Source organism: Eulemur rufifrons, chromosome 8 (genome assembly GCF_041146395.1).
Source record: "Eulemur rufifrons isolate Redbay chromosome 8, OSU_ERuf_1, whole genome shotgun sequence".
Lineage (NCBI taxonomy): Eukaryota > Metazoa > Chordata > Mammalia > Primates > Lemuridae > Eulemur > Eulemur rufifrons.
This window is the reverse complement of record NC_090990.1, coordinates 33,914,278-34,042,069: the sequence shown is the minus strand read 5'-3', so window position 1 is coordinate 34,042,069 and position 127,792 is coordinate 33,914,278. Positions and strand designations below refer to the sequence as shown.

Below are 127,792 nucleotides of genomic sequence, written 5' to 3'. Positions count from 1 at the left end.
GAGGGTAATGTAGCTTGTCTTTTTTAGTTTCAAATTCTTATTCATAGGCAGATATTTCGCAGACACCTTAACTCTTTGTTGTATGTACTTTTCTTTTGCATCAGATAGCTGTAGGTGAAGTCCGTCTTGTTTTTTAGTTTATCTTCTGTTCTTCCTACCTCTCTCAAGCTTGTCTGACTAGCAGCATCCCTGAGCCAGTTTGTAGTACCGTCTTCTCCCCCACCAAGTTTGGCAGAGGTGTTTATGCTGTACTCTCAGACCTATGAATACCCTTGTCATCTTGCCTGAGAAAGTACCATATCTTCCAGGCAGAAGTAGAGTATCTTGAACTCCTTTGCTCTAACTTGAACATACTCACTGGCTTAAGAAAAGAGCCCCATAAGCCTACTCAATGTTGATTTGAGATTTTTATTTATCTTAACTTACCCAGCCTGTGACTTGTGTTCAGCTGTAGTCAAACCTCACCTGCTGCATCTCAGCTCTGAGAGAAAGATTGGGTAGTGATGGTGAATTTGGTTTTGGGTTTGATTTTAAATCCTTTTACCGTTTTAGCCTAGCAGCTCCTACTGCTTCTTTCCTAAGTTACCCAAAGCACTGCTTCTTGGTCCTTTTTTCTTTTGCCTTGTACTAGCTGATACAATGTTTACTAAAAGAGCCTCCCCATAAAACAGAGAGGCAAAAAGGTAGTGTAGAAAGAGAAGAGCCACGAGAAGAGAGTACCTAACTTCAAGATGACTGCAGTGTCATCTAAAGGGCAGAGGGGTGCCTGGCACTCAGGAATATGTCTGATGCAACAAAGCTGAAGAGTGGACACCCTTCACCTGCCACTGGCCATTCTCCCTTCCACTGGAGTTTCCTTTCTTCACAGTTGCTGTACATAACCCCTTTAGCTCCCTCGCTGGTCCCGCCGGTCACAGTTGACGATTTTGACTGTGATGGCCTCATGCTCATATGATGGCCTGTTGAGTTGTTTTTAGTGATAGGTTTTGTTTGCTACACACCTCATTGGCTCACTTACCAGCACCAGCTAGATGTGGTCCCTTCTTTCACATCCAAACCAGAACACGTTTGGGTATTCCTGAGACTTTATAGAGCGTGTATTGTTTGTTATACGAACCTAACCTACCTTGTTGTTTTCTCATATTAAGAAATGTAAATCTATTTTGTTTTAATGGAGCTATTTTGGTAATGTATTAATATGAGCAATTTTGGTTCTGTTTATGGCGTGAATTCAAGGCTTCCATGACTTGATTTGAGCTTTGCTTATTTCATATCAGCCATTTTAATTTATCTAAATAAAACATTTCCTTTTTCTCTCACTGTGTCTGGGTAAAGCCTCTCCCACTCCCCTAGTTACTAAGAAAAAAAAAAAATCTGCTTTGATCCCTGTTTTTGTGGATTCCTTCTCCTTTTGAAAGCAAAGAGTACTAGATGATGGGCACGAAGTAATATTCCACAATCTGCCTTAAGGATGGCAGTATTGGGCCTGAAGAAGCAAAGGCTGCAGAGCCCGGGCTTTAGGCATCTCCAGGGTGGGAGGGGTGAGGTGGGAGAGGAGTGAGCCCCCACCCCTGAGTCAGCCAAGAAGCACCACTTAGGCCTATTTTATATTTAGAGATTCAACATAAGAGCATGTTTGCAAGAATGTTCCACTGCCTTTAAAAAAGGAGTGGGGGCTCGCTTGAAATCCATTGCTAGAGAGGGGTCATACAGGGGCTGGAGTTTTTTTACACATAGAAAAATAAGAAAAAAATTAACTCTACATATTTGCTAGATTCTGGGAATGCCTCCTCCTCCCCTCTCCCCCAAACACACACAAAATCTGGGTGGCCCTTCCCCTCAGGGAAGACTATACATACAGCTTAAGTCGTTGACAAATAGGGTGAGAGGAGTTGATCATTTCCAAAGTGAAAGGGAGACATTTATATCCTGTGACAGAGCTGGTCTTTCTTATCTTGAAACTGAGTCCAAATATCCAGTATTATCTTTGTGTCTCCTTTTAGGAGCGTTTCCAGAAGGCACAAAAATTGTCAGTATTCCCATGTAGTGGATCCATATGTTTGGGGAGGGCATGGATCCCAAAATTGTGGATATATCTTTGTGTATAATTTTAGGGGGGTTCACTGACCAGCCCCTACACACTCACCCTACACACTCACATTCACCAAGTGTTTTCTAACAAGACATCATCGGGGAAGGTGTCTTATGGGAAGGTGTGGTGGGAAGATCAGGAACTTTGATGCCAGGCAGATGTACATTTGAGAACTGGCTCTGCAACATAAGAAAACTACAGCATATGCCCTTGGAACCTGTCTCTTCATCTGTCCATTTGGCAAGGTTCTTGTGAGTTATTAGAAATAATGTATAAAGACAGACACATAAGAACTCAATACATCGTAGATACTAATAACAAAGAATGCAGGTCGGCCAGTAGTGTAGTGTGACTTGTGGTTCTCATGATGACTTGCTTTGCCTGTGACATAGCCACTGTGAATCGCCGTGTGCCCTCAGCAGCTATCACTCTTGTGGCAGCTGTGCTTCACATCCCACAGAATAGCAGTGCCTCTGGCTACCTAGCCCAAGGCCTGGCACACATTTTGGGTCTTAAAAAAATACTGGGTGGAAGAATATTCAGTGCCCAAGTACCAGTTCAATGTGTCTTCCCACAGCCAACCTCCAGTTCCCATTTACATTGGTGAGATTCAGTGACCAACTTGGTTTGCAAAGTACCCCCATCAAACAGCAGAAGGACATTGCCCTCCGAACAGCAAATGAGACACAAGGGAACCTTGGACTTTTTTTATTCTTTCATAATGTGACATCCAGATGGGCTCTGACCTTTGTCAATAACACCTCCCTGAGTTTAGCTCCATTTCTTACTCTGCGCCTGATACCTGCAGCTCCCTTAGGGAGAGGAGGCTACAATTCTGAAGCAAAAGGCTTGGCGCTGAAGCGGTGGTCTCCGTGGGCCAGTGTGGGGAGGGAATGGAAGTGGACATTCCTTTCAGAAGAGGTGGCCAGAGGGTAGGAGACAGAGTGGTTCAGCATGGGAGGCAGGTTGCAGAGGGATAGGGGAAAGGGCGCCTCCCGAAAGATGGGAATCGGGAGCGGGGAGCTGGCCTGGGGCTGCAACATCAACATCGGGGAAGGTAGGGGCTCCTGTGGGGGCAGCTGCCGTGCAGGTTGCAAGGGAACCGGGGCCTCCACTTTGGGGCTACTGTCTTCGACAGCATAGCTCCTGCCTTCGGGGATGTCCAACTCCCACCAAGGATCTGGATTCTGGACCTCAGTCTCAGTCTTGGTGACAGCCGGGGGAGGGCCTGTGTTGATGGCTGCATTCATGCCATAGTGCCGTCGCTTATTAATCCAGTACAACAGTGGGCTATAGGTGAACGTGGCGACTTTCATCACCTCCACCCACTGCTGAGCTCGCTCTTCCCGCCGCAGGTTCTTCCTCCAGTGCAGAAAGACAATGCAGCCGCCGGTTACCACAGAACACAGCCCCAGGAATCCAAAGTACAGTGAGACCCACACTAAGGCAGTAAGAAAGAAAAAGAGGCAGGCTGGCTGAGAGCTCTAGCTTGGGGCCTCTCCCTGACTTAACCCATTGTCAGTCACTCCATCCACTTAACTGCTCTCACCTTCCTTCCCTCCCTCTTCATTGACTTGCCTCTTCATTCTGTTATTCAGTCAGACATAGATTTCCAAGGATTTTAAGCGCCACCTTCAGCTCTTTACGGATCAGGAAGGCTGGGTGTAGAGGGGGCGTGGCCTGCCCAGGCTCAGTCAAGCCTCTGGTTCCCAGCCCAGGACCCAACCGATCCCTCAGACTAAGAAGCCTCACAAAGGGCAAGTCCATCAAGGGAGTAAAAGTTCACCAGGTGACACGGACACCAGTGTTCCCTCCCACTCCACCACATGCCTTCACTGTTCGGCTGTGATTGTCCTGGGCTATTCACAGCGTCTCTTCTGGTTGGGCAAAGTGTGATCTCTGCCTTAGTTTTCTAGAGGAGACTATCTCCTAACTGCTTAGCACTCCTCCATACAGGCAGCCACCATCCTATCCATGCAAAGGATATTCCCTGAGTGTTTGCCCCAAGGCAATCGGGACAGAGATTGGAGGGGCACTTACCGCCCGGGAGGCTCAAGTCCTCCTGCTGGGAATCCATGAAGTTGAGCTTTGGTACCTGGCTGATGTCTCTGGGTAGAGGGAACTCACCCACCCACCTGTCCAGCCAATAGGAATCCCCAGAATGCCCAGGCCCCATTGTTCCCTAAAGGAGAGGCCACTGGGTTCTGAGCACTAGGCATTCCAGGGGCAGTGCTTGTGGAGTGGTCCTGGAAGGATGGGATTCCATCCAGTGGCATCTCGTGGGCATAGTGTTCTCTACCACTTCTATCAGAGACTGATCCACCCACTAAATTGTGTGCCCTGCCCCTTACGGTGAACCCACAGAGCAGTCCCTAGGAAAGGGCCCTTGTTCCTTCAGGGGCTTATCTATGTTGCTGGTCTTTAGGGAACAGTTGATGGGTACCTGTCCCCAGAGGGGAGTGGGGCAGGGGACACAGAATGTTGGGCAGCCCTGCACTCAACAAGTCTCTGACCAAGTTGTCGAGAGAAAACCTGCTTAAGGGAACCATCTGGTCAACACCTCCTTCTTTGGCTCCTACAATCTCTCTTTTGTTTAGTTACCTTCCTTCAACAAGTGCTGGCTGGTGTTTCTTGGGCGCCAGGCCCTGTGGGGGCTCCCTACCATCTGGCCCTGCATCTCTTTCCAGCATCCCCTCCCTCTTCATCCTTCACACACCTTCCCTTTCTGGCCAGGCCAGACTTAATAGACCCTGTTGGTTCAGGTCTCTGGAGTTGTGCTCATGCTGCTCCTTCACCAGGGAGCACCCCTCCCCACCTTCCCACCACTGAACACCTGCTCATCCCACTGGGCTCAGCTCCACCCCTACTCTGTGGCAAACAGTCCTTTTGGTTGACTTCCTAGAATCACATCATCTCCAGTTTCAAGGGACTTTGAGAGTTGTCTAGTCCGACTCCCATCAGATGCTTGAGTGCTGGGATAGATCTTCCTGACCCAGACACTAATCCCCCCAACTCAGGACTCACTTGTGTCAGGAACTTGCTCACCACCCCCTGAGGCAGCTTGGTCCATTTATGGGCAGTTCAGTTAGAAAGCCCTTCCCTAATGAAGCTTAAGTCAGCCTCCCAGTAGGTTGCACCACTGATCCTACCTAGGCTTTTTGGCACTATTTTAATTACTCTCCTCTTAATAATCCTCCAGTATGTGACTTATGGCACATTTTCACACAGAGTTCTCTCCAGGGTCCGCTTATCCCTGGCTCCTACATCACTGGCCCCTGCTTTTCAGTCTCCTTTGCTGGTTTCTCCTCTTTCCCCTGATCTCTAAATGTGAGCATGCCCTAGGGCTCAATGCTTAGCGCTCTATCTACATCCATTCCCTCAGTTATCCAGATCCATGGTTTTAAACATCATACATACACTAACAGTTCACAACTGTGTGTTTCCTGGAACACTACTCAGAACTTCAGACTCACATACCGAACAGCTTGGTTGACATCCCTCCTTGCCAGTCTATGGAATGGTCTCAAACTAACGTCTCCAAAACCAAATTCCTGATCACCCATTCTCCAAAATCTACTCTATCTGCAACATTCCTCGTCTTCATAAATAGCATTTCTGCCCTGCCAATTGCTCAGGCCAAAACCCTGCAAGTCATCCTGGACTCGTTTCATTCTATCACACCCACATTCACTCCATTAGCAAAATCTTTAGGCTTTTCTTTCAAAATATACCTGAAATCTGACCACTTTTCCATCACTATCATTTTAGTCCAAGTACTAGCATCTCTCACTTGGATTACTGGTCTCCCTATGGGGTGACCAACATCCTGGTTTGCCCAGGACTAAGGGGGTTCTTAGGACATGGGGCTTTCAATGCTAAAACCAAGAAAGTCCTAGGTAACAAATTAGTCACCTGTGGGAGAGCTTCCATCCTTATCCCACATACCCTAAATTCCACCAGCAGCCAGAATGATCCTTTTTATAATAAAAGTAGATCATGTTATTCCTCTGCTCAAAACTTACAGCGACTTCTCATCTCACTCTGATTTAAATCTTAGTTCTTAATCAAGGCTTACAAAGCTCTGAGCAATCTAACCCTCCCTGTACCTTCTTAGTTTCAGTTCTACTGCTGTGCCCTCACTCACTCAGGCACAATAACCTCATCAGGGCCTTTGCACTTGCTGTTCCCCCTACTTGGAAGGCTTTTCCTCCAGATATCCATACAGATAATCCCTCATTACCTTAAGGTCGCTGCTTGAGTGTCTCCTTATCTCTGTCTCTTATTCTGCTTTTTCCCCCTGCATAGCACGTAGCATCACCTAACTTTATTTATTTATTTTCTATCTCACTCCAATGGAATGTAAGCTCCATGAATGTATATAAACACGGATCTAAGAATTTCAAATAATAACTGCCATGAACAGAATAAAATAGGGTGATGGGATAAAGACTATAAAGGGATGGGGATGGTTCATCAAGATAGGTTCCTTTGAGATGCTGACAGGTGAACTGAGCCCTAGATGATGATGAGGAAGCCACACAAAGATCAGAGCAGAAAGAACAGCAAGTTTCTATCCGGTCAGAGCCAGACAGGAAGGACTTCCAAGCAAGGCAGACTGATGAGCGCTGTCACCGAAAGCCTGCTACAGGCCTGGCCCTGTGCTGTGAGCAGGTGAGACACAGAGATGGTGTTAACTGTCCCTGACCCCAGGAGCTCACACCAGATTCAGGAAATCAGGAAGATAGTGGCATTTGGGTTGAGAGAGGGGAAGGAGAGAGCATTCCAGGGATCAAAAAAAGCCTGAATAAAGACTTGTCCAAGGACAAATCCTGATGGCTCTGTGGGACAGGAGAGTGGTTCAGTTTGGCTGGAGTTCAAGGTGGATGCCAGCAAGAAGAGGGAGCCGAGGCTTCAGAGGCAGCTGGTATCTTGAAAAGAACCCAGCTCTTGGGTAGAATTTGGACAAGTCACTTAACGACACTCGGCCTCAGTTTTCTCACCTGTAAAATAAAGATAATGCCTACCTCACAGGGTATGAAGCCGCCAAAATGCCCTGCACATAGTAACCTCAGTAAAAAAGAAGTTGTTGCTGTTGGTTATAGTTGATGAAAGGGCCTTCAATGCTGAAGGACAGAGTGCCAAGTGAATTTAAAAAGAGGACCTGGAAGTCCGAGCCGGCTTTAGAGAGGAGACTTGGCACGCAAAGGCTGCTGGTCCCGAGTGGGAGGGCGTAATCTGGGCAGCCTCCCGGGAGGAGGCGGGCCGTGGCACACACCGGCGGCTAGAGCGCGCGGTGCAGGGGCCGGAGCGGCGAGCTCCCACCCCGCCCCGCCTCGCCCCTCTGCTGCGCCCGGAACCTTGGGTGTGCGGAACCTCGGTGCCGCAGCACGGGCGCGGAGAACTCGGAGGGGGATGGAGCGGGCGCGCGGGCCGGGGGCCGAGGCCAGCGCGCCTGAGGAGGAGGAAGAGGAGGTGGAGGTGGAGGTGGGGGCAGCCATGGCGGCGGGTGGCGCGGGACCGGCGGTCCTGCAGGTGGCCGGCCTCTACCGGGGCCTGTGCGCGGTGCGCAGCCGCGCCCTGGGCCTGGGGCTCGTGTCACCCGCTCAGCTGCGTGTGTTCCCGGTGCGGCGCGGCTCGGGCGGGCCCGAGGGGGGCGCCGACGGCAGCAGGGTCGGGGCGGAGGCCGAGCTCGAGGCCAACCCCTTCTACGACCGCTACCGCGACAAGATCCAGCAGCTGCGCAGGTGCGGGCCCCGGCTCCCTGGCGGCGGGCGGGGAGGGGAGGAGGGGCGGCGCGCGGCCCCAGCTTCTGGGCCTTGCGACAGCCCTGTGAGGTGGGCACTAATACTGTCGCCACTCTATGATGTATCTAGGCTCAGAGAGGCTAGGTCACTTGCCTAAGATCGCCCAGCTAATTAGCGTCAGAGCTGGGAGTCTCTGCAAAGCCCAGGCTCTTTCCACATTTGTCTGCGTTTGTGCTTTAGTTCTGGAAATGCTAAGGTGGACTTTTATGACAACCCTGAGAAGCAAGCAGTTCAGAGAGACGTGTTCTCATTATAAAAATGGAAAAATGCCTTCCAGAGAAGGGAGTTGACTTGCTCAAGGTCACATTGAGTCAACTGAAGCCTGGCCCAGAGCTCATAGCTTAGGCCCCTGACTGCAGGAAAGAAGATTGGGGGTGGGAGGAGCAAGTCAAAGACAAATATTGTCACAGTTGGATGATCAATTGAATCCTCTCAGTAAGATGAGGAAACTGAGGATTAGAGAGAGTAAGAGACTTGCCAGAGGTACACAGCGGGTTGGGATTTGTCTGACTCTGAATCCTAGGTACTTAACACTATCCCTCAGCTTCCAGACGGAAGTCCCTGGAGGTTAGAGGGGCTTGAGGTGGTTATGAGAGGGCCACGGTAGGGTCTGAAGAGTCCAAGTGGAAAGAGCTGAAGAAGATCAAAGGTGAAAATTAAAGGCTTAGGAGAGAATTTGTCAGGGTAGGAAGGCAGTTGTCTTATAAAAGGAAACCAAAGATTGAATACTGTAAATTCTATGAGTTTTGTCTCATTTATACTTCCACTGCCTTAGTTTACTCCTTAATTTACTCCTCCATCATCCTTACCTGGACCATTGCTAGCATCCTCTAACTAGTGTTCCCCACTTCCATTCTTGGACCCCTCTACCCCAGTGTATCTCACTGCTACGATAGTGATCTTTCTCACTTTCTGAAACAATGGTGGACTAAATGAATATTTTTGTTCTCCTTCCAACAGCATTTAGATATTCTCAAGTATTTGTCATCTTAAAAACCTTTCCTTGACCTACATGCCTGTCCAGCCTTCTGTCTTTGATCTCCTTTACACACAAGCATCTCTGAAGAGTTATCTCTCATACTCTGAGTACTTGATCGGCTCCCATTCATGAACAGATGAATGACTGGTTTTGCTCTCCTCTGCTAGATCATTCCCATCAACAACGTTTACACATACTGTTGTCTCCTAAAGAGTCCAAAGTGCCCCATTGACTGAATAACATCCAAATTTCTTAGTTTTCACACAAGGTGTTCACACCCTAGTCCCTGCAGGTCTCTTTAGCCTTATCTATTACCCAAACTTCCTTTGAGCATTATGGTCCATCACAAAAAAATTAGAAGGGGATATTCCAGGTAAGGGGAGCGGCAGCATCAACGAAAGTAAGGAGGCATGAAACCACCTCAGCCATTTGGGGATATTTGAGCAAATTTCATCATAATATCTGTAGCATGTACTTATTTACATGTCTGTCTCTCCCACTAGATAGTAAGCTCCCTGACATAGGGACTCTGTCTTGTTTATTTCTATGTCCCCAGAGGCCAGCAAGAGCTCTGCTGCTCAGGCTGCCCCTTGTCCTCTCTACATGCTCACCATGGCAGGCCCAGGTGTGGCTGTGGCCACTAGCAGGGCCCACCCTGCTCCTGGAATAGGTCCCAGGGCTGCCTGCAGCCCTGGCCACGCAAGCACTATGCCTCACTGAACAGGAACCCCTGGTGTGGCTCTTCACTGAGGAGGAACAGGCCCACTATAGAGAGAAGGAAAAAGATCAGCCCATCTACGTGGTAGTAAAGGGAATGGTATTTGATTTCACCTCCAGAAAGGAGTTTTATGGAACAGAAGCCCCCTGTAATGCCTTGTCCAGGAAGGTCCACAAGAGCGGTAGCCAAGATGTCCCTAGATCCTATAGACCTCACCCATGGTACTACAGGTCTCATGGCCAAGGAGCTGGAGTCCTTAGATGATGTCTTCACAAAACTGTACAAAGCGAAATATCCCATCATCAGCTATACGGCCTGAAGAATTTTTAACAAGGACGCACCCCAACCTGGACTTCAAGCATGAAGACCAGCCCTGTTTTGAAGGCAGGATGAGTTCTGATGTTTCATCGGCAGGAGCAGGTTCTTTGGAGGGTAGGTCAGGGAGACACTCAAATGCTAAATCTTCTGCAAAATAGCCTAAAACCTCTGAATCACCAGGATCTGAATAAAACAGATATTTCACCTGGGGGGCAAGGGGAGATGTCCAAGAACTGGATGTATTCAAATAAAAGCTTGACACCTAGTAGGGATGTTACAGTATTCTTACCTGAGGAGGTGATCCAGAAAGATGACCCCAAAGTATCTTTCCTATCCTGAGGATTCTAAGTACCCAGAGTGTAAGTATCTGAGGGAGCAAGCCCTGTGTCACCGTAGGGAATAACCTGCAGGAGAAAAATGGTACACAGGCCCCTTGAGGAGTAACAATAGTTGAATAACTGGATTTCTTTTTCTACTTTCTTGATTTCTGAGCTCATGCCCAGTGCTTACTAACTGAAGGACAAATCCTTCAGCCTCTCTGAATGCCAGTGTCCTTTCTCTGTGAAGGTAGAATGTGATGCTTTGTTATTTCAAAATCCAAAAAGGTCCAGGTGGTTTACCCTTTGGTTTCCCTTTGATTAGGTCTGACCCAGCTGCTTTTGAGTCCCGCCTGGAGAAGCGCAGTGACTTTCGGAAACAGCCTGTGGGGCGCTCCAGGCAAGGCGACTTTATCAAATGTGTGGAGCAGAAGGTAAGACCTGCCCCTTTTTGACTTGTTGGCTTACCAGCACTCCTCCAACCTCCTTCCCCCAATCCTTGTCCTTGGAAGTGGGTTCACTGATGGGTCAGCTGGTGAACTGAACATAGACTCTCTCAGTCTCTGTCCATAAATGTGTATACTGCTCTTTCTAGGCAAGGTACTGTGGTCATGGTGGAGATAGAGAGGTATGAGAAGGGTAGTTCTGTCCCTAGGAGGTGCAGTCTAGCGGTCAAGGCAAGGCACTCAGGGTAGTGGGCTGTAGGGATCAGGGAAAATTTCCCAGGGGAGGTAGAACCTGGCCTGGGCTAGGAAGGGTGTGAAGCATTTAAATTAAGCAGAGAGGAGAGAGTAGGACTTGATGTAGAGCAGGGGTCATCAAACTTTTTCTGTAAAGGACCAAATAGTAAATATTTTAGACTTTGTGGGCCATGTAGTCTCTGTTGCAGCTACTCAACTCTGCTATTATAGTGCAAAAGCTGGCATAGCCAATAAGTAAATGAATGGGTGTGGTTGTGTTGCAATAAAACTTTGTTAACAAAAACAATTGGCAGGCTGGATTTAGTTTGCTGACAACCAACTACTCATCCCAACATCACCCCCACCCCCATGTTGAGGAATTAGCTTAAACAGAAGAAAAGCTTTGGAAGTAAAAGGCATTTCAGGAGACAGTAAGGTACCTTGTCCAATTAAAATGGAGAGGAATGAGCTGGGCGCGGTGGCTCACACCTGTAATCCTAGCACTTCGGGAGATTGAAGTGGGAGGACTGCTTTGGACCAGGAGTGAGACCAGCCTCAGCAAGAGCAAGCCCCATCTCTACAAAAAATAGAAAAATTTACCAGTGTGGTGGCACATGCCTGTAGTCCCAGCTACGTGGGAGGCCGAGGCAGGAGGATCACTCAAGCCCAGGAGTTTGAGGTTGTAGTGAGCTATGATGACGCCACTGCACTCTAGCCGGGGTAACAGGACAAGATGCTGTCTCAAAAAATAAATAAATAAAAAATAAAAATAGAGAGGAAAATGTTAAGACTAAAGGTATAGGTTAGGCATTAAACTCTAAGCTAAGGCATTTGGGCTCAATGAACAGAGGCAGGATAACTTAGCTGCTAAGAGGATGGAGTCTGGAGCCAAGTGCCAAGGACTGAAACCTAGCTCTTCCACTTACTAGCTGGGTGACTCTGGAAAATTATATAACTTCTCCATGCCTCAGTTTGCTTATCTGTAAAACAAAATTAACAGTACCTGTCTCATGGAGTTGTGCTGAAGATTGAATGAGATAATACCATGTAAAACTCTTTAGCCCAGTCCCTGGCATATAGTATGTACTTAATACATATTAGCCATTATTATCCTTAAATAGGAATCAAAGCTGGGGAAAAGAATATGGAAAGCTGTGTATAGGAAGATTAATCTGTTACAGTGTTTTTCAAACTTTTTGACCATAACCCCCAGTAAGAAAGAAATTTTACATTGCAATTCAGTACACATGTATGTATATGATTGTAACTGAAACATTTTTACAAAACAATGCTTACTTTTATAACATGCAGTGCACTCTTGTTTTTTTTTCCCCTCAACTTCTCAGTTCATTTTATTTTTATTTTTTTTTATTTTTTTTTTCACAGTATTACAGTTTTATTTTAGGCATTTTTTTTATTTTTTTATTTTTTTTATTTCATCTTATTGTTATGGGGGATACAGAATTGCAGGTTACATTCTTGTTATTTTTCTTTTTCATCTTTTAAAGAACTCCAGTCATAATCCACTAAATTGGTTTCACAACCTGTCATTTGAAAAATACTAATCTAGGGTGGTGTACAGAACAAACTGGAAATGGGAGAGGCCAGAACCAGGAAGGATATGCAGTGATCTAGGTATGGGCTGCAGAGAGCCTGAAATAAGGTAGTTACAGTGGAAAATTGGGGATTCTACATTGTGTTTTAAAGTCAAATTAGAGATGTTTATTTTACTTAGTACTTTTTTTGCGTTGGGTATCCTAAATTTCGAGAGAATCTACTCAGTCTTAATAACTAGTTGAGTTAATTGCAACAAGATTAATAGTCAGTGGGGTAACCATCACAAGTTTGAGGAGCAAATTCAATCTCCTATGACAAACATAGTTTATAACTTTATGTGAACAAATAGCTCTCTATTATTAATACAAATATTGTAACAATTGTCATTTCCTATAATAAACTTTTATAGTAGCAAGGTTGAAGTCAGTAGCTCTTGGAAATATTACTGAATTACAAAATTTCAGTATTATATGGGAAAGCTCTTTGCCTCTTTTTTGTAAACAGACTTAGAAATGCACCTTTATGTTGATAAGATGAAGAGTAAGTGAAGATATAATTATGGCAACTCTTAGGTAAATATTCACTTACTGTCTTCCTTATTTAATAAGATAGAGAGGAAAGCTAATGGCTAAACTATACTCTCCATTTCCGAAGTCTTTTTTTTTTTTTGAGATGGGTTCTCACTCTGTTGCCCAGGCTGGAGTGCAGTGGCCTGATCATAGCTCACTGCGGTCTCAAACTCCTGGGCTTAAGCAGTCCTTCTGCTTCAGCCTCTCAAGTAGTGGGGACTACAGTGCACACCTCCACACCCAGCTAATTTTTAAATTTTTTGTAGAGACAGAGATCTCACCATGTTGCCAGGCTGGTTTTGAATCAGGGGAGCCTCCCACCTTGGCCTCCCAAAGTGCTGGGATTATAGGTGTGAGCCACCTCGCTCAGCCCCCAGTGTCTTTTTTTTTACTTTGAGTCATTGGTTCCCTACCACACAGGACTCAAAACCCCCCTTTTATAATAAATTTTTTTAATTCTCCCTTTTCTACCCTAAAATAAAACAATATAAATATGTAGACAATATAACCTACCTCTTTGCATAATTTAAGGGGAGAGGGGAAATCAATATAAAGCCCCAACCATAATACAAAGTATTTTTTAATAAAGTACATATTTTAGTATGTAAATTTTGGGACACATCCATACTGTGAGACCTAATGTAGTCATCAGATGCTTTCACCTCTTTGTGAAATAAACATGAACACATAAGCAGCAAATGCTAACTGGTAAAGGGATATTATATTGGTAATTATAAAAACTCCAGAACCATGAGCAGTGTTGTTATCTGTAACCTGAGATTCCACAATGTACAGTCTTCTCTCAAGTTACATAGTAGTTGCATTTCTGGGAAATTTAGTGTTTATTAAAGCTGTGTTTAGGCCAGGCGTGGTGGCTCACGTCTGTAATCCTAGCACTCTGGAATGCCGAGGTGGGAGAATCATTTGAGGTCAGGAGTTCCAAGACTAGCCTGAGCAAGAGCAAGACCCCATCTCTACTAAAAATAGAAAAATTAGCTGGGCATGGTGGCACATGCCTGTAGGCCCAGCTACTCAGGAGGCTGAGGCAGGAGGATCGCTTGAGCCCAGGAGTTTGAGATTGCTGTGAGCTAGGCTGACACCACAGCACTCTAACCCAGGCAACAGAGCGAGACTCTGTCTCAAAAAAATAAATAAATAAATAAAACTGTATTTGAAAAAAAAAAAAGCTAGGTTCTAGGCCCAGGTAATTATAAATATTAAAATATTATAGGTGTTTTCACCTATAACAATGTCTGGCTAAACACTGAAAAGTTGTGTAGGTTGAGGGAAAGTTCTTTACTATGTAGAACTCATCTCATTTGGTACCACTGTTCCTCCCATAAATGCAGATATCACCATCCAATAAATTATTGTGACAATAATAAAATTGTCCCCACAGATTTCCAAAGCATCCCTAGGAAGGAAGTTTAAGTACCCATTTAAAGTTCTTATTAAATGCTTCTGAGACTTCTTGGTATATAGTTCTAACTATTTTAGTTACCTTATTTCATCAATTCTAAAGTCCACTTTATTTTCACATTTTAACATTTCCAAAATTGTCTTAAAATAGATGTGATAGTAAAGTATTGTGCTATTGTTTAATTGGCATCATTTTCTGATACATAAAATAATGGTACATCTTAAGATCATTGGTGTCTTTGATTTGATAAAATACAATAAGCTTGTACTTAGGCTTATAGAAATTTTTTATTTCTATAAAAGGAAAAAATACACAGGGCTTGGTGACTAAAAGGTAAGGACAGATATGCAAATGGAGGATTTTGTTTGTTTTGTTTTCATAGTACACCTGAAAGTGAGAGGTATGAAAATGAAATTAATTCTCTCCTTTTTAGATTGTTTACATAAGAAGGAACAGCTACACTAGGATGATGCCAATGTATGGGGTGTGACCAAAAAGAGTGTATTCAACAAGTTTTTGTCTAATTTGTGGGTACAAGTTCTATGAGCATCCTCATGAAAGGTTTGGATTAATAAAGTACAGAGTGACTAAAGTCAAGGTTTTATGCAGAAAGTGTTTTTCAGCCTCAGAATCCCAGGTGTAGACTACTCTTTCCCTCTGAAAAGTATGGTCTTGAACTTAGAGATTGCATGGAAGACTCAGAACAGTCTATCCCTACTATCAGAAACAACTCAAAATCAGATTTTCTGGTTGTGGCCTTTATCAGAGATAATGCACTAGGAGAAAAAATAATAACTTTCACTTGTTCTTGGCCTTTTTTGAGGGAGAGTCTAATTTGATAGAGGTAATACTAAGACAATACTAAAAAAGACTCTGGTCTGCTGAGGATGACCACCGTCAAAGTGCTGTCAGAAATAAGAAGCAGCTGTGGATAACACAGCTTTCCACTTCTCACCTCTGTGGCTCAGTGTGGAGTAGATCAGAGGGTAGGGCACAGTAAACCCCAGTAGGCCTAGTTCTGGGAAAAGTTCCTCATATTCACAGTGGCAAATGTAGAATGGACTCTCAATACCAGTAGATGACAGTTACTGACAAAAAAAATCTTCTTATCTCTGCATCTTAGAATCTTTCTGTTTTTGTCTTCTTTTTTTTTTTTTTTTTTTTTTTTGACAGAGTCTCACTCTGTTGCCCAGGCTAGAGTGAGTGCCGTGGCGTCAGCCTAGCTCACAGCAACCTCAAACTCCTGAGCTCAAGCGATCCTTCTGTCTCAGCCTCCCGAGTAGCTGGGACTACAGGCATGCACCACCACGCCCGGCTAATTTTTTTTTTCTATATATATTTTTAGCTGTCCATATAATTTCTTTCTATTTTTAGTAGAGATGGGGTCTCGCTCTTGCTCAGGCTGGTCTCGAACTCCTGAGCTCAAACGATCCGCCCACCTCGGCCTCCCAGAGTGCTAGGATTACAGGCGTGAGCCACCGCGCCCGGCCTGTTTTTGTCTTCTTGTTGTTGTTGAGATAGAGTCTCACTCTGTCACCTGGGGTAGAGTGCAGTGGCATCATTGTAGCTCACTGGAACCTCCAACTCCTGAGCTCTAGTGATCCTTCTGCCTTAGCCTCCCAAGTAGCAAGGACTACAGGTGTGTGCCACCGTGGCCAGCTGATTTTTCTATTTTTAGTAGAGACGGGGTCTCACTCTTGCTCAGGCTGGTCTCGAACTCCCTCAAGCAATCTACCCGCCTCGGCCTCCCAGAGTGCTAGGATTACAGGCGTGAGCCACTGCGTCCAGACATGCATCTCAGAATCTTAGTTAGAGGAAAGTTCTCTCACAAACAGTAATGTTTAGAACAATGTATATAATCATTATAAAGAGTAGAGAGAAGCAAGTTCTCAGGTACAAAATTAATTAAGAAGATTGGGCATGTCACCTAATTTGGTGGTCTGTTTCTTATGACTAAGGTGTACATTAATATCCTATCTCATCATGTATTTCAGACAGATGCCTTGGGGAAACAGCCTATGAGCAGAGGATTTACTAAGGACAAGGTAGGTTTCTAATTAAATATAGGGTCCCAGGTCTGAAGTCATATGGAGCATCTATAACAAGAGGCTGCAAATTTGAACATATGAACTGGTTCAGTGATTTTGTATAAGATGATATTCCAAGTATAGAGATAAGAAATATTTCTGTGAACTTTTGTGTCCTTGATATGACCCTTTGCCTAAGTGTGGGTCCTGGGAGTACTAGAGGAAATACGAAGGAAATGTAGCAACACCCTTCATTTCTATAGGAAATAGTTTTTAAAAGTCAAAAACATATTTGGTCTGTCACTTAATTTACAAATAAGGAGTCACTCCTGGTAGAATAGCAGTTAAATAAAAATAACCAGGCTTTCTTCTGTTACCAGCTACAGAGCGCTGCATGACTCATTGGTGAGGATGAAACATTTGGGAAGGACATGGTGACCTAATAGATACTCCCCAGGAATAGAACTGTGAAAACCTGCCTGGGCTTGGGTGTTCGCTTTATCTGAGCATGCGGGTTTTCTTATACTTGCTCTTTACTTGTGACAGATTTTGCTTCACTGTCCTGACATGTTGTTTCCCACAAGCTTAGAGAGATAGTTAAGCTGTTTTGTTTTGTTTTGTTTTGTTTTTTAATTGTTCGTGTTAATTGCTTTTTATTTTCTATTTCAAGACTCTCAGTTCAATCTTTAACATTGAGATGGTAAAAGAGAAAACTGCAGAAGAAATAAAACAGGTAATGAATGAAAATGGGTTGGCATACTCCATGAAAATGTGTGTTCTGTGAACCAAATCTGAGAGTAGAAAGGAGCATACATTTTCTGACACCTCTTTCTAGCCATAATGAAAGGTAGTCATAAAGGCAAAAATGATGAATTACAGGAAGAACAATGGCATAAGAAAACTTGTCTTTCTTGGTCTTACTCTTATATGTCTAATTAATTCATATTTCCCCTTTCTTTTTCATTACTATTGCTCACATTTTATTTAAAATCATCAGTATTCTGTGCCTGGATTACTGTACTGCCTTTTTAAAATAGGTTTCCTTGCTCCTATTTTTCCCATTCCACCTATAATATTCTCACCAGCTGAGTTTTCTTAAAGTTTTTCTTTCATTATGGAGAAGCATGGTATATTGGGTAAGAATACAGACTGTAGAACCAAGCTTCCGGTTTTAAGTCCTAGCTCAGCCACTTATTAGCTGCATGACTTGGACAAGTTAGATAACTTCTGTGGGCCTCAGTTTCCCTACTGTAAAGTGGAGATAATAATATTATTTACCTCATTGAGTTGTTTGGAGAATTAAATGAGTTAACATTTATAAAGCGCTTAGAACAGTGCCTGGCACAGAGTAAGTGCTATATTTATGTTTTTAAATAAATGAAAAAAAATGTTAGGAACCTGCTCACAAATGTTCCATGACTTCCCATGTTCCTTTTCTTGCATTCGTGGTTCTCCATTATCATAAGCCCTCCTGCAGGAAGCTTCCTGGGGACCTTCCTTCCAAGCACTCGTGATCTATCACATGTACCTTGATTTGCATTCCTATTTACATTTTCATGTCTGTGATTCTTTTCTCTGCAATTAGACTATAATAAACTAATTTTTGGCATTCTTTATAGTTCTATTAATTATATTTTAGGTAAATTAAGAGGATCAAAATAATAATGAAAGCAGCATACTATGTGTCAGGTACTATGCCTAGTGCTTCATATGCATTATTTCATTAAATTCTCTTAACCACCCTGTAGAGTAGGTGCTATTATTCCTAATTTACAATTGAGGAAACTGTGACTTAAAGAGATTCTATAACGTAGTGATAGATCTGGGACTGAAACCCATGTCTATTTGACTCTGTGTCATATTCTCTTACAGGAAATTGTGCCCATTGCCATGGGTTTCCTTTGAATGTGACATCATTTATTTTAGCAGGCATTTATTTAATACCTATTAAGTGTCAGGCTCTGTGCCAGACACAGAGATAAATGGGAGAATCCCCTACCTTCAAGGACTTTTAGCCTAGTCAAGAGACAGGCACAAAACAAATAATATCAGTACAAAGTTCTAACTTCTGTTAACAGAGGCTTATGCAAAATCTCAGGGAGAACTCAGGCTGTGCCTTTGGGAAGAAGTACCAATGGAGCATGGACACCAAGCAAGTCACTTAGGGGAGAGAGAAGCCAGGCCCAGGAGGCCTGATCGTATGACTTAGATCTGTAGTTTTACATACATATTTGTGTTCATTGAAATAATTTTTTAGTAACTAAGGTCAACTATATTAGGAACTATCTATCAGTCTCACAAATTTCAATATTGATTCATAAGCTATTATATCTACTACTATCATAAATTAAATTAGAATAATCAGACTATGCTGTCCTTAACTTGAGAAGACAATGTTTTGACATGCAAAAAACAAACAAACAAAAAAAAAAAGCAAAGCAGCCTTAGGCTTCATTAATAGAGTGGTTCGCATAGATCCTAGGAGGTTATAGTTCTTTATGCTCTGTGTTGGTTAGATAGATCACACTTTGATTAGTAGCTTCAGTGGGAGGGGGGCCCACATTTCAACAGAAATGTTAGCAAAGCAGAGCAACTCTAAAGGAGGGTGCTCCATTCTTCAACACCAGCTCACTCAGGTGTCACCTTGGTTATGATGCCTTCCCCTACTTCTATGCCTTTGCTAGTGTTATCATTTTTTGCTTAGAATGTGTCTGTTATCTCCTCCTGCCCTACCTGTTCGTCTTCACAGCCTACCTGTTTACTTGGCTAACTCCTGATCATTCTTAATGATACAGCTCAAGTGTCCCTTCCTCTGGCACTCTTCCCTAATCTGGGTTAAATGCCTCTTTTAGGAGCTCTGTAGCAGAAACCAGGGCAGGGACCAAATATATATTTCTTCTTATGTCACAGTTGTCTGTTATTCAGCCAGCATTTCTGAGTACTTTTAAGGTTGCAAGACATTGGTGACAACACAAACAGACCTCCTGCCTACAGGGCCTTGCAAACCAGTGAGGGAGATGGATCCATGTGCAAATGACCTTATAATGAAGTAGCATATCCTAGGCATTTTTGTAGAGGTATAGAGTAGAAAAGCAATTCACAGGAAAACTTCTGACTGAAATGATCAAGGGAGACTACATCGAAGGCTCATATAGGGTCAGCTTCAGAGGACAGGAAGAATTTGGGGGGTCAGAGATGAAGAGAGGGGCTGGATGTGGTGGCTCATGCCTGCAATCCTAACACTCTGGGAAGCTGAAACAGGAGAATTGCTTGAGCTCAGGAGTTCGAGACCAGGCTGAGCAAGAGCGAGATCCCATCTCTACTAAAAATAGAAAAATCAGCCAGGCATTGTGACACGTACCTATAGTCCCAGCTACTTGGGAGACTGAAGCAAAAGGTTTACTTGAGCTCAGGAGTTTGAGGTTGCAGTGAGCTATAATGATACTACTGCACTCTACCCAGGGACTCTGTCTCAAAACAAAAGATGCAGAGAGGAATGCTTTCCAGTCAGAACCAATAACACGTGAAAAGGCATGGGAGACAATAAAAATAATGGTGGTAAAAATTATGAGCACAGAGCATCCATATGATATAATGCTAAGTGATAAAAAAGCAAGATGCAATATTGCATATATTTACATCTGTGTATACTATAAAAGAAAAAATGTTAAGACATACTAGAAACAAATACATCAAGATAACAACAGTGATTTTTGTTAGGGTGGTAAGACTATGGGCATTTTTTTTTCCTTTTCCCTATTTTCTGGTTTTGTAATTTCATTATGTAAATTTTTATTCCTTACCTTTTGGTGTTTGCATCATTAAAGTCGACTGTGCCCTTCCTGTTCTTTGGTGCCAGGCAGAAGTAGAACTAAATGAGAACTACTTCTGCTTGGCATATACCTTAGTCAGATCCAGCAGACTCCATCTCTTCCACATATGAAGACTTTCTAGAATGGGGATTTTTAAGAGATGCCTATAATGTGGCAATAATACCTAACAAAAGCTAACATTTGTAGTGTTCACTCTGTGCCAGGCACTGTGCTAAGCACAAACCTACATTATTTCAGCTAATCTTTATAACAGTCCTGTGAGGTTGATTTGATTGCTATTTATTGATGTTTTTTAGGTAGTTTTGAGTAATTTTCCCAAGGTAGCATAGATAGTAAATGATTGGAGCTGGGATTCACATCCAGGTTTGCCTAACCCCAAACTCTGACCTCTGAGTGACTAATGTCCTTTCTGTCTGAAAAGGACCACAGTTGGCTGGGGACATGCAAATTTAGGGAGGAAAGAAAGATACAAACAAAAAGAGGTTGTCTATCACACAAGGCACATCTTGAGAGGAATGGTTTAGAGAGTCATAGAATCAGTTTCTTTGACAGTAATTTGTTATTAAGAGTTACAGTTTAATCATCCAGAAGAATGTATTGTATTAAATCTTTTTTGTAATCATGTACTAGTAATAAAAGTATTACATTGGGTTTTTCCTCCCTGTTGTCAAATAGCATATTGCTCTGAACAATGAAAGCTGTCACCGTTTCTTAGCACAGGTTGAAAAGATTACCCACATGTCACAGACACCCTCTCTTTTTTGTGCAGATTTGGCAGCAGTATTTTGCAGCAAAAGATACAGTCTACGCGGTTATTCCTGTAAGTAGTTTGGAAGGGAAAATGAAAGTGTTACAACATGAAGGTCAGCTCTCTAACCTTAGCAGCAGTTGCCTTTACTTTTCCTATGTTTATTGCCTCTTGAGAACTTGCATTTTACAGCTCTGAGGGTTTTTATTATGCCCTGAGCACCAAAGATTGGAAGCTCCATATGCTATATTTATGGCTCTTGTTTTCCCTCTTTCTGGTTTAGAAATGTCTTTAGAGTCAAGTCTCTGACAAGGGAGCGTGGTATAAGATCATGTTGCTGAGTAATTTCCAGATGTCTTTTATTTCTTTTTGGTGTTTTCCAGCCATGCTGTTAGAATTTAAGACAGGGCCTCTAACATACTTTTTTTCCTTGCTTGTTAGTGACCTATACCTGAGCTGACTTGAAGCCTCTCCTAGTCTTTCTCTGGCATTTCCCCTTACCAAGTAGCATTGTCTTGATTTTTCCCTCTTTGAAATTGCTGTCTTGGAGATGGTCACCAGCCACTGCTTGACCTTTAAGATCTGTGACGGAGAAGGGATGCTGCTGGCTTCTCTGATTTAATGTCCTTTTGCTGATTTCCAACCAAACTAAAGTATCTGAAGTACTGGGTTATCAGGTTGAAGAAGTGGGTTAGGTTAAGTTTATATAAAGCACACAAATAATACTGAATTTATGTGAGTAAGTATAAGATTAAGGAGGAAAACATACATGGAAGGATAAAGCCAGGCCTTTTGGTTGTGAGGGTATCACTATATATGTGTGTGTGTGTGTGTTTTAATAATATCTTAAGCATACATACCTTTACCCTTCATGAGTTCAGTTGCCAAGAGTCTGCATTTTTCATGATGTTTTAGATTTGATACTGACTCATTGTTTGAACAGACTTTCTCAACTCTGCCTCTGACTGACTTAGTGATCTGACATCTCTACCACTTGTCAGAGGTCCCTGGAGAGTTTGGAGCATTGAAGCATCTACTCTTCACATATAATTCTGACAGTGAACAGCAAAACATATGTCTGGTTTTTCTAGTCTTTCTGTCATAAGAGCGATTTGGAAATGATGGAATTTAAAAGATTGTTTTTAGTTGTATTATAGTTCTAGAATTCAGTCTTGGGGAATTTAAATGTGATTGTGGCCTTTTGTGTTTTCCTGTTTGTGAGTTAATTTTATTCTTTTTGGACTTACAGGAAGAGAAGTTTGATTTGATCTGGAACCGGGCTCAGTCCTGTCCAACAGTAAGTTTCTGGTGACCACGTAAGGATTGCTTATCAATGCTGCAAAGCAAGGGTGTTTTCCCACCAATCTCATCATATTCCATATTCTCTTACATGTTATCATGCTTTGTTTAACAAAGATGCTCACACGTTGATTGTACTGATAAGTGGGTTTGGCCCAATAAGCCTCTGGCTTTTTAGCTGTCTACCACATCTCAGCGCTTTCTAATGTGGATCTTAAGCTGTCAGTATAAGTGCATTTTGGAAGGTACCTGAGACCTTAATCTTTTCAACATCTTTTTTTTCCCTTGTCTTTATTATTATTTTTAATTAACACATAATAATTGTACATATTTATTGGGTACAGTGTGATATTTCAATACACATATTACATAATGTTTAGTGATCAAATCAGGGTAATTAGCATATCCATGATCTCAAACATTAATCATTTCTTTGTGTTGGGAGCATTCAAAATCCACTCCTCTCACTATTTGAAAATATACAATAAATTGTTTTCAATTATAGTCACCGTGAGTGCTATAGAACACTAGAATTTATTCCTTCTATCTAGGTGTATGTGTGTATCCATTAACCAACCTTTGGCTGTCCTCCATCCCCCCTCTTCTTCCCTGCTAGTGACCACTACTCTACTTTCTACTTCTATGAGATCAACTTTCTTAGCCTCTCCATATGAGTGAGAGAACATGTGGTATTTATCATTTCTGAGCCTGGCTTATTTCACTACATGTGATGTTCTCCATGTTATCCATGTTGCCACAAAAGAAAGAATTCCATTCTTTTTTGTGGCTAAATAATATTCCATTGTGTATATATACCACATTTTCTTTATCCATTCATCCATTGGTGGATACTTAGGTTGATTCCATAGTTTGGCTATTGTGAATAGTGCTGCTTTAAAGATGGGTATGCAGATATCTCTTTAACGTACTGATTTCCTTTCCTTTGGATATATATCTAGTAGTGGGGTTGTTATTTTTAGTTTTTTGAGGAACCTTCATACTGTTTTACATAATGGCTATACTAATTTACATTCCCACTAACAACAGTGTATAAGAGTTCACCTTTCTCTGCATCCTTACTAGCATTTGTTATATTTTTGTCTTTGTGATAATAGCTATTCTAACTGGGGTGGGATGCTTGCTTTATTGCCAGTTGTCTTTGCAGTTTTGGCTATGCTATTCTACTAATATGTGCCTAAAAGGAATTATGAGGTTGTTGTTGGAGTAATGAGCTGCCAGAAGGCCTAAGGGAGAAGGGAGTAGGTGGCCGGACAACTAATTTGGTGTCGGTAATGATTTGTAGGGTTTTTAAAAATTTTCCAAACATTGCTGAAAATAAAGAATACCTAAGTAAATGAAGAGATATATGCCATGTTCATGGATTGAATGACTCAATATTGTTAAAATGTCAGTTCTCCCTAAATTGATCTCTAGATTAAATACAATACCATTCAAAATCTCAATAGGCTTTTTTTTCCCCAGAAATTGACAAGCTGATTTTAAAAGTTTATTTGTATCCCCAAAGGACCTAAAATAGCTAAAACAATTTTGAAAAAAAAACAACAAAGTTAGAGGACTTACATTTCCTGATTTCAAGACTTATAAAGATATAGCAATGAAAACAGTATATTGCCATAAAGACAGACATATAGATCAATGGAACAGAATAGAGGCCAGGAATAGACCAACATATATATAGTCAGCTGTTTTTCAACAAAGGTGCCAAGAAATTAAATAGGAAAGGATAATCTCTTTGACAAGTGCTGCTAAAACAATTGAATATCATGTGCAGGCCGGGCGCGGTGGCTCACGCCTGTAATCCTAGCACTCTGGGAGGCCGAGGTGGGCGGATCGTTTGAGCTCAGGAGTTCGAGACCAGCCTGAGCAAGAGCGAGACCCCATCTCTACTAAAAATAGAAAGAAATTATATGGACAGCTAAAAATATATATAGAAAACATTAGCCGGGCATAGTGGTGCATGCCTGTAGTCCCAGCTACTCGGGAGGCTGAGACAGGAGGATCGCTTGAGCTCAGGAGTTTGAGGTTGCTGTGAGCTAGGCTGACGCCACGGCACTCACTCTAGCCTGGGCAACAGAGAGAGACTCTGTCTCAAAAAAAAAAAGAAAAGAATATCATGTGCAAAAAAAACCTCTAACCTCACTGTATACAAAAATTAACTCAAAATAGATCATAGACATAAATGTAATTTCTAGAAGAAAATAAAAGAAAAAATCTCAGTGATCTGGGGTTTGCCAAAGATTTCTTAAATACATCACAAAAACAGACACTATAAAAGAAAAAATCAATAAATTACTGTTCATCAAAATTTAAACATTCTGTTTGTACACCCATGTTCATAGTAGCATTAGTCACAATAGCCGAAAGGCGGAAGTAACCCAAGTTATATCAAAAACTCTTATAACTCAATAATAAGAAGACAGACAACCCAATTAAAAAATGGACAGAAGGCTGGGTGTGGTAGCTTACACCTGTAATCCTACCACTTTGGAAGGCTTAGGCAGGAAGGTCATTTGAGGCCAGCCTGAGCAACATGTTGAGACCCTGTCTCTACAAAAAAATAGAAAAATTAGCCAGGTGTGGTGGCACATGTCTGTAATCCCAGCTACTTGGGAGGCTGAGGCAGGAGAATCACTTGAGCCCAGGGTTTGAGGTTGCAGTGAGCTGGGATGACACTACTGCACTCTAGCCTGAACAACTGAGTGAGAACCTGTCTCAAAAAAAAGGGACAGAAGATTTGAATAGTTTGCCAAACAAGTAGAGTGGCAGACAAGCACTTGAAAAGATGCTTGATATCATTAGTGATAATTGGAATGCAAATTAAAACCACAGTGAGATACCCGTAGAATGGCTAAAATTTAAAAAACTGATCATACGCAGTGTTGGTGAGGATGTGGAGCAACTGGAACTCTCCTGTACTGCTGTTGATAATGTAAAATGGGATAAGCACTTTAGAAAACAATTTTGTGGTTTCTTTAAAAGTTAAGCATAGGCCAGGGACGGTGGCTCAGGCCTGTAATCCTAGCACTCTGCGAAGCTGAGGCAGGAGGATTGCTTGAGCCCAGGAGTTTGAGACCAGCCTGAGAAAGAGCAAGACCCCACCTCTACTAAAAATAGAAGAATTAGCCAGATGTAGTGGTGTGTGCCTGTAGTCCCAGCTACTCAGAAGGCTGAGGCAGGAGGATCACTTGAGCCCAGGGTTTGAAGTTGTAGTGAGCTATGATGATGCCACTGCACTCTAGCCAGCACGACAAAGTGAGATTCTGTCTCAAAAAAATAAATAAATAAAGTTAAGCGTATACCTGCCATACTAACCAGCCATTCCACTCCTAGATACTTTCCCAAGAGAACCGAAAGCATATGTCCGTACAATGACTTGTGCACAAATGTTCAAGCAGCTTTATTTGTAATAACCAAATACTGGAAACAATCCAAATGTCTATCACAGTTGCATAGAAATTGTGGAAAGAGAGTGTGTGGAGTGTGTACATTTGTGTACACAATAGAGTAATATTCAGCAATAAAAAGGAATGCATTATTGATACATGCAACAACATGGATGGATCACAAAGGAATTATGCTGAGTGAAAGAAACCAAACCAAAGAAAGTACATATTCTGTGGTTCCATTTATATAAAATTTTATAAAATACAGACTTATAGAGACAAAAAGCAAATCAGTGGTTACTTAGGAACAGTTAGGGACAGGAAAGTATAGATTATAAATAGTCACAAGAAAACTTTTGGAGATTATACATGTTTGTTATGTTAATTGTAGTTATGGTTTGACAGCATACGTATATAAAACTCATCAAATTATACACTTTAAATATGTGCAATTTATTGAATTTCCCAAAACTCTAAAAAAAAATTTTCCCTCTCAAGGAATCAGCTATCAGGTAGATGGTGAGTTTATCTCATCTAATAATAATAAATTGGGCTTGAATGGTTGGCAATAAGAAGACAATTCTGTGATTTATGTGTATTGAACTGATTATACTTTGTTTTGTTCTGGCATGATTCTCTTCTCCACTGCTTATCCCCAATTCTAAACATCTTGAGCATAAAACTAATCATTTCTTAGTGTTTAGTCTAGAGCCATGCTCTAATATTAGCCTCAGCTGATAGAATATGAAGTAATGATAGCAAATGGAAAAAAAGTTATTTTAGCGGCATTAGAAAGTTTAGAAATTGAAAAAGATCCAAATATTCATCAAGAGAAGAATAAATCCAATTGTGGTAAGTTTCTGCAGTAGAATTTCATACAACAGTGAAAAATTCATAAATGAGAGTTGTATTTATCAACATGGATAAATGTCAAAAGCATAATGTGAAATAAAAAAGCAAGTTACAACAGGATACATACACTTTGATAAGATTTAAGTTTTTAAACATGCAAACCGTTTCTTGTTTATGGATATATACATATACATTAAAAGTATAAAAATACAAAAGGGAATGACAGACACCAAATGCAGGATAAGCCAGGCGTGGTGGCTCACACCTGTAATTCCAGCACTCTGAGAGGCCAAGGTGGAAGGATTACTTGAGGCTGGGAGTTCGAGACTCCATCTCTGCAAAAAATTTTTTTAAAAATTAGCCCCGCTTAGTGGTACATGCCTGTAGTCCCACAGGGTAGATGTTAACTCTAGGATGGAATTGGAATGGAGTACACAGGGAGCCTCTGTTGTATCTCTAATGCTTCCTTAGGTGGATTGAGAATTACGTGAGTGTCTATTATATTACCATATGTGAATTTCATAATTTATTTATTTTTATTTTTTTTTTAGAGGCAGGGTCTCACTCTGTTGCTCAGGCTGGAGTACAGTGGTGCAATCATAGCTCACTGCAGCCTTGAACTCCTGGGTTCAAGCAATCCTCCCACCTCAGCCTCCTGAGTACCTGGGACCACAGGTGCACACCACTGCACCTGGCTAATTTTTTTTAATTTTTATAAAGACAGAGTCTTACTATGTTGCCCAAGCTGATCTTGAACTCCTGGCCCCAAGTAATCCGCCTGTCTCTGCCTCCCAAAGTTCTGGGATTGCAGGCATGAGCCACCACGCCTAAAAATTAAATTTCATAATTAAAAAAAAGATTTTTAAACCAAATATTGAAGAAATCGAATGAATGATACAGGTAGTTGGATATAGAGCATATGGTTTCATTTATTCATCTATCTCCTTGTGTATCTGTTTCCCATAGTTTCTGTGTGCTCTGCCAAGAAGGGAAGGTTATGAGTTCTTTGTAGGACAATGGACAGGTACCGAGCTCCACTTCACTGCACTTATAAATATTCAGGTAAGTGGCTTATGCTCTTCCTCTAGAGGAAAGAGGCCTCCCCCTTGATAGGACTAGGAGCCCTTGCTGAGGCTCAGGGGCACAGAATATCTACTGACTCCCAGCATTATTTGCTATAGCACTGATGAATTGTCATACTTTTCATGTTGGGCTAATTTTCTAGGCCCCACTCAATACCTAGATTGGAAAAGACTCCAAAACACTTTCTCTGACTACTCCTGGCTCTCTTCTGTCTCTTCCCCTGACCTCCATCCCATTTACTGCATGTGCCTCACTTAACAAACTTGGCTTAACAACATGAAGTTATGATGGTTATATTTTTAACTCAAGCTATATAAGCCCCTTGAGGAAGGCTCCATGTCTTACGTGTGTTTTCTTAACCAAGTCAGCACTTCCCAACATGCTAGGTGAATAGTTTCCATTTAATAAATTATTTTATTTGCTTTCTTCTTTTTGTTTTATTCCCAAATATTAGATTTACAAGTTAGATTCAAAGTATTTGAAACTTTTAAAATAAAAGTCTGTATTTTAAATCAGATCATAACTAGGATTGACATTCTCTATTTAGAGGCCAAATCTGACAAAAATAAGCATCTATTATATTGGCTTTGAAGTTGGGTTACAAGAGGGTACAAAATAGAATGAGGGAGTGTTATTTTGTAATTCATCCAACAATCATTTATTGTGTACATACTATAGTAACCAACATTTGACATACTTATTAATACTATATGCCAGATGTTTTATATACATTGTGTCATTTAATCCTTATACATATGCCGTGAGATAGTTACTGCTATTATTTTCTATTTAATCCTTGCACATATGCCATGAAATAGTTACTGTTATTATTTTCTATTTCTGTTCACTGCTAATAAGTGATAGGGCCACATTTGAGTCCAAGTTATCTGACTCCAACATCTATGAACTTAATCATTATGCCATTGTCTTGGGAACTGTGTTAAGACCTGGATGGAGATCTATGAGACCAGGTCCCTGCCCTGATGAAGCTTATACCCAAGTGTAGGAAAAAGATCCAGAAATGTAATTACAATCAAAATGATTGTAAAATTGTAAAATATAAGAATTATGATCAAAACAATCAGTATAATATTAGAAATATGTTCAATAGTACTGAAGTATTAAGAGTACACTAGTAATAGTTAGGTATTGATAATTAAAATGACTCTTGCTGAAATGTTAAAAATGAAGCCCAGAGATCTTTCTTTGAATGTATTTGTTTCCTTCTACACTATATAGGGGCTTTAGCTTTGATCCCATACTCTCTTCCTAATCTAGACTTGAAGTCTAGTAGCCACTGCCCTGACCATTCTTCATAAAATTATGATGTTTCCGTACTTATTCTCCCCATCACCCCCCACCTAGTTTATGTTTTAATACTGCACATTACAAATCTAGCCCACGTGCAAACCCTTCAGCTCTTGCTACAGCTTAAAAGAGCTCAGTCTTCAGAGCCAGCCAAAGGGAGTAGATTTCAGCTGTGAAATGTGCTAGTCCATAAAAGTGGCAATTATGTAGGCACATTGCTTTCTTTAGAACTTGATTTGGTAGCTGCTTGTGCCATTTTGTTTTTAAATGTATGGCCACAATGAAGGATTCACTGCCTACTGTAAACATTTTCTGGGAAAAAAGCCAAATCTTTTCCAGCTGAAGACACAAATAACTCTGTGCAAACTGTCAGTTTCACTGTGCCTTTTCAGGCCTGACCTTGCCCCCCCATACCAGTCTTCCAACTCACTGGCCACCCAAGGGACTCCTAAGAGCCAGAATTTCCTCCAGACTCTCTATTGCTTTGAAATTGCAATCTGTTGTGATGGTACCTTATTGAACCTTGATAAGTGTTCCTTCTTGCAGACCCGAGGGGAAGCTGCAGCCAGCCAGCTGATTTTATATCACTACCCTGAATTTAAGGAAGAAAAGGGCATAGTGCTGATGACAGCAGAAATGGATTCCACATTTCTGGTAAGAATTCACTTTACCTAATGGCCTTGAAGGTATTACTCCTCTGCCAAATCTTATGAGAGGTAAAATTCCAGAGAGCTATGTGTACCTTGTTTCTTACTTAAAGTCGACAATAATTTTGTCTTGTTCAAGCTCTTTCAAGTTGAATTTAATATAGACCCTCAATCATTTATTTACAATTCTGAAATCCACGGGCTCTAAAAATAAATTTTTTCATAATCATTTTGTCACAAAACTTCACCTGCAGGCGAGCATGGCGGCTTATGTGTGTAATCCCAGCACTTTGGGAGACCGAGGCAGGGGGATCACTTTTGGCCAGGAGTTCAAGACCAGCCTGAGCAATATAGTGAGACCCCCATCTCAAAAAACAAACAAACAAACAAAACCTTACCTAAACTTGGACTCATTTGGCAACTAAATCTTCACTTAAATTGATATGAGGACATTTATAGTCCTTATTAATCCCACTTGGTGTGGAATAGTATGCATTTTACTAGGGAAAGATTGATGTGTTTAATTATGAGGAGTTGTATAATACTCAGTTGTACAGTATCTGCACCTATTACCTTTCTAAAATTCAATAATTCTGAATCTAAGACACATCAGGCCCAAAGGGTTTTGGGTAAGAGAGTGTGGACAAGTAAATGACTTCTTAATTGTGGAGAAGAGTTCAAAGTCTAGGATAGTTCTCAATCTTTTATCTTCTTCCATACTATTCATATGTACAACACTGATCATACATAGACGTTGAAAGGGTGTGAAATTCATACACAGGGGGAAAAGAATTCTCACACAGTGATTAGGATATACAGAAGTACCAAGTTTGTGTATTTTCCCAAGGAAGAGAGAGAGAGAGAGAAAGAAAGAGGGAATGGCCACAGCACACAGAAAAATGAAGGAAATGCCTGGCAGCTGGGGAAAAGTTGCTTAGAGTTTTAAAAGGTAAAAATGGCTTTTTTTCTCTGCTTTAGTAGACTGATAACAGAAGTGGTGGTGAAGTTGTTTCAGATGTTCTTTATTTTCTCTCTGTGAGGCTGATTTTATCTGAGTCCTTGGAATCTGGTGCTGGCAAGAACTGAAGTGGGGAGTTTGCACCCTGCTACTCTCTGCTTAGGGCTCTTCGAGGCAATGAAAATGAAACTCTTAGAGATAACTAGTTAGGCCACAGGTGTTTAATTAAACAAACAGTAGTTGTGTTCTGAGTTTTCTCTTCAAAGGGGCAGTTATGTGTTGTGAATTTATTTCCTTTACTTTTTGTTAGATAGTTTATTTTCTTCTGTTAGGTTATTAGTAAGGCCACCGTTCAGTGGTTTCTTTTCCTCCTTTTCCCATTCTCAGATGAGAATCACTGGGATAGAGCATGGACCATAATGCCCATAGCTAATGATGTCTTTTGTGTTCTCTGTGCACATCTGGGTGCCAGAAGCAATTTATGATTACTGCACAACCTGTTTGTCTACTGCTTGCTCATTTCAGTCTCATTTATCTGGCAACAGTTAAGTTCAGGTTGCCCTCAAAGTAGTGGACACTTTAGAGCCTCTTCCCCCTAAGATTCTTCATTATAATGCCCACTTATTTTTTTCTCTCTCTCTTACCAGCTGCTTAGGGGGAAGGAAAAAGTGATGTCATTCAGCTAGTATCTCCAGTAACAGTAGGCCCCACGCCTAGGACACAGTAGGGACTCTACTTCCCTATCTATTATTCTTGAAACTATGAAGTCCCATTTCTCCCATTCTTTTTGCCACTTAACCCCCTCCATTCATCACATTCAACTGGAAGTTACCCAACTTTCTGTCAAAAAAAATAGAGTTGCCATTAACTGAAATAGGCAAGATTGGAGGAATAGATTTGGGAGGAAAATCAGGAGCTCACTTTTGGATATGTTAATTCTGAGATGCCTATTATATATCCAAGTAGTAGGCACTTAGATATAGCCTGGAGTTCAGGGGAGAGGTCCAGACTGGAGATATAAATATGGGTATTGCCAGCACACAGATTGTATTTTAAACCAAGGGACTAAATGAAGTCACCAAGGCAGTGAGTAAAGACAGAGAAGAGGTCTGAGAACTGAATCCTAGAGAGATGAAGCAACATCAATAAAGAAGATTAAGAAGGAATGGTCAGGTAGGAGGAAAATTAAGATGGTAGAATGCTCTGGAAGCTAAGATAAAATGTTTCAAGGAATAGGAACTGCCCAACTGGCCAAATCTCGCTTGTAGGGAAAATGAGATGCTAACTGGGAATTTACTAGATTTCACAAACATGAAAGTCACTGGAAACCTTTATAAGAGCAATTTCAAAGAAGTGATTCAGTAAAAGTGTGATTGGAGTAGATTTAAGACAGAATGGGAAGAGAAATTAAGAAGAATAAGCATAGAAACTCAAGAGACATTTCTGTAAGAGGAAGAAAGAATGGGGCATTAGCTGGAGAGAGAGAAGTGGAACCAAGGGTATCTTTTGTTTTAAATATGGAAGAAATAACATCATATTTGTATGCTGATGGAAAGATCCAGTAGAGATGAAAATATTGATAATACAGGAGAAAGAGGAAGGAAGTGGCAAGTCTGGGAATAATGGATTGATCTTTGCGAGGAGTACAGTAATAGGAGGGAAACATAGTATAAGGACACAGATACAGTTGAATAGATAGAGGTACTGACAGGTTGTAGAAGTTCTCTCCAGATTGCTTAGTGAAAAGAAAGAAAGGTCATTAGCTGAAACCAAGGATAGAAAAATGTTGGACATTTGAGTCAAAAAGAGGAAGTATAAAATTGTTGTCTAGGACAAAGTTCAGCAAACTATAGCCTGTGGGCCAAATCCAACCCACTGCCTGTTTTTATAAGGCCTATGAGTTAAGAATATTTTCTACATCTTTAAGTGGTTGGGCAGGGGTGCAGGGGAGAAGCTTAAAGAAAAATAGTATTTCATGACATGTAAAAGTATGTGAAATTCAAATTTCAGTGTCTATAAGTAAACTTTTATTGGAACACAGCCATGCTTATTTACTCGCATATTATTTATGGCTGCTTTTGCTCTGCAACAGAAAGTTGAGTAGTTACGAGAGAGACTGTATGGCTCAGAGAGCCTAAAATACTTACCGTCTGTTCCTTTATAGAAAGTTCATGCCAACCCATGGTCTGGGGGAATGGAAGAGAGAATGGGTGTGCAGGTACAGGCACAGAGAGAGGAGGCTGAGAGCTGGATTTAACTAGCATTGTGTTTAGCCAAGTGGTATAGTGAAATAATTGAGAAGCCAGGAAGGTGAATTCAAAGGAATGATTAACTGACCATGGAGTGGAAGCTGGGTAGATAGGAAAGTGAAAATATAAGGGAGATTAGGGACAGTAAGAACTGAGAGTCCCAGTGAAGTTGAGGTTGAAGGATTGCTGGAGTTGGGGATAAGCTAGAAGGATAGAAAATAATAGATGAACTGTAGATGTTTCAAATTGAAATTTGGAGGAGATATAGTTGCTGATAATTACAAAGTTTGATTTGACCACAGGAGTAACAATATAGAGATTGTACTGTATTTTCTGGTCTTTAGCAAAGCACAGCATCTAACTATATTAAAAGTGGATCCTAGAGATCAGAGGAATCCCATTCCAGTGTTTTGCCATTTTTGCCACCTCATTCTGGTGGTTTCAAACTGCTACACAGTTACCATCATCATTAAAATTTGCTTCTTGGCCTTATAACATTTGACAGCATACCAGACAACATACATGTGCCTCATATAAATCAACTTGACTTTGAGGGTCCAATTAGAACAAGTGTAAAACTAGACATGTTAGAATTTATTATAGAGGTACATGATTTGGAGAAGAAACCTAACAATGTAGTATGAATGTGTGATCCCCTGCATACTCAGGCATGAAACATGCTCTTTCGGCATAGTATTTAAACAGCTATCGTATAGCATTAACCTCAAATGAATAGAAATATATGGAAACTAGAGGTTTCTTCTGAACTAACTTTATTGCTGAAAAGTTAGTAGAATATTCAAAAACATAACCTTGTTTGGCTCCACGTCTGTGTCAATAGATGATTTTATGGAAATGCAGTAAGTACTAGGATGGAGACATGCAGAGGGTCCTGGGGGATGGGTGGCGTCCCTGGCCCACAGGGAGTAAGAAGGCTTCCTGGAGATGATACCTGGGCTGAGCCTTTTCAGCAGGAGTTTAGCCAGACAAAGGAAGGAGGGCAGGGTGGGGGAAAGTCCCAGACAGAAGGAATAGCATTAAGTAAATGCTAACAGGCATAAAATGACTTGGGGTATTGCAAACAGTTTGATATCACTGGTATATAAAAAAAAAAAAGGAGATTTGGTGGGTTGTGTCTAGAGGTTTGGCTTTATACTGAGGGCATGAAAGAGTCATTAAAAGGCTTGAACAAGGAGTAATCCGTAAACAGTTGAGTTTTAAGACTATTAATCTTAATTATTTGCTTTCTAAACATTGTGTAGGTCAAGTCTGGTCAGTATGATCATTTAGAAAACAGTTGCCATAGTATGGGCAAGAGGTGGTAAAGACCTGAACTAGAGTAGTGGCAGTACAGATGGAGGAGAGAGAATGACCGCAGAAAAATGTAGGGATAAAGTGGGCAGGACCCGGTATATTGATTGTAGATGTGAAGGTTAAAAGAGACGGAGAAGTCACATTTGTTAAAATACCTCTTTATTGGGCAACACAGGGTGTTAGTATGTTTATCTTCTTGGGTCTTGGAAAGGGAGGAGATGACTGCTTCATGTTAAGAGTCAAGAGAACAAAAGGCCAGGAGGAAAGGAGGCCTTTCCATAACCCTCCACGAGAGACAGACAGATACACATCTCTCCCATCTCTCTCTGTGTCTTACTCCTTACCCACTATACTAGTGGTCTTCAAACTTTGTTTTAAAGTGGTAGGAAGAACTCTTTATCTAAACAAAATCTTATTAAGTAAAAGCCCAGGGTGTAACAGCTAAAACAAACGTGAAGAGACCTAAAGCACTTCCACAGAGCCCCTAGGACTCTGCAGAATAGTTTGAACAGCACTGTTCTAGAATGCACACAGCTCAACTTACCCCCCTCAAGCTTCAAATAAAAGTTGATGTCAGAGGTCCTACAGCTCAGGAGCTAAGCAAGTGGTGGTATCCTCCTCAGATTATGGCAGTGCACTTCCTTTAGAAACGGTTTGCTCTTGGCCTGGCACGGTGGCTCAGGCCTGTAATCCTAGCACTCTGAGAGGCCGAGCCAGGAGGATCACTTGAGGTCGGGAGTTCAAGAAATGGTTTGCTCTTGAGGCATGTGTGAGTTTAAGAAAAATAAAATTGACTAAGTATAGTTATCAATCTGGATCAATCTTAATTCTCTTACCCCTCCAGAAACGGTAGCAGGGTGAAGTGGAGGGAGTACCAGCTTGAAATTCTAGAGGTCTGGTCCTGGCTCTGACCTTGGGCCTGTCCTTGAATCTCATCTGCCTTGGTTTCCTGGCCTATTAAATGAGACTAGGTGATCTCTGAGGCCCCTTCCAGCTTTAAAATTCTATTAATTTGAAGTAGCCAGCTTTTTGGGAAAAGGCTTTTGATTAAAGATGCAGTCTCAGATTAGTGCCTCCTTGTGAGCAATGACCTGGAAAGTCCCATGGAAGGAACAGAGGTGAAGCACAGCCTATGGTATTTGTAAACTCGTCTTCATCACTCTGCAGCTAGACATAGCACGCTTTTGACAGTCAGCTTTTAGTAGGAATTTTCCATTACCTTTTGGAGTTTGATTATGGACAAATGAACATGCTGATAATGGATAAGTGCCTATGACTAACTAGAATCACAGAATGTATATGAAGCAAAAGTAAGTTGTTTGAGGTAATTCTTTGGTAAGCTTTTGAGAATGTAGCCTATGTCCTAATACCTCACCTTCCACCTTTGTCATATAGGGTGGTCTGCTCACCATTTCCTATTACTGAGCTTTAGAGAATGTGGCCCCTTCTCTTCCCTGGGGCTTTGCTGGTATGTTACTTATAAATGCATAACAAATTACTCCAAAAGTTAGTGGCTTAAAACAACAAACATTAATTACCTCATAGTTTCTGTGGGTCAGGAATTCAGGAGCAGCTTAGCTGAGTGGTTCTGGCTGAGAGTCTCATGATACTACTGTTAATATGTTGGATGGTGCTACATTTATCTGAAGGTTGACAGGCTTGAGAATCCACTTCCCGCCCCACTCACATGGCTGTTGGCAGAGGTTTCATGTCCTCACCATGTTGGCTTCTCCATAGGCTGCTTGGACGTTCTCATGACATGGAAACTAACTTTCCCCAAAGCAAGACAGAAGCTACAATCTTTTATGGCTTAACAGCAGAAGCCATTATCTATCATTTTGTCATAGGCTATTTTTTTTTAAGAGATGAGGTTTTGCTATATTGTCCAGGCTGGCCTTGAACTTCTGCACTGAAGCAATCTTCCACCTCAGCCTCTAGAACAGCTGGGACTTCAGGCTCGTGCCGCCATGCCCAGCAATTTTGTCATAGTCTATTTGTTAGAAGTCAGTCTCTGAGTACAGCCCTCACTTAAGGAAAGGGATATTAGGCTCGACCGAAGAAACGAAAAGTATTATAAAATTTGTGGACAAATTTTAAAACTATCACAGCTGGCTCTGGCACTACTTTTCTTACTGCAGTGGTATCAGTAACAGGTTTTATTCAAGTATATGTCTGGTTAGTCAAGAACTTAGTACCTCACTCACAAACTGGTTCTTGGAACTGGGTAACTATTGCTCTGTTTTTTTCCCCTTGAGATATTTTTAACAGTTATTAAGGAACTGAATGGAGAGGGAAATTATGAACATGTGCATTAATTTATTCAGCAAACATTTACCAGTTGTCATTATGTGCGGGGATACAAAACAAGCTATGGTTTTATATCTTTGAGGAATTTGCACTAGGGAAGGTAGACAAAAAAGAAAAAGAAGAAAAAAAGGACAGTAGTGTGATAAATACCATGATGGTGGTAAGTATAGGGTGATTTGGTTACTTAGAGAAGGGGTACCTAACCAAGACTGGGGAGGTCAGGGAAATGTTCTAGAAGCAGTGACTGTTGGGTGAGGGTCCCCACCCCCACAGAACTCAGACACAAAGCGTTGTGGCCGTGTGCAGGGAAGGCCCTCATTATTCTTTTTACTTTACAGAACGTTGCAGAGGCGCAGTGCATCGCCAACCAAGTTCAGCTCTTCTATGCCACTGATAGGAAGGAGACCTACGGGTTAGTGGAGACCTTTAACCTCAGACCAAATGAGTTCAAATATATGTCTGTCATCGCTGAATTGGAGCAAAGTGGAATTGGAGCAGAACTGAAATGTGCCCAGAACCAAGATAAGACTTAGAGCTATAATGATTGGCCCTTCACCAAGTCAGCTCAGCCCTGGATAGTCTAGAGCCCACCTACCCCTCAAGGACTCACAGAGCTCAGCATCTGTAATGAGCAGTCTATAATGAGCTGCACTGTGTGCTTATTGCAAAAAGTAATTGTGGAGATGAGCCCTATTACTTGATATTCAGGAATGAAGATACCCAAACATTCTGATAACTATCTCAGCATACTTGAGGTTTCCTTTTAAGTGCTTGAGGTTATAACAAGAGACAGCCAAGGATCCATAGGACAGATGACTTTGTATAGTGCAACAGTGTAGTTGCATTCTGGCCATTTTGACCTCATAGCTCACAAATGATCATTTTGTCATCTTTATGATCTTGCGACAGGATAATAAGCTTGAAGACTTGCTATGGTTAGATATGGGCTTTATATATGCTTCCCATGCTCCAGTCAGCTGGCCAAAGGCATAACCCGGATATCTTGTTTAGGTTCTAGAACAACCAGATATTCCCATCTGGATAAAGACTTCATCTAGATGCCTTTAATGGAGCTGGTTTGGGGTATCAGCAAATTTCAAGTATAGTTAGATAAACAGGTATAGTGCCTGCATATTATTAAACCATAGTTTGTGGCACCTGCTTCTCTAACTGCTTGTTAGAAGTTGTGTGTTTGATGGGGTGAATCAGTGCAGTGTAAGTAAACCAAAACACTTTTATAAAGAGAAGATCAATCCAGATTTGCATGTTTTTTTTAAAACAACTCTAAACGTTATATAAAAAAGTAGGTGGAAGCAAACATTCCCAGATTGGGTGTAGGGGAAATGTAGCAATAAAAAAAAAATAGTCTGGCTTACAATCTTTGTTACACAAAATAATGAAATTTAAGCTATGTGCTATCCATAGTGTCAGCTATATGGCCTGATTTTATCAAAACTCATCTTGGGACTCAGCAGTTGCTGGGAATACCAGAAATAACATTATTCTCCAGTAGTGGAAACCCATTTTTTGTTTGTAGTGTTGCTGTTGTGGCTTCAAGCTCAGTGATAGAAGAGGATGGTGTTTACACACCAGCCTTCTGAATCCGAGGCCCCAAGTGCCCCTCAGTATTGTTGTCGACTGCCTTTACTATGCCTTTCCTTTATTGATCTGACATGTTCCACTTTGTCTGCTGCTCCTGCCTAAGATCTGGTTGGATGACACTGAATGTGGTGAACGGGAATTTAGGTGGTATTTACAGTTTGTGTGTGTGGCTGGGGCCTGTCCTCAAGCTATTTAAATAGAATTGGGCTTCCCATTATTTTCTGAGCTGTGTCTATTTTGTTCTACCGATGTGTCTGTGTGGAGAGAGAGACAGATAGTGTTTGTTTAACCTGAAGAAGCTGCTACCCTTTCACAATTTCTCTAGAGGTTGAGCTTTTCCCTAATGCAAATTCTAGACCTGCCTCTGGTCCTGACAGTTCTATTTTGAGAAACTTGAGTCTCATCAGCCCTGCAATTTTCCTTAAATGCCCTCTGACCTGGATGTTTTGAGTTCCAGGAATCTTTGACCTCAGGTAGGGTTGCTTTCATGGTTATCCAGTTATATTTGCTTTTCCCTCCAGATGGGCCCAGTTCTTAGCCATAGTACATTTTCATAACGCCTCCATCAGAGGGTAAGAAAGAGATGGAAACACAAGTAAGAAATGGCTGCTCATTTTATCATTCCTCCTGGCTTTGCCCTCAATCCCCACTTGCCAAGGATATATCCATGGATAATTACATTGGACGTAACCAAAGTACCGTCTGACTGCTCTTTTTATTTATTTACCAAGACGGATCTGGTGAATAACTAAAAGAAAAACGTAACATTTAATCAGTAAATTTGTCCCTTGGTGCCAGCACGGTGTTATAGAAAGTGGACAGACTTCAGAGGTAAGTGAGCGTGGGTTCAGATGTCAGTGTTGCTATTCATTAGCTCTATAATGTTGAACAAATTATTTAAACTCTCTAATTCTGTTTTTTTCGTCTGTAAAATGGGGATGCTAATATCTACCTCATAGGATTATTGTGAGAATAAATTAACTTATATATAGACTACTGTAGAACTTAATAGATGTCAACTCCTTTCCTTTTCTCTACTTCCCCTGCCCCTCATTAAAGACTAACACAGATTAACATTTCAGGTGTGCAGATCATGCTTCATTCCAGTTAAAAGAACAAACCTTATCTTTAAGATGCAGTAGAATCACCCAGAGCACTTTAAAATGCAGACTCCCCAGCTGAAAACCCCCTCACAACCTGCTGAATCAGATATGTGCAGAGGGGGATGGGAATCTATACTTCAGTATGTGCTCCACGTGGTACCAATAGAGGTAATCAGCAGCCGCACTCTGGGAACCATTGCCTTATTTGTTCTTTACAAAAATGTACAACAGCCAGGTCTTTTCTTTCCTGTGGACACTAACCATAGGATTTAGGTTCCTCTGCTCTTTGTCTCCTGTAGTGGTCCCCTTTGTATACTCTAATTACCTTCTATTTATTTATTCTTGTGTCTATTTTTCCCCTATTAGACTGTGAGCTCCTTGAGGGCCAGGATTTATCTCTATTCCCAGTGCCAAGGACATGGCCTGGACCATAGAAAATAGCTGTTTGTTGAATAAATAAACGACATGGATTTTAGCCAAAACATTATCTTGTGTATGTGCCTATATTTAAAGACTCGATTTAAGAGAATCTCTTAACACACATAGATTGAGAAATTGCTGAGTAGGGATATTTACAAACCAAGATACCAAGTTACACAGAGTCTTTGTGTCTTGCCTGGTCCACGGCATTACCTCAGTGGGCCGTCTACTCAGTGCACTTTAACACTTGTTCATAGAGCACCTGTTCTGCAGCCGCTGTGTTAAGTGCTAGACACAGGAAAATGAGTAGGGTCTGGTCCCTGCTCGCAAGCTCTGTTTCAGCCACTGCCTCTTTCCCTCTTGCCTCTGATTCTGTGCTTCACACCTATACCTGCTCATGGTTCACCTTGTCTTGCTCTCAGGATGTTCATACTCGTACTTCTTTCTTCTCTAACCAGTTTGAAAGCTGGAACCGCATGTTCTGTTTATTGCATTCTCCACAATACTAACCTTTTGTTCAGTCTCGGAGAAGAGGTACTAATGCCCACTCCCCCAGTTATTTGATTTAACATTGATTCAGCATTCGTTCATATTTATTGAGCACCTATGATATGCCAAGCACTATTCCAGAAAACTGGGGAATACAGCAATGAACAGGACAAATAAGGCCCCTGTTCTCATGTAGCTTATATTCCTGTGGAGAAGACAAATGAGTAAGCCAATAAAACTTTAACTTAGAAAAAAGCTTATCGAATGAGGATATAAAGAAAGAAAATATTTTTGTACAGCTGAACAATGTGTTTGTTTTAAGCTGTGTTATAGGAGTTGAAAATTTAAAAACAATTAAAAAGTATATAAAGTAAAAAAGTTACAATAAGCTAAGGTTAATTTATTATTGAAGAAAGAAAAATATTTTTTATCAATTTAGTGTAGCCTAAGTATATAGTTTATAAAGTCTACAGTAGTGTACCATAATGTGCTGGGCCCTCACAGTCACACTACTCACTGACTCACCCAGAGGAACGTCCAGTTTTTCCTGCAAGCTCCATTCATGGTAAGTGCCCTATATAGGTATATCATTTTTATCTTTTATATCATATTTTTACTGTTCTTTGTTTAAATATGTTTTGATACATAAATACTTACTATTGTGTAATGATTGCCTACAGTATTCAGCACAGGAACATGCTGCACAGGTTTGTAGCCTAGCAGCAACAGGCTATAGCATATAGTCTAGGAGTGTAGTACGCTACACCAGCAGTCCCCAACCTCTTTGGCACCAGGGACCGGTTTCATGGAAGACAATTTTTCCAAGGTGGGACATGGGGGTGCAGAGCTCAGGCTGTGACGTGAGTGATGGGAAGTGTCTGTAAATACAGATTACAGACGAAGCTTCACTCGCTCCCCTCCTGCTGTGCAGCACCGCCCGCCCTCCCCCTCCAAGTTCCTAAATTTCATAGAAGACAATTTTTCCATGGACTGGGGTTTGGGGGTGATGGGAGCAGTGGAGCTATGTGGCCTAGTCCCTAACAGGCGCGGACTGGTACTGGTCCACGGCCCTGGGGCTTGGGGACCGCAGGGCTATACCATCTAGATTTGTGTAAGTACACCCTGTGATGTTTGCACAACGATGAAGTCACCCAATGATGCATTTCTCAGTGTATTCCCCATTGTTAAGCAACACACAACTATATACACATTAACAATAACCACTAACATTTAATGCAGGCTTACCATGTGCCAAGCACTGTGCCCTTTGCATGGATTATCTCAATCCTACTACCAAGCCTATAAGGTCGGCAGGAACCTGCTTGTGGGTGACATGGGCTACTGCTCTCCTTATACCCTCCTGCCCTCTCCCAGCTCCAGCTCAGAAAAGAGGGCAAACTTCCAGTGAGCTGTAACCCCAGCTCCAGCAGTGAACTCAGGTCTTAAGAAGTCATGAATGGCTGTGGAATCAGCCCCGAGAAACATGCCTACCAATTTTCCTGCTGGTAACTAAAGAACAAAATGCAGGTATTTTACATCTCTGATTCCTCCAGACCATTTTGAAAGACATCATGTTCTAACTAGGGAGGACTTCTTTTGTGCTCTGTGGTTAATTCTGAATAGAGCACTTTGGTCTTGTCAGTTCTCCTCATGTGGCATGTTAGTGGCAGCATCTTTATCCCTGTTCTGCTAAAGGAGAGATTTGGGTCACAGAAAGGGAAGGGATGACTTGAAGGTTGCTGCCTGCATCAGGAGGCGAGCCAAGACTAGGAGGCGACTGTCCACACTCCAGACTTAATGAGATCATTTGTAATGTCCACTGAGCAGGCTTATTCCTCACATTGACTTGAACAGGGCTACTTCTGAGCTTATGAATCATCCCAGGTTCCCCAGAATGTTCAAAACAAAGTCCCTTTGTATCAGTTCACAAGAGCTTCAGGATCCAGTGCCTGGTGACCAGGCTCATCTTGTGCTAGGCCCCCATCCACTCCTTTAGCCCCAGCCATTCTGGATGGCTGGCAGTTCCCCCAAACACCGTGTTCTCCCTACCTCTGTTCTGCTCTTTTCAAACACATTTGCCTGATTCAAATGCCCCTTCCCTCTTCATCAGGTTAATCCTTATTTGTCTTTCAAAGCTCCACTGAAGCATCTCTACCAGAAGTTCTCTGAGACCTACTTGTCTCTACTCTGCCCCCTACCTGGGTCATGTGCTCCTCTGTGCTTCCGCAGCATTTTGCACTCAAGCCTTTGCAAGACCGTCCCCCCACTAAATTGGAAACCCCTTGGTGGCAGGGATCATATCTTTGTGGGCATTGTATTGCCAGTGTGCAGCATGAAGCCTGGCAGAGGGAGGTAAGATGCCTTGTGGATGCTGAATAAATTCCTCTTTGGTGACCACTACACTCAGACACCATCGCCTACAAGCATCCTTTGCACGATGAGATCCAGCCTTGGTAAACACATTGTGGTTGTGTCCCAGTCCCAGGCTGCAGCCATTTTGCTTGCTCTTATTGCAGGGGCTACATGTGGGAAACTAAGCAAAGGGGCCATCAGAGAAAGCAGCCATGTCCAGGGTTTGCGAGCAGAAAGAACTGAGAGGCAGTGAATGAACTTTTGGAACAAAACAAATATTTTAAAGTACCAGTCCAGCACATTCAAGCTCTTGTTTTGGCTTACCAAGCCTTAACATTAAAAAAGACCTTACTATCCAGTCACTAGTTTTCAAACTATGCTTCAAGAAATCCCAGACATCCCTTAGAGATGCGGACCTTGAGAGTCTGGTCCTTACCCCAACCCAACTAGAGGATTAGTGTTTTATTTGCCAGGCTTTGCATAAGCCGTCATTTGAAGAAATAGTTCCCAAGAAAGATTGAAAAAACCCTGGTCTAGTCTAATCTCCTACTCACCATAGTAGCTGTCTCTACAGCATCCCCAAGCCATTGGGCAACTGTTTGAAAACTTCCCAGGGACTAGGAGATCTCTACCCTGCTAACTGACCTGTACCATGCTGAGACAGCTCTGAGTGATAGCAAGTTCTTCCCCACCCCCAGCTGAAATCTAGCTTTCTCTCACTATCCTCTACCCACTACTTCACTACCCTGGGCTTCCTTCTGCCTGCCATAAATGGAGCCTCCCCAAAAAGCCCTCACTTTAATACTTAATAGCCTTTCCTATTGATATGTGAATATAGCTCTCAAGTTGCTTTGGTATCTTTTCACCAGATTAAGCAAACTTCTGTCTTTCCTTTTATGACCCAAAACTCCAGCCCCTCACTGTCTGGCTCAACTGCTTCTCACTTGTTTCTGGTCAGACACTAGCTCATCAGTGTCTACTTCACAGTTGAGGCCTAGAGTTAAGCCCAAGATGGCCTTGTGGGGTTACCAGAGCGGATTCGTGGTGACAGTATCTTGAGAATTGGCATGGCCCACGTAGAAGTCATTTCCCCACCCTCATCCCCACTGCCACCCTCTCCTGTCTTCTCATGATCTGTTGTCAAAAATTGATTTTCCTGCCTGGAACTTTAACTTTTGGGCCTCTACACATATCCCCATTCATCTGGTTGGTTTCAATCCAGTGTTCCCATCACATCTTGACTTGAATCTATTGCTCAGAACCTCTGTCCCTCCCAACAAATGTGGAATTCACTTTTCCTTGGTCCTCTTCTACATCTGCCATGGCAGTAGTCATAGGTAAGTGATGTCCTCTAAAGCTCTTTATTTACCCAAAAAAAGTCCTTGCCATACTTTGAAACATCACTACTGAGTCATGCTTGATTTTGGTCCACTGTGATCCCACACCACTTTGGTTGTTGCTGTTGGTCGTACATTCATGATTTGACAGGAATCCCCACCCTGCAGTCTCATTTTTTAACCCACATTCATTCTCCCATTTTGGCCATACCTCTGGTCAGATAGGAAGTAGCAGACAGATCTTAACATTTTGACACTAATTTTGCAGGCAGGGGGAGAAGGAGCAGGTGTTTTACTGAGTCTCACCGGTGTATGACTCCCAGCAGACTCTCTGAGATGTTTGATTCCACTGCCTAGGTTTCTTTCATTTGATCGTTGCGACAATACTATAAGGGTAATATTCCCATTTCACAGATGAAGACACTGGTGAGACAGCATCATAGATGTTAAGAGTCAGGTCTAAATTAGAATCCCAGCTCTGCCTTTTATTAATTGTCTAACCTTGAACAATTTACTCAATCTCTCTGAGCCATTGTATTCCCATCTGTAAATTAAGTAATAGTCCTATTTCAAGAGTTAAGAAAGGATTAATGATGTAGTATATGTAGAGTACTTAGCATTATGCTTCACACATAATAAAATGCAAAAAAGTAGCTGTTAGATTAAGTACTTTACCTTTTCAAGGTACATATCTATACAGAGGAGGTGGAACCTTCTGTTTCTGGAACAAATCTAGAACATAGACCTTCTACTTCTAGAACATGTTTCTTTTGTGCTATTTTTCTGCACTGTGTTGCCATTTTCAGAAATTCTCTTCCAGGAATTTACAGAAGCTTGAGCAGTAGTAATCATACCAGACCAGGGGACAAGCATTTGGGAGTCTCAAGGCTAGATTCATAGGGCTTTGCATAAGCTGTCATTTGAAGAAACAATTCCCAAGAAAGCTGGAGGGTAGGAGCAGGGAAGGGAAGGCTGGGTTAATTGTAGACCAGATCACACAGATTGGAGTAAGTTCCATTTATCAATCACCAATCAGCAGCTGGCTGGACCCAGGGCATACATCTAGCATAGGGTTGGGGGTAAGATGCAGGCAGGTAGGCAGACGTGGGGCCTGGGAGCTAACATCTGGATTAGGAGCAAGGTAACACCTGGAGTTCTGGGCCAAGGCGCAGGCCTGTCTGATTATTTGTAGATGGCTTATCTGAGACAAAATCATTCCTGGTTACAGACCTCTACTTAATTCCTTGTCAACTCATTAGACAACTGTTCACAGCTTAAAGAGACTAAATCCATCTAATCTTGTCATTTTCTCACCTGGCTGGACATCAGAAACACCTGAAGAACTTGTCAAACCTGTCAATTCTTGGGCCCTACCACTGAGATGTGTATTCTATTGCCCTGGGGTGAGGCCTAGGAAACTATTTTTCTTTTCTTTTCTTTTTATAACTGTCCAAGTAATTCCACAGCTCAGCCTGATTTGGGATAAACCCCTGCAATAAATTAGTGATTTTACTTTTTCTTTTCCTACAGCTGAGTAAAAAAGCCCCAAATCAGGCTGGGTGCGGTGGCTCACACCTATAATTCTAGCACTCTGGGAGGCTGAGGTGGGAGGATCGCTTGAGCTCAGGAGTTCAAGACCAGCCCGAGCACAAGGGAGACCCCTTCTCTACTAAAAATAGAAAAAATTAGCCGGGTGTCATGGCATGTGCCTGTAGCCCCAGCTACTCGGGGGGCTGAGGCAGGAGAATTGCTTGAGCCCAAGAGTTTGAATTTGCAGTGAACTATGATGATGCCACTGTACTCTAGCCCGGTGTCAGACTAAGACCCTGTCTCAAAAAACAAATTAAAATTTAAAAATTTTTAAAAAAAGGCCCCAAACCAGGTGAAGCGACTTCCCCAAGGTCACATAGGGTGTTGGTAGCAGCATTCTTTCTCTCCTTTCCAAATTTTGTTTGCACTTTGATCCCAGGCAACTAACTGGAAAATATCTGGAAAAAACAAGGATTTTATTATTGTCTGCCTCTAGGGAATATTTCTGGGATGAGATTAGCTATTCCCAGCATGTCTTAGGCAAGGACCTCAATGGGGCATGAGAGGAAAGCAGAGACCTTCCCAGATGCTTGGAATTCAGATGTTTTCCTTGTTTGATTTTGAGAGCTGAGAATTTCCTAGGTTCATGACCCCTGGAGCCAAATGCTGGATTATCTGTCGCACTGGATTATGTGTGCATGGCCCCTGCAGCTGCACAGAGAATTGTGTGTTGCCTGAGCAGGCTGAAGCTCTCCATCCATCCTGTGTGCGTCTGTTCTTGCCTGTGGTAGTGAGCAGAGGGGGATGATATATGGAGAGCCAGGCAGGCAGCAATGGGGGGGCAGGATTGATGGGAACTCAGCTACAGAGCTCAATTGGAAGACTCACACCCCATTGGAGCTGGGATTGATTGGCTGGAACTTTCTCGCCCTTCTCAGTTTGTCTCAGAGCCAGCAGGCTGCACTGTGTCCTCTGGGCGCCCCTGCAGAGAGAGGATTGCTCTCAAGGTCAGGAAAGCTCGGGGCCCTTAGTGGTAGTCTACCTCTGGCCCTCTTCTCAGAGGCAGGCAATCCCCCACTCTTGAAACCAAGTGACCCTCAGACAGCCTTCTGTTTCCTAAACCCCCTTCTCCTCTCTGTGCTTGGCCTCCTTCCTAGCTCCTTCTTTTTTACCCTTGGCTCACACTAATGACTTTCTGTCTGGGGTGCCATCTGTAGAATGTGTGCAATATGACTGGCCCCAGCCGATTTTGCAAGGGTATGAAAAAAAGTGAATGAGAGCTCTAAGGTGGTGTCAAGGTTACTAAGGATGGTCAATGTACCTAATGCTGTTAATTGCCTTAACGTGGTTCCAGGCACAAATGTCTATGTTATCATCTACTTTCCAGGGGGAACAGCTTTAGAAAGTGTCTGGCCCCCTTTCAAACTGATTTGTTTTCCTTTCTCTAATTTACTGAAGGGCCATATGAGATAGCTCTTAAACAGTATGTTTGCTAAGTGCTCAGGCAGTGTGGGGCAGAAGGGTGGGCCCTGAAAATGGAGTTGGGAGGCCCCACTCTGCCATCTCAGGCTGTGCTTCTTGACTAAGTCATTTCACCTTTTGGAGCCACTACTTAAATCCCACGGTTGTTGCAGGACTCAAAAATGACCAGAGTAGTAAAAATCACTTTTAAACCAGAAAATTCCTTACAACTGTCAATTGTTGCTACAAGGTCACGTAGGAGAAGATAAATAAAAACCCACTTTTAAGGGCTTCCAGTGCAAACGGGAAGACATGATCTCCATGGGCTTAAACAAGAAGCACATCTGCAAAGCACTGAGAACTTTTTGTGTCAATAGCTGTCCCCTGCAAGGTTGGTTCCAGGCAGCTGGTGTAATTCATGAAGACTTCCCGGAAAAGAAGAGCATACCCTTAGTTTACTTAGCCTTGGACAAAGCTGAGCTCCTACAGCTGCTGCTTGAAAAAGCCCCAAATGCACCGGATGACAAGCTGGATAACAACTGTGGGAAGTCACAGGCTGGACTTGTGTGGAATCCAGACTCCACGGGGCCCAGTGAGTCTCCACCAAGAAGCGGACCCCACCCACTGCCTGAATCGCTGCTTCCCGCTGCAGCGGATACAATTTTCCCATCTCCTGGAAATGCAGCCTAGATAGGACCCAGAGAGAACTGCAGGGGAGACATGTCCAATCGCCCAAACATGTCCAATGTCTCTCCGTGGTGGAACTGTCTTTCTTCCTTTCCTGCCCTCCACTTCTCTCTCTGAAGGGTTGCTGAGAGGAAGAAATGAGAATATGCATCTCCTGCACAGGGATATAAAAGGTTCACCAAATGGTTTTTATTACCATGATTTGTCACTGGGCTGACCCCTTTCTCTCCCTGTGCCTCAGTGTTCCCACGTACTTCAAGGAGATTAGACTAAGTGATATCCAAGGACCCTTCCCTTCTAAGAGCCAACCCCTCCCTTATCTGTTGCTGGCTAATGATCCTCTGTAGCCAGAGGGACACCTTAGCCCGTGGAAGTTCCTTAGAAGACTGAGGTCTTTGTCATCACCCACAAAGCAAGGAAAAGGTCTGCACTTGGCCTAAACACAGTGCCTGACACCTAGCGAGCTCTCAGTAAATCCTTATGGAAGGAATGAATAAAAGAATGAATGAATGAAAAAACATGAAAGAAGTGGATGTGCTGTTTCCACCCCACCGTAATAATTTTAATAATAATTTAAGTCATAATTTACTACCATTGTTACTGAAAGATGTCACCCCAGCCCTCTGGGACTATAAGGAACCCCCACCTACTGGCAACCCTGAGGCAGGTGTTACACTGAACACACCTGGAGAAAAGATGCCGTGGAGGAAAGAAGAAAGCACGTGGGCCCAGGGCAGTCTGAGGAGGCTTTCTGTAGAACAGCTTTGAACGGGGTGGGGGTGCTCCAGGAAGGCAGCTCCAGGGGCTGAACTTGAGGTACCACAGTGGCAGAGGAGGAGATAGGGTTGGACAGAACTTCCTGTGCAGCCTTTGGGGTGGGTTCCATGGAAGGCTGAGCCTGGAACACTGATAAAACCACCCCCCAACTCTCAGTCCACTCCTCGGGCATCCCTGGGCTGGGAACTAACACAAGTGGTTGGAGCACAGTGCCTACCAGGGCCATGCTGCCGGTGGGGTCTGGGGGCTATGAAATCCTCTTCAGGCACTTACGCACGCCAGGCTTCCACCCCAGCCTCCAGAGTCTCCTTCCCCAGATGGAAGACCCTAACCTGGAGAGGTGAGGGCAGTGCCTCCAACTCAAGGCGGGAAGCTGGGAGGGAGGAGGACCTTGGAGCAGAGAACACTGGAGTCTGAGGTTCCCAGAGGCAAGAGGATTCTCCTCTTCAGAGGGACTGAAACCCTCTGAAGCCTGTGTCACAGGGGGCTGGCCCCCTCTGCCTGCACCCCTCCCTCCTGAGAAGCGAGCACAGCCATTCAGGGCATGGTCAGACAGCTCTGATGTGCCGAGTGTCCCCACACATTGTCCTGGGTTTCTGCCCACTGCCCTCCAGGACCCTGGAACAAGCTCAATCCCTCTTCTACCAAACACTGCTGAGGGCTCGAAAGCAGCCGCTGGGACAGACTGGTCACAGCCTTCTGCTGTTAACGAGGGCTATCACATCTGATCCTCACAGCTCTTCTGTAGGGGCAGGTGTTTCTTTTTTAGAGAAGGGGCAATAGGCTCAGAGAGAATAAGTGCTTTGTCCAAGGTCACACAAAATTTTAGTATTTATGCTTGTCAACCTTGTTGTCCTCTGTCATATTCCCTTAAACTTTGTATTCTTCAAACTAAAGGACGTCTAACTCAATTCCTCTTACCGCCATGAGAGTGTCTGTGACTTTTTCCTCAATGGGCCAGGATATAGGATAAGATCCAGGAAGGGACATCTTGCCTCCTGGGCAGGGAGGAGCAGAAGCTGAAATAGAAACTCTTTCTTGGGAGAGAGGGAGGAGAGGGTGGGCTACAGTAGCTATCGGGCTATAGTAGCTGCCAGGTGCCTGGTGAGGTGAACTGAGGGTGCAGTAGCTCATTATGAGAAAGGGGTGTGGATGGGGGACCTTTCCTGGCATAGGAGGGGCTGGGGAGTCTCCACGGAGAGGCCACTCTGTATCAGTGGAGTCACTGGGTACAGGCCCAGCAAGGGAAGGGGCAGGAAGCTGGTTCTGATAAGGTACTTGGGATGGTACTTGGTATGGCTAGAAAGTGGTTTTGTGGTGTAGGTGTGGAAACTGAGGCCAAGAGGGGGGCAGGGGCTTTCCCAGAAACACACGGCAGAATAGTGGCAGAGACACCACCCTGCTGCCACTTGGAGCTCCCACTGGGGACGCATGTGCCCAGGCTGTGCAATAGAAAAAGGCACAGACTCTCCTAGGTCCTCACTGGCTCCCACCAGGCTTCAGAGATGGGCCTTGTTTGAGCCCCTCTGGAGCCTCTCGTCATACTCAGGATGCAGTGGCAGGGAACAGCGCCTGTCCTATGTAGGTATGCAGTGCTGTAAGGTCACAGCACGCCATCAGAGAGGGCAGGACTGACTCAAGATCACACAGCTAATACGTGGTAAACCATGACTTTGTTCTCCAAGGTCTGGGTCTTCTCATCCCCAGCAGAGCCTCGTGGAACAACCAGTCTCTCTAACCCAGACTGAAAGCAGCAGGAAGAGGTTATAGGTGTTTGAGGGATCTGGGCTCTCTGGTTTCCTCCAACCCTTCCCTTCCATCTGCCTTCCATCCCACAGACACCCAGGAACTCTGCAGATGAGCTGGAGACTTCTGAGGTTCCTTCAAAATGGATCATCTCTATTTCCCACAGTGTAAGAGTCTGTGCTTTTCACTTTTCACCAGACGAACTCCTGCCTGTCCTATAAAATCCAGCTCAGAGCTACAGAAAATGACCATGTAAAAAGCCACAGAGGAAGTCACATCAAATTCCAAAGAATCTTACAGACCATAATCTCTGACCACAATGCAATATAATTAGAAGTCAACAAGAAAAACAGAAAGCTCCCATAGGATGAGAAACTGAAAAACACTTCTAAATCATCCAAGAGTTAAAGAGAAAGTTCCAATGAAATTTATGAAATATTTAGAACTGAATGATAAGGAAAGCACAAGAAATTTCTAAGTCATTTCCTCTGTGAAGTCAGCCCTGACCTCACGTTTCTCCTCTAGATGACTCTCCACCCTCCATCCAGTTCTGTGACCCAGGAGGCTGGCCTCTGTGGGCTGTAGCAACAGGTTCCCTTGTCCTTGGCTTCTGGGAGGATTCGGCTAATGGGGAAACCTGGCCAGAGAGGGGAGGGAGGGAGAGATGGGAGGGCTTTTATATGCCCCCAGTCCTTCCCTGTATGACTGCTGTGGGCTGGGTCTTCCCCAGCCGGCCCACCTTAGGCCACAGCAGCCCCTTCCTCATGGCTCCCACCCTCACCACTCCCTCCCCACACTCCTTCAGCCTAGGGTTGACAGCCACCCACTGCTCTTGCTAGCCTTTTGGGGATACACTATCCATGTGGTTTTCCCATGCCCTGACTACACCTGTAAATAGGGCCTTCATTAAACTCTCTTCAAAATACCCAATTTGGGTGTTCCACATGTTCCACTCTTGGGAAGCCCATCAGTCAATAGACACATTCTCACTTCTGCATGATTGAGCTCTGACCTAGTGTTATCTGTCTGTTTGTATCGTCCCCTCTGCTAACCTGTCAGTGCCTGGGTCAGCGACTGGGTCAGCTTCGTCACTCAGTCCCCTGATCTCAGTGCACAGAATCGAGTTCAAAGCTATTGATGCGGATATCAAATAAATAAAAGAGTACTTTTGAATTTCCTCCATAAGCAAATGTTTGTTTATAGAGGATTTGGGGGCAGAATTAAGACTCAGACATAGAAATACAGAGCACTTTAGACCGGGGCAAAAACAGGTGCTCAATAAAAGAATATATCCTCGGTTCTGTGCCTGAGGATTCCTAAGGATCCAGTGTGTTCTCATGCCATCAAGCAAGTGGAAAGTGACACAAAGGGAGCTCAGTGAGGTACCTGTGTCATGGTAAATGCCGACCTCCGGCCTCTAGCTCTCCCCTGCCCACATCTGGTCACCTTCCTCCCCCTCCAGGGTGACTTCTACAGCCCAGCTATCTGCCTGGTCCCTCCCAGCCTAGAAGGCCTCCAATCTTCCCTCTTATCACAGACAGAGCCAGCAAACTGGTCTCTGGGCTTGGGGGCCACAGTGTGCATTGAATGCTGATGTGGGATATCTGTCCTCAGGGGAGGAACCCAGGTAGAAAAAGAGGGAGAGCAGATCAGGTCTTGAAGGGTTTGGATTTGGTTGGAAGGAGGGAGAGACAAAAGGGATTCCAAAATGGGAACGGCTGGGACAAAGGTCTGGAGGTGAGAAATGGGGCGATTTTGGGTGGGAGTGAGGAGAATCAGTCCAGTCTGAGCAAGGCCCCCTCGCCCTGGTGAAGGAGATGAAATCTGTGATTTGAGCACTCTTCTGGGCCAGTCCCCTCAGGAGTGAGGGACTCAGCTCATGATTCCCAAGGCATTCAGTCATTCACGCATTCATTCATTCATCAAGTGGGGTTTGCGTTCCTGCTATGTGCCAGGAGCTGATATAGGAGTGCACAGGACAGTCCTGGTCCCTTACTGATTTCAGGGACTCAATGATTCCAGGAGGGCATTTATTTAGCAGTTCTTTTGTTTCTGCTCCAGACAGAAGCTCGGCTTGTCCCCATTTTGCAGTCTAGGAATCAGAGGCTGCCTCTGGTGGAGGTCCAAAAAGACACCGAGAGGGCGGGCTGCTCAGTTTTTTGCCCAACGGGAAGCTGGGAGCTCGATATGGACTTTCCGGGAAGGCGGGAGTGTGTCTGTGTATTGTGGGTGGGGGGTGCCCCCTTTCCCCGCCCCTCCCCGCCCCATGGAAGCAGCGTGGCGGGGCCCGGGGCGGAGCTGGCGTCGCCTCGGGGCGGGAGGGCGGCCGCGGGCCCGGCAGGGCAGGCAGGCGGACGGACTGACAGGCGACAGAAGCGGCACGGCAGGAGACTGGCAGGCGGAGGACGAGCCAGCGCGGGGAACGTGACCCCGCGGCCAGAAGAGGGCTAGCGCGCTGCGGCCGAGGCGACCGGTGAGTGAGCGCCCGTGCGTCCCGCGGCCCCGCCGCGCACACGGCCCGGCCTTGCTTCCGCTTTCATTTCCTCGGCTGTCCCGGCGTGGCACCGTCCGGAGGCGACCTCTGCCCGAAGGCAGGCCGCCCACTGTCCTCAGGCCGGGCCGAGACTCCGAGCTTCCAAAGTCTGGGTTGGGGGTGTCCGTCTGGAGGGGGGCGTGTCTTCGGGAGCGGAAATGTCCTGCGGGCCCTCTGGGTCCTAAGACCGACCTGTCTGGCTCTGAGAGCTGGTTTGGGGGTGCAGGAGGAGGTGGGGAGGTGTGAGGGGAAGCCCTGTGCCTCGGGGGCGGGGAGAAGGGAGCCTTCGCCTCTACTTTTCTATCTGTGCCCCGCAGAGCGGCACAGGCTGGATTCTGGGGTCAGTCTGGGGCCATCCTCTGGCCCAGATGCTGGGCCAGGACCAGGGGGTGGAGGTGTGTCCTGTCAGGGGACTAAATGTCAGAGACAGGCTGGGTCACCCTACCGTCTTCATTTGGGAAGCCCAGATGCCCACCCAGGAAGTGAGCAAGCCACTGGCCACTCTAGGGGTAACAGGACTTGCAGCATTAGGAAATGGGGCCAGGTGGGTGAATAAACCGTGGTGCTTCTGTGAAGGTTTGGGGTGGGGGGAGGGGGGAGGGGTAGGAGGTCTGGATGGAAGAGCACCTGCCCTGTACCCACCCTCAAGCTCACACTTCCCGGGAGTAGACCCAGGCCTTGAACTTCCACAGAAGGAAGGTGGAACTCTAGCTTACTGATCAGGACACCCAAGTTGTTGTGGGGGTCAGTGTGTTGGGGGCAGGAAGCAGGCTGGGCTGTTTGGTGGGCAAGATGCTTCCCCTCTCTCCCCACTTCCCTCTACTTCCCTGTCTCCACCAGACCAGTGACCAGCCAGTGCAGGAAAATGGTCCTTTACTCTTTGTCATGGGCTGAGCCCCACCAAATACCAGTTCCCAGTTCTGCTTGCAACTTACTGTGGCTCCTCAAGTCCCCTTTCTGGGCCTCAGTTTCCCCACCTGTACAAGTGAGTTGGGCTGGTTGATTTCTCAGGGCTATTTGGGTCCAAGCTTTTCTCAAAGGCCGAGCACTGACTTTTTGCCAGGCCCTGCTCTAAGCTGTGGGTGGGGTGGGGATGGCAATGGCCACAGAGCAGCCTCCACCCAAGAAGGAGATCTGGGTTCAGTAGAGGAGGATGTGGGAGGAGGTAGTGTTCAACCTGGGGATGTGTGGTCGGGCAGGCGGAGGGACCAGCATAAAAAATCACAGAGCAGGGGGGTAGGGGCTGTGTTCAGGGATCAGGAAGAAGTCCAGGGTCGTTGGTGTAGGGAGGTGGGGCAGGAAAGGTAGGGTGGTGTTGAATGCCAGGGTGAAGGCCTGTTTGTAACTGTCAGTAAAGGGGGCCACGCAAGGGTGGAAAGCCCCAGAACCCACCTAATTGCAGTATGAGTGATTTTGGAAGCACCTGCCCCAACCAGAGTTTAAAATGGAGATGGCAAGTGAAGTGTAGAAATCTCCTCCTCTTTGTTCAGGAAGCATAGGGGACTTCTTTGGGTGGGAAGTTGAGGAGTTGGGATGGATAAGATGACCTTCTGCATCTCTCAGGATTTTTTAAGAGGAAAAGATCCTGCCAGAAGGCCTGTCCCTACTCTGCAGAGTCCTTTCATTTTCCTTGACTGTCCCCATCCACACCGCCTGTTGTGGGTACGAGGAAGGACCCCTGTTGCAAATATCTCCTCCCCTAGTTTGATTTGTTGCCAGAAGTAACCTGCCTGCCATATGTGCCATGCCTTTGGTTATATCCAATTTTCACCTGGTTCCTACCCTCCCTTCTCCAATCCTGTCCCAGCATTACCAGAGATGTGAGAAGGGAAAATGCTCCGGTCCACCGGTCAGAGGTCAAGCCCAGGCTTTGTGGCTGTATTCAAGGCTCAGTGCAGGGCCAGGGCCAGGGCCCGGGTCATAGTTCAGCCTGCAGCCGGAGCTCAGTGCTTAGATTACATTCAGCCTTGGTGCTCAGTCTGGGGCCAAGGTCAGTGCTAAGTTTGTGGCTAAATTCCAGTCTCAGCAGGTGTCTGGGTCTGCATTTCCCAATAGCTCACAGGGGAGACAAAATAACCACCCTGAGAGTCTCAGAAACCTGGCTGTGTCAGAGTGACCCAGGATTTGCATGGGCCAAATCCATGGTGCCGCAGGGGTCACCTAGTAAGCCAGTGGTGGTGCTGGGACTACAACCCAGGACTCCTGTCTCTTAGTCTGGGTCTCTGATCGCTGCCTCCCCCACCCCCCAGAGGTCTCTTCTGAATCTGGGATCCTTCAGTTCTACAAGGCAAAACAAATTTGTCTGAGCTCTAGATGAGTCCAGCTGGGTAGATCTGACTGTATTCATCTACCTCCCAGTGCCAGTCACACAGTAGGTGCTGTAGGAATGTCTACTGAGTGTCAGGTGCAGGGGGAGGGGCAGTAGCTTGTTCAGATTTGGGGTTGGAGGAGGCTGGCTTGCAGGAGTGGTGTCTCCTGCCATTGTCAGAGGAAGCAGCGCCCTTCTAGGCCTGCCACCGTCCCACTCCTCCAGTCCCTGCAGCCACACTCAGAGGCCTCCCAGCTGATCACGTGAGGGCCCTTTCCTCTTTGAGGGTGAAAAAAAAGGAAAGGACATTTTTGGTAGAAAAGTCCCTCCTGCTCCCTGGGAATCCCCGGTGGCCGGATGGACTACGGGATATCCCAGAGGAAGCCAAAGGCTGGGGCCCACCCCCTTCCCCCAGCACAATGCAGCCAGGCTCTCCCACGCTGCACCAGCTGGCCTTTGGAGCTCCCAGAGGTCATCTCATCCAGGCCTCTGTCTCCAAGAGGGACCCCTGCCTGCAGGGAGCCTTTGAGATCTTTGTAATGGTGAGCAGCAAGTCTGAGGAGCACCTGTTTGGAGGCCAGGCCCAGCCCTCTGCGAGATGCAATGAAAGCAGAGAGGAAACAAGATGGGAAGGCTGTGGGGACTTGGCAGGGGGGACTGAGATAGTCTGGACAGGGGGCTGGGCACTGGACCGAGGGCCTGAGGGTTTAGATTCCAGGCAGAGCATGCAGAGGTTGAGCAAAGGCTGAGAGGTGGAGGGGTAGGATGTATTGGGAAGTAAGAGCCCAGTTGATGAGGCTCTGATCACCAGGCTCCCCTATGCCCTCGTCCCTGGCATCCTCAGGTCTGAGCCCCAGCATACCAGCCGCAGGCCAGGCCATGGCACTGTGCCTGAAGCAGGTGTTCGCCAAGGACAAGACGTTCCGGCCGCGGAAGCGCTTCGAGCCGGGCACTCAGCGCTTTGAGTTGTACAAGAAAGCACAGGCCTCGCTCAAGTCCGGCCTGGACCTGCGCAGCGTAGTGAGGCTGCCCCCCGGCGAGAGCATCGACGACTGGATCGCTGTGCACGTGGTGGACTTCTTCAACCGCATCAACCTCATCTACGGCACCATGGCTGAGCGCTGCAGCGAGACCAGCTGCCCGGTCATGGCCGGAGGGCCGCGCTACGAGTACCGCTGGCAGGACGAGCGCCAGTACCGGCGGCCAGCCAAGCTCTCGGCGCCGCGCTACATGGCGCTGCTAATGGACTGGATCGAGGGCCTCATCAACGACGAGGAGGTCTTTCCCACACGTGTTGGTGAGCACTACCATGCCCGAGGGTCAGGCCTGGCCGGGGAGGGAGGAGCCACTGCGAGCACATGCCACAGATGAGGCATGTGGTGTGATTTGGCAACTGGGTGTTGGGGGTGGGGTGGATTTTCATCCCCATTTTGTAGAAGAAGAAACTGAGGTTGAGACAGGTTAAGTATCTTGCTCAAGGTCAAGCATTTGACTAGGACTGACTGACTCCCAATTTGGGACTGTTCTTGTCCAAAGCTTGAGTGTCCCCCCAGGGACCACTTTGGCAAGACCACAGACACTATGATTCTGAGAACCTTCCAGAACAGGTGCCCCAAGGTGTTCATGGCAGGTCCCCCTGCTTGGGCTGATCTGACCTCCAGCCTCCTGGGGGGTCCTGCTGAATCCTGACCCCAGGAAAGGGAGGAGTTTGGGGGCTGGGGGACCTGGATGGTATCTTCACCTCAGACTGGGACTCTGAGGGCAGAATTTCCCCTTGTCAGGCTCAGGCCACGGGGTCTTTTCTTATCTCAGCTGGGCAGCTGGGCAGGCGAGGGTGGGGAAGGGAGATGAGTGATGTCACCCTGGCCCTGCTTCCCCACCCCAAGGCAGCAGGAGGGGGGTGTTGGTCAGGGCACTGAGAAGGCATGACACTGTGTTCGTCACAGCAGCCCCACCTGCACCTGGGCCCAGCCTCCACCCAAACTCAGGCTCATCCCTGTGAGGCTGTGGGGATCAGAGATGGGTGGGGCAGGGGGGTCAAGCCCAGAGGGGAAAAGTCTGAATGCTGAGGGGAGCTGGGCCCTGAGTCACAATTCAGTGCCCACGGCTCCTCCCCAGCCAGTGGCCTGCCATTTCCTGCACTGTCATGCCCAGCAATGAGTACCTTCATCTTACATAGGAGGAAACTGAGGCCAAGAGAGGGAAAGTGTGCTGCACTGGGAGGGATTCAGAACTGAAATTCAGTTCTCTTGGGATTCAGGACCCCAAGTCTAGATGGGCAGGGTGAGAACAAGGGACCTGGCCTGGGCTGGAATGGCTTACAGGGAGGCAGGGCTCACCCCCATCTCACAGCAGTGAGGAAGAGGAAGGGGTCTGTGGAGCCAGGTGGGCCAGGGATGGACCTGACTCTGGACTCATATTCCCTGGTAGCCTGTGCGACCCCAGGGGCGTATGCCTTAACCCTGGGATGACTCTGCCATAGCAGAGGGGGTGCATAAGCCACCAAGATCTCCACCCTGAGTATGGGGGTGCTGTGCAGAAACTGGGCCTTTTACACAGAGCTGGGGCTTCCTGCAGGCGGGGTCATTTATCTCTGAGGGGTGCAAAGAGGGTTTGAATCCTGCCTCCGGTCTGTACTAATTAGTAATTGTGTGGCCTTGGGCAAGCAGCTTCACCTTTGTGCACCCCTGTTTTATCGTCTCTAGCATGGCAGTCAGACCCGTCCGCAGAATTGTCGTAAGGATAAGAGGCAGAAGGTGCAGGGGGCCCCACGTGGGGCCTGACTCACAGATGGAAGGTTCTTTGTGATATTAAATATTTGAAGGAATGAGTGATTTCAGCACTACTTCTTGAAGAATTAGTATTTTCAGGATTAGGGGTCTGAGACTGCTGTGTCAATGTTGAAAGAGGAGCGACTTGGGGTTGGGGGTGGCTGGAGAGGGGGGACATGGTTAGATCATGAAAGGCCTGTGCAGTGCCATGCTGGGAAGTTAGGACGTAATCCTGAAGGCCCAGGTTTTTTAAAACAGCCCCAGATGTTGATGAACTCGCCTTGGAATCGTATACAAGGGTGTGACATGAGTGGCCCTGCAGATGCACACATCACTGAGGAGAGAAGGTTGGTCAGTGACCCCCACCATGGTTGCACAAGTGATGGGAAGATGTGGAAGATGAGGAGTATTTCAGCAGGGGAGGGGCATAGTCACATTAAAAAGGAAAGTGTGTGAAAAAGTCAAACCAGCCTCTGCATCTCCCAAAGGGAAGCGTGCTGAGAAGTGTGCTGGGGCGAAGCCATCCTGGTGGAGTCTGCCTGTGTGTGGGAGAGCAGTGCTGGTCAGACTTTTGTCACCAGGACGCTGATCCCCGTTTCTGTCCCTCCCCACCCCCTAGGAGTTCCCTTCCCCAGGAACTTCCAGCAGGTCTGCACCAAGATCCTGACGCGCCTCTTCCGAGTCTTTGTCCACGTCTACATCCACCACTTCGACAGCATCCTCAGCATGGGCGCGGAGGCGCACGTCAACACCTGCTACAAGCACTTCTACTACTTCATCCGCGAGTTCAGTCTGGTGGACCAGCGGGAGCTGGAGCCGCTGGTGAGGCGAAGCCCCCACTGCCCTCCCCGCCAAGGCTAGCCTCTGTGAGCTTTCAGATCCAAAGGCCACCTGCTTTATGAAACTCCAATGCCCAAGTCGATAAATTCTGGGAAGGCAATTTATTTAACAATGGATTCTGTACCTTAACAGAGAATTCATTCAGGTGTCAGTGTACAAACCCAGATCTGCAGCCTAGAGTTGGGGTTAGGGGTGGGAAGGGGCAGGGCTCAGGGAGAAGAGTGGTTTGGGAAGGGGCTGCCCAGCAGGCTGAACTCTGACTGACCCCTCCCCACCTTGTCTCTCTACAGAGGGAGATGACAGAGCGGATCTGTCACTGAGCCAGACCTGGACTTTGTTGCCCGTCAGATGGACCATCTGAACACAGGGTGGCTAGGGGAGGGGAGCCTCAGGAGTCTGGTGGTAGAGGACTCTGAAGGCCCAGGGACCCCTCCACACACCGAAATCCTCTGGACTTCTGGTTCTCAGGAGTCTGTCTACATGTCCCCCTGACTACTCGTGAAGGGAGAAGGGGAGGGCTTCAAGGTGGGCAAACAGAAGGAAAGGAGAGTTAAACCTCTCGCACCAAGTCTGGGAGTCGGGTAGGCTAAGGGTTTCTTCTGTGATGCTTGACCCTTCCATGGTGGTTCCCAGGCCTAGCTGGGAAATGTGGATCTGGCCAAGGTGATGGCAAGAAAGGTACAAGAGAGTGAGCAGCCTGTGTGTGAGTGAGCACAGATGCCAGGCTGTGTGTGAGATTCTGACTGTGGGGTGTGTCTGCAAGCTAGCTGCCTTAGACCCTCCCTGGCACACAGTAGGCCCTGCATAAATGTCGGATGGATGGCTGGACAGATGGGTAGATAAAGAGATGGGGACCATCAGACCATGACCATTGTAGGAGTGATGACAGGTCAGTGTTCCCACTCAGTGTATGTGACCATGTGTGTAAGTGCACCAATTGTGATTGTACATGCAGCTCTACGTTTGAACCTTCCAGGCTACAATCTTCCATCAGTGTGAGTTTTGGGGAGCTGGGGGGAGGTGGGAAGGGAAGCCTTTTCCTGACTTCCTAAAGCCCTGGCCTACCACAGACACAGGTTCTGATTTACTCCCCTGAGATGCCCAAGAGCTGTCATTTCGCTCATCCTTCTGTCTCTAGGAGGGCCTGATTATAGACAGCCTCCTGGGGGTTGGAGATGAGCCCTCATGTCCACAAAGGTCCCCTGGCCCTTAAACTGGGAATTGTATTCTCCAATCTAGCACGCAGAATCTACAGACCTGGCTCCTCCAGTTTGAAGCCCAGCACAAAATACTCCTTCAGCTCAAGGTGGCAGTGGAACTTACAACTGGAAGCTCCAGAGTCTTGTCTCCCATCCTGGACACTGAGGATCATGTAGCTGGTGAACAGACTCTTCCAGGCTTGGAGAGCACCCATCCTAAAAGCACCTGCCTCCTTCCCACCCACCCCTGAGCCGTTCCAGCTGGTTGGATCTCAGGACACAGCTGTATCCAGAGAGACTGGGATGTTCATTCAGCACACCTTTGCTCAGTACCTCCATGCCCAGCCCTATGCCCAGACCCACAGGTGGTGAAACTGAGGCAGGAACAGGGTTCTGCCTTCCCAGAGCCTGCACTCTGGGAGTCCAGGATGGAGAGCCAGGAGGGACCTGAGATCATCCAGTCTCACTCTCGTAACGTACATAGGAGGAAACTGAAGCCAGGAGAAGAGGGGGGAGAACCTGCCCAAGGCTTCACAGTGAGGCTTTCATGAAGCTGGAATAGAAACCAGGGATCCTGACTTCTACCCTGGGGCCCTTCGATTGCTACACAGAGATGCACTGGAAAGAGAGTTCACAGACCTACTCCAGGACACAACTATTCTGCTTTGAGCAAGGATTTCTAGCCTGATGCCGGAATGTCCCACTGTCCCTTGGGTTGCCTTGGGTTGTCTCCTGAGCTGAGCCTCCAAAATCACACCCAGCTCGATGGCCTAGATGCTGCCTATCCTCTGGGGAAGCAGATAGGGCTCTTGGGGCCAGCCAGGTGGGTCTGGGACTTCTACCTCTGCTGCCTCTGGAGTGGACTGGCAGCTTTGTCAGAGGCTCTGGAGTGAGGAGAGTTGGAGCGTCCCCCAGGGCGGACTGTGGCTTGCAAGATGGACTCTAGGCTGTGGCAAGGGCTGATTGTGGGGAGGGGGAGTGGGGAAAATCTATTTTTATGAAACAGAGGGAAGACTTTATTGTTGTTATTTTTGGTAAAATAAAAGAGGCAAACTAAAGAAGCCACTGGTGGGAAGCTGTGGTCTGGGTGCCACATGGCTCCTGGCAGACTCTGGAAGGAGTGGGGCCAGAATGGGGATGGGAGGGCTTTTTGTCCTGAGATCCTGGACCATGTGGCGGGTTGGTCAGTGTGGTCACGTCTGGCTCAGCTCTCCAGGGTGGGACTCCAAAGTTTTCTTAGGGCTCTGGGAAGACCAGGCTAGGCTAGGACCCTTGGGGTGGAGAGGGCTGGCCCTTGCCTTCTGGGAACTCAGTCTGATGGGAATCTTTCCTTGTGTCAGCTCAGATCACCTGGCACTGGCAATTCTCATCCCACCCCCTTAATCTTGGTTTTTCGGAGCTCCAGTGGCAATACAGTCCTAACCCTAATTACAGGAGAGGAAGCCATTCTCTGGAGGAAGGTACTGGTCTGGTGCAGTGGCTCACTCCTATAATCCTGGCATTTTGGGAGGCCAAAGTGGGAGGATCGCTTGAGTCCAGGAGTTTGAGACCATCCTGGGCAACATAATAAGTCCCTCTCTCTACAAGAAGGTTTTTTTTCTTTTCCTTTTTTTCCAAAAATTAGCTGGGCATGGTGGCATCCATCTGTAGTCCCAGCTACTTTGGGGGGATGAGGCGGGAGGATCACTTGAGCCCAGGAATTTGAGGTTACAGTGAGCAGTGATCGTGCTCCTGTACTCCAGCCTGGGTGACAGAGCAAGACCTTGTCTTGTAAAATAAATAAATAAGAAAATACTTGGCTGGAGGCCGGGCGCAGTGGCTCACGCCTGTAATCCTAGCACTCTGGGAGGCCGAGGTGGGCGGATCGTTTGAGCTCAGGAGTTCGAGACCAGCCTGAGCAAGAGCGAGACCCCACCTCTACTAAAAATAGAAAGAAATTATATGGACAGCTAAAAATATATATAGAAAAAAAAAAATTAGCCGGGCATGGTGGCGCATGCCTGTAGTCCCAGCTACTCGGGAGGCTGAGACAGGAGGATCGCTTGAGCTCAGGAGTTTGAGGTTGCTGTGAGCTAGGCTGACGCCATGGCACTCACTCTAGCCTGGGCAACAGAGTGAGACTCTGTCTCAAAAAAAAAAAAAAAAGAAAGAAAGAAAATACTTGGCTGGAGCTTAAGTGGGGGTGGCAGGACATGGAGCTGACTTCCAAGCTTACTCCCCAGGAGACACCTGCATCTGTTGGCTCAGGTCTTGCTGTTATTCCATTGCCCTGAACTTAAAAGTTACCTGGATGGGAGTTGAAAAACAGCTTGGTTCTTAAGAGTCAGCACAGGCCCACCTAGAGCTCTTCCCTCTACCTGCAAAGGAGCCAGCCTGGCTTTGTGCAGAGGCTCTCCTGGGAGGCAGAGGCCTGGGTTCTAGTCCAGTCCAGCCCCTGAGGTTCCATAGCAAGTCCTTTCCCCCTCTAGACCTTAATTCCCCATCTATTTTGTGATGAGGAGTGGGAGTAAAGGACTGCTTGATCTTTGCCCCTTCATTACTCACAGTCTGTGAATCGTTCACAGTAATAACAACAATAACAGCTTATGCTCACCATGTGTCAGGTACAATTCTAAGAGTTTGATATACAACAGCTTGTTGAGTCAAGTTTGTCTTTGGCCAACTGCCTGGCTCCCCTCCCAGCCCCCAGTATTCCTCCTTCTTTTCCCTGCTCTAGGATCTAGAAGGATCCCCCGGCTTTGCTGCTCCTTCTTATGGCTGATCTGAGGAGGCCCAAGGCCAGCACTCTAAATGGGTGCTGTTTGCACGTGTCCTACGACAGATCATTCACTACTTCCTCAGTCACTGGACAGCTCAGACTGTTACAACGTCCATGTCTGGGCTCATGGTCATATCGAAATACACCATGGCAGTGAGAATAGATTTATCTCAGAACTGGAATGCATGTAAAGATATCAGGAAGCTGACACAAAACTGCTTTGAGAGATTCAAAGAGGGTTACTTAGAAGTAGAGATAAAGGAGGAGAGAACAAAGAGAGAGCTGGAGCCTCAGCAATACAGAGAAAAGAGCCTCCCCATGGGGCAAAACCTATCAGGAGAGGATCCTGAGAGAGGAAATGTATTAGAGGTAGAGTGGCAGCTTGGTTGGGCAGCCAGGCTGGGCTTTGTTTTCCTGTTGGCTTAAGACCCATAAGAACCTTTGGAGCAGGGAATGAAGGAGTAAGCCATCCTCTCCACCCTGGAGCAGAGCACCTACCTTTTGAGGAAAGGTTGCCCCACCACCCTTGGCTTCCATGAACGCTCCAGCCTCTTTGAGGTTTCCTGCTCCCGCTCTCTTCCCTACCGTCAAGGAGCTGTGGCATGTGTGGAGAAATGAGCCACAAGCATGGCTGGAGCTCCACCTGCTTTGGGGGAGCCCTCCTTCCTCTGAGCCCTACAGGGCCCTCATCTGATGTTAACTGAACTTGGTTGCCATATGGGGGACATGGCAACTTTGAGAACCTGGAACATAGGTCCTAAGTGACTCAGGACCAGCTAGCTATTGAGACAGTCAGGAAACAGAGAGGGAACAGGCCAGCAAGGCCTGAAGGAAGACTTGAAGCTTGCGTGAGCCTGGAAGGGGATGAGTGGGAGAGGTCAGGATATACAGAGGCCTTCAGGTTGGACTCAAGGACTCTGGAGGGGATGGAACACAGAAGCTTGGAGGAAGACTTTCCCCCAGCCTTCCCCCAGACTGGGAAATCTAGCAAAGTGCTCAATGTTCCCAACCTCCTTCCATCATACAGGCGAAAAGATTGAGCCCAGAAGGGGAAAGGGAACAAACACTGGTCAGGCGGATGATGGGAAGCAAGTCCAAGTCCAAGAGGCTTGGATTTAACTGGCATTGCTCAACAGACCCTCACAACCCTCAACAGACCCACACGACCCTGAGCCAGGCAGGGAAGGGATGTTTACTTCCATCTAACAAGGAGGGAAACACACTGAGTCAGAACCTGAATTAAATCCAAGACAGCACTCTCGACCTCGCTCAGCGCATCTGCAACCAGTGTGGGGAGGCTGGTTGAGGTATTAATCTACAGTTGTTTTTCTCCAAGAAATGAACTTTTAAAAGGGCTTTTGTTTTTCAATTTTGAAATACTGGGGGTGATGTTTTACTCAAGGAGAAACTCTCATTATGGAATTCTGGGCACCCAGACTTTTAAACAAATTTTACAGAATTAGTTGCTGTTTTAGAAAAGACTAGCAGCACTTCCCCATATGTAAAAGGCATTTAAAAATTCCTTTCTGGCATGCACAAGCGCTCATTAAATGTTAATTACACCTGCGGTGCCCGGCCTCCTCCCTCCTGGAGCTTCCCCGCTCCCAGACCCTCAGCTCCGGAAAGCCAGCGTCTGAAGGAACCAAGCCCCACCCCCTAGCCAGCAATCTCCGCCCCTCTCCTATCACGCCTGCGCAGTCTACTTAGCTCGCCTTTCTCTTCCCGCGGGTAGCTATCAGGGCGCAGGCGCGGCTCCGCCCCTCACGCCCCTCTCTGGTCGGGCCCTCCCCCTGGGCCTAGCTCCGCCTCTTCCGCGTTCTCGGCAGAGTGATTTGCAGGTGGGGGTGCGCGCGGCCGCTCCCGCGGGAGTCAGCGGAGGTGAAAGCGAGACAGTGAGGTATCCCTCCGAGCAAACTGGGGCGGGGGTCTGGGAATGAGTCCGTGTGCCGGGGAGTGGGCAGTCAGGGCCTTCAGAGGGGCCCGAGGTCACGACCCGATTCTGCTGCCGAGGGACAGCCGGAGGGGGACTTTTTTTAGGACTGTCCTCACGGCTCCATCTGTGACCTGTTGGGTCTCCGTCCGTACGGGATCAGCGCACAGCGTGTGCTCCCGGGGTCAGGGCTCGGTTGGTGTCCGAGGTCGAGGCTCGATCTGTGGCCGGTTTGAGACTCAGCTATGGCTGAGCTCAAGGCTCAGGCAGTTCAACGCCATGAACAGGTTTTCATACGAGGAATTTATGAAATCTTTGTACTACGTTATTTTAAAGTTAACTGCTTTCATTTATTTTGCAATATTTAAAAGCTCCTGACCGGTGCTAGTGGCTGTCCAGTGGGGAGAGGTAATAGTGTCAGGTGCACTCTGTCTCCTTAGACAGCCTGCAGGCTGCCTGTCAGTGGCACATCAGAGGCTGGCGCAGGTCACAGGAGTGAAATGTTGTTGGAAGTGCTTGACTTTGGGGTCAGGCAGTCCTCGGATCAGATCTCATTTTTGCTACCTCCTGGTTGTGCCCTTGGGCAAGTCATTTCCCTTCCGTAGAGCTTCCATTCCTTTTCTATAAAGTGGGCGTGATAAGATCATTGTGAAGGTTGAATAGGATTATCTGTAAGTGAGGTAGTGTGGCACCTGTCATGTAACGGGTGCTGAATACATGGTACCTGTGATTTCTAGCAACAAGGTCATTTGGGTACTTTAGAGAGGCCCTGGGTGAAGAGTTGATGAGACCTGATCCCTGAAGCCTCAGTGGGATTTACAGGTGGAACTGACCTTGCAGGATGGGAAGGGAACTAATGCTTATTGACCACTGCCTGTGTGCCAGGCACCATGCTGGGCAGGTGCCTCACTGGATTCCCCAGTCATCAGCCAGGTGCTTTCAGCCCCTCTCAAGAGAGCTGGGCTGGAATTTAAGTGAAGGGGAGACCCAGGGTTAGGTTTTTATATGGAACTGAGCCAGCTAGAGACTTTGGTGCCCCATCCCGCCAACTGCTCCCACCTCGGCTCCTCTCTTTCTGTAATCCATAGAGTTGTTTGGGCTCCTGACTTGGTCTGGGAGTCCTGTTACTCTAGTACTTTAGCAGATATTGACAGGGCCTGGCAACTCAGACTGCTTGAAGCCAAACCAGGGGAGAGAGAAGTTCTGTGAACAGGAGCTGTTAGAGTCCAGCACATGTTAGGAAGTGTATGTGGTATCCTGTTATGTGGTCCCATAATACTTTTTAATAACTTGGTTCCTTTTGCATCTTCTTCATGGGTGCCCGTGTGATGTTCCTGAGATACCCCTTAGAAACCTCATTGCCTACCATATAGAGTTTGGACCCTTCAGCCTCATAGACAAGTCCCTCCATCACTTATTCCCAAACCTCTGTCCTGCCTTCTTTCCCTTTGTCTCCCCAAAGCTGCACCGTGTGCTCCAGGCAAAAGAAACGTCTTTGTTCATACACTGCCTGCATGTTCCTGCTCCAGCCTTTGCTTGTATTCCCTCTTCCTGGAGTTCGCTCCTTCTTCTCGTCTTTCAAGGATCATGTGTCATGGGACGTCCTTGGTGAAGCCTTTTTGATCCCTTTGCTGAATTAGTTGTTACCCTTCTTGTCTTCCGTAGCAGAGGCAAGGGACCGTGTCTGTTTCCTTCTTTCTCTGCTTGGCATGGGGCTGGCACATAGTAGGCCTCTGCAGTGTTTGTGGTTAAATGAGTCAGTGACATATTTTTTTATACGCTTTGGTCCTTGTTTTATGAGCTGTCAGGTTCAGAATGGGACTTTGTTTTTCCTCCTCTTTGTACCTAAGGAGGATCCTAGTTTAGATTGATGATGCTCTAATTACAGGCATCAAAAGCAAAAAAGTACAGAGATTATGCACAAGCCAGGATTCTTGATGGCTGTATTGTTTTCAGGCTCTTGTCTTGCCTTTACTGTGAGTTTCGTTGGGAGGGAGGTCTGACTGGGTGTGATATCATTCAAGCAGGGGAAATCTCACAGGTGGCTTACTAATCAGTTACTCTGCCCTTGGCCTTGGGAAACAGTGGTCCCTCCCATCTGGGACTAGCATCAACAAATTCACATTTTTCCTTGCCGACAGCCTCAGCATATGGAACAGAAGAGGTGTTATTTTTTTTTTTTTCTTTTTGAGACAGAGTCTCGCTCTGTTGCCTGGCCTAGAGTGCAGTGGTGTCATCATAGCTCACTGCAACCTCAAACTCCTGGGCTCAAGTGATCCTCCTGCCTCAGCCTCCCAAGTAGCTGGGACCATAGGCATGTGCCACCATGCCCTACTGCTTTTTCTATTTTTAGTAGAGACGGGGTCTTGCTCATTGCTTGAAGCAATAGTCCCACCTTGGCCTCCCAGAATGCTAGGATTACAGGTGTCAGCCACCATACCCGGCCAGAAGGTTCTTTCTTGATCATAGAAACTTGATCATAAAATACACATGGTTGAAGGTAGAAGGAAGCCGGGTGCGGTGGCTCACGCCTGTAATCTTAGCACTCTGGAAGGCCGAGGAGGAAGGATCACTCGAGGTCAGGAGTTCGAGACCCCATCTCTACTAAAAATAGAAAGAAATTATCTGGACAGCTAAAAATATATAGAAAAAAATTAGCCGGGCATGGTGGCACATGCCTGTAGTCCCAGCTACTCAGGAGGCTGAGGCAGAAAGGTTGCTTAAGCCCAGGAGTTTGAGGTTGCTGTGAGCTAGGCTGACTCCATGGCACTCTAGCCTGGGCAACAAGAGGGAGACTCTGTCTCAAAAAAAAAAAAAAAAAAGAAAAGAAAAAAAAGAAGGTAGAAGGAGCTTGGGAACCATCTGGTTCAATGCTTTCATTTTACAGAAGGGAAAAGGCCTAATGAGGGAAAAGGACTTGATCAAGTTTACACAAGGAATGAGTCAGTGGTGGAGATAGTTCCAGAAGTGAAACATCATGATGGTTTTTTTTTCCAGTTTACTACATTGTTGATATAACATCTAACACTTACTGTGTACTTACAATATGCTAGAAAGTGTTTTCTAAGTGCTTTTAACTCTATTTTATAGACTTAGAAACTGAGGCAGATCATTCAGATCTATTTTCTGATTCCACAACTCTGGTTTTTAGCATGGTTTTAATGGCAGTCACCTCCTAACCAGGGAGGTATAACAGCTCTCCAAAGAGCTTATTCCCAGATCACCTACCTCTGTGAGTGAGAGATGTCCTGTCCTCCCAGCGGTGTGTCCCAGTATGCTGGAGAGATACCCTGGGAGGAGTCCAGAGTGTGTTGGAAGAATGGATAAAGGAATGAAGCAAGCCCACATGAGTACTAGTGGGTCTTAGGAATATTAATATACTTCAAAAATTGCCTGTTTATCAAGTTAGGCAGTAAATGTGTAGTTTTAGAATAACCTGAAGTCTAGGGTCTTTCTGGAAAGATTCCAAGTCTGGAGTGGAAAGATTCGATTCAGTAAGTACATATTGAGCTCTTGCTATGTACCAGACCCTGGTATTGAGAAATACACACAGAGGAAAACAACACATTTCCTGCCTTCGTATAAATAATTGTCTTCCCAGAACCTTCTCCCTCCAGTGTAGTTGGGAAGATAGATAAGTACATAAATAACTGAAATCAGACTGACTATGGTAAATGTAGTAGGGAATGTAAACAAAGTGGGAGTCTGGGAGAAGGAGAAATCAATCCCAACGTGACCAGAGGATTCCTGAAGGTGGAGGATTTATGCTGGGCCTTGGAGGGAGTTTATTCCTGGGAGAAGGAACAGCTTGAGCAATGGTCTAGAGGCAGAAATGCACAGGGGCGTGTGTGTGCGTGTGTGTATGCGCATTGGAGTAAGGGAGGGGAGTTGGTTAGGAGGGAAAATAAGCTGAAATGGTGGATTGTGACCAAAATGTAGAGAGGGAAGTGGGGAGAAAAACACCAACATTTACTGAGTGTCTCTTCTGCTTTGTGGCTTCCAATATGCTAGAATCTAGATGCTTTAATTTGTTTGATCTTCACAGTCTTGTAATATATATATTTATCGCCAACCTGAAGATGAAGAAACCAGACCCCAGAAAGATTAAAGTGACTTCCCCAAGGTCAGGTAGCTAGTAAGTGGCATAGCTTAGTTCAAACCAGTGCTGGATTCAAAGGCCTGTGTTCTTTCCCTTATGCTGCATGGCTCTGTTTACTTTGGCTGCAGGATGGAGGTTAGACTAGAGCAAAGAAGGTCCCAGAATGAAGACCTCAATGAGGTGGCTTAAACTGTGAACCACTGGCCAATATGGAAGCTGCCTGGTCTAGGTCTGCTTGATTGGTTTAATACGTGAGCATTTTGGCAGCTCCTGCAGTACCATAAATCAGTGCATTGCCATCGTTAGCTAGGAGAATCTCAGAACCAGTTTACAGAGGTGTGGGCACTCTTGTATTTCAGGCACAGGTTCTAATGGAGACTGGCAGTTTGTTACAAAAGTGTGTCTGTCCGGGGAGGGAAACCATTTGGCATATCCTGTTCCTTCATTTTCACACCCTCAAATGCAACAAGAATCTGTAATGGAGGAAAGAGCACTACACTTGGAGGCAAGAGGCTGGCATTCAAGTCCTGGTTCTGCTCATTATCATCTGTGAGTCCTTAATCTCAGCTTCTTTTCCCATAATGGGGGAAGTTTTTAGTTCACTTCTGAGGCCTTGTCTCTTGCAAATGTCCTGTGTTGCTTCCCTCCTCTGGCTTGGGGCAGTATAAGGAAAAGGCTGAGAATACGAACAGGATTCAGAGAGACTAGGGTTTAAATTCCAGCCTCTCATCGTTATAGGGAGACAGCAGTTAGGTGAATAGACTCTAGAAAACGACTGCGTGGATTTGAGTCCTGGCTCTGTCACTTGCTAGCCAAGTGACTTGGGCCAGTTATTTAACCTTCTTGAGTCTCAATTTCTTCATCTGTAAAATGAGGATACAAATATTACCTACCTCGTGGGATTGTTATGAGAATTGAGCTAAGTTATAAACAGCACAGTTGCCTGGCACATAGTAGGTTCTCAATGAATGTTAGCTTTAATAGTAATAATATCAACAATTATATTAATGCCCAGTTAGGTACTGTTTTTATAGAAAGTATATTTATGAGGGCCATTTCCCTTACTCTGGCATTGTTGCCTTCTCTTTCTTTCCATTTCCCTATCAGGAAACTTTGAAATACTAAATTGTTCCTTTACGGGGTTGCAAAGTATAACATGACAGAAAGTGCCTGTAGGAAAAGGGTCAATAAAAAGGCAGTGGCTTGTTAGAAAATCTACCTGACTTGTGTTTTCACCTGCCTCTTTGCTCAGTAAACATGAACAAAGCAGGTGTTTATTCCCTTTAGCACAGCCTTATGCAGAAGAGCCTAGCAAGAACCCCCAGTTCACTTGCCAAAAAGTTCAATAACAGCATCTCTGGAAAAGTGGTGCCTAATTTGGTGGTTCTTTCTCTCCAGCTTATACCCCTCTGGTCTTAACTTAAGCCATTTCTTCTTGTTCTATTTTCCATGAATATGGAAAAGTTTCTTCTGATTATAAAGGGAGGATGAGATCAAGATTTTCTCATGAGAACCTTTTCTGTGCTTAAAGCCAGAATCCAGTTAGGCCTCATCTCCTCTTCCCCCAGCTAAACAGCCTTGGTTTCTTTCACTTCACTATTAAAACCTATTTTCCATTGCCCGGATCACATTGGTCATGCAGCTTTTCCTTCTCTTCGGTTTTTCTACTTCCTGGCAGTGACCCAGACTCTGCTCAGTCTGCTATTAATAAGAAGAGTCCAACTAAAACAGTTTAAGAGAAGAATAAGATCAGGTGTTTGCACTCATTCATTAACATTATTGAGTGGTTGTCCAGTGCCAGGGCCTGTGTTAGGTGTAGGGGACCCAAGGATAAAGCAGACATAGTCTGTGCCCTGTCCCTAGCTCACAGGGGGAGATGTGTGGTTAGAGCAATCAGGAGGAAATAGATAGTCTCTTTTGACTGGACTGCAGGTTAAGACATCTGTAGACAAGTGGCAAGACACAATGCAGGAGAGGTGATCTGGGGCAAGATTATGGAAGCCCTGAGTGACAGAACAGAAGCTCAGTTACTCCAGAGGCAGTGGACCCCCATTAGAAGTTTTGAAGCAAGGAAGTGACAGACTCTTAGTCTGGCTTTTTGGACCAAGGATGGAGATACCATAAGCCTGGGCCTTATCTGTGCCCCACTGGTGTTTTCTGTCCTGAAAGTAATGTGATGGATCCCTTGTTTGTATACTTCGGGTTTGTTGTTGTTGTTGTTGTTGGCTCTAAACTTTTATAAAAGGTCTAGTTCTTGAGCTCTGGGGAGATTTCATTCCCAGTACAGCAGGAAATTCATGAAAAATTGAAGAGAGAATTAGGCACCTAACCAGGCCCAGCCTATTGAAGACGCAGCTGCAGGCCAATCTGTATAGGTTTGGTCTGGCCATGGTCACCCTTCCCCACCCCAGCCCTATACGAAGAGGAGATGCAGGAATGAGGAGAGGGTTCCAGGGCCCTTTAGGGTGTTTGGTAAAGAATACTGAGAAGGTTTAAACACTGTGAGAGTCAGAAGTTCTTGCTGAGGAGGAAAAGAGGCCCAAAGGAATTTGAAATGGGGCCAGAAGGAATCAGGGCTAACCAGGTACTGTGTCTTCTATCTGAAAACCTCCAAATTCTCTCTCTCTGCCTTTGTACTTGGCTGTCAGTTTATTCCCTCCTGCTGCCCAGTTGTGGTTTACGGAGTGGCTGGGTTGCTTTCCCGATCTGGGCAAGCCATATCACAAGCTAGAATAATAGTTACTAGTTATCGAGTGCCTACTGTATGCCAGCCATTGGTACCATGAGCTCCATAGCTCACTTAATTTTCACGGCAACCCTGTGATTAGGTGTTAGTGCCCCTATTTTATAGATGATGACAGTGAAGCATGGAGACGTTAAGTATTATGTCCAAAGCTATCTGGCTAGCAAGCGGTAGGCCAGAACCTGAATCTACGACCTAATGCTCAAAAGCCCAAGTGCTTTCTGCTTCCCCAGCCTAAGGTGGCTCCAAATGGCAGACTAACACAAAGTCCATAAAGGAGTTCTGAGATTTTTTTTTTTTTTTCCTGTAGGCCAAGGGGTTGGCAAACTATGGCCCATGGGCCACATCTGGCTTACCACCTGTTTTTGTATGGACTGCAAACTAAGAGTGTTTTTTACATTTTTAAATGGTTGGGGGAAAAAAATCAAGAGAAGATTAGTGTTTTGTGATACATGAAAATTATATGAAATTCAAATTTCAGTATCCATAAATATAGTTTTATTGGCATATAGCCACAATCATTCATTTACATATTGTCTGTGGCTGCTTTCGCTCTACAAAGGCAAAATTGAGTAGTTGTAACAAAGACCATGTGACACACAAAGTGTAAAATATTTACTGTGGCTCTTTACAGAAAAAATTTGCCAACCCCTACTGTAGTCAACAAGAAGGGACCAAGTGGAGTCAAAGTTCAGAGGTGTTCAGGGTTGTCCCTGGAAGTGCTGCGGCAGTGAGGAGAGGAAGTGTAACCTGAGTTTCCTTGAGCCCTGGAAATGGTTTCACTGGGCTACAGAGATTTGTTTGGAAACAAAAACACAGTAGGGAGGACCATCCAAGGTGCTGATGTCTCTATTGGGAATTAAAACAATATTTTGTGGCTGAAGTAATTCATTCAGATTCACTGGAGCCCTTTTTTTGTGCCAGACACTATGTTAAATGCTGGTAATGCAGAGAGGAAAAAGGTATGTCCCTGCCTTTGAGGAGCTTTTGGCCTAGTGGGAGCACGTATGTGCATAGCCTGCTCTAAGCGTTAGCATGGTGTACTGTGGATTTGGTGTACTGTGGATCCCACTGAATGCTGGACGAAGTAGAAACAGAGTCAAGACTGCTTCTGTAACTTGCAAAACTACTTTTGCAATGGGCCTTGAAGGATGAATAGGATTTATTTTTCCAGGAGCTACACACAAGACTAAGGGAAAGCCTGACAGTGTGAGCATTTGGAGTTTATGAGGATAGAGGAGAAAGGGATATTAGAAATGGTTTAGTCTACAGCCATACCACCCTGAATGCACCCGATCTCATCTGATCTCGGAAGCTAAGCAGGGTTAGGCCTGGCTAGTACTTGGATGGGAGAAATGATTTAAAGGTTCTGTAGCTGGGTAACTTGCAGGATGATATGATCTGATCAGAAGAAAAATTGGAGGAAGGAGGCAGTGGGTGGGGGTTGAGGACAAGTCTAGTTTGGGACATGTGGTTTGAGGTGATGGTGAAACACAGCCAGCTTACAGTTAGAAAGCTTTTTTAGAAATTTTGGCACAAAGGCCCAGAATTCGAATTTAAACTGCATTTTCAGAGTTTTACCACTGGGGAAAGGGGAAATATATATTTATTTTGTAGAGAAGTTGATGATGCAACTTTGACTTGTGATAGCTAGAGCCATGGGATTAAAAATAGCACTGAACATACAGAAAATGAAGTCATCAGATTCATCAAAACTAGCAGCAGTTATGCATTTGGCACAAAACTTTATTCCCGTTCATGCCACATGCTGCTCTCAACATCTACTTTATCTTTCCAGCTCTGTTGCCTCTTGCCTGTGAGACTTGGACCTGGGCACTAGGAGACAGAGCCAGAGTTCACTCATCTCTAAAAAAGTGGGCAGTAAAAAAGTGTCAGCTTTTACCTTCTGCATGAGACTCTTCAGAACAAACAGAGGTGTCCATCTCTGTCATCCAGGTCTAGTTACATCTTTTTGGGTCTGTAATTCCACAATGGAAACAGAATCTATCTGAAAACTTTAACTCAGACCCTTGTTAAATCTTCTAGTGCTTGATGTCAGCATTGTCACATACTCAACTGTCTGATTTTAAAGGCTGGGGAACTCTGTGACTGCCTTGTGTATATCGACTTACTGGGGTAACTTATAGGTATGCGGCACATTCAGGTTGATCTTTATCTTCTCTGGCCCTCTTAAAGAAGTCAGCATTTTTTTTTTTTTTTGCACAAATTTATGGGATACATGTGCAATTTTGTTACCTGCATAGATTGCATAGTGGACAAGTCAGGGCTTTTAGGGTATCCATCACCCAAATAACGTACATTGTACCCATTTACCAATTTCTCATCATCCTTCTGCCTCCCAACCCCTCACCCTTCAGAGTCTCCATTATCTGTCGTTCCACTCTCTATGTTCATGTGAACATAGTTTTCAGCACCCACTTACGAATGAGAATATTTGATATTTGTCTTTCTGTGCCTGGCTGGTTTCACTTAAGATAATGACCTCCAGTTGCTGCAAAAGACATGACTTCATTCTGTTTATAGCTGAATAGTGTTCCATAATGTATATATACCACATTTTCTTTATCTGTTTATCGTCTGATGGACACTTTTGTTGATTCCATATCTTTGCTGTTGTGAATAGTGCTGCCATGTACATGAGTACTGGTATCTTTTTGACACATCCATTTCTGTTCCTTTGTGTAGCTACTCAGTAGTGAGATCTCTGGATCAAATAGTAGCTCCATACAGGCTGTACTAATTTACATTCCTACCAACAGTGTATAAGAGTTCCCTTTTCTTGCATCCTTGCCAACATCTGTTATCTTGAGGGGGTTGTTTTTTTGTCTGTTTGTTTGTTTGTTTGTTTGTTTGTTTTGAGACAGAGTCTCGCTCTGTTGCCCAGGCTAGAGTGCCCTAGCATCAGCCTAGCTCACAGCAACCTCACACTCCTGGGCTCAAGCAATTCTCCTGCCTCAGCCTCTCAAGCAGCTGAGACTACAGGCATGTGCCACAATGCCCGGCTAAGTTTTTCTGTATATTTTTAGCTGCCAGATCATTTCTTTCTATTTGTTAGTAGAGACGGGGATCTCGCTCTTGCTTAGGCTGGTCTTGAACTCCTGACCTAGAGCGATTCACCCACGTTGGCCTCCCAGAGTGCCACCGCGCCCGTCCTGTTTTTTTTGTTTGTTTGTTTGTTTTGCTTTTTTTTTTTTCTAGAGACAGAGTCTCGCTCTGTCACCCATGTCACCCAGGCTGGAGTACAGTGATGTGATCATAGCTCACTATAACCTTGAACTCCCAGGCTAACGTGATCCTCTTGCCTCAGCCTCCAGAAGAGTTAGGACTATAGGCTTGTGCCACCACACCTGCTAATTTTTTTTTTTTTTTTTTTGTAGAGAGGAGATCTCATTATGTTACCCATGCTGGTCTCAAACTCCTGGCCTCAAGTGATTCTTCTGCCTCCACCTTTCAAAGTACTAGAATTACAGGCATGAGCTACCATATCCTGCCTAATTCCAGAATTTTTGTTTGGTTTTTTCCTTAAAATCTATCTCCTTGGTAAAATTCTCACTCATATCCTGAATTGTTTTTCTAAGTTTTTTATATTGGTTTTCAGATTTCTCTTGCATCTCATTGAGCTTCTTTAAAGTCAGTATTTTGAATTCTTTATCTGGAGTTTCAAGAATTTCTTTTTGTTTAAGATCTATTGCTGGAGAATTATAGTGTTCCTTTGGGAATGTCATGTTTCCTTGCTTTTTCATGTTTCCTATGTCTTTAAGTTGATATCCACACATCTGGTATAATAGTTGCTTCTTTATATTTTTGAATTTATTTTTTGGTCGGGGGGACTTTTTTCTGAAGATGTGTCTGTGATGTTGGTTGAGTAGAGCCCTTTGGCTTTGCTTTTGGGTGCATGCAGCAGTGAAGTCTCTGTATGATTTCTTTGGATATAAACACCGTTAGTGGTATCTGTGGTTTCCCCCGTGTACTATGTTGCAGTTATTAGTGGAGGCTGTGGTGAAGTTGTGCTGGGGACTGGAATGCCAGATAGGCCCCTCTTCAAGCTTCAGTGGTAGCAGTGATGGGCTGAGCATGCCTATCCTTGTGCCCTGGCGTGCCATATGCTGGTTGGTGGTTCCAGGTGGGTCCAGGCAGGCTGATTCTTGGGCCTTGGAGTGGCTTTCTTGGATGCCAGTTGTGGTAGTGGTAGACTGGGTGGGTGAGTGGGCTTTTGAGCCCCTGGGCAGCCAGCGTGGCGTAGACAATGGTGGTAGCAGTTGTGAGATGCTTTTCTGGGTCCCAAGTGCTGTGCACTTGCGTTGGCAATGGTTGCATTAGGCTGTGCAGGCCAACCTTCAGGCCGGCAGGTGGCACTTGCAGGTAGGAGCCATCTGAGGTGTTGCCAGTAGGGTGTTTAGGCCCAACCTCAGTCCCCCCTGGAGGAGTGCTTGGGTGTCCCATGTGGTGGATTTTGTTGTGCAATCCCCAGGACCCCAGACCCCACTCTCTGTCTCAGGCAGAGTGAAGCTGAATGAAGCTAGACTGGCAGGCTTATGCTCAGACCCCTCAGTGGTAAGAGCACACACCAGCTGTGACAGGTGGGGTCAGGGCTCCTGGCAGAATGTTCAGGTGAGGGGCGGCAGCCACCACATGGAAGTCCTGCCACAGGATGGGACTACCCCATTGGCCACAGGCCTAGGTGGGCAGTTTGAGGATATGTGTCTTCAATCCCCAGTCCCAGTGGGGCTTACTCCCCAGTCCTGTCTGTAGCAGCCAACCCAGCTGACCCATAAGACCCAGCAGTCCACGCCTAGCCTGCAACTCAGCCCCAGGCCATAGGAGCTCCCGCCCTGCGAAAGACCAAGCAATTCGCATCCCATTTAATTCCTGGGGCCAGCACCTGCTTCCCAGTACTGGCCACCACAGCCCATGCCACTGTCACTTCTCAGTCCTGGCTTTGGGAGCTCACCCCTTACTTGCGCCCCAGTTCTGCAAATGATAGCACAGCTGGGTCCCAGGACAGGGCAGCCTGTTGAAAGCTAGGATTGTGGCTTACACCTCACACCTATAATCCCAGCACTTTGGGAGGCTAAGGTGGGAGGATTACTTGAGGCCAAGATTTCAAGACCAGCTTGGGCAACATAGCAAGACCCCGTCTCTACAGAAAACAAAATATTTAGCTGGGCATGGTGGCATGCACTTGTTGTCCCAGCTACTTGGAAGGCTGAGGCAGGAGGATTGTTTGAGTCCAGGAGTTCAGGGTTGCAATCAGCTATGATTGCACCACTGTACTCCAGCCTGGGCAACGTAGTGAGGCCCTATCTCTAAAAAAAATAATAATAATAAGATAAAATAAAAATAATAAAAGCTAGGATTGTAAATGGCATCTTGCTGTAACCTGGTAGGTTTGAGAAAGGACATGGGACCCAGGGCAAGTTCTCTCCCTGGAGAGCAGTTCCTTCTCACAGTCTCCCAGCCGTTCCCTAAGTTAAATTCAGGCCTTGGGAGGGTCAAGGTGCCCTTCTATGGCCTGGACTGTATGATTCCTCAGTGGGAAAGTGGACTGCAGAAAGACTCTCTCACCCTCTCCCCATACGGGGGAGTCACTCCCAGTTCCTGGCTGGTCCTGGCCAAACAGGCTGTCTATTTTCTTTCTCCTTCCTAGTTTTTGGTGTTTCTTTTTGCTTTTTCTGTTGAACTCCCACGTTCCCTCTTGGATAATGTATTCAACATGTGATTTTCTGGGGGTCTTTCAAGTGGATGAGCCATGCGTGAAATGCTTCTAGTCAGCCACGTTTACCAGTTTATTATAAAGGATATCACAGAGGATATAGAGGAAGGGACGCACAGCACAGGGCGAGGTATAAGGGAAGCCGCGTGCAGCTTCCATACCCTTTCTGGGCTCACCATCCTCCAGGCACGTCCACTTACTCGGCTACCCGGAAGCTCTCGGAACTGAAGTCAGCATTTGATATCCTTTCTATTTCTGCTTTTTGAAGGTTTTCATGCCAGAGTCCAACAGAGAACTGAAGAACACTGGCCACATACAGAAGCCATTGAGACACTTCTTGTAGCTGGAAGATACCAACCTCCTGACAGGAACATTATTTCATTTGAAATTCCAAGTTTACAGAGGATCATTTCTCGAAATTTGGGAAAACCTATAGGTAAGGTTGGGTGTACATTTTACTTATCCCTTTAGATTACTTCAAATTGAAATGAACTGATATGGCCAGAGGAAGGAGTGGGTCAGAGGTTGTCTAAGCAGATCGTGGTTTTCAGTATTTAGTTGGACAGCTAGGCTGGCATGCGTAAGACAGTTACTTGGTAAGGAGGAACACATTTCTTCCAGATTAACATGGCAGAGGGCCGTAAGGAAAAGCATGCAGTAAGTAAAACATATTTATTTACTTTTAATTATAAAAGTGAAACAACTGGGTCACAACAAAACAAAATAAAATACAACAGAAGTACAAAAAGTGAGATTCTTGCATCCACCCAATATCATTCTCCCCAAGTAACCATTGTTAATAATTTGGAATGTATCTTTTCTGTTTTTTTTTAAAAACTTATATATGACATACATGATGACATTTTCAAGTGTTCTGTGCTACACTCTAACCCGAGGTTTTGTTATACCTGGCGGGTTATGAATAACACCTCATTTGTAGATGATCTGGGTCAGACAAGGGCTGAGTGGGAATGGTTCCAGCCTGATCTGTGAGTTTTCACAGTCCCGTGCTGCTGTTTGTCACCCTTCTTCATCTGAAGCTCCCCTGTGGCACTACTGTCTACCCCTGCTCCCCAACCAGCTCCCGTCCTGAGTGGTACTACTTCTTCAGTGGTACTGCAGTTCTCATGGTTTCCTGGCTTTAGTTAATAAACACGTATTCATAAGTGTATATTGAGGCGCTCCCCCACCCCGTGCCTGGCTCCATATTAGGCAGTGGAGATAGAGAAGAATTAGACATGCCCATCCCTTCAGGGAGAGTAGTGGTCTTTGCCTCCCCTGCCAGTTTCACTGCAGCTGAGTGAGACACTGCCGTCTGCAGGATGCTGGCCAGCCTCACTCCACACAGGACTCTCGGGGACAGAACGCCGTAGCCCGTGCAGTCTCACAGACAGACCGCCCTGTGAGTTAGCTGATTTTACAGGTGGCTCTTTTCATCTAGTGTGTGTTAAATTTGACTCAGGCCAGGCACGGTGGCATGTGCCTGTGGTCCCAGCAACTCAGGAGGCTGAGGCAGGAGGGGAGCTTGAGGCTGCAGTGAGCTCTGATTATGTCTGTGAATAGCCACTGCACTCCAGCCTCACAACATAGCGCGAGACTAGCTTCTGTTTGAGTGTACCCTTTCCTTGTCCCTGCATCAGAAACCAAATCAACCAGTAGGTCAGGCAGAAGAATGTGGCCGTGTACCTGATACCAGAACTGCCATGAAATAATGGGTTTTGGTTTGTAGCTCATGTTTCATAATATGATAAAACACAAAACACAAAGCAATCTCAGAGCAAGAAGAATTGTCTGATAAATTAGATTTTAGACAAATAGAATATTGATAATGTGGTAATAATGCCTTTGTACTTATATAATATAGAATGGTGCTGCCCAACCTTTTGGCATCACAGCACACACCAAAAATAATAGTGTTGTGCACACTTGAGTACCAGTAAGCGCAGGGACCGCAGGCCTGACAAGAGGAACCGTGACTCATTCACTGCGCATCAGCAGGGCAGCACTGTGCTCAGGTCTAGGAACGAGAGCATTCTCGTTGGCGCCTGGCTAACTTTTACTGGCTGCCCCCTTCTGCCTCTCAGCCTTAATGTTGAAACACAGTATAATGGATAAAAGCTTGAATTACGAGCCGTGCTGTCTGGACTTAAATCCCAGCTCTGCCACTTACTAGCCACGGAGGCACATCACTTAATCTCTTTGTACCTCGGTTTCTTCATCTGTAAAATCTGGATCATAATTACACTTACCTCATAGAGTTGTGAAGATTAAATAAGTTAGTGCATGTAAAGTACCGTATTTGTTAGGTGTTCGGGATGTTGCTGGCGTGTGGTGAGTACCATGGATGTGCGCGTGTGCTGTAACCACTCCTGCCACTGCTCTTGCGGCTGCAAAGACGTGAACGTTCTGGGGTCAGGCTGCCCAGGCCCGTCCTCCTTGCCTCCTCCTCTGCCTCACATTTCTGAATTTGGCCACTTCCTTAAGAGTGCCTGTTACACTTCCTCTCCGTTCCTCGTTTTCCGTTCATTTTCTCAGTTTTCTGTTTGCTTTGGAGCCTCAGCGGGCGCCTGCCTGAGCGGGCAGCCGAGTCAGTCGTTAGACTCCCCAGCTTGCCCTCAGCGCTGTTTCTTCTCAGGAGAGCTCTTGTGGCTGAGGAAATAGCCCTTCCCGGTGGGAAAGACCTTGAGAACTCTGCAGTGGCTGAGAAAGGAGCGTGAGCTACGTTGGCAGGGCGGAGTTGGCTGGCACAGTCACGTCCTTAGTGGGGAAGGTGAGCACCTTTGTGTCGCACAGCAGATGTGAGGGCTGGGGAGTTTTCTGTAGGCTCTGTCAAAATTTGGAGTATAGATCTGGTGACATTGGGGTCAGTGTGGCTCATAAGACTTTATTCAGAAATGACGGTTCTTTCAGAATATGGGCCTTGAGGTCACCTCTGGGGCAGCACCGTGGATGGGCCCCTGCATACTAGGAATATCTGCTGCTATTGCAGCCCTGGGCGAGACTCCTCAGCCCTTCCTCCTCTGCTTGGGAGTCCCCTGGACCTCTCCCCATGCAGGAGCCAGGTCGCTGCTTGGATCTGTATCCTTAACACCTACGATGCCTCCAGTACAATTAGCTCTGTGGACAGGTTCTACTAGGAAACAAAAATGCGCATCCCTACTTCAAGGGAGAAAACAAGATAAACTTATGCCTGGGAATAGAAACATTTGTTGTTACTGATGATAATGGGACTGCTCGTGATCTGACTTGTCAACTTGGGCGATGAGCAGTGGCCCTCACCAGTCCTGCCGCCCCCACTGCAGGCCTCAGCCCTGGCCCCTCCTCAGTCTGCGACACTCTCTGCTGGGCCCCGGCCTGGCCCATCCCACTCCTCCTCCCGGCAGCAGCATAGCTGTGTCTTCCAGCTGGGTTAGCGTCCTGTCCTGCTCCACAGCACCTGGTGCTTCCCTGTCCCAGCGCTCGTCCTACTGTGTTGAAGTTGTTTCACAGGTTAGCAGATTCAGATGCCCTCAGGGCAGAGGCCCTATCTCCTCTTGTATTCTCACTGTCTGGCACTGGACAGTCAGGAGGTGCCTAATAAATACAGTGTTGTTGAATGAATAAGTCAGCGGTGCTTTCACATCTAGTTTATTATTTGATCCTCACGGCAGCCTTGTGATGCAGGTAGCCCGGGCCTTCCTCTTACCTCCTCCGTGTGTACGGAAACTGACCCTCAGAGAAGCCGAGCGAGCTGCTGCAGTCCGTGCAGGGGGGTGAGCCCCTGGCCCCGGGCTCGAGTGTTTAGTGCATTTGTTTGTTGTTTTTACAAAGTATTTCCTTTTAAAAAGATAAAAATAAAAATAGCATGCGTTGTTTTTCGTGATTCTAAAATTAATATCTTCAGGGCACCAATGTTCCTTAAATGTTTTTTTGTCGCTGAATGTTGTATTTCAATATAGCAAAATCTAGACACAATTTTCAAAGCTGTAATCAGATTCTAAATTCCAGTGCGTATTAGAGCAAGCTTATCATGTATTTTATTAAAAAATAAAACTTGACTTAAACGATAATAGCATAAAAATAAATTTTACTATATATGATTTGGAGAATACTGAAAACTATAAAGAATAAAATAAAAACCATTTCTTCACACAGAGAAAGCTACCCACTATAGATTAGAAATGGCTGTACTAGAAAGAGCAGCCCGGAGTTTGACTCCCAGTTAAGCCACTAACTGGATGTTTGATGTAGAATAGGTTACTTAACCTACCAGCTACCTGCCCTGAGCCTGTTTCCTTACCTGAAATGTGCTAAAATATTTACCTTTTAGGATTATTATAAGAATTAGGGATAATGTATGCAAAATACCCAGCATGGTGCCTGGCACATAGTTGGCTCTCTTTAAAATTGTAGTAGTGTTGACAGTTTTGTGTATTTCTGTCTAGTCTTTCTAGTCTATTGTGTGTTGCTATGTGTGTGTACATACCTGTGTATATGCATATGTTTTCGAAGCACATTTATATTAAGTACATCCTTGGGCCTTACAGCAACCCTGTAAGGGGGACAGGGCAAGTGTATCTTTAATCCTGTTTTATAGATGAGGAAACTGAGACTCTAAGAGGCAAAGTAACTTGGCCTTGGTGCTTTGTCTGGTGGTATGTGAACCAGGCCTTTTACCTTGATCTGCTGATGCCAGCCCAGTGCCTTGCCAGTCAGCAGTGTGCCTCTTCTCCAAAGCTACTTCCACTAATATACATACGTGGCTCACAGCCGGGCCCTGCCCAAGGGGAAGGCAAGGGCTGGGGGCAGTGGAAGTGCTGGAACCTCCAGACCCGGATGGGGGGGTCCCCTGAAAACTGAAAAGAAGCACTCACTTCTTCCTCTAAAATAACAGACACACTACGCAATCCTACAGCAAGGACTGGACTTCTCGTTGGAAAGTTAAGGGCCTTTTGTGTCATAGGCCTTTTTTGGAGGGGGGGTTTGTCAGGGAAGTGATAGAATTCCTGGGCTGAATTCCTAGAACTGAACAGCCGTACTCCGCGTTGTCCGCAGGGCAAAGGTATGCCCACATTTCTTTCAGCAGGTGCACTTGGTACCCGAAGGGCCTGAGCAACATGTACTGCGCCTGACACTTAGTTTGTGCATCATTTCATGTCATTTCTATTTCAGTGCCCAGTTTCTGATGGCTGATATGTGTCTGATACTGTGCCACAACTTGTAGGTGAGACAGAGATGAGCAGGGCACAGCCCTTAGGAACATGGGGGAGCCCTCGAGGCCAAGTAAAAGCAGTGCTCCAATGGAGCTGCCCACAGGGTGTTTGGGAGCAGAGGGTGGGGCACCACTGCTAGTTCTGCTCAGTCGTACCCGCTGTTTGCACGACATCTGATTGCCAAAGGGTTTGCACAAACCTTAGCTCTGCTGGAGTTATCAGGAGCTGCAAAGGTGTGGGGACTGTTGAGCTGGGCTTTGATGGCCGAGAAGAATTCCAAGGCCAAGGGACACAGGTGAGCCAAGGCGCAGCCTGCTTGTGGGGCCTCACGCCCTGAGGAAGCACTTCCCCAGTGAGTGCGCACGCAATGACTTAAGGTCCCACGGACCTGCTGGTGGTAGACTCTGTGGCCAGGCTCCAGATGGGGAACTGTCAACCCCTGGATGAGATTATGACACCACTTCCTTCCCCCACGTAGACAGAGAAGTTAGGCATGTTTCTTTCACTTCAACATCTTCCTACATTTTTCCTTCCTAGTTTCAAAAACAACTCTCCTTCAACAAGTTCTGTTTCCGAGGAAAAGTCTTAACCATTTGGCCCTTCTGGCGTATCCTCTTCCACTGAAATCCATGCAGAATAGACCAGGTACTCTATCTTTTTGTGTGTGAAACCGTAAAATCTAATATTGAGTGTGTGGCGCTGCTCAGAGGCATGCTTCTTGCACAAGAGGCCGCCTCTGCCCTGCTGTGGTAAAAGCCAAGTATAAATTGTCGCTAACAGGGTTTTCTAGTTAGAGTCGTAAGTGTGTCTGAGCATCCCCTGTGAATTGTAACGCCGCCAGCTCCCGTGCTGCTCCTGTGTGCTGCCTGCCTCGTGGCTGTTGTGCTTGTCCGTAGGCCTCCATCAGAGTGGGGACGGGGGAAGGAGAAGGAGCGGAAACCCAAATCTGTCTGCTCTGCTCTTGGCTTGCGGTGCTCATGAGAAAATAGGCGGTGACAGGGGTCGCCACTGGACTGCTCACAAGGTCAGGGCAAGGGGAGCAGTGGTCCCTGCTCCTCAGCCTGCAGCCCCTGTGGCCAGCGCCCCCTCCCTGAGCTCCTGAAGATGAGCGACGCTATGTTTTGTTTCTGTAGAATTTCTCACTATGTTCAGTAAATGCATTTGTGCAGCCTTTTTCTTTTCAATTTACCTTGGCGAGGGCGGGTGTTCTGATGCTTAAGTGCTGATGGTTAAGTTTAATTCTTTGAATTCATAGGGTGTTGCAGTCCTCAGATATTTCTGGTGCTTAAAACTGGTCGCTAGAGTAATATTTTGAGATCCTCTGTGGATTCCTTTTATCCGTGTGTTTATCTTTTCTCTAAAGTATATTTGAAAATCCGCTGTCATCAGGTCCCCAAAATGGAAGGAAGACTGTGGCTAAATGGAGCTGGCAGACTCTGGGCTGCATAACCGTGCTTTGTGGACTGTGGCGTTGGACACAGTGTGCTTTCTCCTGCTGGCTGTTTGCACTTGCCTCTGAACAGCACATGAACGTGCATCGGCACTAATCAGTCTTCCTAGCAGACTTGCCATTTCTCTGGTCGTGTTCAGCCGGATCCTCTGAGAAGAGAGTGGGCCTTTCCCTTCAACGGGCAGAGAGCCAGCTTCCATTTTAAAATCTCTCAGAAAAAAGGAAAAATACCCAACAAGCCAGAGCCTGTGTTTATTGAAGGTTGGTCTAAAAGTCTCTCACATTGTATGCCCCATCAGTGCTCGGCGGCCTCTATTTTAGAAGGATGTAAAGGTTTAATCACCCTGGTGGGGATTTAGACCCAGAGACTTCAGAGAAATCTTATTATTTCTAACTGCAGGCAAAGAGTATTAAGGCTCCGCTCTGGATCAGGGGCATGACATGTTCTATAAGTAATTTATCTTTAACAGGGGAAGGCCCATGCCGGAGTGTCTTAGAAACAGGACGATGATTGGGCACTGGCTCACTGTTCCTCCTTTTCTCCTTCCCTGTCTCCGTGTCCTGCTTATTCTTTCTGTCCTGACCCATCTGTCCAATGTCTAAATGCCTGCCTCACAAATCCTCCCTTTAAGACGGGGAGCCAGGTGCTTGCCAGCGAGAGATAATAATGTTTTTGCAGTAAGCGACCTCATCCAGCAGCCTGGCGTAGAACTGTCAGCTGCAGACTTCCTTATGGGCCCCACCTGCAGCCCTGCCAATCCGGCAGCTGCAGGGGGAGAGGATGCTGTGCACTCCGCATGCACACAAGTCTGCGCTCTTGGACTGGAAGTCATTTGGGGCTATTTTCAATCCCATCCCCAGCCCTATTGTTACCTTCACAGACGCAGTCTCCACTGAAGGCCTCTTGCACCCCTGTGCACAGCCAGGGATGTTACTGAGCCTGTGATTTTTTTTCTGCATGGCCCCTACTTCCACCCTCCTTCCTGCCCAGCTCCCTGGGTCCTGCCTTTCTGGCACTGAGACCGGAGGATGTCCGGGACGGGGTTCTGCCTGTGGATTCATTGTTCTAAGTGGGAAATATGGTTTGACTGGTAGCAGATCTAAATCCGTGTGCCAATGAGCTTGGTTAAAGCGGCCTTCTGCTGTCCTCTTTTAATCTAGCCTGCCTGTCCAAGCTCCTTTCCACAGTTAATGATCTTCTATAATGGTTTTGCCTTTAGTTTTGCCTCCTGGGTCAAAACAAATCAATAGTCCTCACAGATATTTAAAAACCATCAGTGTGAAGCTCCTGGGTCCCTCCATCCACCACCTTTTCTTCCTTCTGGGTAAATTTATAGCTTGATCAGTACAGTGATGTTTCCTTTACATCTCCTCTTATCTCCCAGAGATGGGCAGCAGCGAGCCCCTTCCCATCGCAGAGGGCGACAAGAGGAAGAAGAAGAAGCGGAAGGCCCGGGCCACTGACTCCTCGCCAGGAAAGTTTGAAGGTCGTTCACACAACCCTCCTGGACCTGGGCCCGTGGCTCCCAAGCCTGGGAGGAATGTCCCCGTAGCCCATACATCTAGACCCACAAGAGGCACCATCTTAGAGCCAGCTCGTGGTTGCCTGTGTGACGGGGGAAAGATGGGGTGAGGGAGTTTGTGCAAGGGAGTGACAGAGAAAAGGTGGGAAGGCTCTCAGATGATACCACAGCATCCTTCAAGTGGCTCGAGCACCTCGTCAGTGGGCTGCAAGACCAATCTATCCAAGTTGTAGATGGAGTGAGATGCCTGTGGTGTTCCAGCTGCTTGTCAGATGTGACTCTTCCCTCAGCTGTTCCTGGAGGGGCTGCCGAGGGTTAGAGCAACCATGAAAGAGGAGAGAGACACACCAAGGCCATGGCTGCAGAGGAGACTTCAGTCTCCTAGAAGCAGAGGATTTGCCTCTCAGAGATTGCAGCTACTGGTGCTGTGTTTGAGTCCACTTTAAAGAGCGCATGTTGTGTTCAGGGGACACGATGTTGTGTCAACAGACATTTTTGGACACTCTACATGCGAGGCACTAGGCTGGTGCTATTATCACTGGACATGTGATGGGCGAAGTGAGTCACTGGACACGTCTACAAAGGACTGAAAAGATCAGTAGCTGCTTCTAGGAGTAACACATCCCCTCCATCTGTTTTGTTTCTTTCATTGTGAGACCTGAAATAGCTTCCCCTCGTGGTCCCTCTTTGCAGCCTTGCAGGCACAGTAGTGAGTTGGTTGTTTTGTAGGTGGTTCTAATAACAAGCTCTTTATGAGTCAGGAGTATTGGACCTCCAGCCACCTACCTATTCTGATACATGTAAAGAGCTAATGCCCAGGTGTGCACTGTGGGAGAAGTGTGCCATTTAAATTTCTCACAGTATGCCACCTGCTCTATGAACAGTGGCAAGACCAAACCATGATGGAACCAAGAAGGTGCTTGTACAGAGCATCTTGTTTGCCTTTAACTCAAACAGTAGATGTGTATATGGTGGGGGGGGAGAGAGAAGTCCCAAGGGCTTTAGAATAGTTTCTGGATCAACAGGTCTTTTGCTCTTTCATCGAACACAAGAGAGTATTTCCTGTTATTTAAGGATCACTTGTGCAACAGCAGGACTTCTGACTAAGAGTGATAAAATCTAATGCCATGGTTTACAAGTCTTCTGCTCAGGCTGTGGGTTTAAACGCGAGGCTGCCTCAAGAACAGTCTGCAGAGTGGAGGTGGAGGGGGGACGGGTCAGCTCGGCAAGGGCCGTGATGGAGACGTGGCTTCCTTTGGAAGGGGCTCGAAGAGCTGTGCTTTTTGTGAGCTTGGTCAGGTCACCTAAATGTTCTCTCAAGCCAGGCCTGTTACTCTGTTAGAACCACTATGACTCAGTACCGCAAAAACCTCAAGGCACCCTTTGCATCCTACTTCTGTCTCTTATTTCCTGTGAGTGACTTCTGGAAACTTCTCAGAAACCTCCAATGATCTCCATTGTATGTGGTATAAAATAGAATGGTGTTTTATTCCCCTTGGTATCACCAGTGCTTAGCACAGAGCTCGGCACATAGTAGGTGCTCAGCAAATGAGTCAATGAATGATGTTCATTCAAATTACACCCCTTCTATGAGGAATCTCCAGATTCCCTGAACAGATTTAACCTCTTCCTTCCCCTGCTTTCCTTTTCTTTTCTTTTTTTTGTTTACTATACCTTGACCCTCTGTGAGAGTACTTGCCAGTGCCTGGTTTATTCTGGGGTCACTTGTGTCTGTGTCTGTCTTCCCCACTCAGCTGTGACCATTAGAGAGGAGGGACTATATTTTATCCCTCACTCTGTCTCTGGGATGCTCTCTAGCACGTAGTAGGTGCTCAGGCAGCATGTGCCGAATTGAAACAGTTCACTGGCCTCATCTCTAAAATGAGAACAGGATGTCTTCTGTGTGGTCTTTTTGAGAAACTGAGTCCTGAGGTGACAGAGAAGGCCATACGTCTTTCTCATCACTGAGTACTGCAGCCTCAGCGGGTGCCTGCTCTGCCTGTGTCCTCTGACTGAGGAAGCCGAGTGACAGCCGAGTGACAGTTCTTCCCATCTGAGCTTGCAGTGGGTGACTCATCCCGTTGTCCTCTCACCCATTTCGCCCCAGATGTGTACAAGCTGACCTCTGAATTGCTCGGAGAGGGAGCCTACGCCAAAGTTCAAGGTGCCGTGAGCCTGCAGAATGGCAAAGAGTATGCTGTCAAAGTGAGTGTCTCCCCTACACGCCAGGCTGTCCTTTGCATGTAGTCATTCCTAGCTTATCCCAAGCCAAATAAATTTTATATTCCATTAGAATGGGGGCTCCAAAGCTGTATTCACTGGATTCAGGTCTTGGTTTCTCTACCTACTCGCTTGCTTTGTTACCTTGGGCACGTTACTTAACCTCTCTGTCCTTCAGTTGCCTCATCTGTAAAATGGGCGTAATGATAGAACCTATATAGAATTGTCATGAGGATTAAATAAGTTAATATGTGTAAAGTGCTTAGAACAATGCCTGGCTCATAGGAAGCTGCTTATTCTGACAAACGAAGTCAGCTTCAGGGAGTAGACAACAAGATTTGGAATTAGAAGGGCAACCTGAATTTCTGTTGAAACAAACTATTACTATTTGGCTTTGGGCAAGTCACTGAGCCTCCTTAAGCCTCAGTTCCTACATCTCTAATGGTGATACACCTGCCCCATCTGCCTCATGAGGGTAGTTATGAAGACAAAAATAAAAATGCACCAGTATAGATAGAAACACTTTACCAAGTACAAAATCCTATACAAGAGATACGCATTATCATGAGAATGAGGATTAAAAACTAGAGTGACCGAGCCCTCAGCTTTGGGACAGGAGAAGGGGCTTCCAGCCTCAGCGTGGCCTTTAATGTGCTGCATGGCCTTGGAGTGGCTCATTTTACCCCTCTGCTTCCATTTGCCCGCTCCATGTGCAAGGAGGCCTGGGTCTAGAACATAGTTCTCAAAATTTAGTCCATGAGCCGGCAGCATCAGCATCACCTGGAAACTTGTTAGAGGTACAAGTTATCTGGCCCTAGCCCAGACTCACTGAGTCAGAAACTAGGGGTGGGCCCACCTATATGACTTTTTTTTTTTTTTTTTTGAGGCAGAGTCCCACTCTGTCACCCTGGCTAGGGTGCCATGGTGTCAGCCTAGCTCACAGCAACCTCCAACTCGTGGGCTCAAGCAATCCTCCTGCCTCAGCCTCCCGAGTAGCTGGGACTACAGGCATGTGCCATCATGCCCGGCTAATTTTTTCTATATATATTTTTAGCTGTCCATATAATTTCTTTCTATTTTTAGTAGAGATGAGGTCTTGCTCAGGCTGGTCTCGAACTCCTGAGCTCAAACAATCCGCCCGCCTCGGCCTCCTAGAGTGCTAGGATTACAGGCGTGAGCCACCGTGCCCGGCCGCAATATAACTTTTAACAATGATACTCACTAAACATTGAGAGCCACTGACATACATAGGATGGTTTTAAACTTTAGTATGTATCACAATCACCTGGGGAGCTAATGAAGCCCAGAGGTCCAGCTTTCTTGATATAAATTAGGCTGGGTCTTTATAGTTTCACCAAGTCCCTAGGTGATTCTAATACCCACCAGAGTTTGAGGACCACTGATCTAGAGAAAGGGTCTTATTAGATCCAAGGGGGCAATTCAGGCTTATTTCAGATCATCCACCTGAGCACCAGGGCTAAGCACGGCCTTGAACAGGCAAGCCCAGCCATGGTGCCTCCAGAAGGAAAGGTTTTCTCTTTTTCTAACAGTTTCCCACAGTCCCAGCTGTGGATTACAAAGGAGAACACTTCTGCTAAGCCATGTTCCTTTTTGCTAGAGTGTTGTTTCACATGGTAACAAAAGAGCTATCTCAATTTCTTTTTGGAAACAGATCAGTATGAATTACAAATACTTTTTTTAGAAACAGGCCAAAGTATGGTAAAAATCACAAAATCATAAATTGATTTTCAAAGGTTTGAATACATTTATGGGTGAGAGGGACCTATTTCTTCAAGATTGGATCTCAGGAGGAAAACCTGGCCCTCTAGCCGTGCCCCGCTGGCATCCTTGGGCCAGCACTGGCTTGGCAATTCTTTGGTGTCAGCAGTTGTGCCCATGTCCCTTGTCTCCCCTGTCCTTTGAAAGCTCCCTAGAGGTGGCTGCTTCTCCTAGTGTGGCTCTGCGTCCCTTGTCTTGTCATAGTTTTCCCTGTGGGCACCTAGCTGATGAATCCTAGAGCCTCAGGGTTGGAATGGAATTTCAAGATAATCTGATCCTAAATTTCCTCTGTGGCTCCCCAAACAGTTGTCCATGTTCTGCTCCCCCATTTTTAGTAGCGAGAGTCCATTACCTCCTCAGAGGAAACTGTGCTGGAAAGCTTGCCTGCCAGAAAGTTCTTCCTGACTTTGATCTGAAATGCTTGGTGAATGAAGCTGAATAGCTTGGAGTTGAATAGCTTCTGTTCTCCAGCACTCCGCTTCTCTGCACAGAAAATGGGCCCACGGTGGTTTACTAACAGATGCAGACTTATTTAGAAAATTATAGCTGGTCATGGTTGTTTGTGCTACAACATACCGGGGAAGTTTGAAGGGTTCTGTGTAGCAGTGTCTGAATGAAGGAGCAGGATGCCATCATCTGTGCTGCCACTTTGCCTGTGTGAGCTGCCAGGCAGCGCCTTGCTCACAGGCTCCATCTGCAACGGTTTGGGACTCTGAATGGGTCCAGAGAGGTTTCCGGAGGCAACCAGTCCCTGCATAAACCACCTGCTCATCTGTTGGCTTATCCGTTCCTGCAGTCAAGCACCTCCATCAGTCAAGGGATAGGCGTGGAGAGGAGCCGTGCACAGTATCACGGGAGAGAGAAAGCCTCTAGGTGCTCCAGGAAGCTGTTCAGGGTCTAGGCAGCTATAGGGTAGCAAGGGTTTTGGAATCAGCTCCACGCTGTGGGCAAATGTTTCACACCTTCCTGTCTTTTGATGTTGTTGTAAAGGTTAACTGAGCTTATGTAAATAAATTACTTAATGTCGTGCCTGCCAAAGAGTAAGTTCTCAGAAGAGGAAGAATGTGCTTCTGCTGGGGGGAGTTGCAGAGGCAGCGTCTGAGCTGCTCTCCAGCACAGAAAGATCCTTCCACAGAGCTGGTAAATTCTCACCCTCACGGCAGAAAGAGATGCCTTGGGAGCAGGAGCTAAGTAGGGACGGCTCTTTGTCTTGCTGGCTGCCTCAGTCTCCCTGGGCAGCTGGGGGCAGCAGCCTCACACACTTCCTTGGTGTTGTGCTTGGCCAGAGTCTATCGGGCTCAGCTGGCTGGGAAGCCTTCGGGCCAGTCTTTTGCTTTGCTGACAGAGCCACCTTGTCTGTGTCACCAAGGCCTACTCCAGACTTCTGCTCCAAACTGGATTTGAACCGGATGTGGCCTTGCATCTCCCAGAGGGCTCCTGGCGAGGGGCCGTTTTGAAGTCCGGTGGGTGGACAAGACAGATTTTATTCTTCCCACAGATCATCGAAAAACAAGCAGGGCACAGTCGGAGCAGGGTATTTCGAGAGGTGGAGACGCTCTATCAGTGTCAAGGAAACAAGTAAGTATAGCGTGGGGTTACTTGCTGCTTCTCTGGGGGATGCTTGCTACAAAAGAGGAGGTTATTTCGTACCATCTCCTGACCCCAGCAGTTAGTGCTCACGCATGCTCCCCCCGCCCGCAAGAGCCTCCTGCCATCCCGCAGTGAGAGGGAGAGGAGGGCAGCAGTAACAGCGAAGATGCTGCTCTGAAATACTGGAATGTCAGCGATTTAGGCAAGTTAGAAGAGTGACAATCTGCATCAGTGGCTGTTGGGGAAAAAATGGGGTATTCTTTGTTTCAAGTACCTATGGAAACTAGGCTGAGCGTTGCCTGGTCAGATCTTTAGGGACCTGCTTCAATACTGAGATGAGGATGAGGCACACCGTGAAGAATATTCGCTGCTGTTTTCTGTTCCCAGCGTATCTGCATATGTGCAGATACCACCAAGGTCCTGAAACCTTGTCTGACTCTCCTTCTTGATAACTGGGCCAAGGTAATCTCTAGCCCGGCTTGGTCTGCCCACCACCAGCTCCAAATGAGTGGCTCTCCCACTGTGGCTTTAAATCAGGGTCACCTCCAAGACTCCGCTTCCCCCTCTCTCTCCCTCCATGGCAGGGTCAGCAGGGAGCCAGTGGCCTGGTATTGATGGCTTTGTCATTAAGCTTGCGGGATGGGGCTGCTGTTGATTTAACTCCAGGCACTGCCTCTACAGTCTTTCAAATTAGACCATTTTGCCCATCTTATTTGGACGCCTTCACACTAGTAAAAGCCTGGCATCTCCCAAAGTGGTCAGCATTTTTTTATGAGGGACAGGTTTTTATTTTCAGCCCTACAGCTTCTTAGTTCAGCATTAGAGACTCTACTTGGTTTATTTTGTTCTTTAAAAGGAAAAAAGCCCCCAACACCTCCGATATCCAGGCTGGCGGCTTCCCTACTGAGCTACAAGACGACCTTGTTGGCAGAGCACTGAAATACTCAGGCAGACAGAGAGTGCTCACCGGGGAAGGCCACAAGTGCTACAGTGGCCAGGAACGCGGCCGTTTCATTAAGCAGCGCTTAGCAGTTAGGGTCTAGCGGTGCCCACGTTAGGCCCCAAGTCTATTTGACAGATGTTTCCATTTTCTCCAGGCAATGTAAATACTGCCCCGTGATTTATGGGCAAGAGGGAGGGCAAGTAATTATTTGCTGCTTGCCTCCAGGACACACACCTACTATTCAGTGTTATTAGCCGCAATTGCTTCCAGTCGGCTGCAGATTTTATTCAGTTTAATGTGACCGGGACTTTTTTATAACTCTACCTAGTGGGTTTTAGGGCTGGGGTTTGACAGCACGGACTTGGTGAAAACACCAGAGACTAAACATTATGGAAAGATAAGGTGACCTGAATCTTGCTAACACCATTGGCTGCTTCCACACGTGGGTCTTTAATAAGCATTCTGATTTCAAGTTGATTTCTGCCCCGCTACAGGGCGTTGTATATTTTTTTCATTGTATATTTGTAAGTAGACTTTAATATATAATACCATTTCCCCCCCCCCCCTTTTCCCTCTCCTCCTATTTTCCCTATTTAAGGAACATTTTGGAGCTGATTGAGTTCTTTGAAGATGACACAAGGTTTTACTTGGTCTTTGAGAAATTGCAAGGAGGTACTTACTGTCGAGTATGTGTTTGGACTTCTGATTAAGACGCAGGGTGGTGATCATCCATCATGAATCCCAGAGACTTCTAAAACGAGTCAAGCTAATAAAAAGGATGAAGGACTTAAAAACTGCCCTTGATTTGGGAGAAGGGAGGCCGGAGGGAAGGATGATAATTAGCATTTTGCAGAGCTTAGAATGTCACCTGTGTGGGCATTTTATAAATGCCTTTTCATTATAATAGGAGTCATATATAGATACATTTAGTCATCAATTTATCAATCCCCTGTTTTGACACATTCACCATTTAACTAAATTAATTATGGGGTGGAAGCTCTCAAATACACCGTGAAGTCTAGAAAAGCTAAAATGGAGGAGAGGAGAGTCCCATTGTTTGAGTTACAGACACAGGATGGAGGGGGGAGGCCTGAGAATGTACCATCCTTCAGATGGAAGGGTGCCACCACCCATACACATAATCACTGGGTGTATATTTAAGTTGCCTTTCTGACATGATGAAGAGGATAGAAGGAAAGGCAGAGAGTAACATTCTCCGTATTTCTGAGACAGCCCCCAGCATACCCAACTGTTTTAATCATGCTAACTGCTGACATTTACTAAACCCTTAGTGCCTACCGGGCACTGTGCTAAGTGTTCCACATGAATTATCTCACTGAATCTTCAGAGCAACCCCATGAGTTAGGTGCTCTCAATATCCGTATTTTGCAGATGAGAGTTTGGAAGAGGTTAAGTGACTTGCCCAGGGTCACGTGGCTGGTAAGTGATAGAGCCCTTTTCCCTCCCTGTCACTCCCCCAACCCTAGGACACATTCGCAAGGTAAAGGTTGTGGGGATGTCTAAGCTGAGTGGAGGGCCACATGAAAGGGCTTGTTTTAGAAACCAACACAGACCGGGCGCAGTAGCTCATGCCTGTAGTCCCAGCTACTAGCGAGTCTGAGGTAGGAGGATTGCTTGAGCTCAGGAGTTAGAGGCTGTGGTGAGCTGTGATCACGCCACTGCACTCCAGCCTGGGCAACAGAGCAAGACTCCATCTCTAAAAAAAATGTCAAATAAATTAGTTAAATTTTTTTTTTAAAAAAGAAAGAAACCACAACTAAACTGAAGTCTAGCACCATCACTTACCAGCCATGTGACCTTGGGCAAGTCACTTAACCTCTTCCAAACTCTCATCTGCAAAATAGGGATATTGAGAGCACCTAACTCATGGGGTTGCTCTGAAGATTCAGTGAGATGATTCATGTGGAACACTTAGCACAGTGCCCGGCAGGCACTAAGGTTCAGTAAATGTCGGCTGTTAGCATGATTAAAACAGTTGGGTATGCTGCGGGCTGTCTCAGAAATATGGAGAATGTTACTCTCTGCCTTTCCTTTTAACAAATTTGGAAACAAGAGTCTCACTACAGCAGATCAAGCTAGGGCCTAGTCAGGAGCCAGTTTTCTGGGAGTGTTCCCTAGCATGTTGGAATCCTTTGATCGTTTAATCTGGCAAGTGAAAGATCCTTGGCAATCCTTCCCCTTCTTTTCTCATCCCCTCCCTTTGCCAAAAAAACCACATAATAAGTAAAAATGTGCCATTTTTAGGACACAGAGATGATGCCTTCAGCTGAGAAATCCTGGCTTCCAGTAGTGAGTATAGACCACATGAAGCCAAGCCACATATTCACACCTGTGTCTGCCCCACGCTGCCCAGCAACCCAGGTCTGGCTGTCACCTACACGTTTGAAATGCTAGATGCAGCTGGGGTCCTCTGTGGCCGTATCACTTAGCATAGTTCTACTGAGGCCAGACCCAGGGGGTAAAGAGAATGTGGTTGGCTCAGGACAGTCCGTCCCCTCAGCAGTCGGGTCACAAGCCCTGCCGAGGGGAGTCTGCACGGACTTGGGCCTGGCTGGACTGAGCCTGGGTCCTCACTTCACCACCTCCTGGCCTGTGAGTTGGACGAGTTGCTTAACCATTTTGGGCCTCAGGTTCCCCATCTATAAAATGGTGGTGACTACCCATTTTGTACAATTGCGGTGAGAAAAAGACAATTTATTTAAAGAGTAATGCATAGTGCTTGGCACTAATAACTACTCAATACATGTTAGCCATTGCCAACAAAATAATAATAATAATAAATGGGAAAGTTCAGAGTAAAAAGCAGTTGTTCCCCTTTTTCCAGACCTTTACATATCAGGCGAGGGGTGGCATTTCCATTTGAAGGCTGTGCCCTTTTTTGGTCTGAGATTAGGTGGGGAGGAGAAAATGTTCCTACAGAGAGGCCCTGTCAGCTCCACGTGCATTCACTTTTAGTTCCTTTTTGATTTTAGAAGCCCCATCAGCCCGAGTGGCGTTAATATTTTTTGGCCATATAAATAGCTATTCTGTCTCCCTTCTGAGTTCCTCACAGACAGATGCAGAAGCTGACAGTACAGTTCTGTTCAACAGACATGTGCTGGTACCTCCTCTGTGCCGGGTACCACACGTGTTGCTGGACATTTAGTGATGAGTAAGCCTATGTCCCCACCCCAAGCTTGTGAAAACTTGGCGTCTAAGAAGTTATGCTTGCTAAAGCCTGGAAAGGCATTCTTCCTTGTTCCCTCTGCTTCCCAGGCTCCATCCTCGCCCACATCCAGAAGCGGAAGCACTTCAATGAGCGAGAAGCCAGCCGAGTGGTGCGCGATGTTGCTGCTGCCCTTGACTTCCTGCATACCAAAGGTGACCCAAGCCGTGGCCTTGGTGGGTGGCTTGGGCTGGCCAGCCTCTGGGTACCAAGCAAGGGGGCAGCCAGGCAGCGGGCTCGTCCAGGCAGTGGTGGTGTGAACATGCTCACTCACAGCAGGGGCGGGGGGCGGGGGTGGCAGTACAGGACGCTTCTCGGCGTCTGCTGTGGGTGGAGGGGTACATGGTAGAGCTATCAAGCGGGATAGGGATACAGGAGAAAGAGCAGGAAGGAAAAAGAATAAATTTCGCGTTGAACAAGGTATGCTTGAGTGTGTGTGTATGTGACTGTGAACGTGAATGATGCTCCTTTTCTTTTCCTGGTGAAGAATATAAAACTCATACATAATACAACCATTCTAGTGTAAATATATCAGTGTTACTCCTTCTAGTCTTCTGAAATACATCACCTGTATCTCTCTTTTCAAAACTGGAATGATGGGATATATGTAGTTTTATATATCTTGTTCACAGGAAATGAAAAATGCATTTTTCTATTAATATGTAAGTTTGAGATAGCTGTTGAACGTCACAATGGTAACTAGCAGGCTGCCTTTGTTTGAATTACACTTTGGTTTACGGTCCCTTTCCTAGGACTGATTATTCAAGAACTTTTGTAGTGAATTAAATCTTTTTGAGCATTATGTGTTTTTGTATTTCCGTAAATGTTTGACTGTTACATACATTTTTAAAAATTCACCTAACAGCGGCACTACGGGAAAATCCTTTCTTCCCGCTGTGTGCTCCCTCAGTGCTAGTGCCTGCCCGCGTGAGAACGGAGAGAGAATGATGTCATCCACGGTGGCTAACACGTGGATAGCACTCGTTAGGGGCTAGGCACTATTCTAAGCCTTTTATAGGTACCAATTCGTTTACGTAACCGTATGTGTCTTACGTGCTGTATACGTAAGCGTAGATGGAGCGTGGTTTCTGGCACATAGTAGTTCTTCAACAAATGTTACTTCCTCCGTCCTCATCCCCCACCAGGCAGAAAGCATTTTTTATTCCTAATATTAGTATTAAATCCCTTGCTAAAGCATTCTGCCTCGTGGGGAAGGGTGGGGGGAGCAAATAATTGGTGACGTAGGTCTACTCCCCTTGTGGACGTTGGCAGCAGCACTGGGGCGTGCTCAGGAGCAATCGCAGGCATGCGGCTCACACATCCCACTCCGCGCCAGCACCCAGTGAGGACTGGCCTGGCTTGTGCAGGGGCTGGGGGGTGGGGTTCGGGTTCATTGACCCACCTCCCTTCCTCCAGTGGCTGAAAGAGATCTGTGTGCTGACAGTGCCCGTGCTGGGGCCCTGACTTGCACCCAGGATGGAAACTCCTAGAAGGGGGAGTCTGGCCCTTCCGCAGCATGATGAATAGCAGCAGTTGTGTTTCTGAAAGCTGGGATGCATGTAGGTAACACCTGCCTGACAAAGATTTACAGCTGCTCCCCAAGCTGCCTCCGTAGATTGCAAAACTGGGTCACGCTTTTTACAAGATCCATACCTTGGAGGGGGTGGTAAAGGCGGTTTTATTTTTTATTTATTTATTTATTTATTTACAAGAATGCACTAAAGGGAACAGAGGCTGGTGGTGTCTTAGGGGGTCTGAAGTGCTTGTTAACATCTAGCTGGCCGGCTGCCCATGTGACTAGAAGTTGGAGGGGATGAAAAACGATTTCCAGCTGAACTTGGCTGTTTTCTAAATAACTTCACACTGGGAAGATGAATTGGGCAAGAATGGGTCAGGCCTGAAACAAGTTCCATACTTTTAAATACTGGACACACTGCAGCTTAACCTCTGGGAAATGAACCGGAGCGGCTCGATGGCTGGTGTGCTCACACAGCAGACCCATTATTACCGCCGGGCTCTCTGAGTGCTCGGGCTGCGGGACAACTGGGCCACGGGCACCTATTTGGAGAGTAAGGCTCCGTGCGCGCTTCGTGATCCTTCTGTGGGAGCACTTGCTGTAATGGAAAATATCGTTCACTTTTAGTGTGGCGAGCTGCAGCCCGACTCAATTTGTGCAGCCTGGACTGAGTTGCTCTGGGTGCTCATTCAATTAGGTGACTGATGAAGTTACTTAGCTCGCTGGAGCTCAGGTTTTTCCTCTCTAGTGAGGTGCCTCAGGTGGGTGGGGCTGGGCCTTTGCCGTCCAGTAGGGAATCGGAAGGGCCGCAGGACAAGGTGATCATCGAGGGAATTCTCAAGAAGCAGAGTCTGCTTCTCCTCGTCTCCCAGGAACCCTCTGCGGCTTTGCAGTACTTCCGAGCGGTAGCTGTTTGACTCTGGCTCAGCCTCCCAGCTCCTCTGTCTCTGTGCTATGCATGCTATGGAAGGAAAGAGGAAAGGGAGGTTTCCGAGTCCTCCACCATGGCCCCTATGACTTGGTTCTTTGTCCCTTTCTTTGGTTAGAAGAAGGTTCTCCCCCAGCTGCCCTCCTGGCCAGGTCAGCAGGTTAAAAGCTCACCCCTTCTGGGCTAGGCTGCTGTTTCCAGTCTCCTTCAGGACACCTGGCCAAAATGCAGGGGAGTCATCTCTTAAGAACAGCACCCTTGGGCCCAAGCAGGCCTTGCTCCGCTGCTGGCAGGGCTGCCTGGGGCGTGCAGAGCAGGGGAAGAGGCAACCGGACAAGCTTTGGGAGATCTGGTAACTAACACTGACTCGTCCGAACATTCAAGGAGTCACACTGAAGAAATATTTTTTTTTAATTGGCCACACAAGAAGAAATGAGGTAGAGCAGTCTAAGCCCCCCGAGATGCTCTTAAACAAGGCACTAATTATTTCTGCATTGCTGTCCCAAGCACTGCCATCTGCGGGGCTCTCTGCTGTGCTTTGCATTAGGCTTTCTTGTTCTTCGTGGTCACTGCAGTGCTGAAAGGTAGGCTGGCCGGGATTCGTTTAGCTCTTCTTATCCCTGCCAGACTTTAAAGCCTCTGCTTCAGAAGAACTTGCTTTTGGTTTGTGTCTCTGGTTACTTCTGCCTCCTGCAGCTCGTTGATTTTTTAATGTACCATAATTGGGAATTAATCTGCGAACAACAGCATTTGGAAAAAATTAATTGTGTGTGGAATGTTTGATAATTACGTGCACATGTTAACCATTTCCTTGCTCTTTGTCATTTCAGGCATTGCTCATCGTGATCTGAAGCCAGAAAATATATTGTGTGAATCTCCAGAAAAGGTACTTAGGGCCTGATTTGGGACTTTACAGTTTATACTGATCTGGGAAGCCACCCTTGCTTTCCATAGCCATGTTAGCCATGCTCTTGGCCTCGGGTACCAACTTGGACTGAAGAGAATATTATAATACCTAATATGGAATGTTTCTGCGATCCAAGTGGCATTGATCCTTGTCCCTTCTGTGCTCTTCATCATCAGTGTGATTGGCTTAAGTCAGAGTTTGTATTAATAGAATGTGAGACCCGCACAAAATTAATATTTTCTAGTCCAATGCACCTACCTTTAGAGCAGTTGATGTGAGTCATGAACAACTCAATCTTATGCAGAGCAGATCTCTACCTATGAATGGTATTTGTGTTACAGTGTATACCAGATGGTGTCCACCACTGGAAGTAATAATTAGCAACAAGTTCTTGAAAAGGACTTCTGTTTCCATTTTTATTTCCAAAGGTGCCCATTAAAAAGAAAACATTTATGCTCAGTATTGAACAAATTCTACCTATTTAAAATGTTGCCTTAACTCAATCTACTAGTAAACAGAAGTATTTACAATTCCATTAGTGTATGAATCTGACAAATTCTGTGTTTATAGGAGGGATTTAGGCCGAGGTGGTATTGGGACCCATGTTCACAGCTCTGCATATGTGTACACATGTATGTACGCAAAAGCATGCATGTCTTGGTCTGGATGAAGCTATGGCTCATGAATGAGGGATGTCTGTGAGTGAATCTGTGAATCCACCTGCTACTCACACTCTTTTGTGGGGAATAATAATGGATTAGCTCAAATAAGATCATGTGACTTCCTGTCACTCGTCTAGCAGAGACCTTTATAATTTATCATTATTACTATTAAAAATTACATTTAACAAGTCTTGAGTGCTTATATTATGCCAAGCACTTATTTAGTAATTTAAAGATACTGTGTGAAGTAGATACTATTATTATCGTCATTTCATGGATGAGGACACTGAAGCTCAGAGAGGTTAAGAAACTTGTACAGAGTCACTCAGCTGGTAGGTAGAAGAGCCTAGATTTCCAGAAGTGCTCTCAACCGCCTGTTACTGCCTCTGGTGTATAATGTGCTTTCATGGCCTTTGTTTCATTTGATCTTCATGACACAAGTTTGTTAATCCCTTTTTATGGTTGGAAAAACTAAAATTAAGAGAGACTAAGTGTCAAAAGGCATTATCAAGAAAGTAAAAAGATATGCTACAGAATGGGAGAAAATATTTGCAGATCATACAACTGAGAAGGGTTTCATATCCAAAATATATAAGGGACTCCTAAAACTCAACAACAAAAAGACAACCCAATTAAAAAAATTGACAAAGGATTGAACAGACATTTTCTCCAAAGAAAGATGTACAAGTGGCCAACAAGCACATAAAAAGATGTTCAACATCCTTAGTCATTGGGGAAATGTAAATCAAAGCCACAGTGAGATACTACTTCATCCCTGCTAAGATGGCCATAATTTTAAAAATGGAAAAATACTAAATGTTGGTGAGCATATGGAGAAATTGGAACCCTAATACATTGCTGGTGACAATGTAAAATGATACAGCCATTGTGGAAAACAGTCTGGCAGTTCCTCAAAAGGCTAAACACAGAATTACCATATGACCCAACAATTCCATTCCTAGGTTATATACCCAAAAGAATTGAAAACAGGGACTCAAACAGATACTTGTACACTGATGTTCATTATGGCATTATTCACAATAGACAAAAGGCAGAAACAACCCAACTGGCCATCAACAGAGGAAATAGATAAACAAAATGTGACACCCACATACAATAAATATTATTCAGCCATGAAACAAGATGAAGTTTTGATACATGGATGAACCTTGAACACATGCTAAGTGAAATAAGACAGACATAGAAGGACAAATATTATATGATTCCACTTATGTAAAATATCTGGAATAGACAAATGAATAAAGACAAAGTAGATTAGAGGTTACTTGGAACGAAGGAGAAGAAGAATGGAAAGTGATTACTTAATGAACATAGAGTCTCTGATGAGTGATGGAAAAGTCTTAGAAACATATAGTGGTAATAGTTACTTAATGCCAATGACTTTTAAGTGTACATTTTTCATATACACTTAAAAATGGCTAAAATGGGCTGGGCGTGCTGGTGCACACCTGTAGGTTCAGCTACTCAGGAGGCTGAGGCAGGAGGATCACCTGAGCCTGGGAGTTCAAGGCTTCAGTGAGCTGTGATCATGCCACTGCACTCCAGCCTGGGAGACAGAGTCTCTTTAAAAAAAAAAAAAAAAGGCATATTTTATATTTTACTACAGTGAAAATGAGAGGGGCCAAATGAAAAAGAAAAGAAGAAAAAGGGAAGGAGGGAGAGAAGGAAGGAAGAAAAGAAGTTGAGGGGCTTGCCCAGGCTTCCTGGCAGTAAATGGGTGAACTGGGACTCACAGAACCAGCACTTTCAGCGCGCTCTGTGCTGCTTCCACCGTGGAGGACGCCGTCACGTGTGCACCCAAACCGCCCTCCTGGTTGGCCCTGGAGACGAGTCACCCTGCCTTGGTCTCAGGCGCAGCATGCAGTTCTGGAGGGCTTGGCTGCTGTGTTGATGCCCCCTAGAGTGACCGACCATCCCAGTTTTCCAAGGACTGAGGGGCCTCCCAGAACACAGGGCTTTCCATGCTTAAACTGAAAAAGTCGGTCACCCTACGCCAGTAAGGTGGCCACGGCTTTTACTCCAAGCTCCTTTGCCCTCCACTGAGTGGGCTGCGAGGACTCTGTCTCTCAGGAGTGAACTCCTCTAACTCCTGTGTTGCAGCCCGCACCAGTGTTTGCGGGAAGGAGTTCCATACTTATTTTATGCTAAGTTCACAACAATCCACACCATATAGTTCACCCATTTTTCTCTTAGTTGGGAAACAAGAGAGCATGGGGAAGAGGACACCTTGGAAAAAGTCCTCTAGGGACTTCTCGTTAACCCAAGGAGAGCGAATATGACCTGAGAGATAAAGCCAGCTGCAGTGTGACAGTCACGTCGCGTTCCTCATGCTCTGTGGTTCTTTTTCTTTTTTAGACAGGGTCTTGCTCTTCACTGGGACTACAGGTGTGTGCTACCACATCTGGCCAAATTTTTTATGTTTTGTAGAGACACGGTCTCACTGTGTTGCCCAGTCTGGTCTCTAACTCCTGGGCTCAGGCGATCTTACCACCTCTGCCTCTCAAACTGCTGGGATTACAGGCGTGAGCCATTGCGCCAGCCCCTGTAGTTTCTTATATCTATGACCTTGGCTTCTGTTTTCCTTTTCAGGTGTCTCCGGTGAAAATCTGTGACTTTGACTTGGGCAGTGGGGTGAAACTGAACAACTCCTGTACCCCCATAACCACACCAGAGCTCACCACCCCGGTATGCGTGGCTGGTACCCTGTGTGACTTCCTTCTGGGCGCCTGTGCATTTGGAGCGCCCCCGAGCCAGAGCTGGGGAGACCGGAACAGAGGGCGAGGGAAGGAAAGCCATGGTGTAGAGTGGATCCCTCGGATCAAGTGGATCTATAGCACTTCCCACTGCCCGAGTGGATTCTGGGCTCTGTATTGTCACTCCCAAGCCCGCCTCCCACCCCTTAGTTGCTAATGAAAGTGACATTAGGGCTTTTAGTTTGGGATGGGTCCTCCCTGCTGATGAAGGGACAAATTGTAACTGTAAGCACAGGCTAAGCCCTGACTCCTGACCCAGATGAAAACAGACTGGACTCCCAGCCCAGCCCTTTTGCATTTGAGCATGTGGATAGTTCTGTAGAGCCCGTCCCCATTGTGATGGAGGATGGGGGCTGTCCTCCCCCACCTTGGAAAGGGTCGTCTGTTGCTAGCGGGAACTGTGAGGCCCCAGGCAACGTGCACGTGGGATCACTAGGCCAAGTCATCCCGTCGCTTCTCTGACTTCACATTTCATGCCCAGGTGCTGCTGCTGCCGCCTCTTCCTAAGACATCTCTTGCGCATACTTGATATACTGTAATTATTATTATTCTTTTAAGATTTGCATGTTTCACAAGTAAATAATCCTTTTTTAAGACATGCCTTTTTTTTTTTTTTTTTTTGAGACAGAGTCTCACTCTGTTGCCTGGGCTAGAGTGCCATGGCGTCAACCTAGCTCACAACAACCTGAAACTCCTGGGCTCAAGCAATCCTCCTGCCTCAGCCTGCTGAGTAGCTGGGACTACAGGCATGTCCCACCATGCCCGGCTAATTTTTTCTATATATTTTTAGTTGTCCAGCTAATTTCTTTCTATTTTTAGTAGAGACAGGGTCAGGCTCTTGCTCAGGCTGGTCTCGAACTCCTGACCTTGGGCGATCCTCCCGCCTCAGCCTCCCAGAGTGCTAGGATTACAGGCGTGAGCCACCGTGCCTGGCCAAGACATGCCTTTAAATATGCCTATATTGTGTCTTATTCTAAGCAACATTATTAGGAATGTTTCTGTGTTAGCTTCTAACATGCTGGGCTACCTTGGTCTCAAAGTCATTAACCCTAATTGCCAATAACAAGGAAAATATCCTTTCTTGAGAACACTTAGCCTTCTAATCAGATTCATTTGGGAGGGTTGTTTCTTGGTGAGCCTGACATAATCAGAAGGGAGTGAAAAGAATGTGTTTTGTTCTCATCAGCAGTTTTCCTAGGGGGGTGAGAGGGAGAAATCCTGGGTTCTGGCCCCAGGTCTGCCACTGATGTGCTCAAACAGTCCCTGTCCCTTTCTAGGTCCTGCCTTTGCCACCTGTAAACGGGAGGGGTGGGAAGATCAGAGTTGTTCAAAGAGCTCTTCTAGCTTTGATGGTCTCTTAATTCTAAATTCTTGCACATCTTCACTGTGAGCTAGCAGGAGAGCTGGGCAGGATTCACTTCAGGAAATCCTTGCTGTGTGGAATTGGATCTCCACAGATCTCCCTCCCAGAGCCATGTTCCTGGTACATTCAAGTACCGGTGCATGAGGTGTCTGTTTATGGAGAGCTGCGGCAGGGACAGATTCCTGGAGCTTCTTGGCCAAAGGTCTCTGCCCGCTGGAGAAGGACCTGCAAGCATAAGGCTGCCTGGAGCTGGTCGTGTGGATCATGGGGGATGATGGGGCTCAGTTGACAAATGCTGGCTTGGCCCAGCTTCTCTGAGTGCCTGGGTGGCATCTGGTGGGCTCTCTGGCTGGCCTTGCTGATGACTTCCTGCTCTGTACCCGACCCCTCCATCTTCTTGCTGCAATCCCGGTGCAGTCCACCCTCTGCCATGCCCTCCCGGTGACTGAGCCTCTCTCTCTGCCATCTCTCCTGCCAACCCTGGCCCCACAGTGTGGCTCTGCAGAGTACATGGCCCCCGAGGTGGTGGAGGTCTTCACGGACCAGGCCACTTTCTATGACAAGCGCTGTGACCTGTGGAGCCTGGGCGTGGTCCTCTACATCATGCTGAGCGGCTACCCGCCATTTGTCGGTCACTGTGGGGCTGACTGTGGCTGGGACCGGGGCGAGGTCTGCGGGGTGTGCCAGGTGAGTGCGGCCCCAGGGGCTGCTGCGTAGCCCTGCAGGGGGTCCACGTGGTTGTGGGACGCCAGCAGGACCGGCTGGGAGGTGTTCCTGATCTGGAAGGGGCTTTATAGTACCCCCACCCCCACCCCGCTTCTGTCAGGGCAGCCACAAGGCAAAATAGAGATAATCAGGCACTCGGCCCAGCCGGGAGTTCGGGGAGGGTTGTTAGAGAACATCATACCTGAGCTGACTATTAAAAGACAAGTCTTGCCCAGGGAAGAGGGGCGAGAAACACAAGTAGAGGCACAGGCAGAGACAGGAGGGACATGTGAAACATCCACATGCACGGGGTGGAAGCGTGGTGTGTAAGGCGGCTGGTGGTGGGCGGTGAGGCCTGAGAAGGTTGCAGAGGGCCCCCTAGGAAGGACAAGGAGTGTGGGCTTTGTGCAGCGGGCCATGTTCCCACCCATCACCATCCAGTCCCCCAGGCCACACAGCCTTCCCAGCCTGCCACGGGCATTCTGTAGAGTCTGATGATTTAAGGGAGAGTGGGAGTGTGAGAAGGGGCCCTGGGCTGTGGCATCCCAAGCCATGAGCTGCAGCCACAGCTGAGGTTGATTGAAGCTGGTGATCAGATCAGTGATGGGCACATCCTGGCCATCCCTGGCCAGTGTGGCCTCAGGCAGAATCTTCTTTACCTAGAACAAGCTGTTTGAAAGCATCCAGGAAGGCAAGTATGAGTTTCCGGACAAGGACTGGGCGCACATCTCCAGCGAGGCCAAAGACCTCATCTGCAGGCTCCTGGTGCGAGATGCCAAGCAGAGACTCAGCGCTGCCCAGGTTCTGCAGCACCCGTGGGTGCAGGGGGTGAGTGACATGGCCTCGAGGAAGCGCTCATACCAGCGAGTGCCAAACGCCAGCCAGGTGGCTGACCCAGCTCCAGGGGGATCCTGTAGCAGCTCCTGGCCCTGTGCGTGGGCAGTAAACTGACTCCTCCCTTCACCCAGGCTGAGCCCCCTTACAGGCCATGGCCTTGGCCACAGACTAACCCCCAGCAGAGCCATCCAGGGGATTGGCACATGCATTCCGCTATTGGAAGAGGCACCCAGGCCAGGAAGCAGCCTGGCATCATCATTTGAGGCCTGCAGCACCATCCTCTTACACACAAACACCATTAGCTGAGAGCACCCGGGAACAAGCACGGCATTGCCCTGTGGCCGTGATGGGGGCACGTGGTTTCTCCTCACAGCCTGGCGCAGCTGACCTAGAAGACAAATGGTAGTGGCTTTCCCAGGCTAAGGATCCAAATCTTCACTAGAAAATATTTTTTAAAATCCTCCTTGGTTAGTCACAACACCTGACCTCTGTCTCTCCAAGGGATCTGCCAGACTCCTTGGTGCCGTATTGTGTCTCCTTGGTCTGCCAGGCCCTTGCTGGGCTCAGTGGCCCTGCCGGTGGAAGGAGGCAAGCATTGCCAGCCCACGTTACCGACAGGGACCTGATCCAAGAGCGTCTAAGTGGCTAATTCCCAGGCACCCAATTCGCACACCTACCACACACCAGACACCGGCAATGCAGGGAGAGCGAGACCCAGGCCCTGTCGCCATGCTCTAGTGGAGAGAGGTAGACAAGGGAATAAATTACAGGACAGTGCGATAAATGCTTATTAAAAGGGAGGTCTATAGGGTGTGCCAGGTGAGTGTGGTCCCAGGGGCACAAAGGGACCAGGATCCACCTCTCCTCAAGTGGGCAGGGAGGTGGCAGGGAAGGCAGAATGCTTCACAGGGGAAGTGACCCTTGGGCTGGGTCTTGGAAGAAGACTGGGACTCTGCTGGGCAAAGGGAGAGAGGGACTCTCCATGCCTGTTGGGGGCTGTGCCTTCAGATAGTACCTTTCTTGCTCTCTCCTTAGAAGGCCTGACCCCGCAGGCAAGCATAGCCACGTCCCTGTGCTGGGCCCAGAGCCGGCAGTAACCTGCCCACCCTGTGCTGGTCTGGGTGGGGCAGCCCTTGGAAGGAGGGAGCCGCACTCACCCACACATCTGTCTTTCCCGTTCTAGCAAGCTCCAGAAAGGGGACTCCCCACGCCGCAAGTCCTCCAGAGGTAAATGCTCACCCGGCACCCTTCTCTCCTTGGCTTTGACGGTCCCTCAGGCTCTCAGCCAGGATGGGTGTGGAGATGGGGGACGAGGAGCCACCCCCGGGCACAGGTAGCCTTGCTTCTCCCTGCTTCCTCTCCTCGCTCTTTCCCTCTGCTCTAGATCTCTCTCTCTCTCTCTGTTTTGTTCCTCCACCTAGATTGCTTCCTCTCCCCTCCAGGACCTTTAAGGCCCCTCCCTGCACTGTTAGCCTACCCACTTGATTTGTGACTGGAAGTCACCACTCACAGCCCAAAGACAGACCAACCGAGGCTTCCCCTGCGCTGGCAGGTGTAGAAGCAGCAGGAGTGGGGCACCGTAAGGCAGTGGGACCAGTCGTCACACACACTACTGCAGACAGTAATCATGGCCACCGTGTACCAAATCCCGACCACATGTCAAGATGTGGTGTTAGGGGCTTTGCATATGTTATGTCCCTATCACGCCCATTTCATAGATGAGAAAACTGAGGAGGAGAGAGAGCAGGTTAACTTGCTCGGGGCCACACGATAGCCCTGGCCGTTTGACTCCAGAGCCTGTCAACAGCCGGACTAGGTGCCCAGTGAGCACTGCCCTGTTCCCACAGGGCAAGGGCTAAGTGGTATGGGAAACCCCTCCGGAACCAGCCCTGTGGCCGGTTTTTAGGAGCAACACAGGGAAGTCTCACACTTCCGTAGGCTCGGTTTGTGCCTAGGAATGCTGGTGCCCAGCGTGGGTTCCTGCCTGATTCTCCAGAGCTGCCCCCAGATGCTTGGCGGCAGCAAACCTCAGACCCCACGTGGAAGATTGATGCAGCACACCCCAAGTGTGTGTTACCCGCCAGCCCTGAGCTGGGTTCTGGGGACACAGGCGTCAGTGGCACAGGCCCTGCGCCGGGAGCTCTGCCGTGATGGGGGAGAGGGAGAGACAGCGAGTTGCGGTGCCACAGCCCTTCCTCTGGTCGAGCTGTGCGCTGTGCTGGGGGAGCTCAGAGGAGGGTGTTCTGAGCAGAAGGGCGCGTTTGCCCCGACTGTCAAGTCCAGGGACTGCACTTGGAGCTAAAGGATGTTTTAGCCTCCATCGAGCAAGATTTCAAACCCAGGCAAGAACTGCTTTGCAGAGAGCCTGTGCGGGCGCAGGCAGTCTGGTGGGCACGTAGAACCGCGGCAGCGAGCGGGGGTGCCCGGCAGCTGGCCTGCTGACCCTGAGCCCACCTCCCTCTCTCTGTGCCTTCCCCGGCCCCTGTAGGAACAGCAGCACAATGGACCTGACGCTGTTCGCCGCGGAGGCCATCGCCCTTAACCGCCAGCTGTCGCAGCACGAGGAGAACGAACTGGCAGAGGAGCCAGAGGCGCTGGCTGAGGGCCTCTGCTCCGTGAAGCTTTCCCCTCCCTCCAAGTCTCGCCTGGCCCGCCGGCGGGCCCTGGCCCAGGCAGGCCGCAGTGGAGACGAGGGACCCTGCCCGACACCCGCAGCACTCTGAGCCGCTCGGGTCACACCTCGTAGGCCCTAGGCCTGTCCAGTGATGGCCCCTGTGGAAACCTGTGTGGCCCAAGTCTGCAGAAAGGCAGCGGGGCCTGCGCTGTGGCTCCATCAGGCCTTTTCTCTACAAAGGCCCTGAGGTTGCCACTCAACCCCCATTTCCCCAGGGTCCTGGAGGAAAAAGCTTTTTCCTAAGGGGTTGTCTTTGAAAAGGAAAGCAATCACTTGTCACTTTGCATAATCGCCTGTGGCGGAACGTCTCTTTGCCGGGCTCCACCTGCTCACCCGCCCGCGGATCCGGATCCAGCTCTCACCGCTGTGGAGGCGCTGGGGCCGCAGCCTTCAGGGAGCCAGCTTCCAGAAGCCAGGAGCATCCGCTGACAGCGGCTGCGACACGTGCCTGTTCCCCCTCTGCACTGTCACCCTCCTCTGGCTGTCCTCCCACCTTCCTCTGTCCTCCGCACGTCCTCTTTGCCCGTCCTCTCCCTTGGCTGAGCAAAGCCATCCCCTCAATTCAGGGAAGGGCAGGAGCCTTCCTCGTTCAGGAAGCCAGATCCGTCTTCCAGTGTGTAGCACAGAGAAGCACATAATCTTTCTTCGCCGTGACCGAGACGTGCTCCTCATTTATCATCCTCTTCTTCCTTTGTGATTGCTGCTAAAGTCCGTATGTCGTTTTTATAAAGTTTGTTTTTAACCAGGCTCTTCCAGCAAAGGTGGGCCTTTAAACTCCCACCGCAAGCCCGTGGACTTCCCGGAGCATGTAACGGCTTGCTCTTCTTTCGGGAATGTCCACGCGTTTAGGTTTAATGGGCCGTTCCCTGTTATTCTAACTGGTTTTAAGCTGTTACTATGAGGAGCAACTTAGAGACCGTGGAGACAGGGTCGGTGTCAAGCCTTGCACGGGGGGCGGCCCAGGTCTGGGCAGTGAGATGCAAAGCACCCGAGGCAAAGCCAGGTCAGAGCAGCCCCAGACCGCATGAAGGTACAGCCCCCGGCACAAGAGCTGAGCTATTGATTTACATGAAGAAAATAGATTTGCATATGTCAGACGTTTATACAACACAAGGATGGTTTTATACATTGTGCTTGTTTTAATAAAACTGAAATTCTAGCTGTGGCCTACTCGGTGGTCCGTCCTTTACCTGCAGACCTGAGGCGGAGGCAGGCCTTCTGCACGGGGGCCGGGTCCAGCCAGGTGGGGAGAAGGTGCCCCTTGTCAGGACCCCTAAATAGAAAACCAGATTTCGTCTGCACAACAAGGTGAAGGAGACATTGCTTTTCTTTTTTAAGTAAGGAAGTGAAATTCATTTTATCAGTCACTTCTGTGCCAGGACCCCAGAGGTGAGTAAGAAACGGCCTCTGCTTTTTAGGAGCCCCCACCGAGCAGCAGAAGTGGTGTCAGCTGTAATACCATGACACAAGTAGACTCCAAAATGTGTTTTAATAGATGTCCCTTGGACCCATTCAGCCACAAGCAGGAGAACAAATTTCCCCTCTGTCTAAAGCATTCCCAAGCCTTTATTGAGAGCCTGTCGTGTGCCCAGGACTGTGCTTGTCCTGCCGGAGTTGGCAACAAAGAAAAGTGGTGCCTCCCAGCCACAGCCCTTGTGTATGTAATGCAAAGGACGTTTGTGTCTGTGGTCCCATGTACTCCCCGGTGCCATACTGGAGAGGGCTGGGCTGGAAAGGACCTTTATAAGTTCCCGAGGAGGTGGCAAGAGGGAGGTGAGCGTTGGGGCAGTAGACTGGGTGCCGGTGACGGCTGTCTGCCTTGGGAGAGCAGAGAGGGAGATGGGCTTAGGGGCTCTTCACTGTCCGACGCCGTGGATGCCTCCACATTAGTGATGACATACCGTTCTTAGTCTTCCCTTTGCAGTAACCCTGACCATCCTCACAGCCCTTCATCTGCCAGGGGGCAGGAGGCGGGGTTGGCTGGAAAAACAGACCTGCAGAATCTGAGCTTTTTGGCCCAAAGTCACCTAGTCTCTGGGGATCCAGGGTGTGAGATGAGTTCTGCGCTGGACTCCGGCCCCAGCCTGGTCGGTCTTCCCGCAGGGCCCGACAGGAGTGTCACTGCAAGGGGCTCCCTGGGTTGGGCACTGTCCTCCCTACAGCGCTGGCCCACACCCTGTCCTGCTGCAGCTCCCCCGTGCACTGGCTCCAGCGGTGCCCTCTCCCAGCCGCCGCCCACTCTGGTCATCCTCCACAGCTCTGCTGAAATGCCACCGTGCCTACTCTGGTTTTGCTGGCATTGTTGTGCACTTACCGAGTAACAGGTACTTTCTAAGAAGTTTACGGGCATTAGCATTTAATTCTCACAGCAGTCCTGCGAGGTGGGTACTATGATTTTACTTCACTTAACATGAAAAACCAAGCGGAGAAAGGAAAAATAGCGTGCCCAGGGCTGTACAGCTAGCAATGGTGGAACTGGAATTCCTTCCAGAGAGGCTCGGGCCCCAGAGTCCTGCTGCCCCTGTTCAAATCCCAGCTCTGCCACCTACTAGCTTTGGGCCTTGGGCAAGTTAATCTCGGAGAGTCTCTGTTTGTTCAGGTGTAAACGAGGGTGATAGTGCTTACCTCATGCTACTGTGCAAAAGTTATGAATTAATAAACGTAGTGCTGAGAGCAGTTCCAGGCAAGTGTAGGTGCGCCACGAATGTTAGCTATTGCATTTTAGTTATACAGTAGTCCCCTTATGTGTGGTTTCGGTTACCTGCTGCCCACCACCGTCCGAAGGTAGGTGAGTACAGCACAGTAGGATATTTTGAGAGACTACAGTCACATAACTTTTATTACAGTATATTGTTACAATTATTCTATTTTATTTTAATCTCTTACTGTGCCTAATTTGTTTTTTGTTTTTTGAGACAGAGTCTCACTCTTTTGCCCAGGCTAGAGTGAGTGCCATGGCGTTAGCCTAGCTCACAGCAACCTCTAACTCCTGATCTCAAGCGATCCTCCTGTCTCAGCCTCCCGAATAGCTGGGACTACAGGCATGCACCACCATGCCTGGCTAATTTTTTCTATATATATTTTTAGCTGTCCATATAATTTCTTTCTATTTTTTTTTTTTTTTGTCTTTTTTAGTAGAGATGGGGTCTCGCTCTTGCTCAGGCTGGTCTCGAACTCCTGAGCTCAAACGATCCGCCCACCTCAGCCTCCCAGAGTGCTAGGATTACAGGCGTGAGCCACTGCGCCTGGCCCTAATTTGTAAATTAAACTTTCTTATAGGTGTGTATGTATAGGAAAATGCATATATATAAAGAGTTAAGTACCATCTGCAGTTTCAGGCATCCACTGGGGGTCTTGGAATGTATCCCCCTCGGATAAGGGGGGGCTACTGTGTTTACTGTTGTCTCCAAGGGTAAACACAGTAGAATTATTCAACTCAGAATTATTCAACTCACGGTCCCAGTGCTGGAGGGGAGCCCTCCCGCTTTCCTGGGCTCAGGGAGCCCCGTGCAGAAGCACTGTGTGGTGTGCACAGGGATCCGGGCCTTTCCAGATGAGCCAAGCCTTTGGTCCTCTGTGGGATCCTCCTGTTGGGGGGCTGCCCTGCCCTTCTGGGCTGGAGTCCCTGTCCCAGAGGGGCAGCTGTGGCACCAGGGGAGGAGCCTGAGGTTGGGGCCGGGGAACCTGGGTTCTAGTCCTGCCTCTGCCACTATTCGCTGGGTGACCTTGGGAAGTCCTGGCTTGGCTGGGCAGAGGCAGATATGCCGGATGCTCTGCGGGAGGCTCTGAGACCCGCTGGGTGGAAGCCGGTTCCCCAGCTCTAGGGCTCACACTTGGGCTGGGCCTTAGAAGGAGAGAGCTGGTCCCAGCCAGGTGGGGTGTCTCAGACCTCAGGCCCCTTTCATCAAATCCAGTTAGCAGGTCTTGGCCCCAGCCCCAGTCCTGGTTCAGTTAGACCCTGAGGACCCCTGTCTGACGGCTTCTCAGTGCAGAGATCATGCAGTCTTTGCCCCTCTGTGTGTCTACCTGCCAGAGCGCTGGGGCCCCCTCCCTCCTGGCCAACTGCCCCTCGCCAGACCCAGCTCCACAAACAGCGGAGCCTTGGTCCCGTGCCAACTGCTCCAGCTGCTTCAGGTCTGGAGGGGGCCGAGGAGCAAGGTCCCCCCAAGGCTGGCACTCCTGTTGCCATGGTAGTAGTTGCCTTGGAAGCGCTTCCCTGACTTCAGCTTCTGAACAGTCCAAGAAAGCTGCCTGTCCCCCGGGGGATTGGAGAATTAATCACGGTCTTTTGCAGGGTTCTTACCCCTCAAGGAAAATAAACAGAACCAAACCAAGCTGAGGCCTTTTCACCCACTGTTCCTTCCCACCCCCCACGCTGTACTTGGACTTGGTGCTCTGAGAAGGAAAGAGCACAGGCAGACACCCTGCAGCCCTCGCCTCACCGGGAGACACAGAGGAGAGACTTTGTGATGGAACCCAGCAATGCGTCCCTGGGCTCACCACACCTGAGCACTGTGGTCTCAGGAGGGCCCAGGCTTGGGTGAGGAGGCACTGATGCTTCTGAGGGGTGGGGGATCAGGGGGCCGGTTGGGCTCTGGTGCCTCGGGCCTCCATCTCAGCGAGGCCCACAGAGAGAGGTTCCTTAACTCAGCCACCTCCTACTGTAAGCGCATCACCCAAGGACAGGCACGCATTCTCTTTTCCGGAGACAATATGGCCTCCGTTGAGGAAAGCAAGGGCAAGCCGCCCTCTCTACTGTTGTAATCCACGGAGGAGCCTTTACCAATGCTCCTGGTGCTGAGGGAAAGCTGCCGCCCGTGACTGATTCCCTGAACACAATGTCTCCCGCTCACGGCGGGGTTGCCCGTTCCTCCCGCCTCAGATAAGACACTAGAAATTCAGGGGCAGAGATATGCTTGAGGACTTCCCAGCCGGGCAGGGCCCTGGGCACTCGGGTTCCTTCGAGGACTCGGGGGCAACTCCTGTGCCTCCCTGTGTCTTGGTTTCCCCATCTGTTCTGTAAAGGAGCTAGGATGGCTCTGCGGCTCTGTGATCTTGTAACTGATGATGGCTTAACGTGTCTCCCCGTATTTCCTCCCCTGAGGGATTGATGATGCCAAAGAAAAGCTTCGACTTAGAATGTAGTCTCCAGTTTGGGAAGGTTAGAGTGTTTTCTGGAGTCTAAAACAGTGCCCTGCCTCCCTGCCTCCAGCCTCAGCCAGCACCCCCATCACCAGCTGAGGGAAGTGCGCTCAGGGGGGTGGGGTGGCCCACGTGCCACAGCACGGGGTGGGAGACACACCCCGGGAGCTCTGCCGCTGACGGTGTGCCTTAGACCACAAGGGGAGCCAGCCCAGGCCCCGCCCAGCCCAGAGCCACCCAAACCGACCCTGAATGGGGGAGCAGGGGTGGGGCATCGTGGAGGGTGCTCAGGTCCCCAAAGCTCGACCTCTCAGGAACACGTTTTCATGCACAATTATTTTGGCAGCTCCTTCTAAAACTAGTCAGTGGGGGATCAATTACATGTGACAGAGATGTGACTGTCATTTGGAGCCTAATTAGAAGAAGAATCGGACCTCATCCTGGCAGGAGGCACAGGGGATGTTGGCAGCAGCATCCCCCCCACGGCGGGGGAATGCCCGGTTCCAGGGGCTTCCTCTGTGTGGGGGCCAAGAAGGTGACCTGAGGGCCCGTCCGTGCTCTGTGGTCACCCCTCCTCTCTAGAGGAGGGCCTCACCCAGGCCTCTCTCCAGCTTCCTGGCAGTGAAGATGAAGCTCCACTTAGGTGACCCTGGGGACTTCTTTGGCCCCACTCCACACCCAAGGACTCTTGTCAGAGACAGAGCTTCCCTCGTGCCCACAGCCCCCATCTTTGCCAACCCGAGCTGGTTGTGCAGGTTCAAGCCCTCTCCCTGGACTCTGTGCCTATGTCTAGAAGCCGAGCCCAGATCCCTGCCGGCCATGGCATTCTGTGGCGCTCACTCCTAGAACCTGGACTGTTCCCAGTCTCTAGAGGACATGGAGAGAACAAGGACAGCTAGTGGGCACTTCATCATGAGGCCATGGGAACAGGACAGGGTCGTCAGTAAGGGCTTCACAGAGTTGGGGCTGGCCGGGCAGGGTCTGGGTGGATGAGGAGGCGTTTTCCAGAGCGCAGGGAGGGCAGGAAAGGCGAGGAGAGGGCCGAGGGGCAGGGCAGCTGTGGAGGCAGGTGGAGGCAGGAGGCCGTGAGCCTGGCTGCATGGGACTGCATGTGGTGGGAGAGAGGCCAGTGGGTTCAGTGCTAAGATTCTGAGCAGCGTGATGGGACCCGGGGAACTGTGCCCAGGTGCAGGGCCAGGCCAGGGCCATATTCTGGGATTGGAAAGGCCCTGATCCATAATGGGCCAAAGAATGCAATTAATGATGAAGGCTGGAACCGGGCGCTGGGGGCAGAGCTCAGGGCTGGGCTGGGCCGGGTTTCCACTGCCCAGCCTCGGTTTGGTGGATCCTGTAAGTAGGTCAGACAGGCTGGGTAGAGGTACTCAGTCCAGGTCAGAAGGCGCCAACCAGGCCCCAACCCCCTGCTCCTGCCTCCTGGCCCGCCAGCCCCAGCCCCTGACAATTCCTCTTCCCAGCCCTCCTCTCAGGGGTTTCCTCCTCCCCGTGCCCACTGCTCCTCCCTGTCAGTCGCGGCCGGGGACCCCAGGGCAGCCAGCAGGCTCACCCTCTCACTACACTGGCAATGAAAAGGGGGTGGGTACCAAGCCCACCTAAGGAGAAAGGGGTCCCCTGAGAACAGACTAGGAGCCCTCAGCCCTTCCTGGGAGCCCAAAGGTGGACGGGGGTTGGGGGGCACGGCAGGGGCAGAGAGTGGACGTGGAGGGACACCTTTCGCTCTCCTCTTCCTGCCCCAGTCACGCTTTCTGTCTCTGGAGCTGTGACCAAGTCTCCATCTCTGCGACTCCCAGTGAGGCTGCGGGGGTGCCTCAGGCCAAAGGGCAGAGGACAGCACAGGGGCCCCGGAGCGTGTGTCCGGGAGGCTCTTCACATCCCTGGTCTGAGCCCCATGTGAAGCCACCAGCTCGTTCTCCCCACTCAGGAACCCACAGTGGAACCTGGCTGACTGCCCACCGGGCCTCCGGGACCCAGGCGGCAGCTCGCATTGCAGCCTCATAAATAACTCAGCACCTCCCTCCTGCCACACCTCTGAGGAACCCTGTCCCCTGGACCAACGCCCCCGGCCCCGCCTCTCATGCCTTTAGGCTTCCACAGGCCGAGGCTCAGTGGCAGCAGAGTGGGCTCCAGGGAGCTGGGCAGGATGCCCTGGGCAGGGGGGCTTGGGCTCTCCTGGGTGGAGGCAGGCAGGGGAGAAGCCCACAGAGATCCCTAGAGCTCTGGCAGCCAGAGCGAGAATGTGTCCAGGCAGGGGTCCCAGGAGTGGCTTCCGGCTTCAGAGGCCTTTAGGGGAGGAAGAGTAGGTGGGGGTGACCTGGTGGAGATCCCAGGTCAAGGTGGGGCTGGGAGAGCCGTGGGATACGCCCACAGACTACTCCAGGGGTCCCCAGCTCAGGGCCCTATTGCCCAGAAACTCCCACCCTGAAGGTGGAGCTCCAGCGAGGAGACATCCGAGAGGACAGAGACCTCCAGGACGTTTCAGGGACAGGCCTCACCAGCTGGAGGCACTGCCCCGGGTAGGCCTGCATGGACATCCCCGGCAGCAGCAGAGACCTTCGCTGCCTGCAGCTGGCCTGTGTGGCCCTCGGCCTGGTGGCCGGCAGCATCATCATCGGCGTCTCCATATCCAAGGCTGCAGCTGCCGTGGGCGGCGTCTTCATCGGCGCTGCGGGGCTGGGTGAGCAGGTGCCCGCCAGGCTGGGGTGGGGGGACTCTGGGGAGAGGAGCGGGGCAGGGTCCTGTGAAAGAGAAGTGGAGGGAAGGGCTGGGGGTAATGGCAGCCACAGGGGCCCAGGGAGGGGCGGGGACTGGAGGGAAGCTGGCTGTCACACTCCTTTCTGGCTGCTCCCCCTGCCCTCCTGGGCTCTTGGGTTTGTGGTGGGATTGATTCCTCAGCCTGTTGGGGGTTGATGGGGCAGGAGTTCCAGAGGATCCTCGGAGCCGAGACAGGCTCCAACTCAGAGGGTTTCCTCTTCTTTCTCGGTTTGTCTCCACCACAGCCCTGTCTGTGTGTCTGTCTGGGCCAGGCCCACAGATATCCCCACAGTGATGCCGAGTGCATCCCCCAGCCCCCTGCCCTGAGCCAAAAGCAGAACCAGAAGCACCGGGCAGGGGCCTCTGGGCAGCTGCACCTGCAGATTCTGGCAGACACTTGGTCTGGGGGTGCCGTGGCGGTGGGCAGGGCAGGACTCGCTCTGCTGCCACCCTCTCCCCAGGTCTGGGTGGGGAGGGGCTGAGGTGCTCCCAGTCCGCCCGAGGGGACCTAGGGAGGGTGGGACGGGGGAGAGTTGGGGGTGGTGGCTGCTCGGCCCATTTCCAGCAACCTGCTCTCTACCTGGGCAGGGTGGAGCCAGGGGCCTGGGCCTCCACGGACCGTAGCTCCTTCCCCAGACAGGCGCTGCCCCCCAGCCCGGGCTGCGTGTCGGAGCATGCCAGGGTGTGCCCCATGCACACACCCACAGGCTCACGTTTGCACACACCGTTCCAGTCCTGCACACTGTGCCCTCCCATGCACACCCATATCCCTGCACAAACCAGCCCGCAGGCTCACAGCCCAGCCACGCTCACCAGGACCCCTCCCCGTCACAGAACGCCCTGTGTCTCTCTCCTCAGGGATCCTCATCTTGGCCTACCCCTTTCTGAAGGCTCGGCTCAACCTGGACCACATCCTGCCTGCCATAGGTGAGTCCTCCCCCCACCCCAGCAGACTCCTCTGCCAAGGGCTGTGCGAGACCCTTTCTGTGTAAGCCCATGACCCACTGTGCGGCTGGGTCGAGCCCACCAGCCCACGTGTGAGTCTGCTGCTGGCTGGCTGTGTTAGAGTCGCCGTGTGTGTGTGTGTGTTGTACAGGCGTTGCCATGACTGCAGTGTGGCAGAATCCAGCCTGCTGCTTGCTGCAAAGGTGCCTGAACCAGCTCAGGGAACCTAGAGTGTCCACCTCTCTTGAGAGATTTTCCCTCTCCCCTCAAGCCTCCAACATCGAGATAACTCCCTCTTCCTCCCTGAGCCCCATAAACACCCTCCATCTCCCTTAAGACCCTACAAACTCCGCACAGCTCCCAGCCTCATCTCAGCTCTCCACACACAGACTCCCATCTCCATCAGTCCTGCGGGGCTTTGCATGTCCCCAGTTCTCCCCAGGGCTCCCACCTCCCTAAAAAATCTGCCATCTTCTCCTTCAAGGGCCCATTTCTTCTGTCCCTCCCCAAATCAGCCCAGATCATGTGAGAGACCTAAAGGAATGCAGTGAAATAAAGACAGCAGGAGGGATGAAGATTAGACAGCAGAAAGGACTTCCCTTTCCAAGATAGGCTTGATTTAGGAATGGCTTATTAACCAGGGAGCTTGGGGTGGTCTCATCCTACAGGGAGCCTAAGAATCCACCCCCATCCAGGGCCAGACCAGGGGGAAGGAAGATCCAGCACCAACAGCAATAAGGACGGTAAGTTCCAGAAATTCCAGAGTCCCTCTTTCATTTTCTCTCTCTGACTCTGTGGGGTCCAGGGAGCAGCCCTGTGGGGCATGCAGAAGGGGCTCCCCCAACACAGAGCCAGTGTCGTTGGGTAGTTCTTCATGGGTTCCGTCAGCCCTTCTTGCTCCAAGCTGAACTGATCACCTCTTGTTTGTCCTCAGGGCTTCTGAATCACGCCCAGCAGGACACTGGGACAGGAGGACCTCACTGGCCCTCCCCCTCCCCTAGGTCCCATGCCCCAGTTCATCCTCCCACTCCCCTCTCCCATTGTGGAATCCAACTCTCTGAGCTGGTGCCTGCAGCTGAGCATCTCCTTGTCCCCCCATCCCCACACGTTGAAAAATTCCAGGGCAGGAGTTTCTCAAAAATGGCTCCAGCCCAGTCTCTGCCACCAGCGGTAGGACGCCTAACACTCAGCAAAATGTCCCATTCCAGACACTGTTCCACGCACTTTACCTATATTAACTCATTTAAGTCTCACGACAACCATGTGAGGGAGGTATTATAATGAGCTGCACTGTATATATGGGGCAGCTAAGGCGCAGGGTGATTAAGTGGCATCCCCGAGGTCACACAGCTAGTAAGTGGGGGAGCCAGCTGGCAGCTCCAGAGCCCTGCCTCTACCCCCAGCCCCAGCTGCTGTCCTCTTGAGGAGCCGTCCTGACCATGGCTGCCCCTCTGAACTGGGCTAGAACTGCCCCTGGGATGCCCCTCTCTCATTCTGTCCCAACCCAGCCCTGGGGTCACTGGGCACTCTGACCCCAGGTCCCTTTAGGTTCCTCCCACCCTGAAAGCTCTGTGGGGACCTGTCTGCTCAGGCAGCCCTTGTCCTTGATCTCTCCCCCAGGAGCCCGCAGTGGCCTGTCCACCGTGAGCAGGACCCTGGAGAAGCTGAAGCCCGGGGGCCGGGGGGCTGAGGAGTCCTGAGGGCCTCCCTGCCCTCCCTCCCTCCTGCTGCTGCCCCATCTCGGGGCCCACCTGGCTCAGAAGATCCAAACCGAAGACGAACCAGGCCCTGGAGCCACCACAGCTGCATTCGCCTGGCCAAGGGTCTTGGGAATGGATGCGACTAGGGGGGCAAGAACCCCCCCATGAGGGCTCCCTTGCAGCTCTTAACCTGCCCTTGCCTTCTGCGCTGCGGCTCAGCTTCGTTCCCTCTTTGATCTGCTGACTGGTTTCTCTGGAATCCAGGGCCCAGGGCCCTGACTACAACCAGGGTGCCCCAGCACTGTGCTTTGTCCTGGCTACAGAAGTGGACCACGGGCCCACAGGAACCGTAGCCGGGGACTCTGGGCCTGGGGCTGGGGCCTAGAGCTCACCAGCCAGATAGAGGGGCTGGGCCACCTTTTCAGAATATCAAAATCTCCTGGGCAGTTCCTGAGGGACAGGCTCTGAGCAGCAGTGAGGCAGACAGGGGAACCTGAGGGACTCCTGGTCCCCAGAGGAGAGAGACTCACAGAGGGACAGACAACCTGGCCTGGGGGTCAGAGGAGGTGACTTCCAAGCTGAGCCCTGGGACTCTTGGTGTCTAAGTCCCCCATGCAAGGCCTCCAGCCCTCCCTCTCCCCCATCCCCTCACTGCCCCCTGAACCGGCGAAACATTCCTGCCTCCAAGCCTTGGGGTTCAAAAGGGCCCCCCCCCCCGCTCCTCTCTGCCTGTCCAACCTCCCCACCTTTATAGGCCCCGTTCAGAAAGTCCCCTCACCACATGCTCTCCTCACCCTCTTCCACTGGCCTCTCTCTTGACACCCTCTCCTGGCAGGTTTGAAGTCTTCCTTCTCACAGAACCATTATTAAGCCCACTTAAACACACTGAATGTTGCCCCTTTTCCAGTCCCTAGCACCAGGCAAGGCACACAGTAGGTGCTTAAGTGTTAATGGCTTAAATTTAATGTAAAAAAAAAAATTGCCAGGCTTTCCCTGGGGAGCCACTTCAGAGCCCCACCTACCCACAAGGTTTGGGGCGAGGAGGTCCCCTCCACGCCTGCACCCTCCGCGTGTAGCAGAGTTGTTTGACCTCTACAGAGACGCCCACTCCATGTGGCCTCTGTCCTGGTTTGGTGAGCAGAAGGCAAGCTAGGAATAGTCTCATTCTTCCAGGATCAATGCTGATGACACCTCCTCTTGGAAGCCTCCCCTGACTTCACTGTGCTCCCATAGCCCCAGGCTTCCCTCCATCACAGCCCAGTCACACTGAGTGGCGCTTGTCTATTTCCCCTCTTGAGAGTGGGAGCAGAGGGCCAGGCACCCAGAAGACACCTGGGATGTTGCAAAACCAAACCAAGTTAGGAGAGCCCATCTCGTTGTGCAGATGGGAGAGCTAAGGCCCTGCAGGAAAGAACACCCATGGAGTCCCACCGCGAAAGGCCCTAAGCCAGGCCTTGCATCTGGTCTCCTATCTCTCCCACCAAGACTCTCGCCTCTGCTGTCCTCTGCACAGGCCACAGGGATCCACTCCCTGACCACAGTGAGACAGACCTCCATGCCAGCCAGTTGTGGAGACTTTGCTTCCTCCAGCTGAGGGAAGTCAACTTTCTCCCTCCTTGAATGCCCCTCCTCTCCACCTTGCACCTATTCCCTGCTCCTTCTCCTTTCCTTCCTCCTTTTCTTCAACATCATCATCATCAACAAGACCTCAGGCCTGATGGCCCCTCCTTGATCAGTGAGAAAGTCCTTCCTCCTATCCATCTTCAGTCCTCACCTTGGTACCCCAAAGAGATGCCCAAGGGTGGAGGGTGAGGGTGGGGGGTGTAGAGCCTAAGCTGTGGGGTTCCTCACCCCAAACCACTATTAGCCCCTTTCGGCCGTGATCTCCCCAAGGCAGGGCTATGGAATCCCAGCTGCCGGGCAGGGCCAGGCACAGAGAGGTGCTAGGGGATCAGGGTGAATAAATTAAGGAATGAACACATGTAAAGGCAAGAGCTATATCCATTGACGAAGACTGGGTGAGGGTTCAAAGGACCCTGGAAACTGGGTGGGAGGTCTCAGGGCCTGGGCCTCCAGTTCTTCTCTTTTCCCCTCCTGTGGGCTTCCTGAAACCTCCTTCCTTCCAATTCAGATGAATGTCCAGATACATCCGCCCCACATGTACCTCCACCCCCGGCCTCCCCACTCCCTCCCCTGGTCACAGGAGTGGCCATGTGGGGACACATGCCTTTTCCCCTTCCATGGTTTGAGAAAAGGTGAGGTTGGGCCACACGGGCAGAGTGGTGTGGCAGGTAGTGTTAGGGAGACGTGCCCTCTCACTCTGAGCAGCAGCGGAATCCTCCGATATTCCAGCATGGGAGGAGGTGTGGACAGGGCCACGTAACTGGACTCAGCCCTTCCAGCACTCTGTTCAACAGATGAAATTGGTTCTTTCCAATGGCCATTCGGACACCTCAACTGTGTCTGGCCCTGGGCTGGGTGCTGAGAACACAGCAGTGAACCAAAAGTGGAGAATGCTTGGTCCAAGAAGCCCCCTTGAAGCCACATCCCTGCTGGGCCACCCTGGAGGAGGAGTGCCCCGGCTGGTGCTGGAGTCTAGAGCTAAGACTCACATCCTGGTTCTGCCCGCCACAGGGGCTGGGGCGAGAGGCTGCAGGGTCTTGAGCATGGGTTTCCTCACCTGCAAATGGAGGGTGGTTGTAGCGCCTCCCCGTCAGGGCCACTGTCGGGAGGAAGGTTGCCTGGCACACGGTCACAACAGGTGGGGTGTGTGAATGGACGAGTGAATGAACGGAGGCAGAGGCTGGAGGAGATGCTTTCAGCTGAACTCCAGCGTCTGGAAAGTAAGCATCGCAGATTTCCACCCAGTCCTCTCTCCAACACAGTCCAGCCTGGAGACAGGCCTGTCCTCCACCCACACATCCCACCAGGAGACAGAGTCACCTCCTAGGCGGGCTCAAGGCCACACCCTCTTCTAGGGTGCAGGATTGGTGGAAGTTGAATCGGGAAAGGGTGCTGAAATCAAGCCGCATCCCTGGAGAAAACTCCCTGACCCCATAGCTCCGGCCCGGGGCAGGTGCAGCAGAGCTCGTGCGACCCGCACCCCTCGCCCTAGCGTGAGTTGCAGTGTATCCACGCGGGGCTCTTGGAAGGTGTGGGCGGGCTAGGAGTTATTTGCAAGAGTGCTTGCAAACCGCGAAACCTACAGAAGGGAAGAAAGACGGCACGGAGCTGGAGAGGGGAGGTACGTGGTGAGAACGCTTGTCCCCCCTCCCACCCGCTCCCCCCGACGCCCAGAGAGGGGCTCCGGTGGTGGCTGGAGGCCGCTGGGGACCCGCGCAGGCCCGCACTCCCGCCCGCCGCCGCCACCGCCGCCGCCGCGGGGGCTGCTCCAAAGGAGCCGAGCCTGAGCCTGAGCCTGAGCCTGAGCCTGAGCCCAGGGCTGGCCGCCCCCAGCCAGCCACCCACCCACCTGCTCATCCCAGATCTCCAAGCGGCGCGGCCCAGGACCCCGCCCCGCAGCCCCGCCGCCGTGGGAGGGGGCGACCCCGCCGCTCCTCCCCCTCCGCCTCCCCCGCGCCCCGCGCCCTGCGGCCGCCGCCGGCCTCCAAGTCCGCGTGCTCCCCTGGCTGCCCTGCGCTGGGAGTCCTTCCCTCCTGCCGGCCCAGGGTGCTCAGGGGCGGCGGGTCAGGACCCGCAGGGAGCCTCCGTCCCTCCGCTGACCGGCTCAGGCAAGTGAAGGCTTCAGGAGTTGGGGGAGGATGGGGGTGCGCGGTAGGGAATGCAGGAAATACACCGTCCAGTCCTGAACTCCGGGGAAAGGAGTGTCCAGACAAGGGGTCAAGGACCTGTAGCCTTGAGAAAACAGGTGAGAAAGAAGAGGGATGCAGGAGAGGGGAGACACACCGCACGGACAAGCTGCCCTGGGCCCCTGTGCTCTAACCTGGTCCCTGCCTGCCCTTAACTCCGTGAGACTCTGCCCCAGGATCCACCTGCACCCGCCACCCTCCACATCCACCCAAAGGCCCAGAGTGAGGAGGGAGCCAGAGAGGAGTAGGCACCCAGCAGCTTCAAATCCAAGAGCCAGGTGAAGCCAGGAAGGCAGAAGACAGATGCGGTGGCCAATGCCTCCCTTCCTATTCAACCAACATTCACGGGGCACGTGGGGCACCCCCACTGGGGACACGCCAACAAAGTGGACGTAATCCTGGTCCTCAGGGGCCTGCAGACCTGGGCACAGGAGTCATGGTGCCAGGGGGACTTTGGGAGCCCTGATTTGGGGAGTTTCAGAAATCTGAAAGAAGGAAGCAGCATCCCAGCTGCACTCTGAAGGTAGAGCTGGGGTCAGGCAGGGGAAGAGAAGGTAGAATGCAGGCTCAGGCACAGGCAGCTCACACACCTGGCGAGCAGCCCCCTAGAGGAAAACCAAGAGGCTGCCTGGACGGAGCTGGGCTGGGGCAGCGGAGTGAGGATCCCAGGAGGATTCTAACTGGGATGGGAGAGAGGGGAGAGCTGCTCAGCTGTTAGATTGGGGGGGGGGGGCGGGAAGGGATGGATTTGAGAAGGGCTTGGAGGATAAAGTCTGCAGGGCCTGCCAACAGGCTAGAAATGTGTGGGAGGAAGCGGAGGGGGGTGCGGCACAGGGCTCAGGGTGAAGCCCTGGTTTTCTGGCTGAGGCTGGGGCTCTGTGGAAGAAGGTGAAATACAAGGAAGCTGTACCCCAGGGAAAGAGAATGCTTCAGCAGGGCCCTGGCTGTGGAGAGGTCAAGGTAGCTAAGGGCGGAACAGTGTTCATTGAATTCAGCGGCAAGGAGCCCGCTGGTGGCCTTGATGAGAGCAGAGTCGGAGCATGATGGGGCAGAAACCAGATTGGAGTGGATTACTCTCGAGAAGGAGGTGAAGTACAGTGTAGATAGCACTTTCAAGAAAGGGAGAGAGTGTTAGCTGGCGTTGGGGTGTGGGGTTGAAGGAGAGTTTTGGTTTAAGATGGAAGAAGCTTGGGCGTCTCCATGAGGAGATGTGGTCCAGGGTGGGGCTTGGTGAGCTCCGACTAGGAAGGGGGAGGTTTCCCCAGCATCCCTGAGGGCTCAGTGAAGCCAGAGACGTGGATGCACAGAGGGCCCGCACTGCCCTGCTCTGGTTTTCTCTTCTCCTATAGGCTTAGCGATTTGGGGATAGACTTGAGAGGCAGGAAGCCGGACCAGTGCAAGGTTGAGGCTTTCCTGGTAGCCTTGGCGGAAGGACAAAGGGACAGGTTAAGCTGCAAGAGAGTAACTGCAGTCAGTCAGTGTGGGTTCTCGGGTGGATGCAGAAAGAAGTGGAAGCCAGAGGATCGTGGAGGAAATGTAGAGTTCCAGGGACTGCATGAGATCACGGTGCAGAGTCACAGTGAAGAGCACAGACTTAGGAGACAAAAAACCTAGCTTTGAATCCCAGCTCTGCCATGTACTACCTCATGTCTGTGACTTTGGGCAACTACACTGACCTCTCAGAGCCTCTATTTCCCCATCTGTGAAATGGGAACAGATGGCAGTAATGTGTATCAAAGGCTTAAAGCTGTGTTTGGTGCTGTACAAAGTGTGTGTATAGGGGTAGCAATGAGGTCATAGTCGAGAGTAAGAGGTCTGGGTTTCTCAGAGGTGGAATGGTTCAAGGTGATAACAAGGATGATAAGGTCCTGGAAGTGACAAGGGGAGGGTGGCCGAGGTGGAAATGGAAGAATTGGAGACAAGGAGTCAGGACGCTAGGAGGGCAGGAGGTGAGTGGTCGTGTAAGAGATGCTGAAGTCCCCAGGGAAGTAGGACTTAGGCTGGAGGGGAGAGTGGAACTAGACCCACAGCCTTGGAAAGAGGCGGACAGGAAGGGCAGTTCCACTCCAGCTGGTCTGAAGTCCTCTCCCTCCACCCCTCCTGCTGGCCCCAGCAGCTCAGTTGAGTGGGGTGGAGGCAGAGGCCCAGAGTGAGCCTGGGGATCCCAGGCTGGCAACACATACAATCCCTGCTGGGGACTGTGGCCTGAGGAGTCTGGTGGGGAAGTCTGAGAGCACCAGGAAAGACCAGAGGGGAGCAGAAGGCCCCAGAGCAGCTGGGGTCACCTTTGCCTGCACAGGTGCGGAGGCTTGGTCTCATGAACACAGAGCTGTGATTGCTGCAGAGAAGGCTGCAGAGTCCTGTGTCACTGGGGCCCCTCAGCTGTGCTGGAAGCCAGAGCTTGCAGGGCCTACAGAGACCATCTAGAACAAACTCCCGCTCTACCAATGGCAAAACTGAGCCCCACTGAGGGGACCAGCGAGTGCTTGGCTGTTACAGGCATGCAGACCCACTGTGAATGGGAGGGTACCATCAGAGCACCTGGAACAGACTCTTGTCACCTGTCACCTCTTCCAGGGGCTCCTGCTCTCAAGCACCTCCCCTCTACCCCTACACTCCCAGGCAAGAAGTCTCCATTGGAGCCTCTGCTGGGCAGCAGCTCAACTCCAGCAGATGGGCAGGCCACTGACAGGTGTCTGCAGCTCTCAGTGTGTAATGCCCGGTCACTGCGCGTGCATGTTTGCGTGTCTGTGCACGCACATGTGCTCAGGTATGAGGAGCCAGACAGAGGCTGGAAAGCCATGCCTCAGGCTTCATCTTCACACCCCATTTCCAGCTTGGGGAATGTGCGTGTGAGTGTGTGTGCGTGTGTCTGGGTGGGGAAGGGATTGGCAGCTCTCCGGGCTGTGGGGAGGCAGAATTCAGTTGGCAGAAGCTGAGCGCTCCCAGGGTAGTGAATAAGCCCCAGCTGGCAGTGAGTAATAGTGATGTGGGAGGTCGCTGAGGACGGGGGTGGAGGCGAGAGGGCTGGCCCAGACTTTCAGGGACTGAGGGAACAGGAGGGCTAAGACTAAGAGGAACAGAGCAGTTCACAGTGAGGGGTAAAGACCTCAGACTGAGCAAATGAGGGACTCAGTCTCCCACGGAGAACGGATGTCTAGACCGAAGCCCCAGCTCTTTCGCCCAGAGGCTCCTGGGCCCTAGGAGGAAGAAACCCGGGGCCAGGGGGCCTGGCAGCTGCCCCTCGTCAAGCAACTGCTCTTGTGTGACACATCCCAGAACCACAGGCTGGGGGAATGGGGCACACTGGCCTGCAGGGGTTTCAGGCAGAGACCCCTACCCAGGAGCTCTTGCCTCCGCTGCTGAGGACACGCCCCGTGGGCCCCGAGCTTGTTCACAATCACCTGGACAGTAATAACCAATGATGCTATTTTTTAATTATCAGACATCATCTACACCTTCCAGGAAGCAGCAATTCCGGTGTGGCAGAAACATGAGCTTTTCAGTCTGACAGAACTGGGTTTGAATCCCAGCCTTCCGCATTACAGCTGAGTAAGCCAGCATTCTGATCCTCAGTTTCCTCACTGTGAACTGCGGACAGGACCTCAACAGCTCACAGGGTTGTGGTGAAGATTAAATGTGCTAATGGAGGGAAAGCGCTTACTTAGCACAGACTCACTGCTCATCGTGAGTGTCTCTCCCCCATAATCAGAGCCCGGTCACCTGTGCAGCAGGCGACTTTTCAGGGAAATAACTTAATCCCAGCCCAAGGCAAAGAATTCGGTACAATGAGCAGGTGTAGCCACATTACAGATAAGTGTGCCATTTTTATGAGAACTTTCAATGTATCGACAGCAATTTCTGAAGAGGTCCCCATTTCCACCTTCACAAACCTCAGGTAGTTGAGGGTGGGGCAGCAGTTTAATGAGGGACCTCAGTTTGGGGACCTTGGTTATGCCCCTCTCTTTACATTCAGAGGTGTTGAGGTCTCTCAGTTGTTGCAATTCAATTTACACCACCATTTCATCCGGTGGGCTGTGGGGGACCCCACAGAGAGGGACCCCAGTTCCCCCAACTTGCCCAATCAGACCAAAATCAAAAGTCCCAGTTGATCTGAGGCCCAGCCCCTAGCGTCTGCCCCTGCTCCAAACTCCTTCTGGACAGGACTCCCAAATAGAGAGCACAAGGCCTCCTCAGCCAGAGGCAGGGCAGCACGGAGGTGCTTGGCCAGGGTCCTGGGAAGCTGAATGGCAGTGTTCAGAGCCCTGGCAGGTGGGCAAAGGCCTGGTTGTGGTCTGGCTTGACCACTAACTCTCTCCATTCCAAGCCTCAGTTTCCCACACCTATAGACGAAGGGATTGAACTAGGTAATCTCTATGGGCTCAACAGCTTGGTGTACTCAACTGGAGTGAAGGTCTTCCAGTCCTAGCAACTCACGATCCACAGCCATGGCCTTCCCTCCTGCTCAGACACTAGGGTTGAGGGCTGTGCTTAGAACGAAGTAGAATGGGCTTGGAGGATTGGAGATAGCAAGAGCATCAATTGGGAGTGTATTGCTTCTGTAATCAAATACTCCAGTCTGGGAATGACGCAAGTAGCAATTCCCTCATCAGAATTAGCCACACAGCCCCACGTAATCATAAATCAGCCAGGAAATGCCATCGTAACATATGCTCAAAAGAGGAGAAAACCAAAAAGATTTAGAGAACAGCAGCAATTGGAGGCCCACAGATGAAATGGTGGCACAAATTGAACTGCAACAGCTGAGCAACCTCAACACCTCACCCCTGCACAACCCTAGGTCCTGGATAACCAGGGTGGAGGCAACTTCAGGAATAAGCCCAGCGCCCACATGCCTTTGGCCCTTTCTGTGCCTGGGGCAGAGACCCTGGGAGGGGTTTCATCTTACAGAATCAGCTGTGCCTCCTAGGAACAGATGAGACTCATTCATTAGCAATTAACGCTCGGAAGCTCAGCCCTTGGGCAGAAATTTGCTTTCCTTGAATCTAGGAATCTACTAAATCAAGGAAGTCGTAAAGTAAATTTACCTTCCTTGAGACAGAGAAAGCATACCCTGTCCTCCTCTGCTGTTGACATTTGAGCAGTGTAAATGCTAATTACAGGAGCTTATCTATAGGGCCTGAGGAGAGCCTGTGCCCTGTGCTTCCATCATTCTGCAAACATTCAGCGAGCCTAGCACTGTGCCAGGCTGAGCGCTCAGGCTTTGGGGTCAGGACACCAGGTTTCAAATCCTGGCACCACCACGGCCATTGAGTGGTCTTCGGTGAGTTTACTTCATCTTTCTATGCCTCAATTTCCTCATATATAAAATAGGGATGTAATCGTGATATTTAATCTCATGTTATAAAAATTAAATGAGATATTATAGTATGTGCTCAGCGTAGCACAATTACTTATTGATCTGAAAGTGTTAATTTCAGATTCTCATCTAGACCTCTGTTTCTGGCTAAAGTAGACTAGGCTGTGTCAGACCAATCCACCCACCAAGGATAATTTAAAAAGCTGGTTAAGCATTTAAGAAATCTGTTGGAAGGCATGGGGAGGCTGGGTGCAGTGGCTCATTCCTGTAATCCTAGCACTTTGGGAGGCTAAGGTGAGAGGATCGCTTGAGTCCAGGACAGAACAACACCCTTTCTCAAAATAAATAAAACAAAAAGAATAAATAAATAAATAATAAAGGCATGGGGGAGCTACCAAAGCAGTAAGAATTTGAGGGGGCCAAGATTTTGGAGAGAAGAGAAATATTTGATTTCACTTTTCCCTTAAGGCATTTTCCAGTTTGTAGAAGGCAGTGGCCATGGGATTGAGGATTCAAAAAATGGAATTTAGGACTTAAAACCAGGAGAGGTCCTAGCTTTTAGTAGCTTTTAGTAGCTTTTAGTAGGGCGTTCCAAAGGGCAACACTCTGAGAGTAATGGTTAACCAGACATAGACTAGACTCAGAAAGACTGAAACAAAGTTTCCAATCAATGCAATCCCAGACTGGGTTAAGGTGGCCTGTCCCTTCTTTAGATACCTGTCAGAAGCCTTCCCCTCTGGAGGAAGATAACATCATCCAGAGCCTTGTGCTGTCTCTATAATCTTTCATACACAATGTTGGGCATTCAGTAAAACATTATCTGGCATTCCAGGAGATAAGACCAAATGACCCAAAGCCAACAGCAAGAAAATAGACAATAGAAACAAGCCCACAGAAGATCCAAAAGTTGTAGTTT

The 127,792-nt window shown here is 48.0% G+C and overlaps 5 protein-coding genes across 15 annotated transcripts; 4 read left to right on the top strand and 1 right to left on the bottom strand.

Moving 5' to 3' along the window:
• Nucleotides 1-2,919: 2,919 nt before the first annotated feature.
• Nucleotides 2,920-4,184, bottom strand: TEX38 (testis expressed 38). Its single transcript, XM_069477886.1, has 2 exons — nt 4,133-4,184; nt 2,920-3,533 (listed from the first exon to the last, which is right to left on the bottom strand). Exons 1-2 carry the CDS (start codon nt 4,167-4,169, stop codon nt 2,920-2,922), a joined length of 651 nt encoding a protein of 216 aa, XP_069333987.1. The 5' UTR covers nt 4,170-4,184.
• A 3,202-nt stretch (nt 4,185-7,386) lies between these two features.
• On the top strand, nt 7,387-37,733 carry ATPAF1 (ATP synthase mitochondrial F1 complex assembly factor 1). 4 transcript variants are annotated; one of them, XM_069479938.1, is made up of 10 exons: nt 10,022-10,270; nt 10,554-10,662; nt 12,479-12,571; nt 16,449-16,499; nt 17,152-17,214; nt 21,084-21,134; nt 22,312-22,359; nt 27,584-27,679; nt 29,555-29,662; nt 36,822-37,733. In XM_069479938.1, exons 4-10 carry the CDS (start codon nt 16,473-16,475, stop codon nt 37,014-37,016), a joined length of 588 nt encoding a protein of 195 aa, XP_069336039.1. In that variant the 5' UTR covers nt 10,022-10,270; nt 10,554-10,662; nt 12,479-12,571; nt 16,449-16,472; the 3' UTR covers nt 37,017-37,733. The 4 variants fall into 4 exon arrangements, with proteins under 4 accessions (XP_069336036.1, XP_069336037.1, XP_069336038.1 ...); XM_069479935.1 differs by lacking the exons at nt 10,022-10,270; nt 12,479-12,571 and adding an exon at nt 7,387-7,836; XM_069479936.1 differs by lacking the exons at nt 10,022-10,270; nt 12,479-12,571; nt 21,084-21,134 and adding an exon at nt 7,387-7,836.
• Nucleotides 37,734-52,290: 14,557 nt separating this feature from the next.
• Nucleotides 52,291-60,706, top strand: MOB3C (MOB kinase activator 3C). Of its 4 annotated transcripts, XM_069479932.1 has the most exons (5): nt 52,291-52,460; nt 53,361-53,505; nt 55,673-56,125; nt 58,219-58,421; nt 58,730-60,706. In XM_069479932.1, exons 3-5 carry the CDS (start codon nt 55,708-55,710, stop codon nt 58,757-58,759), a joined length of 651 nt encoding a protein of 216 aa, XP_069336033.1. In that variant the 5' UTR covers nt 52,291-52,460; nt 53,361-53,505; nt 55,673-55,707; the 3' UTR covers nt 58,760-60,706. The 4 variants fall into 4 exon arrangements, with proteins under 4 accessions (XP_069336033.1, XP_069336032.1, XP_069336034.1 ...); XM_069479931.1 differs by lacking the exon at nt 53,361-53,505; XM_069479933.1 differs by lacking the exon at nt 52,291-52,460 and having other exon boundaries at nt 52,474-53,505.
• A 3,486-nt stretch (nt 60,707-64,192) lies between these two features.
• Nucleotides 64,193-108,361, top strand: MKNK1 (MAPK interacting serine/threonine kinase 1). 5 transcript variants are annotated; one of them, XM_069479925.1, is made up of 14 exons: nt 64,193-64,234; nt 77,171-77,338; nt 82,632-82,739; nt 84,930-85,031; nt 87,175-87,272; nt 90,565-90,644; nt 92,198-92,271; nt 94,876-94,980; nt 98,100-98,155; nt 101,449-101,544; nt 103,468-103,662; nt 104,344-104,508; nt 105,701-105,744; nt 107,006-108,361. In XM_069479925.1, exons 3-14 carry the CDS (start codon nt 82,724-82,726, stop codon nt 107,238-107,240), a joined length of 1,266 nt encoding a protein of 421 aa, XP_069336026.1. In that variant the 5' UTR covers nt 64,193-64,234; nt 77,171-77,338; nt 82,632-82,723; the 3' UTR covers nt 107,241-108,361. The 5 variants fall into 5 exon arrangements, with proteins under 5 accessions (XP_069336026.1, XP_069336025.1, XP_069336029.1 ...); XM_069479924.1 differs by having other exon boundaries at nt 64,193-64,274; XM_069479928.1 differs by lacking the exon at nt 82,632-82,739.
• Nucleotides 108,362-114,874: 6,513 nt separating this feature from the next.
• Nucleotides 114,875-117,747, top strand: KNCN (kinocilin). The gene is made up of 4 exons (XM_069479171.1): nt 114,875-115,025; nt 115,961-116,029; nt 116,716-116,790; nt 117,668-117,747. Exons 1-4 carry the CDS (start codon nt 114,875-114,877, stop codon nt 117,745-117,747), a joined length of 375 nt encoding a protein of 124 aa, XP_069335272.1.
• Nucleotides 117,748-127,792: the final 10,045 nt, after the last annotated feature.

What these genes read in the sequence shown, in the direction of transcription:
- KNCN (XM_069479171.1), top strand. Translation starts at nt 114,875, where the DNA reads ATGGACATCCCCGGCAGCAGCAGAGACCTTCGCTGCCTGCAGCTGGCC. An exon ending in CATCGGCGCTGCGGGGCTGG is followed by an intron (nt 115,026 to 115,960) that starts GTGAGCAGGTGC and finishes CTCTCTCCTCAG; the next exon opens with GGATCCTCATCTTGGCCTAC. An exon ending in CACCAACAGCAATAAGGACG is followed by an intron (nt 116,791 to 117,667) that starts GTAAGTTCCAGA and finishes TCTCTCCCCCAG; the next exon opens with GAGCCCGCAGTGGCCTGTCC.
- MKNK1 (XM_069479925.1), top strand. An exon ending in TATCAGTGTCAAGGAAACAA is followed by an intron (nt 90,645 to 92,197) that starts GTAAGTATAGCG and finishes TCCCTATTTAAG; the next exon opens with GAACATTTTGGAGCTGATTG. An exon ending in TGACTTCCTGCATACCAAAG is followed by an intron (nt 94,981 to 98,099) that starts GTGACCCAAGCC and finishes TTGTCATTTCAG; the next exon opens with GCATTGCTCATCGTGATCTG.
- ATPAF1 (XM_069479935.1), top strand. Translation starts at nt 7,505, where the DNA reads ATGGAGCGGGCGCGCGGGCCGGGGGCCGAGGCCAGCGCGCCTGAGGAG. An exon ending in GAGGATTTACTAAGGACAAG is followed by an intron (nt 16,500 to 17,151) that starts GTAGGTTTCTAA and finishes TTCTATTTCAAG; the next exon opens with ACTCTCAGTTCAATCTTTAA. An exon ending in GGGCTCAGTCCTGTCCAACA is followed by an intron (nt 22,360 to 27,583) that starts GTAAGTTTCTGG and finishes TGTTTCCCATAG; the next exon opens with TTTCTGTGTGCTCTGCCAAG.
- MOB3C (XM_069479930.1), top strand. Translation starts at nt 55,648, where the DNA reads ATGCCCTCGTCCCTGGCATCCTCAGGTCTGAGCCCCAGCATACCAGCC. An exon ending in GGTCTTTCCCACACGTGTTG is followed by an intron (nt 56,126 to 58,218) that starts GTGAGCACTACC and finishes CCCACCCCCTAG; the next exon opens with GAGTTCCCTTCCCCAGGAAC. An exon ending in AGCGGGAGCTGGAGCCGCTG is followed by an intron (nt 58,422 to 58,729) that starts GTGAGGCGAAGC and finishes GTCTCTCTACAG; the next exon opens with AGGGAGATGACAGAGCGGAT.
- TEX38 (XM_069477886.1), bottom strand. Translation starts at nt 4,169, where the DNA reads ATGGATTCCCAGCAGGAGGACTTGAGCCTCCCGGGCG. An exon ending in GGACTTGAGCCTCCCGGGCG is followed by an intron (nt 3,534 to 4,132) that starts GTAAGTGCCCCT and finishes TTACTGCCTTAG; the next exon opens with TGTGGGTCTCACTGTACTTT.